This window comes from Oncorhynchus kisutch, linkage group LG6 (genome assembly GCF_002021735.2).
Source record: "Oncorhynchus kisutch isolate 150728-3 linkage group LG6, Okis_V2, whole genome shotgun sequence".
NCBI classification, from domain to species: domain Eukaryota; kingdom Metazoa; phylum Chordata; class Actinopteri; order Salmoniformes; family Salmonidae; genus Oncorhynchus; species Oncorhynchus kisutch.
Window position 1 is genome coordinate 56,869,862 of NC_034179.2, and position 144,179 is coordinate 57,014,040.

The 144,179-nt window shown below is 43.5% G+C and overlaps 2 protein-coding genes and 1 long non-coding RNA gene across 7 annotated transcripts; 2 read left to right on the plus strand and 1 right to left on the minus strand.

The window, feature by feature from the left end:
• The first annotated feature begins 1,934 nt into the window (after positions 1 to 1,934).
• On the plus strand, positions 1,935 to 45,234 carry LOC109893023 (rabankyrin-5). 2 transcript variants are annotated; one of them, XM_020486013.2, is made up of 25 exons: positions 1,935 to 2,065; positions 6,038 to 6,254; positions 6,571 to 6,689; positions 6,990 to 7,125; positions 7,400 to 7,523; positions 11,210 to 11,359; positions 12,544 to 12,709; positions 16,677 to 16,881; positions 17,318 to 17,386; positions 17,573 to 17,778; positions 17,965 to 18,062; positions 18,175 to 18,382; positions 18,514 to 18,612; positions 19,753 to 19,906; positions 20,174 to 20,342; positions 20,594 to 20,712; positions 26,551 to 26,707; positions 26,993 to 27,193; positions 28,079 to 28,255; positions 28,758 to 28,905; positions 29,212 to 29,302; positions 29,489 to 29,613; positions 38,541 to 38,687; positions 42,424 to 42,514; positions 43,097 to 45,234. In XM_020486013.2, the coding sequence occupies exons 1-25, from the start codon at positions 2,056 to 2,058 to the stop codon at positions 43,227 to 43,229; spliced, it is 3,519 nt and encodes a 1,172-aa protein (XP_020341602.1). In that variant the 5' UTR covers positions 1,935 to 2,055; the 3' UTR covers positions 43,230 to 45,234. The 2 variants fall into 2 exon arrangements, with proteins under 2 accessions (XP_020341602.1, XP_020341603.1); XM_020486014.2 differs by lacking the exon at positions 38,541 to 38,687.
• Positions 45,235 to 46,384: 1,150 nt separating this feature from the next.
• On the minus strand, positions 46,385 to 49,904 carry LOC116374417 (uncharacterized). The gene is made up of 3 exons (XR_004210341.1): positions 48,560 to 49,904; positions 47,881 to 48,174; positions 46,385 to 47,557 (listed from the first exon to the last, which is right to left on the minus strand). It is a non-coding gene; the product is annotated as an uncharacterized LOC116374417 (long non-coding RNA).
• A 137-nt stretch (positions 49,905 to 50,041) lies between these two features.
• On the plus strand, positions 50,042 to 104,608 carry zzef1 (zinc finger, ZZ-type with EF hand domain 1). Of its 4 annotated transcripts, none has more exons than XM_020486015.2 (56): positions 50,042 to 50,660; positions 51,512 to 51,656; positions 51,884 to 52,078; positions 52,283 to 52,466; positions 52,756 to 52,955; positions 53,498 to 53,708; positions 54,105 to 54,221; positions 54,915 to 55,093; positions 55,568 to 55,669; positions 55,780 to 55,871; positions 56,046 to 56,191; positions 56,436 to 56,541; positions 56,880 to 57,107; positions 60,571 to 60,662; positions 60,907 to 61,139; positions 61,335 to 61,468; positions 61,589 to 61,659; positions 61,739 to 61,853; positions 62,087 to 62,255; positions 63,031 to 63,152; positions 63,446 to 63,568; positions 63,840 to 64,009; positions 64,259 to 64,340; positions 65,316 to 65,517; positions 65,730 to 65,848; positions 66,034 to 66,283; positions 67,936 to 68,018; positions 68,225 to 68,318; positions 68,444 to 68,990; positions 69,217 to 69,381; positions 69,556 to 69,675; positions 69,908 to 70,069; positions 70,410 to 70,542; positions 71,449 to 71,587; positions 71,742 to 71,907; positions 72,153 to 72,286; positions 72,431 to 72,559; positions 72,665 to 72,834; positions 73,014 to 73,218; positions 73,559 to 73,752; positions 74,011 to 74,297; positions 74,867 to 75,041; positions 82,026 to 82,158; positions 82,351 to 82,598; positions 82,812 to 83,126; positions 83,361 to 83,461; positions 83,703 to 83,838; positions 83,945 to 84,130; positions 84,404 to 84,577; positions 84,728 to 84,871; positions 86,504 to 86,672; positions 86,985 to 87,083; positions 87,357 to 87,522; positions 88,376 to 88,526; positions 93,890 to 93,961; positions 98,971 to 104,608. In XM_020486015.2, the coding sequence occupies exons 1-56, from the start codon at positions 50,247 to 50,249 to the stop codon at positions 99,049 to 99,051; spliced, it is 9,279 nt and encodes a 3,092-aa protein (XP_020341604.1). In that variant the 5' UTR covers positions 50,042 to 50,246; the 3' UTR covers positions 99,052 to 104,608. The 4 variants fall into 4 exon arrangements, with proteins under 4 accessions (XP_020341604.1, XP_031682854.1, XP_031682855.1 ...); XM_031826994.1 differs by having other exon boundaries at positions 67,939 to 68,018; XM_031826995.1 differs by having other exon boundaries at positions 56,880 to 57,098.
• Positions 104,609 to 144,179: the final 39,571 nt, after the last annotated feature.

Below are 144,179 nucleotides of genomic sequence, written 5' to 3' on the forward strand. Positions count from 1 at the left end.
TGGAGGATCCATATGTGGTGTCAGGTACGGTGGAGAAGAGGTTGGGGATTATTGAGTTGGTGAAAGTAACTCGAAGTGAACTCGTGATGATTTTTTGTGGTTATACCATCCAGAGGGAGTGGGCGATTCATACCAAGTGCCTAGGGACAAGTCCTGTTACTTGCTTTGCCCTCCGGAGCAGGGCGCCGTTGAAAGGAGTGATAACTGGAATGGCATTACGTGTTGAGGAGGAGCAATTGAAATTGAAGATTCCCGGTGTCTGTGACGTCCCCAGTTTGCTGCGACGTAAACCTGGTAGAGATCGTGGTGAAAAAGAGAAGACATTGTCTGTTTTGCTGATTTTTTGTATGCAGAGTCTTTACCCGGCAAAGTTGAGTTATAATGTGCCTTGAGAGATTTTGTCCCAAACCCATTACAGTGTTTTAGGTGCCAAGCTTATGGTCATGTTGCAGCAGTTTGTAGGAGGGAGATTCATACATGTGAGAAGTGTGCAGGAGGGCATGAGACAAATGATTGTGTGGTAATTCCAGAAAATAATGTCATGGCTTTAGAAGCTTCTGATAGGCTAATTGACATCATTTGATTCAATTGGAGGTATACCTGTGGATGTATTTTAAGGCATACCTTCAAACACAGTGCCTCTTTGTTTGACATCATGGGAAAATCCAAAGAAATCAGCCAAGACCTCAGAAAATGAATTGTAGACCTCCACAAGTCTGGTTCATCCTTGGGAGCAATTTCCAAACACCTGAAGGTACCATGTTCATCTGTACAAACAATAGTATGCAAGTATAAACACCATAGGACCACACAGCTGTCAGCAAGGAGGGCATTCTGTCTCCTAGAGATTAATGTACTTTGGTGCAAAAAGTGCAAATCAATCCAAGAACAACAGCAAAGGACCTTGTGAAGATGCTGGAGGAAACAGGTACAAAAGTATCTATATCCACAGTAAAACGAGTCCTATATCGACATAACCTGAAAGGCCACTCAGCAAGGAAGAAGCCACTGCTCCAAAACTGCCATAAAAAAGCCAGACTACGGTTTGTTATGTTTGGAGGAAAAAGGGAGAGGTTTGCAAGTCGAAGAACACCATCCCAAACGTACAGGGGCGGCACGGAGGTGGCAGCATCATGTTGTGGGGGTGCTTTGCTGCAGGATGGACTGGTGCACTTCACAAACTAGATGGCATCATGAGGAAAGAAAATTATGTGGATATATTGAAGCAACATCTCAAGACATCAGTCAGGAAGCTAAAGCTGGTTTGCAAATGGGTCTTCCAAATAGACAATGACCCCAAGCATACTTCCAAAGTTGTGGCAAAATGGCTTAAGGACAACAAAGTCAAGGTATTGGAGTGGCCGTCACAAAGCCCTGCCTCAATCCTATAGAACATTTGCGGGCAGAACTGAAAAAGTGTGTGCAAGCAAGGAGGCCTTCAAACCTGACTCAGTTACACCAGCTCTGTCAGGAGGAATGAGACAAAATTCACCCAACTTATTGTGGGAAGCTTGTGGAAGGCTACCTGAAACGTTTGACCCAAGTTAAGCAATTTAAAGGCAATGCTAACAAACACTAATTGAGTGTATGTAAACTTCTGACCCACTGGGAATGTGCTGAAAGAAATAAAATATGAAATAAACAATTATCTCTACTATTATTCTGACATTTCACATTCTTAAAATATAGTGGTGATCCTAACTGACCTAAGACGGGGAATTTTTACTTGGATTAAATGTCAGGAATTGAGTTTAAATGTATTTGGCTAAGGTGTATGTAAACTTCCGACTTCAACCTTAAATGCATGAATAGGGAGGAAGTAACCGGTCTCACAGTCCACTACAGTAGGTGGCGGTGTGGGCAACTTCACTGTTAATTTCCTCCAATATATATTTTATGAAGAAGATATTGAGCTAGAATTTGGTGTCCTCTCCAACTTTCGGATCTTTAATATCCACATGCACAGTAGGTGGCAATATTCACATATTCTTGTTGCGATCGCAATTATACCAAAGAAGAAGAAAAGGCTAGCGAACCAAAAGCAACAGAACCAACATGGCAGAAGGTATATGTATTTTTACGCCCTTTCTTTATTAGCTAGCTAGATGCGGATTAAATGTATTACAGGGATTGCTGAATGTCAATAAGATATTTGATTTAATGGGGATTTGCAGTGTTTAAAAAAAAGAAACGACTGTCTCTTTTTCTTGTGCATTTCGCGGCTAATTTTTATTTGCAGCTAGCTAGGGGTCGTAACTAGTTACTACAGCCACAAAGTTGTACACCCCGCCCATTTCTACAATGTATCTTCTTAACATGCTATTTGAAATTGAACCACACTGCTACCCAAAACCTTAAATTAAGACCCAAATGCTACGTTTATTTTTCATGAATTGTTACGATATAGCAAATTATAACATAGTGCTTGTGCTATCTAGTGGAAACCCTAGCTAGCTGGTAAGGTGGTCTGGTGTTGATGGTGTGATTTGGGCGGAGAAAGCATCTTGCCAGCAATACTTGTGAAGCTAGACACTTTAATTCGCGGGGTGCTTGAAAACAATTCACTGGATTGATATATCTAAAGAAATCCGAATTTGCTAAGGGAAGTGATTATACACTTCTTACGTTAGTTTTTTGTCAATATTGTAGTTAACTGTACAACTCGACCCCACAAAGAGTACATTTATGTCGAGAATAACGTTCAAATGTAGCTAGCTAGTTGGTTACTTGAGTTGCTCAATTTGGTGTTGCATTATTAAACGGTTTTCTTTTTATTGTAGCTAGTGAGCTAAAAGTATAGCTGCCTATATTGTATGAGTTTGTGGGATAGATGGCAATTAACGTTATTCTCGACTGAAGATAAATGTAACTCGAGTCGGCAACACATTTACTCGATTTGACACAGTACAGTGAACATATTTTGAATAATGTGACTTCCGCCAGTTTTATTTTTTTGCTCATTCAACTGTGTGGCAGCCTCCTCGAAGAGTGCATATACAGTAGGTCTACAGTACATGCTAACTAACTACTCCGTGTCAATTATAACGCTACACCAGCAGGTGTTTGTGTTGCTCTAGCACGTCACGGATTGATTTTGTTAAGTATTTCCCTTTTGTCATGCTAAGCCAGACAATATTTTTTTTATGAGCAAACGTTACATTTCATAAGCGTGTCACTCACTTGTAGTCCCAAGTGTTGTGTACAGTTGGATAAGGCTGTAGTTTTATTGCCCCTAAAAAGTTTATTCTAATAATGCCCGTAAGTGCTGAGTTGAAGGTAACAAGCTTAAGACATCCTCTCTTTTCAAAATGCTCAGATGTTTCACATTAGGGTTTAGTACACATCCATAGCCTATATCCAGACAGGAAGCTGCCTTGCAAAATACTAGGTCTTCTTTAAACAATACAACCTCAATTAGGGATACTTTGGCAAGAGAAAATAACCACGTATCCATCCATTTTTTAAGTGAGTAATGTGAGTAACCATATAAAGTGAGTAACCAGAGAAATAAAATAAATCACAACCGCTATGATGGAAACAGGACGTTTTGGTACAAGTTTTATAAATCCTGACAGATCATTTGTTTGTTTGACATGGTGGGATATATTTTTGTGTCTGTAAAATGTATTATGGGAGAAATAATGACGGAAACTCTTTTATGCACAAATATTTATATAATAACCATCATATCGAATTATTAGGCTACAGATGAAATAAGTGATGATGAACTTCACATGGTGGTGAAAGTGCACGGTATTAACTTGACGCTCCTTTCAAATAAATGTTGAGGATCTTATTCTGGTAACTTGATGATCGACGCTTGACTGCCGCTTAACAAATACAAATATTCTCCATAATTTCATTATGTCGGCTAACCTACAGTGCCTTGCGAAAGTATTCGGCCCCCTTGAACTTTGTGACCTTTTGCCACATTTCAGGCTTCAAACATAAAGATATACAACTGTATTTTTTTGTGAAGAATCAACAACAAGTGGGACACAATCATGAAGTGGAACGACATTTATTGGATATTTCAAACTTTTTTAACAAATCAAAAACTGAAAAATTGGGCGTGCAAAATTATTCAGCCCCTTTACTTTCAGTGCAGCAAACTCTCTCCAGAAGTTCAGTGAGGATCTCTGAATGATCCAATGTTGACCTAAATGACTAATGATGATAAATACAATCCACCTGTGTGTAATCAAGTCTCCGTATAAATGCACCTGCACTGTGATAGTCTTAGAGATCCGTTAAAAGCGCAGAGAGCATCATGAAGAACAAGGAACACACCAGGCAGGTCCGAGATACTGTTGTGAAGAAGTTTAAAGCTGGATTTGGATACAAAAAGATTTCCCAAGCTTTAAACATCCCAAGGAGCACTGTGCAAGCGATAATATTGAAATGGAAGGAGTATCAGACCACTGCAAATCTACCAAGACCTGGCCGTCCCTCTAAACTTTCAGCTCATACAAGGAGAAGACTGATCAGAGATGCAGCCAAGAGGCCCATGATCACTCTGGATGAACTGCAGAGATCTACAGCTGAGGTGGGAGACTCTGTCCATAGGACAACAATCCGTCGTATATTGCACAAATCTGGCCTTTATGGAAGAGTGGCAAGAAGAAAGCCATTTCTTAAAGATATCCATAAAAAGTGTCATTTAAAGTTTGTCACAAGCCACCTGGGAGACACACCAAACATGTGGAAGAAGGTGCTCTGGTCAGTTGAAACCAAAATTCAACTTTTTGGCAACAATGCAAAATGTTATGTTTGGTGTAAAAGCAACACAGCTCATCACCCTGAACACACCATCCCCACTGTCAAACATGGTGGTGGCAGCATCATGGTTTGGGCCTGCTTTTCTTCAGCAGGGACAGGGAAGATGGTTAAAATTGATGGGAAGATGGATGGATCCAAATACAGGACCATTCTGGAAGAAAACCTGATGGAGTCTGCAAAAGACCTGAGACTGGGACGGAGATTTGTCTTCCAACAAGACAATGATCCAAAACATAAAGCAAAATCTACAATGGAATGGTTCAAAAATAAACATATCCAGGTGTTAGAATGGCCAAGTCAAAGTCCAGACCTGAATCCAATCGAGAATTTGTGGAAAGAACTGAAAACTGCTGTTCACAAATGCTCTCCATCCAACCTCACTGAGCTCGAGCTGTTTTGCAAGGAGGAATGGGAAAAAATGTCAGTCTCTCGATGTGCAAAACTGATAGAGACATACCCCAAGCGACTTACAGCTGTAATCGCAGCAAAAGGTGGCGCTACAAAGTATTAACTTAAGGGGGCTGAATAATTTTGCACGCCCAATTTTTCAGTTTTTGATTTGTTAAAAAAGTTTGAAATATCCAATAAATGTCGTTCCACTTCATGATTGTGTCCCACTTGTTGTTGATTCTTCACAAAAAAATACAGTTTTATATCTTTATGTTTGAAGCCTGAAATGTGGCAAAAGGTCGCAAAGTTCAAGGGGGCCGAATACTTTCGCAAGGCACTGTACCTGCGGAGCCTACCCACACTGTATCTGCGAGGTGTTAGCTAGAGCGCACATGCCAGTAACAGAGTATGCACACTGCTATTTAACGCAACAGTTTTTGTGACTACTATCAGTAGAGTTTAAAAAAAAATATGACGGAAACCCTTTCAACATTAGATTTTTATTCAGTACATGAACACTTAAGCGAAAAAGTACATTTTGTGTACACTATGTCATCACACACTGATGTTTATCCTCGACAAGTCAGTTTGTTGGAAACATACCACTTGTGGGGAAATTTGCATATTTTCTTTATGCAGATTTGGAATATTCTCATGAAAATCTGTTGCCAATTGGATGGAAACCTAGCTAATGAGACTTTCTTTAATGTGCTGTTTGGTTGTACAACAATTCCTATTTGTCTTAATTTTCTTAACTGGTTAAACAACACAAAGTATTGTGAGACAAAATGTGCTCAATGCAACCTTGCTTTTAAGCAGCTTTCTTCTTCTTTTCCCCTCCTTTATCTCTTTACTCTCTCTGTGACAGAGGAGGTGGCCAAGCTGCAGAAGCACCTAGCCCTGCTGAGGCAGGAGTATGTGAAGATGCAGCAGAAGCTGGCTGACACAGAGAGGCGCTGTGCCATGCTTGCTGCTCAGGCCTCTGTCCAGGGCTCCACCAAGGCCTCCGTAGCCGGGTCAGAAGACACCTTCATCAGCCGCCTGCTGGAGATCGTGGCTGAGCTCTACCAGCAGGACCAGTACAGGTGAGGGGAGGTGTGTGTGGGGGCATGTAGTTTGTGATGTATGCAGCGACATACTGTCATGGTAACACCCGGTAAGAGGACCTGCTTTATCATTGCTCCTTTGTTTTCTTGAGGTGGAAAGCCAAGAACAAGAAAATTATTGCACTTTATGTGATATCATTGTTCAAAATCGCATAGATTATACCAAGCCGGTTTTAGATTTTCTGATTCACAGCCATCTACAGAAATCCTGAGAAATTATGCAATACTTAACTAGTTACTTTAGCGATGAACATATTCTTTCTCACTTATGTTGTGTTTGTTTTCATGTTTGTAGTGATCTGAAGGTGACGGTTGGAGAGACGACGCTCAATGCTCACAAGTTTGTCCTGGCTGCTCGCAGTGATACCTGGAGCCTGGCTAACCTGGCCTCAACCTCCAAACTGGACCTGTCTGGTGAGCTACCCTCCCTGCTGTCACACTCACGTCACTATAACCCAGAATGTAATCTCAGTAAACCCAGAAGTAAAATCTCACATTAATTTGGGTTGCTACGCCATGAATTTACTGCGCAAAAAAGAAGTCACCACCCTCGAGTCCGTTGTGTTCACAGTTTTGGGAAAATGCACCACAAACGGTTCCTTCCAGCAACTGCATTAAAAGCAGTTCATTCATAGTGTAGCTTTAGTTCAGTGGCGTTGTCTTTCATTCCACTCGGGGTAGTTAACTCCGTTTCTCCCATGCTGGGTGTTCCAGATGCCAAGCCGGAGGTTGCCATGGCGATGTTGCGCTGGGCCTACACAGACGATCTGGAGCTCAGTGAGAACGATGCCTTCCTCATCGACCTGATGAAGCTGGCCAACCGCTTCCAGCTGCAGCTGCTCCGAGAGAGGTAGGCAGGGGCTGAAACACATTGGCTGTGTTTGAGAGCAACAAATTCTGCTTAGTCACTGATCTGTTACCGACTGTCATCTCATTCACACATGCACACACTCTGGGGGTTGGAAGTTGTTCTAAAGCCAAATGGTGTTACTGGTGGTTTACTGCCTAAGGGCACATGTGCTCTTTGTGTTTTTCCTGTCTTCTAAGAAAGCTATAAATGCATTGTCCAATATTTCCAATTGACATTAGTGTTCTCAAACATTGCTTTTGTTCTCTTGGAACAGGTGTGAGAAAGGGGTGATGTCATCTGTGAATGTGAGGAACTGTATCCGGTTCTACCAGACTGCTGAGGAGCTTGATGCCACAACACTCATGAACTACTGTGGAGAGATTATCGCCAGCCACTGGGTGAGTCACTGTCCAACTGACTGTTAAATGTTCCCCTGACTATCCAACTGTGGACAAGATGGTCTCCGGGTTCATGGGAAAGTCAGGCCTGGGATTGAAGGGGCTTGAATCAATACACAATCCATTTAATCTCTCAGATGACGTCCCGAAGTGCTCGGCCTGATCATGCATCACTATACTGGGATCTCAATTTACAGTGCTATTGATTATCCTCTAGCTCCCATCTGGATGATCTGTTACATACTTAACTCTCCTTAACCTCATCTAAAACTCTGTTTCAAAACACTGCTGACACAAACATTGCTTCTTGACAAACCGCACTGCTCCTTGACACAATGCCCGCTTAACCCGGAAGCCAGCCGCATCATTGTGTCGGAGGAAAAACCATACAACTGGCGACCATGTCAGCGTGCATGCGCTTGACCCGCCACAGGGGTCGCTAGAACGCAATGGGACAAGGACATCCCGGCTGGCCCAACCCTCCACTAACTAGGACGACGTTGCGCCAATTGTGAGCCGGATCATGGGTCTCACAGTCGCGACTGGCTGCGACACAGCCTGGAATCTAACCAGGATCTGTAGTAACACAGGAGGCCCTGTGAGCCCCAACTATGACTGAAGGGCCAGGGATTCCCATGACCCAGTCTGCCTGAAGTGGAACAACTTTCTTCTAGCATTTCGACCAAATGTGCATGCCGGTGAACAGTGTACTGCCGCCACCACCAGGCCTTTCTTCTCTTGAAGTCAAAGCCGCAATGTACAGTCGTGGCCACAAGTTTTGAGAATGACACAAATATTAATGATCACAGTTTGCCTCAGTTTGTATGATGGCAATTTCCATATACTCCAGAATGCTATGAAGAGTGATCAGATGAATTGCAATTAATTGCAAAGTCCCTCTTTGCCATGCAAAAGAACTGAATCCCCCCAAAAACATTTCCACGGTATTTCAGCCCTGCCACAAAAGGACCAGCTGACATCATGTCAGTGATTCTCTTGTTAACACAGGTGTGAGTGTTGACGAGGACAAGGCTGAAGATCACTCTGTCATGCGGATTGAGTTCGAATAACAGACCTGAAGCTTCAAAAGGAGGCCGGTGCTTGGAATCATTGTTCTTCCTCTGTCAACCATGGTTACCTGCAATTAAACACGTGCTGTCATCATTCCTTTGCACAAAAGGGCTTCACAGGCAAGCATATTACAGCCAGTAAGATTGCACCTAAATCAACCATTTATCGGATCATCAAGAACTTCAAGAAGAGCGGTTCAATTGTTGTGAAGAAGGCTTCAGGGCGCCCAAGAAAGTCCAGCAAGCGCCAGGACCATCTCCTAAAGTTGATTCAGCTGCGGGATCGGGGCACCACCAGTACAGAGCTTGCTCAGGAATGGCAGCAGGCATGTGTGAGTGCATCTGCACGCACAGTGAGGCGAAGACTTTTGGAGGATGGCCTGGTGTCAAAGAAGGGCAGCAAAGAAGCCACTTCTCTCCAGGAAAAACATCAGGAACAGACTGATATTCTGAAAAAAGGTACAGGGATTGGACTGCTGAGGACTGGGGTAAAGTAATTTTCTCTGATGAATCCCCTTTCAGATTGTTTGGGGCATCTGGAAAAAAGCTTGTCCGGAGAAGACTAGGTGAACGCTACCATCAGTCCTGTGTCATGCCAACAGTAAAGCATCCTGAGACCATTCATGTGTGGGTTTGCTTCTCAGCCAAGGGAGTGGGTTAACTCACAATTTTGCCTAAGCCATGAATAAAGAATGGTACCAACACATTCTCCGAGAGCAACTTCTCCCAACCATCCAGGAACAGTTTGGTGACGAACAATGCCTTTTCCAGCATGATGGAGCACCTTGCCATAAGATAGCTAAGTGGCTTGGGGAACAAACATCTATTTTGGGTCCATGGCCAGGAAACTTCCCAGAACTTATCCCATTGAGAACTTGTGGTCAATCCTCGAGGCGGGTGGACAAACAAAAACCCACATATTCTGACAAACTCCAAGCATTGATTATGCAAGAATGGGCTGCCATCAGTCAGAATGTGGCCCAGAAGTTAATTGACAGCATGCCAGGGCAGATTGCAGAGGTCTCAAATGAAGGGTCAACACCGCAAATATTGACTCTTTGCATCAACTTCATGTAATTGTCAATAAAAGCCTTTGACACTTATGAAATGCTTGTAATTATACTTCAGTATTCCACAGTAACATCTGACAAAACTATCTAAAGACACTAAAGCAGCAAACTTTGTGGAAATAAATATTTGTCATTCTCAAAACTTTTGGCCACGACTGTATTGTTGGTATGAGTTTTTGATAAATGTAATTCATATTGTGAAAATAGAAGTGTGTAATATTTGTTCATAAACTTTTGCATAAAGAGCATTTTAAATAGATTATAATCTGTTAGATTTTTGGAAATATATTGTGCAACCTTTTTAAAAATTAAAATCAATCCATTCAATAATCTAGCAGCCAAGTTGTACTCAACAGCTGAATCTGTATGGTATCACTACCTAGTTTCCCATAGCAACTGCAGTGATTACCCTATATTTATTCAGCAGCAGCAGACTGCCACTGCAAATGATATTGTATGATACATTATTTTTTTTCTCACATTTTTTTATATAAAAAAAATATATATATATTTCTACAATTTTCAGGGTGGTAAAATGTCAGTGTAAACTTAAATGACAAACCAGGATAGGCAGTAAGTAGAAAAGATAACGGATCAATATGTTTGTAAATAATATCATATTCGAGCACTAATAATCACCAAAATAAACTAGACAGTCATGGAGAATCTAAAATTCCATGGGCCATGGATTTTGTTGTTTTTAAGTCACTCTGATAGCATTATAACACGGCATAAGCAATTGCAAAATGTAGCTTTGCAGGAAATTAGCTTTGAAACTGCAATTTCTAATCTCAGCCCCATGGCAAATGTGTAGAATTGCAGGAAACCTGCTTTAAAACTACTTTTCTCTGCCCATGGCAAAATGTGTTGCTTTTAAACAGCAACAGTGAAACACTGATGAAAAAAATCGTAGGGGAAACACTGCAACTGGTCATCTGTTCTGTCTCCTTGTGTCCAGTCTGTGGGGTGTATCCCATATATTTTAAGTCCTGAGCCCATAACTGAGTTATATCTCTGTGTGTCAAGAAGCCCATTGTCTTATCACCTCATTAATCCCGTGCTCAGCAGCCAGATCCCTGTGATTCTCAAGTTTCTGTTAATGACTAGGACCAAGGAAATTACTTGTCATCTTTCTTCAGCTGACTGACTCCTGTTAGTGCTGCTGCTGACTCTGTCTGACTGATTGCGGTGGCTCATGAAGCCTCAATTTGCTGTTTCATTATACTTATATTACTCTGGTGTAGGCTTTGATTAGAGGTTTGGACTGAGGAGATAGAACTGATTTCAATATGAATATAATTTGGCACTGTCAGGTGTTTTCATTCAACGCTAAAGAAAATAGTAAAGAAATTAAATATAGGATAAAAATGCATCCACCTGTCTAATTGTAACACCTCCTAGATCATATAATTTCTAGAAGGTAAAAAGCCCCTCAAGACCACTTACAATGGCAATGTCTATTCTAGTAATGATATTTCTAGGACCCAGATGACAGAGCTTTTTTCATATTAAAAAAAAAAATGAACTCCCATCTTTGTCTCAACAGGATGACCTAAGGAAAGAGGACTTCAGCACTATGAGTGCACCGCTGCTCTTCAAGATGATCAAGTCTAAAACAGATTTCCCTCTTCACAAAGCCATCAAAGTTGAGAGGGAAGACGTGGTCTTCCTCTACCTCATTGAGATGGACTCGCAGGTGAGAGAGCTTCACATGTTGTCCATGAAGTAATTTCACTGAAGACCAATATGCTGTTATCTCAGCTGGAGCAGGACCTGTGTTAGGGATGGGCGATATGGCCTAAAAATCATGCCCCGCCAATATATGATGGCCGATTCACTATATATATATATTTTATTTTACTATTTATTTAAATAAGCTTTGTTGCGCTATTTAAAGGTCAATATACTTTATTTCAAACAGTTAGGGATATTCTAATGAATTTAGGCCTTGTAAAAAATACATCTGGGCTAAATATAAGACTTGCACAACCATAAGACCCACTAATAATGACATTTAATCAAAATAGTTTAACCTGCTTTTTTTCCCCCAATTAGTCACTGATCTGACTTTCAAGTCTGTCTGTGAAAATGCCCTTTTTGTTAACATTTTTGCCAGAACCATGCATAATGCACATTCACTAAGAATGACCATAAACAATCTCTCAGCACAAGCCCACATGCTAGTCAGTAGTCAGCTAATCTTTATATTTAAAGTTCAGCCAACTTGGATCTATTTGCTTGCTAACAAGGTAGAATAGTTTAATTGTTTTACACCCTCCTGTCTGTCTGTCTCCAACCTCCAACTGTTAGAACAACAGCCTGTTTACTTTGTTTAGATGTTGAAATCAAGTGCCCTACCTGGATAAGAAGATAAGTATTTCTCGAGATGCTATGTCAATTCCTTATATAAATACATTTTATGCTGCTAGCAATGTGTGACAAACAGAGTCATTTTCCTCAATCATCGATACTCCGTGTTTGGGTTGTCTGCTCTGTGCTAAATTTTGGAAGTTGAGACATAAAAAAGGGTAAGGGAATCAACCGATTTCTGTTGGACCAAAACTCAAATGCAAATAGCAAGTTGAAACTGCTTGTTGTCAGAGTGAAATAAGTGATATTTTGTCGTTGTCGAGTGGCAGGGGGAGGAGCTTAGTGTCTGCAAGTGGGAAGGAGCGAAGAAGAGACAAAAAAGAAAAAATATAAAAACCTTGATTCTTGCGATACAGCAATTTGGAACATGGCGCTAAAAGATGAATTGGATATATCAGGAGTCTGTTGGAGTGCTGATAAAGGATCAGTTTTACAGACCAGTGTTAAGAAGCCAACTATACCTTTTTTTCTTCCTTCTTTATATACATCTTGTATTCTCCACATTTGCAGTTGCCTGGGAAGCTGAATGAACTGGACAACAATGGAGACTTGGCCCTGGACCTGGCTCTGTCTCGTAAACTGGAGAGTATCGCCACCACGCTGGTCAACAACAAAGCAGACGTGGACATGGTGGACCAGAGTGGCTGGAACCTCCTTCACAAAGCCATCCAAAGAGGTAGGGGGTGCCACACATTCTCTCTGCAGTATGTCACATACTCGCGTACCGTATGGCTTCAAGACACATTGCATTATCGACAACAACACAGCCCTCCCTATGTAAGCTCAATGCTGGGCTAGAGATGAACCGTGTTGAATATTAAGGGTAAAAACACACCCCATTGTGCGTCCTAATTAGAGGTCGACCGATTATTACTTTTTTTCAACAACGATACCGATTATTGGAGGACCAAAACAAGCCGATACCGATTAATCAGCTTTTTTTTTTTTTTTTTTTTACATTTATTTGTATTTATGACAATTTCAACAATACTGAATGAACACTTATTTTAACTTAATACATCAATAAAATCTATTTAGCCTCAAATAAATAATGAAACATGTTCAATTTGGTTTAAATAATGCAAAAACAAAGTGTTGGAGAAGAAAGTAAAAGTGCCATGTAAAATATGTGCCATGTAAGAAAGCTAACGTTTCAGTTCCTTGCTCAGAACATGAGAACATATGAAAAGCTGGTGGTTCCTTTTAACATGAGTCTTCAATATTCCCAGGTTTTAGGAGGTTGAGGTTTTAGGTTGTAGTTAATATACACTGCTCAAAAAAATAAAGGGAACACTTAAACAACACAATATAACAAAAAAAAAGTCAATCACACTTCTGTGAAATCAAACTGTCCACTTAGGAAGCAACACTGATTGACAATACATTTCACATGCTGTTGTGCAAATGGAATAGACAACAGGTGGAAATTATAGGCAATTAGCAAGACACCCCCAATAAAGGAGTGGTTCTGCAGGTGGGGACCACAGACCACTTCTCAGTTCCCATGCTTCCTGGCTGATGTGGTCACTTTTGAATGCTGGCGGTGCTTTCACTCTAGTGGTAGCATGAGACGGAGTCTACAACCCACACAAGTGGCTCAGGTAGTGCAGCTCATCCAGGATGGCACATCAATGCGAGCTGTGGCAAGAAGGTTTGTGTCTGTCAGCGTAGTGTCCAGAGCATGGAGGCGCTACCAGGAGATAGGCCAGTACATCAGGAGACTTGGAGGAGGCCGTAGGAGGGCAACAACCCAGCAGCAGGACCGCTACCTCCGCCTTTGTGCAAGGAGGAGCAGGAGGAGCACTGCCAGAGCCCTGCAAAATCAAATCAAATCAAATCAAATTTATTTATATAGCCCTTCGTACATCAGCTGATATCTCAAAGTGCTGTACAGAAACCCAGCCTAAAACCCCAAACAGCAAGCAATGCAGGTGGAGAAGCACGGTGGCTAGGAAAAACTCCCTAGAAAGGCCAATACCTAGGAAGAAACCTAGAGAGGAACCAGGCTATGTGGGGTGGCCAGTCCTCTTCTGGCTGTGCCGGGTGGAGATTATAACAGAACATGGTCAAGATGTTCAATGTTCATAAATGACCAGCATGGTCGAATAATAATAAGGCAGAACAGTTGAAACTAGAGCAGCAGCACAGTCAGGTGGAAGTTGAAACTGGAGCAGCAGCATGGCCAGGTAGACTGGGGACAGCAAGGAGTCATCATGTCAGGTAGTCCTGGGGCATGGTCCTAGGGCTCAGGTCAGTTGAAACTGGAACAGCAGCATGGCCAGGTGGACTGGGGACAGCAAGGAGTCATCATGTCAGGTAGTCCTGGGGCATGGTCCTAGGGCTCAGGTCCTCCGAGAGAGAGAAAGAAAGAGAGAAGGAGAGAATTAGAGAACGCACACTTAGATTCACACAGGACACCGAATAGGACAGGAGAAGTACTCCAGATATAACAAACTGACCCCAGCCCCCCGACACATAAACTACTGCAGCATAAATACTGGAGGCTGAGACAGGAGGGGTCAGGAGACACTGTGGCCCCATCCGAGGACATGACCTCCAGCAGGCCACAAATGTGCATGTGTCTGCTCAAATGGTCAGAAACAGACTCCATGAGGGTGGTATGAGGGCCAGACGTCCACAGGTGGGGGTTGTGCTTACAGCCCAACACCGTGCAGGACGTTTGGCATTTGCCAGAGAACACCAAGATTGGCAAATTCGCCACTGGCTCCCTGTGCTCTTCACAGATGAAAGCAGGTTCACACTGAGCACATGTGACAGAGTCAGGAGACGCCGTGGAGAACGTTCTGTTGCCTGCAACATCCTCCAGCATGACCGGTTTGGCGGTGGGTCAGTCATGGTGTGGGGTGGCATTTCTTTGGTGGGCCGCACAGCCCTCCATGTGCTCGTCAGAAGTAGCCTGACTGCCATTAGATACCGAGATGAGATCGTCAGACCCCTTGTGAGACCATATGCTGGTGCGGTTGGCCCTGGTTTCCTCCTAATGCAAGACAATGCTAGACCTCATGTGGCTGGAGTGTGTCAGCAGTTCCTGCAAGAGGAAGGCATTGATGCTATGGACTGGCCCGCCTGTTCCCCAGACCTGAATCCAATTGAGCACATCTGGGACATCATGTCTCACTCCATCCACCAACGCCACATTGCACCACAGACTGTCCAGGAGTTGGCGGATGCTTTAGTCCAGGTCTGGGAGGAGATCCCTCAGGAGACCATCCGCCACCTCATCAGGAGCATGCCCAGGCGTTGTAGGGAGGGCATACAGGCACGTGGAGGCCACACACACTACTGAGCCTCATTTTGACTTGTTTTAAGGACATTACATCAAAGTTGGATCAGCCTGTAGTGTGGTTCTCCACTTTAATTTTGAGTGTGACTCCAAATCCAGACCTCCATGGGTTGATATTTGATTTCCATTGATACTTTTTGTGTGATTTTGTTGTCAGCACATTCAACTATGTAAAGAAAAAAGTATTTAATAAGAACATTTCATTCATTCAGATCTAGGATGTGTTATGTTAGTGTTCCCTTAATTTTTTTGAGCAGTGTAGTAATTTATAGGGCTATTTCTCCATGTATTCTCCTTGTATTCCATATACCTTTTGACTATTGGATGTTCTTATAGGCACTTTAGTATTGCCAGTGTATCAGTATAGCTTCCGTCCCTCTCCTCGCTCCTACCTGTGCTCGAACCAGGAACACATCGACAACAGCCACCCTTGAAGCAGCGTTACCCATGCAGCGCAAGGGGAACAACTACTCCAAGTCTCAGAGCGAGTGACTTTTGAAACGCTATTAGCTCACACCCCGCTAACTAGCTAGCCATTTCACATTGGTTACACCAGCCTAATCTCGGGAGTTGATAGGCTTGAAGTCATAAACAGCGCAATGCTTGAAGCACAGTGAAGAGCTGCTAGCAAAACACACAAAAGCTAAATAGCTAAATATGCAGGTTTAAAAATATATACTTCTTTGTATTGATTTTAAGAAAGGCATTGATGTTTATGGTTAGGTACACGTTGGAGCAATGACGGTCCTTTTTCCGCGAATGCCACCGCATCGATGCAGGACACGCTAGATAAACTAGTAATATCATCAACCATGTGTAGTTAACTACTGATTATGATTGATTGTTTTTTATAAGATACGTTTAATGCTAGCTAGCAACTTACCTTGGCTTCTTACTGCATTCGCGTAACAGGTAGGCTCCTCGTGGAGTGCAACAAGAGGCAGGTCGTTATTGCGTTGGACTAGTTAACTGTAAGGTTGCAAGATTGAATCCCCGAGCTGACAAGGTAAAAATCTGTCGTTCTGCCCCTGAACAAGGCAGTTAACCCACCGTTCCTAGGCCGTCATTGAAAATAATAACGTGTTCTTTAACTGACTTGCCTAGTTAAATAAAGGTGTTTAATCGCCAAATCGGTGTTTAAAAATACCGATTTCCAATTGTTATGAAAACTTGAAATTGGCCCAGGTCGACCTCTAGTCCTAATTCTCCACACGTCTCCTGATGGGCGCACTACTACAGCATCTGCACACAGCCAGTCCAGTCATGGAATGGAAAAGTGTGGAGAATGGAGAGACAGATCATGATTTCCCTGGCCCCTTCTCTCCCTCCGCCCCCGCAGGTGATGAATTTGCCTCCACCTTCCTGATCCGCCACTTGGCCCAGGTGAACGCAGCCACGGTCGGGGCGGTAGAAACCCCTCTGCACCTGGTGTGTTCCTTTAGCCCCAAGAAGCACTCTGGGGAGGTGATGAGTGGCATGGCCCGCATTGCAGAGGCCCTGCTCAAGACAGGGGCCAACCCCAACATGCAGAACAGCAAGGGAAGGTGGGTTATACTATATGGCAATCCCTCTGATCCATTGAGCCCATCTGGTGTGATATAGCAACGGTCTATTCAAATGGGAGTTGATGTTTCGACTGATTGTTCTGACTTCAAATCAGCATCTGAACTTATTTTAAATGTGATAATTTTTTTCCCCGCTTTTTTTCTCCCCAATTTTGTGGTGTCCAATTGGTAGTAGTTACAGTCTTGTCTCACCGCTGCAACTCCCGTACGGACTTGGGAGAGGCGAAGGTCGAGAGCCATGCGTCCTCCGAAACACAACCCAACCTTGCCGCACTACTTCTTGACACAATGCACATCCAACCCGGAAGCCAGCCGCACCAATGTGTCGGAGAAAACACTTTGATCTGTTTGTGTTACATGATGTATTTTTGTCATGATCCCGATACTGTGACTTTATACGTTTTTTATTTCCCAGAACTCCCCTACATGAAGCGGTGGTGTCGGGGAATGAGCCTGTGTTCAACCAGCTCCTACAGTGTAAACAGTGAGTTAAAACAGAAAACCATTTACTAAACCAACGACCTGGGTCCTACTCCCCATTGACCTTATTGAAAACAGCCTGAGGAGTAGCCTCTATTTCCTGGTGTAATACTGTCAATACCCCCCCCCCCCCCCTTTTTTTTCCCTCTGCTCTTTCTTCCTCGCTTCCCTCCTGTGCCTCTCTGCCGAGGCTGGACCTGGAGCTGAAGGACCATGAGGGGAGCACAGCTCTGTGGCTGGCCCTGCAGTACATCACCGTGTCCTCTGACGCCAACGTTAACCCCTTTGAGGACGATGCTCCGGTGGTGGAGAATGGAACACTGTTTGATGAAAACAGCTTTGCAGCCCAGCTCATCCAGAGAGGCAGTAACCCAGACGCACCAGACACAACCACAGGTAAAATGTCTCATTTGAAGGGAACATGCTAAAATGTTTATGTATGATTTGTAACTTGGATGAATATGATGCAATAATATAAAGCATTGAACAATTACGGAAGTCAGTCTTCACTTATGTTTTTAAATCTTACTTTCTTTTTCCCTTTCTTTCTCTCGCTTATTCTCTCCCTCCATTCCTCCTCAGAGAACTGCCTCATGCAGAGGGCAACGGGTGTAGGCAGTGAGGCTGCTGCCCTCTTCCTGGCCACACATGGGGCAAAGGTCAACCATGCCAACAAATGGGTATGCAATGATGCACTGCATCACAAACTACTGCGTCATACAAGCTAACCCCCCCCCCATCCTGTCTGTTTGTATGTCTGACGCTGTGTGTGTCTCCTCTCCTCCCCCATAGGGTGAGACCCCTCTCCACACGGCGTGTCGCTGTGGTTTGGCTGGCCTGACAGCAGAGCTTCTCCATCAGGGGGCTAACCCTAACCTGCAGACGCAGAAGGCCCTCCCCGACGAGGCCCTGGCCCAGGGGGTGTCCCTGCAGAGCCCGCTCCACATGGCCATCGTACACAACCACCCCGACGTGGTGTCAGTCATCTTGGAGCAGAAAGGTAGGTTAGTGGACAGTGGGAAGCATCTCCATGTCAAGCAGCCCAGGGAGATGAATGAACATGATTGACACCCAGAGTGAAAATTGGAATTGTTACCTGCATACCAAAATTTTATTCCCTGGTGTTTCCAGCCAATGCTCTTCACGCCACCAACAACCTGCAGATCATCCCAGACTTCAGCCTCAAAGACTCCATGGACCAGACGGTGTTGGGCCTAGCCCTTTGGACAGGTAGGCTTCACCAACAACAAAAAACGCTACACTCATCAGATGGGTAGCTACTAGCTATGTCAGTGTGAAAGAGCCTGCCGACACTCTATCAATTTAAAATGCTTTTAAAGGGATACTGTGAGATTATGGCCTTTGTCTACATAACCAGAATCGGATTAATTTGTGGACATGATTTGTATTTCTCTCTGCGTCCAGTATGAAGGAAATTAGAGGTCATTTTGTGAGCCAATGTTAACAAGCGTAAGTGAAATGACACTAACTCTACAGGTACGCTAGCATATGCTAATGTACCTGTAGACTTCCAGTCATTGGAAGACTATGGGTACTCCACCAGTTCAGTTCATGGGTAAGTAGAAAGATGACTTAATTGCCAGAATTGCGGCGTATCACTTTAAGAGCGGAGTAGTTTCATGTCCTTGTAGGGCTCACACCTTCACACTTCCTCCTCCTTTTCCAGTCTCGCATGCCATGGATAGCGAGACAAACAGAGGAGGTATGTGCAGCCAAACGTTTCTAGTCATGATAGTCCAACCTAAAACATCGTCCATAGACCAGTGGTTTTCAACCTGTGGGTCCGCACATTTTAAATGTAAAAAAAAAAAGAATTTTTTTATTTTCTTCCTAATTACTATTAATACTAGCTATAGTCTTTTAAGCAAGTTTTACATTTACTTTTCACAATGCAAATTTTAATAGGCCTTTCACTGCTAAAATTTACTAAATTTGACTGCCAAGAGATTTTGTTAAAATGATTTTTGACTCTGCAAATGGTGGTCCTCAAGCTTTTGAGTAATTTGGTGGTCCCCGGAAAGGAGAAGGTTGGGAACCGCTGCTATAGATGTAGTCCACGCTGGAGTCGAGCAGTAGTTCCCTTTACAGATTATCCCAGATTGAGTTCTGGTTCCTGCCGTGTGCTCCACTGCTTTGCCTGTGCTTTGCACCTGCTTCTTTTGGTCTTTTCCCCCTCTCTTAGATAAAGATACAGAACCAATTAAGAGTGGAGATGTGCAATTGACAGGATTTTAAAAGGGTAGTTTGGTCTCACGGAACAATGATCTGCATCAGATCATGTGTTCAACCTCACTGCCATTCGGGATCCACAGCTTTCAGTATGTCTGTGTCCTCTCATCTGTCCCTCAGGTATGCATACCATAGCAGCCCAACTCCTGGGCTCTGGGGCGTCCATCAACGACACCATGTCCAACGGTCAGACCCTGCTGCACATGGCCATCCGCAGACAGGACAGCAAGAGTGCCCTGTTCCTCCTGGAGCACCAGGCTGACATCAATGTCAAGTAGGAGGACTCGGATCAGGAGCTTCATAAACCAGCAGATGCATTTCTCAGTTCTTTATTTCCCCTCAAGGGGAATTTTAATTTGCCATCTTAAAAGTCAGATAATGTATCATAAAGAAACTGTGGAGCAGTCTCCCATTTTATACAACAATGCAAAGATATATGGAAGCACAAGCCATAGGTGATATGATCTGTAGTGTTACACATTTGCTGAGTATCCCTGTGAGGTGTTTATGTAAGTAGGTAAAAAAAAATCTCTCCCTGCAGAACCCAAGAGGGTGAGACGGCGCTGCAACTGGCCATCAGTAACCAACTCCCCCTGGTGGTGGATGCCATCTGCACACGGGGGGCCGACATGTCCGTGGTGGATGAGAGGGGACACCCCCCTCTGTGGCTGGCCCTGGAGAACGGTCTCGAGGACATTGCATCCACACTGGTGAGATTGGAGAAGAGGGGGGTAAAGGAGAAAGCGATGGGGGGAGGAAGAGGAAGGGGGTGGTTGTGGAAGTGGGAGCCCACAGATGAATGTAAATAAGAGACTATGTTATCCCATGATGGTTGTATGTGAGAGCCTCAAGTGTTCTAGTCAATAACGTGCATGTCATCCAGGTCAGGAGAGAACTTCTGGTTGGTCCTAGTTTTGAGTGGGATTGGTATGGGAATGTCTGCTTGTTTCTGCTACTGTAGGTCCGACATGGTTGTGATGCCACCAGTTGGAGCTCTGGTCCCTCAGGCTGTCAGCAGACCCTCCTCCACAGGGCTGTGGATGAGAACAACGAGGTCACCGCCTGCTTCCTCATCCGCAGGTCTGTCTGATCACACTCATCCCTCACAACGCACTCATTCCTTTTGATCAAATTAACACATTTATATAATGGAGCGAGTGTTGCCGATGCGTCTCACCTTCTAATGCACTCATCCCTCAATGGGTGGCTGCACTCAGCCCTTACTGTGGTCTCACAGCAAATTATACTCATCCTTCTTTATAGCAAATATATGAACTGGCTTTTAATATCTGAGAGTGGCACCTCACCTTTTAATGCCCTTATCCCTCAATGTGCCCATATTCCTTGCATTGCAAGTGCTGTGCTCTACCAACTGAGCTACACAGCAGTGGTTTCCAACATTACATTTTTTGTGGCATCTTGATGGCATATAAAATTCTGCGGCACACCTAAAATGTCCCTATTAATTAATTTAGTGGTAATGACCTTCTGATCAATACTGCAAATCATCTATTGTCTGAATGATGCTGTCACCCCCGTGCTTCGCGGTTGGGATGGTGTTCTTTGGCTTGCAAACCTCCCCCTTTTCCTCCAAACATAGCAATGGTCATTATGGCCAAACAGTTGTATTTTGTTTCATCAGACCAGAGGACATTTCTCCAAAAGTACAATCTTTGTCCCCATGTGCAGTTGCAAACCGTAGTCTGGATTTTTTATGGCGGTTTTGGAGCAGTGGTTTCTTCCTTGCTGAGCGGCCTTTCAGGTTATGTCGATATAGGACTCATTTTACTGTGGATAGAGGTGCTTTTATACCCGTTTTTCCTCCAGCATCTTCACAAGGTCCTTTGCTGTTGTTCTGAGATTGATTTGCACTTTTCGCACCAAAGTACGTTCATCTCTAGGAGACAGAGTGTGTCTCCTTCCTGAGCGGTATGACGGCTGCGTGGTCCCATGGTGTTTATACTTGTTTACTATTGTTTGTACAGATGAAAGTGATATCATTCAGGCATTTGGAAATTGCTCCCAAGGATGAACCGGACTTGTGGAGGTCTACAATTTGGTCTTGGCTGATTTCTTTGGTTTTTCCCATGATGTCAAGCAAAGAGGCACTGAGTTTGAAGTTAGGCCTTGAAATACATCCACAGGTACACCTCCAATTGACTCAAATTAGGTCAATTAGCCTATCAGAAGCTTCTAAAGCCATGACATAATTTTCTGGAATTTTCCAAGCTGTTTAAAGGCACAGTCAACTTAGTGTATGTATAATGCTGACCCACTGGAATTGTCATCCAGTGAAATTAATCTCTGTAAACAATTGTTGGAAAATGTATTGTGTCATGCGCAAAGTAGATGTCCTAACTGACTTGCCAAAACTATAGTTTGTTAACAACAAATTTGTGGAGTGGCTGAAAAACAAGTTTTAATGACTCCAGCCTAAGTGTATGTAAACTTCCGACTTCAACTGTCCATACAAATTATTAGACCAAAGGTGAATACACAACAGTTCACCTGACATAAGACTGAATCCAAACATTACACTGTTGTGCCTTTTCCTAAGCCATTTCAATGCACTTCTATGACTCAAAGAAGATTCTTCAACTATAAGGTACTTTTTGGAGCTCTCTTAGCTGTGCCGTTTAGGAAATAGAGCAAGCACACTTTAAGATCATTTGGAACACATCCCTGCATCCCTGCCATCACACAATTACTCTTTAGGCAATCCAAAGACAGAGTATTATAAATCGCAATCTGCGTAAGGTGGGCATAATTTGAAAGTTTATTCTGTTGCCAACATGACTAGCTAAATTATAAAATACGGTCTTAGTGCTAAGCTTTCACAAGGCAATTCAGAGAAATGGATCACAATTTTGGTGCGCATAGAAAGTCATGAGGGGGTCTGACAAAGTACGCAGAAGCAGAGCGTATCTCCCATTGAGCTATAAAAGAGGGCCGCGAACAGATCTATTCCCTGTGTGATCACTACCGTCTCTCTCGAAATGAATGACTGAGCACAGAATGCACCCATGCCCTACAAATAGAATATCAGATTTCAGAGCGTGATGTCAGATATGTTCTATCAGAATGGGTGCTTCATCCAATATCCTGTATGACAGCTGTGAGCAGCCAGTCGCATCCCCCTAACCAGCCATTAGCCTACTCAGCTGCTTCTTATCGTCCGTTCTTTCTGCGCATCGCCATCAGTTTTGAAATCTTATTTAGACATGATGGCAAGCTGTGGTGTGCAGACAGTGATGGGGTTTGTTATATTTGTTTAATTATTGGCGTGGCAAACCCTGTGGTATCACTATTGTCATGACTGTCCTGTGAGGATCACGTTCCAATTTGGTGGGATTGTGACAGGAACCAGGCTTCTCTTTCTCCCACAGAGGGGAGAGGGAGGGTGCTGGATGGTTGACCGTTCATACCCGGTCGTAAAGTTAAGCACGAGAGATCTCGTCCTCTCTCTCTTTCTCCTTTTTAGTATCAACCAAAGGAATGTGTTTGTCTAGAGAGACTTTTGCCCACCCAAAACTCTAATGTCCAAAAAGTGAATATCGGAAACAATATTTCTAACAGAAGAATGTGGGGAATGGTCAGTCGGTAGATGTAGAAAACGAACTTGTTTAAAAAAAATTGTGATGTCAGTTGAAATACTGTAATTTGGAAAGGATACCCCCTTCATCTGTCACGTTTTCATCCAATATGTGGTGCATACAATATGACAAATTATGAAAGTAATTTTGTTAAGATTGGAATGTGAATTTAGGGGTCATAAGAAAACTTGTAATCATATCCTTTGCAGATTAAGTAGCCACGCCCCGAGGTGAGGTCAGAGAGCTTGTCACCATATAAATATATATATAAATATATGATGGAGCCCCAGACCGAGGGTGATTGACCATCATCTTGAACTTCTTTCATTTTCTAATAATTGCGCCAACAGTTGCCTTCTCACCAAGCTGCTTGCCTATTGTCCTGTAGCCCATCCCAGCCTTGTGCAGGTCTACAATTTTATCCCTGATGTCCTTACACAGCTCTCTGGTCAGGGCCATTGTGGAGAGGTTGGAGTCTGTTTGATTGTGTGTGGACAGGTGTTTCTTATACAGGTAACGAGTTCAAACAGGTGCGGTTAATACAGGTAGTGAGCGGAGAACAGGAGGACTTCTTAAAAAAAAAACGAACAGGTCTGTGAGAGCCGGAATTCTTACTGGTTGGTAGGTGATCAAATACTTATGTCATGTAATAAAATGCAAATTAATTACTTAAAAATCATACAATGTGATTTTCTGGATTTTTGTTTGAGATTCCCTCTCTCACAGTTGAAGTGTACCTATGATAAAAATTATAGACCTCTACATGCTTTGTAAATAGGAAACACTGCTGATTTTGCAGGTTATCAAATACTTGTCCTCCCCACTGTATATACAAAGTTTACATACACTTAGGTTGGAGTCATTAACTTGTTTTTCAACCACTCCACAAATTTCTTGTTAACAAACTATATCTTTGGCAAGTTGGTTAGGACATCTACTTTGTGCATGACACAATTGTTTTCAACAATTGTTTACAGACGGATTATTTCACTTATAATTCACTGTATGACAATTCCAGTGGGTCAGAAGTTTACATACACTAAGTTGACTGTGCCTTTAAACAGCTTGGAAAATTCCAGAAAATTATGTCATGACTTTATAAGCTTCTGATAGGCTTATTGACATAATTTGAGTCAATTGGAGGTGTACCTGTGTATGTATTTCAAGGCCTTCCTTCAAACTCCGTGCCTCTTTGCTTGACATCATGGGAAAATCTAACAATAGCACGCAAGTTTGCAACTTCAAAATTCACCCAAATTATTGTGGGAAGCTTGTGGAAGGCAATCTGAAATGTTTTACCCAAGTTAAACAATTTAAAGGCAATGCTACCAAATACTAATTGAGTGTATGTAAACGTCTGACCCACTGGGAATGTACTGAAATAAATAATTCTCTCTCCTATTATTCTGACGTTTCACATTCTCAAAATAAAGTGGTGATCCTAACTGACCTAAGACAGTTATTTTTTACAAGGATTAAATGCCAGGAATCGTGAAACTGAGTTGAAATGTATTTGGCTAAGGTGTATATAACTTCCAACTTCAACTGTATTTGTTGTAACAAGCAGTCATATCTTGTCTGTCCGCTAAGGACCTTTTTCATGTAAAGGGTGTATGTTTATTGTGTTTATTATTTAGTAAGCGAGTAAATAAATAATTAAACCAGTATGTGTAGTACTGAATAATGATGTAGGCTGGGGTTTTTGCAGATCCAAGAAGTTTACGAATGGTCAGAATGATGATAAGAGGTAATAATTATGAAGATGAATGTTTATCGATGAAATGGGACCTTCAAGTTTAATTTGGGAGATGGTAACTCTCTAAACAACTTCTTCCGTGGTGCCCCAAATCCTAATGAGTTAATTGTAACATAATTAATTTAATTGAGTAACAAGTCAACATATTTTGTGGATTAAATAGGTAATTAGATTAATGAAAGTAAAGTCACGACACTATACTACTCTGTATTGTGATACTTAGCCTGGTATCACATTAGTAAAATGTTGGTATTGTGACAACCCCACTCTGAAAATAGGCTATTTTTTTGTGTTTTTCTGTGCTAAATGTCTTTGTCACCTTTTTGGGCCCTCACAAGTTTGCATCCCTGATTTATAATCCTCAATGCCTCATCTTTCAAAATGCGTCGAGTCATCTTAATTTACAGCATTAACCTCACTTGGACAACAAAACATTGCAAATGTTGCCCAATTACCGTGAGGGATGGGGGCACGGTGCTCGTTCAAACCCATATGGTGATGTGACGTGCAGAGCCAGAGCTCTGATGTCATGTATCGCACGTTAGTGTACAGCCACTACGTTCCAATTTGGCCGCTTATTAGTGTATTGTTGTTTGGCTGCTCACTCAAACACTTTATTTACTTTAACACAGTCACCTATAGAGTTTGGCCAACTTTTACACTAGCTGCCATGTTAGCACCTTTCAGCAGTCCCAATTATCCATTCTTTATTTATGGAGTGATAATTCTCCAGATTCCAGTTTGAGTTGAATCTACACTGAACATAAACACAACAGGTAAAGTGTTGCTCCCGTGTTTCATGAGCTAAAATAAAAAATCCCAGAAATGTTCCTTATTTCTCTAAAAATGTTGTGCACAAATTAGTTTACATCCCTGTTAGTAAGCATTTCTCCTTTGCCAATATAATCCATCCACCTGACAGGTGTGGCATATCAAGAAGCTGATTAACAGCATGATCAGGACAATAAAAGGTCAATCTAATATGTGCAGTTTTGTCACACAATGCTATAGATGTCTCAAGTTTTGAGGGAGTGCGCAATTGGCATGCTGACTGCAGGAATGTCCACCAGAGCTGTTGACAGAGAATTTAATGTTAATTTCTCTACCATACACTGCCTCCAATGTCGTTTTAGAGAACTTGGCAGTATGTCCAACTGGCCTCAACTTCAGACCACGTGTAACCAAGCCAGCCCAGGACCACCACACTGGGGGGTAGTATTTCTGTCTGTAATAAATCTCTTTTGTGGGGAAAAACCTATTCTGGTTGGCTGGCTCCCCAGTGGCTGGGCCTATGCCCTCAAAGGCCCACCCATGGCTGCACCCCTGCCCAGTCTTGTGAAGTCCATAGATTGGGGCCTAATGAATTTATTTAAATTGACAGATTTTCTTATATGAACTGTAACTCGGTAAAATATTTGAAATTGTTGCGTTATTTAAATATTTTTATTCAGCATGGTTGAGGAATCCATCTTGGTTCTGAATGAGTCAGCAAGAGGAAGTAGTTTATTGATTAACCAGTGTGATCTGTGCCTAATGACTGTGTCTAATCTAACCCGGTCTCTCCTCTAGTGGTTGTGACGTAAACAGCCCACGGCGTCCAGGTCTTAACGGTGAGGGGGATGAGGATGCCAGGGACGGACAGTCACCCCTCCATCTGGCAGGCAGCTGGGGGCTGGAGGAGGTGGTGCAGTGCCTTCTGGAGTTTGGGGCAAATGTCAACACACAGGTATGTCTCGCTTACTTCCTTAGACTTTTTTTATTCCTCCTGGAGCCTAGGCCTTCTACTGCAGTTTTTCAGCATATGCAGTCTCACTGACTGTCAATACACAGGTCAGTTTCACCAGGCAGTCATTCCTTTAAGCACAGGCATCTCCCACTCCTCACTTTTATTAGATTCCTCCACTTTGAGAGTCGTGGTCCAAAAGCATGCTTAATGAGTGAGTGAGGAGTATCTCGTGTCTGTCCCATCAAACCCCGTTTATTGTGGCTAATATGAGCTGTGTCTACCCAGGACGCAGAGGGCCGAGCGCCTATCCACATTGCCATTAGCAACCAGCACAATGTCATCATCCAGCAGCTCATATCCCACCCGGACATACGTCTGAACGCGCGTGATCGCCTGGGCATGACCCCCTTTGCCTGCGCCATGACACACAAAAACAACAAGGCTGCAGAGTCCATCCTCAAGAGAGAGCCCGGGGCTGCCGAACAGGTGAGAGACATACACAGGCATGGGCATTTGAAATTATTTCACTATTCAAATTATATATATTTTTTTTGGGGGGGGGGTTATATCTGGGTAATCTAAATAAATATAACATTTTATATATATTTTAAACTTAATTGGAGACTTTTTCTCTGGATAGAGCCATCATTTGAAAGCGTGTTCTATTGCCAACATGTTACAAAATATGATCGTAATTTTAGTGCGCCTAGAATAGTCCGGTGCGTTCAAGTCGTGTTCCCTGCCAAATCTTTTCACAATACGACAAACAGCCTCATTCTGTTCAGAACAACCCAACATATGATGCTATGTCATCTTGTAGCTTTACATCAAGCATAGTGATCATAAACATTGACACTGTGTATGACATTACTTTTATGATATGGATATGTGAAGTGCATGTTTGGACCTACGGGTCCTTGGATTGATTTTTTGACATCAACGCGGTAATTATTATAATCCTCCTCTTTCGAAATACATTGAGTCCTATTTAAAGCAGTTCCCTCACTCCGACGACAAAACATTTGCAATGTCACCCAATTAGTGGGAGTGATGGGAGTAACTTATTTTCTCGTGGTGTTCAAGTTCAGAACCGCTGTCAGTCAAAACAATACTGCACTGTGAAGTGGAGACCTTGAGCTCTCACATAATGTATAAGGTGTTACTGTACAGCCACTGTGTTCCAATTTAGCTGCTTATCAGTTTTCAAATCTGCTATTTTGAGTCCGTATACAGGTACGAGTGTAAAGAGTTAAAAGTAGGCCGAATCCTAACGTCCGTTCGGATATTTAAATAACCGTGCCCATCCCTATTTTGTTACAAACATTGTGTATGATGAAGCCTAACCCCCACCATCCTTCTCTTTCCTCTCAGGTGGACAACAAAGGGCGTAACTTCCTGCATGTGGCGGTGCAGAACTCTGACATCGAGAGTGTTCTGTTCCTGATCAGTGTCCAGGCCAACGTGAACTCCCGGGTGCAGGATGCGGCCAAGCAGACTCCTCTACACCTGGCTGTTCAGGCTGGCTCTGAGATCATCGTCCGCAACCTAGTAATGATGCCTACCCTACCTCCTCACCAGTAGCTAAGCAGCTTTCTCACCAGTGTGAGAAGATGTAATTGTGTGAATAGCTGTGTCTTTTGGCTCTATTTTAGCAAGCCTAAGTCGATCTTGGCGCTCTTGCGTGGCGCTGTAGCACAGTGGGAATTGATGCATTTATAACTTACAGGTGTGACGTGGGCTTGACCACTCACTGGCCAATCAACATGCTCCATGGCTTAATACTGTAACTGTGTGGTGGTATTATCCAAACCCAGCACAATAGAGCCCCAATTGTCTGTCTAGGGTGTTTTGTCATAATTGCAGTCATGGTGTGCAGATGATCAGATTGTGAAGTGTTTAATGTCAGGAACCACATTTAATATGCTGTTCTGAGATACTTAACTCAAATGTAAAAGAGACAACCTGGAATGCAACCAAAGTCTGTGTGCATGTCTGAGATGCTTGTGTGTCTGATTTCGACTCTTATCTGACTCTTGTATGTCCATTGCAGCTGCTGGCAGGGGCCAAAGTGAATGAGCTGACCAAACACAGACAGACAGCTCTACACCTGGCAGCCCAGCAGGACCTGGCTACTGTCTGCTCTGTGCTGCTGGAGAATGGAGTGGACTTCACCGCTTTGGATGAGAATGGCAACAACGGTACTGACTGAGCCGTAATCTAGGCTGTAACACAAATGGCACCTGTTCTGAGATAGCTATGATTCCCTATATATAATGCACTACTTTTGACCAGGGAAGTAGAGATGATGGTGCCATTTGGGACACAACCGTAGATGGGGCTGTTTCAGCTTAGATAAATTTTCCAACTCCTGAAATTGAATTTGTTTGAAATTCTGCTATGCAGTGCCATTACCCTGCACTCTCTTGTTTCACTGTTTCTTTGTCTCTCATCTCAGTTTAGCTTGTGCTAATACTCAGGTTTTCTTCTGTCTTTTCTCTCCTCAGCCCTGCACCTGGCCGTAATGCAGGGTCGCCTTAATAACGTGCGTGCCCTTCTCACAGAGTCCAACATTGATGCGGAGGCCTTCAATCTCAGGTACACTCCCTCAACAGTACTTCAGTTCTGTTTTACAGTTCAAATTGATTTACTTAATGTAAAAACACATTGGTCATCTTTCTTGCCTAAGCTCTTACATTAAAAACAGCAAGTAAGATCAAGATGTTGAAGGACAAAGGGAAAGGCTTAATGTGTTTGTTCACTGAGCTATTTTTTGTTTTGTAGGGGCCAGTCACCGATGCACGTTCTGGGGCAATATGGGAAAGAGAATGCGGCGGCCATCTTTGAACTGTTCTTGGAATGTATGCCTGAGTACCCTCTGGACAAACCGGACAATGAAGGGAACACGGGTAGGACTGAGTAATATATCACTTTTAATTCAAATGTAATGTTTTAGGGTGATATTCCACATACCTGTATTGCAAAAATCATTTTGTTTTTGAGCATTTATGTCCACTTGTCTTTTTGGTCTCATCTCCTTCGCTCCTTCTGCTGTGATGTGACTGTACACCTTCCCATTTACACACCAAGCCCCTTCCCCTGCCACTCACACAAAAAAATATTTGAGATCACTTCTTCCTCTCTGACAAGCGGTTTCAACTCACTATTTCAGTTTTGGTCCCACAGTATCAGTCATATGGACACCGAAAGACTTTGAGACATTTTTTTACTGTAACCTTTCTAATGATACATTTGTTTATGTATCAACTACTCAAATTGCACGCAGAGCAGAAACTACTAAAACTGGAGTATTAAGAACATTGATTCTGGAAAATTAATTCTCAGTTTGTCGCACACGGCATTGTGGTACCACTGGCAGCATTTTAGCCAAAGACTGTTATATTGGCTGTCTAGTTTGTTTTATAAATGTGCAATAAGCATAAAGCACAATTTATGAGGAATTGGCAACTCGTTCTCATTCCGAGAAGTAAGGTAGATTTTAACATCTGAACAAAGTGCACACGGTAGCATGCTTTACATTCAGTTGGAGACGGACAGAAGTGTTTTCATAACAATTCAACTGTTCTACCTTGTTAGCTAGCAAATGGATCCAATTTGGCTAAACTTGAATTATAAAGATTAGCTGGCTACTGACTAGCACGTGGGCTTGTGCTGAGAGATTGTTTGAGACCTATGTTGATTTTCTATAAATTAAGAAGTTAATCATTATTAGTGAATGTGCATTATGCATGTTTCCGGTTGAAATATTTAACAAAAAGGGCATTTACATAGACATATTTGAAAGCCATATCAGTGATTATTACAAAAATTTGATTAAACTATATTGATCAAATATGACCTTATTAGTTGGTCTTTTGGTTTTGCAAGGCTTATATTTATCCGAGGTACAATTTCACAAGCCCTGAATTTATTAAATTATTGCAGACTGTTTGCAATGCATTGTATTTTACCTTGTTCAGTCGTGGCCAAAAGTTTTGAGTGACACAAATATACATTTTCACAGGCTGCTGCCTCAGTTTGTATGATGGCAATTTGCATATACTCCAGAATGTTATGAAGAGTGATCAGATGAATTGCAATTAATTGCAAAGTCTTTCTTTGCCATGCAAATGAACTGAATCCCCCAAAAACATGTCCACTGCATTTCAGTCCTGCCACAAAGGGACCAGTGGACATCATGTCAGTGATTCTCTCGTTAACACAGGTGTGAGTTTTGACGAGGACAAGGCTAGAGATCATTCTGTCATGCTGATTGAGTTCGAATAACAGACTGGAAGCTTCAAAAGGAGGGTGGTGCTTGGAATCATTGTTCTTCCTCTGTCAACCATGGTTACCCGCAAGGAAAAATGTGCAGTCATCATTGCTTTGCACAATAAGGGCTTTGCAGGCAAGGATATTGCCATTTAGTTGATTATCAAGAACTTCAAGGAGAGCGGTTCAATTGTTGTGAAGAAGGCATACGGGCGCCCAAGAAAGTCCAGCAAGCGCCAGCACCGTCTCATAAAGTTGATTCAGCTGCGGGATCGGGGCACCACCTGTACAGAGCTTGCTCAGGAACGGCAGCAGGCAGGTGTGAGTGCATCTGCACGCACAGTGAGGCGAAGACTTTTGGAGGATGGCCTGGTGTCAAGAAGGGCAGCAAAGAAGCCACTTCTCTCCAGGAAAAACATCAGGAACAGACTGATATTCTGAAAAAGGTACAGGGATTGGACTGCTGAGGACTGGGGTAAAGTCATTTTCTCTGAATCCCATTTCTGATTGCTTGGGGCATACAGAGAAGACGAGGTGAGCTGGACCATCAGTCCTGTGTCATGCTTCTCAGCCAAGGGAGTGGGCTCACTCACAATTTTGCCTAAGCCATGAATAAAGAATGGTACCAACACATTCTCTGAGAGCAACTTCTCCCAACCATCCAGGAACAGTTTGGTGACGAACAATGCCTTTTCCAGCATGATGGAGCACCTTGCCATAAGATAGCTAAGTGGCTTGGGGAACAAAACATCTATTTTAGGTCCATGGCCAGGAAACTCCCCAGAACTTATCCCATTGAGAACTTGTGGTCAATCCTCGAGGCGGGTGGACAAACAAAAACCCACATATTCTGACAAACTCCAAGCATTGATTATGCAAGAATGGGCTGCCATCAGTCAGGATGTGGCCCAGAAGTTAATTGACAGCATGCCAGGGCGGATTGCAGAGGTCTCGAAAATGAAGGGTCAACACTGCAAATATTGACTCTTTGCATCAACTTCATGTAATGGTCAATAAAAGCCTTTGACACTAATGAAATGCTTGTAATTATACTTCAGTATTCCATAGTAACATCTGACAAAACTATCTAAAGACACTAAAGCAGCAAACTTTGTGGAAATTAATATTTGTCATTATCAAAACTTTTGGCCACGACTGTACAACAAAGCTTATTTAGAGAGAACATTTCATATCGAGATGTATATCATGAATCACCCATAAGTCTAGATATGATTTTCAGGCCATATCTCGCCCAGCCCTGAACACCGGTAGGAAGGAGAGCAGGGTGCTGAGGTAATCTTGAATCTTACTGGCAGGATCTCAAGGCCCTTTGGGTGGAGTGTTTCTGTCCTTACTAACAGCTGCCTTAGTCTCAAAATGTCTGACTTGTGTAAGTCATTTTTAATGACATTTACATTGCCTTCAGAAAGTGTTCATACCCCTTGTTGTTTTTACAGACTAAATTCAAAAAATAGTGCAGGGGGTGTGCAACTCCAGTCCTCGAGGGCCTGATTTGGTGTCACACTTTTTCTCATCCCTAGCAAACACAGCTGATTAATCAAATTGAATTCTAAACTGAAGATAATGATTTGGTGATTATTGGAGTCAGCTGTGTTTGCTGTCAAAGTTTTGCCCCAGCTATCAGGCCCTTGAGGACTGTAATTGCCCAGGCCTGCATATTGATAACATGTATTTTTAAATAATGTATGGACGCTTTCCCATAAGTCTCTAAGAGCTTTACACGCCTGGATTGTACATTATTTGGCCATTTTTATTATTTAACTTGACAGAGCTTGAAGAATTTGATTGTTGAGCATTGCTAGACAGCCATTTTTCAAGTATTGCCATAGATTTTCAAGCTGATTTAAGTCAAACTAACTAAGCCACTCAGGAACATTCAATGTCATCTTGGAAAGCAACTCGTGTAGATTTGGCCTTGTGTTATAGGTTATTGTCCTGCTGAAAGATGAATTTGTCTCCCAATGTCTGTTGGAGAGCAAACTGAACCAGGTTTTCATCTATGATTTTTCCTGTGCTTATGACTGTATTGTTTCTTTTTTACCCCCCCCCAAAAAAACTCCCTAGTCATTGCCAATGACAAGCATACCCATGACATGATGCAGCCATCTCCATGCTTGAAAATATGAAATGGTACTCCTTGATGTGTTGTGTTGGATTTGTCCCCAAACATAACACTTTATATTCAGGACCCAAAAAATAGTATTCCTCAAGTACGTTGTTGTAAACAGAATGCATGTTTTTTAATATTTGTATTCTATACAGGCTTCCTTAATTTCCCTGTCATTTAGGTTAGTATTAGAGGTCAACCGATTAATCGGTATCGCCGATTTTCACGTTTTCATAACAATTGGTAATCAGCATTTTTGGATGCCAATTATGGCCGATTACATTGCAATTCACGAGGAGACTGTGTGGCAGGTTGACCACCTGTTTGTTACGCGAGTGTAGCAAGGAGCCACGGTAACTTGCTAGCTAGCATTAAACTTATCTTATAAAAAACTATCAATCTTAACATAATCACTAGTTAACTACACATGGTTGATGATATTACTAGTTTAGCTAGCTTGTCCTGCGTTGCATATGTGGTGCCTGTTAATTTACCATCGAATCACAGCCTTCTTCAACTTTGCCAAAAGTGAATACACAACTATATTTTCTTAAACGTGCATATTTAGTTAAATGAAATTCATGTTAGCAGGCAATATCAACTAGGAAAATTGTCACTTCTCTTGCATTCAGTGCAAGCAGCAGTTTGGGCCTCCTAGCTTGTTGTGAACTGTGTGAAGACCATTTCTTCCTAACAAAGACCTTAATTAATTTGCCAGAATTTTACATAATTATAACATAACATTGAAAGTTGTGCAATGTAACAGCAATATTTAGACTTAGGGTTGCCACCCGTTCGATACGGATCGGTTTCGTATTTCACTGAAAGAATTAATGTTTTGTTTTCGAAATGATAGTTTCAGGATTTTACCATATTAATGACCTACGGCTTGTATTTCTGTGTATTTACTATCATATCACTATCATATTATCATTAAGTCTATGATTTGATATTTGATAGAGCAGTCTGAGCGAGCGGTGGTAGGCAGCAGCAGGCTCGTAAGCATTCATTCAAACAGCACTTTCCTGCGTTTGCCAGCAGCTCTTTGCAATGCTTGAAGAACAGCGCTGTTTATGACTTCAAGCCTATCAACTCCCAAGATTAGGCTGGCAATACTGAGATAACTAGTCCGATAATTCCTATAATAAATACAACCTAAAACTTCTTACCTGGGAATATTGAAGACTCATGTTAAAAGGAAGCACCAGCCTTCATATGTTCTCATGTTCTGAGCATGGAACTTAAACGTTAGCTTTCTTAAATTACACATATTGCACTTTTACTTTCTTCTCCAACACTGTTTTTGCATTATTTAAACCAAATTGAACATGTTTCATTATTTATTTGGGACTAAATTGACTTTATTTAGGCATTCTATTAAGTTAAAATAAGTGTTCATTCAATATGGTTGGAATTGTCATTATTACAAATATATATACACACACACACACACACACACACACACACACACACACACACACACACAGTAGGGCAAAAAAGTATTTAGTCAGCCACCAATTGTGCAAGTTCTCCCACTTAAAAGATGAGAGGCCTGTAATTTTCATCATAGGTACACTTCAACTATGACAGACAAAATGAGAAGAAAAAAATCCAGAAAATCACATTGTAGGATTTTTTATGAATTTATTTGCAAATTATGGTGGGAAATAAGTATTTGGTCACCTACAAACAAGCAAGATTTCTGGCTCTCACAGACCTGTAACTTCTTCTTTAAGAGCCTCCTCTGTCCTCCACTCGTTACCTATATTAATGACACCTGTTTGAACTTGTTATCAGTATAAAAGACACCTGTCCACAACCTCAAACAGTCACACTCCAAACTCCACTATGGCCAAGACCAAAGAGCTGTCAAAGGACACCAGAAACAAAATTGTAGACCTGCACCAGGCTGGGAAGACTGAATCTGCAATAGGTAAGCAGCTTGGTTTGAAGAAATCAACTGTGGGAGCAATTATTAGGAAATGGAAGACATACAAGACCACTGATAATCTCCCTCGATTTGGGGCTCCACGCAAGATCTTACCCCGTGGGGTCAAAATGATCACAAGTGAGCAAAAATCCCAGAACCACACGGGGGGGACCTAGTGAATGACCTGCAGAGAGCTGGAACCAAAGTAACAAAGCCTACCATCAGTAACACACTACGCCGCCAGGGACTCGAATCCTGCAGTGCCTGACGTGTCCTCCTGCTTAAGCCAGTACATGTCCAGGCCCGTCTGAAGTTTGCTAGAGAGCATTTGGATGATCCAGAAGAAGATTGGGAGAATGTCATATGGTCAGATGAAACCAAAATATAACTTTTTGGTAAAAACTCAACTTGTCGTGTTTGGAGGACAAAGAATGCTGAGTTGCATCCAAAGAACACCATACCTACAGTGAAGCATGGAGGTGGAAACATCATGCTTTGGGGCTGTTTTTCTGCAAAGGGACCAGGACGACTGATCTGTGTAAAGGAAAGAATGAATGGGGCCATGTATCGTGAGATTTTGAGTGAAAACCTCCTTCCATCAGCAAGGGTATTAAAGATGAAACACACCGCCCTGGCAACGAAGGAGTGGCTTCGTAAGAAGCATTTCAAGGTCATGGAGTGGCCTAGCCAGTCTCCAGATCTCAACCCCATAGAAAATCTTTGGAGGGAGTTGAAAGTCCATGTTGCCCAGCAACAGCCCCAAAACATCACTGCTCTAGAGGAGATCTGGAGGAATGGGCCAAAATACCAGCAACAGTGTGTGAAGACTTACAGAAAACGTTTGACCTCTGTCATTGCCAACAAAGGGTATATAACAAAGTATTGAGAAACTTTTGTTATTTGACCAAATACTTATTTTCCACCATAATTTGCAAATAAATTCATAAAAAATCCTACAATGTGATTTTCTGGATTTTTTTCCCTCATAGTGTCTGTGTACCTTTGATGAAAATTACAGGCCTCTCTCATCTTTTTAAGTGGGAGAACTTGCATAATTACTTTTTTGCCCCACTGTATATATAAAAAAATCGGCAGATTTAATCGGTATTGGATTTTTTTGGTCCTCCAGTAATTGGTATCAGCGTTTTCTTATCGTAACTGTTTTTAAAATCACCAATTGGTCTTATGTTAAATCCCTAAGCAGTTTCGTTCCTCTCCTGCAAGTTAGGAAGGACACCTTTATAATTGTAGTGATTGGGTGTATTGATACACCACCCAAAGCCTAATTAATAACTTCAACATGCTCAGCATCTGCTTATTAAAAATAAAAAATCACATCCACCAATTAGTGTCGTTCTTGCAAGGCATTGAGAAACCTTCCTGGACTTTGTGCTTAAATATGTGCTCTAAATTCACTACTATTCACTATGGTTGTATGTGTGGGGTACAGAGATGAGGTAGTTGCTCAAAAATCTGAGTCCATGCAACTTTTATTATGTGATTTGTTAAGAGTATATTTACTCCTGAAGTAATTTAGGTTGCCATAACAAAGGGGTTGAATATTTATTGTCCAAAGGCATTCAGTGGCGTAATGTACTTAAGTAAAAATACTTTAAAGTACTACTTCATTTGTTTTTTGGTATATCTGTACTTTACTATTTATTTTTGACAACTTTTACTTTTACTTCACTACATTCTTAACGAAAGTAATGTACTTTACACATTTTCCCTGACACCCAAAAGTACTCATTACATTGTGAATGCTTAGAAGGACAGAAAATGGTTCAATTCACATGTTTATCAAGAGAACATCCCTACTGCCTCTGATCTGGCGGAATCACTAAACACATGCTTTGTTTGTAAATGATGTCTGCGTGTTTTAGTGTACCACTGGCTATCCGTAAATGTAAAAAACAAGAACACTTTGCAGTCTGGTTTGCTTACTATAAAGGATTTTTGTAAATTATATGTACTTTGACTCAAGTAGAATTTTACTGGGTGACTCACTTTTACTTTTCATTTTATATTAAGGTTACATTCCAAATATGTCAACCAACAAAATTCCACTTTGACATTGAGGTATTGTGTGTCGATCAGTGACACAATTTAATCGGTTTTAAATTCATGCTGTAACACAACAAAATGTGGAAAGACTCAAGGAGTGTGAATACTTTCTGAAGGCACTGTATATAGTATTGTTAGTGTGCATAGTCACTGCAAGATAGGATCAGTGTAGATTGTCCGGGTAACCATTGATCAAAGCTGCAATATGTAACTTTTTGGGCGACCCGGCCAAATTCACATAGGAATGTGATTTATTGATTTGTCATTTTCTATGAAGGCAAGTCTAAAAAGCAGTAGATCTGTTTAATGTGTGCTATATCTATGCTTCCCGTGCTTGTTTCATTTTTGCATTATTTACTTTTGGTTTTGGACACCAGCTTCAAACAGCAGAAAATATAATATTTTGTGTTATGGAAAATATATTTCACAGCAGTTTAGATGGTACAATGATTCTCTACACGACTGCTTGTTTTGTCGCATAAATTGAAATTAGGTGAACTATTAGAATTTTAGCAACAATGAAATTGCTTAATGATTTCTGCACATTCTACCTTTAACTCTTTTTAGTAGTCTTTTGGCTGTTTAACAGTCTTCTGGGGATGGAAGCTGTCTCGCAGCCTGTTGGTCCGAGAGCTGATGCTCCGGTACTGTTTACCGGACGGTAGCAAAGTGAACAGTCTATGGCTTGGTTGTCTGGAGTCTTTGGCAATTGTTCTGATCTTAAACTTGGACCACCTGATATAGAGGTCCTGGATGGCAGGGAGCTCTGCCCCAGTGATGTAATAGGCTGTCCGCACCACCCTCTGTAGCGCTTTGTCGTTGAGGGTGGTGCATTTGCCATACCAAGCGGTGATGCAGCCAAGCAAGATTCTCTCGACGGTGCAGCTGTAGAACTTCTTGAGGATCTTAGGGCCCATGCCAAATCTTATCAGCCTCCTGTGGGGAAAGAGGCGCTGTCATGCCCTCTTAATGACTGTGCGGGTGTGTGTCTACCCTGTTAACTCCTTAGTGATGTGGATGCCAAGGAACTTGAAGCTCTCGATCCGCTTCACTACAGCCCTGTTGATGTGGATGGGGGTGTACTCTCTCCTCTTTCTTGTTCTTACTGATGTTAATATGTTATTCTTTAGAACAGTGGTTTCGAACATAAAATGTATTATTTCCTCACGGTCAAAATGAGCTAAAAATAGTCCTCTTTCCTTCGCTTTTGGAATTTGATGCTCTGTCTAGCTTTCGTTTCGATGACTCGTAGCAAGTTGGACAGAATGAAGACTGTAAATGTAGGTAGATCCATTATCATTTATACACCGTTTCAATTTGGTTTAAGTCATTTCAATGGCAGAAAATAAATGTTTTGCTCAAACCACCCACGGGATCTGCCCCGCTGGCCATATGTAGAACCCCTGTTCTAAAGAATAACATCAAACATTTTTGTTCCTCAGTTCTGTTGCTGGCCTACATGAAGGGCAATGCTAACCTCTGTCGTGCCATTGTGAGGTCTGGAGCTTGTATGGGCCTCAACAACAACCAGGGAATCAACATCTTCAACTACCAAGTAGCCACCAAGCAGCTGCTCTTCCGCCTTCTAGGTGAGACGATTGGTCCTGGTGTACTCCTTGAATAGATATGCTATTCGCTGCAATTGGTTTGTTGTCCAGTAGTTCAGCATAGAGTACAGTTCATAAGAACACAGTCTGTAGTTTACAGTAGTTATATATCAGTTAAGCATAGAGAAGAGTTTATTTGATCCATGCATTAATCATGATCGTCACGGTGGGTACAATTTTTAAGGTATTTTTAAGAAGGGAAGCAATTCTCATTGTGTTTGCTTTCAAATACGATGTATCGCTAGGACTGCCTTCTCTCTTGGGAATATCTATCAAAAAGAGCCACTCTCCCACCCTGGTTTTTATTGCTTCTCTTCCTCACTACTCTAGCTCTCCTCATATCGGCTGGATACCTGTTTGCCTGCTTAATCTGCTTACAAGTGAACCGTGAAGGATATCGCTGGTTGAGTACTAATCTTAAGGATTTTTTTCATGTCGAAATTCCTTTTCTACTTCTGTCTCACGGCTAGCTATTGAGACTCAGTTAGCCCACGCTGCATGGCTAGCTCGCTGAGAGGTAAGCTAACCTCACTAGAATACCCTACCTGCAACATGGTGGCATTGCTAGCTCTAACCTACGTTTACCCGTTAGCTTTAACTAGAGCGACCGTCTCTGCCTCAAGGCTCCGTTGGTCGCGGGAGCATAATCTGAAGGCGGTTTCCCCAACGCGGTTTCCTTCAGCCAACACTGAGCTCTCCACGGCATACCTTCACCACAATGTAGCTGCTAGTTAGCTAGCTCGCCAGGAAAGCTAACCACACCAGCATTTATTTTTACTTTTATTTAACAAATTCTTATTTTCAATGACGGCCTAGGAACAATGGGTTCTGCCTGTTCAGGGGCAGAACGACAGATTTTTACCTTGTCAGCTCGGGGGTTTGAACTTGCAACCTTCCGGTTACTAGTCCAACGCTCTAACCACCAGGCTACCCTGCCGCCCCATTACTACCTGCAACACAGTAATATTGCTAGCTCCCTTCTCTTGTCTCGTTTATTTGTTTGTATTAACTAGAGCGACTGACTAACCTCACGACACTGCAGTCGTGGGAGAATACCTACCCTAAGCTGAACTGCCCCCATGCGGTTCCATTTGGCTAGCACTATGCTAGACACAGCATTCTTTAGCCACGAGGTAGATGCTAGCATGCACATTACTATGCTCACCCCAGCTAGCATTAGCCCCGAGGCTTCTAACTAGATATCTTACAGTGGCTAGCTCGCTGGAAAGCAGGCTAACCACACTAGCATTCCTACCTACACATACATTGCATTAGCATGGCTAGATAAAGCAGAAACAAGTTCCCTACCTGCCCAGATGGTAGTATTGCTAGCTCCCTTCTCTCGTTTAGTACAACCTATGTTCACTCCTTTGTGTTGACTCGGCTGACTGGTTTAGTGTCACGGCATTATGGTTGTGGAGATTTTCAGCCCGATTTTGAACAATGCACCCATGCTGTTACTTTCGGATAGCACTATACTAGCTGTAGATTACGCTTAGCCTCACGAAGTGGTTGCTAGCTAGCTAACGTCTACACTAGCCTCACGGCTATAGCATTCATACATAGTGCTCACTTCAGCTAGCCATTAGCCGCGAGTCATCTAGTGAAGTAGCGTAGCTCAGGCCTATCAAGGCTAATTTGCAGCAATGCTGAAATGCTTTCTTCTCTCGTTTTAGTACACCTAACGTTCACTCGCTTTCATTGGCTAAACTGACCAGCTACACATTACAGTCCTATGGTAAAAAGAGACTCTCAAACCCGAAGAAACAACGCGATTCACTCGGTTGTCTTTGGCTAACGTGGTGCTGGCAAGCTCCGCCATTCAGCAGCTAGGTGAGTGAACATTAGCTAGCAACACCGAAAGCCTCATGGCTAAGCGTTGACTAGCACGCATAGCCTGGTTATGCAATGCTTTTCCCCCCAGAGTTATGGCCCCTGCAATGGGAAATTCTCGGTCAAGTCCTGCGAGTGAGATTTTACTGAGTACTGGCTTGTGCTTGGCCAGTCTACTAGTCCTCACTGCTAAAACAAGCTAGCTAACCAGTCTGGCTATTGCTAGCTTAGCTCTGGTATTTAGTTTGCCTAGCATTGATTGCGTTGTGCTTAATGAGCCAGCTCTGATAGGTGGTGATCCGGTCCACGAGATGGCTTGAAACTGCTAGCTAACGGGACAAGGGTGGCTTTACCACTTGGCTGTCTGGTATGGTTCACATAATGTTCAGTTGTGCCCTCTGCACCTTTTTCATTTTCAAACCAAGGCTGTGTGAGTTATGTTAGTCGCCAACAAGCACTGTCTCCACTCCGTGCCTAATAGCACAGCCTCCAGAAGTACATATCAGTCATAGCCAACAACAAAAGTTGCCGCCATGTGGCACAAGTGTGAGATGTGCCAGAAGGTGGCGAAGTCTTCAACTTCTGCTGCCCCGCAGACCTGGGCCCCTGTGGCAGCCTGCTGGCAGGGAACAAAGAGCTGGCCTTGGGGTAATGAGGTCCTCTGCAACACAACAGTCTGCCAAAACTCAGGCTAGGCCCCTGAACCAGTTCAAACCTGTTGGGAAGCAGTTTTACATTGCAGCCGCATCAAGGATCCAGCCCTCTAACCCTCCTAAGGAAGGTAAGGTTCGGCCAACCTAGGGCGCAGCCCTTGTGGCTGAGGAAGCTAGTGTGCTGGGTCTACGGCTTTCTGCCCTATCCTCTTTCTCTTTGGGTTTAACGGTTGCTACTCCTTCCACTCTGAGTTTCGCAGCAGTGGGAATGCAGAGCATTAAGAAAGAAAAACACTATCTGTGCAGAAGCTCAGTTTTATGACTGTGCTCATATGAGAGAGTGAAGTAGACACACTGTGTCCTCCCCCGAGTGCCCGCCTCCCTCAAGCTCTCCCCCCAGCACCTTCTCAGGTTTTTAGCCAATGGCAGAAGTCAGCATGTCAGCACTCCCTCCGGTCTCATCGACACATGGAGCAGTAGGGCAATCTCTTTTGCCATCCACTGTGGCTCTTATTCCCCCGTGCCTATGGCCTCTTGCCCCTGACTGCTATGGCGCGGACTGTCAGTCTAGCCAGTTTTGGTATGCACCGCTCCAGTTTTCCCAAAAGAGGGCGCTGGGGAAACCTAATCGTTCTCTTTTCGACTATATCCTGCCTGATCATGGGGACCATTTATATTTATTTATAATGGCAACGGTGATGGCCTTCGGAGGGGCTTTGAAGAGCGCACTCCTGCAGACAAATTTACCTCTTGTGCACTGTTTTTGTGCGGCATGTACTGGGCTTCCTTCACTTTTGAAGTGTCCCTGCACCTTCTCGGTGCATACTCCTATAGTTTAGGGACCTGAGGGGTGCTGATTTTGGGACTACCCTGGCTTTGGAGAGGATGCTTTGCCAAACCGGAGTAGGCCATATACCCACGTGTATTTGAAAGAGAACTTAAGGTTATTTGCGTGACCCCGGTTCTTTGATAATGACTGAGCTGTATCCCGCATTCTCCTGTTTGCAAGAGCGTGAGAAAGAGAAGCATGCTTGAGGATAACCAGAGAATGGGAAAGTGGCTCCTTTTATGGAAGTGAGGGTGTCTCCTCATTCGCCGCTACCAGTCTGTTTACGACAGATAAGCGTTTGATAGGTACTTCCAATAGAGTAGCAAACCCCACATGATACATCTCACTCATATTAACAGATAACCAGGGTTACGCAGGTGACCTTACCTTTTGTGTGTTTTAGATATGTTGTCCAAAGAGCCCCCGTGGTGTGATGGCTCAAACTGTTATGAATGTGCTGCCAAGTTTGGAGTCACCACAAGAAAACATCACTGGTAAGAACTGGAAAAACTGTTTCCTAATAAAGACTGCTTCAGTCCTTTTTAAAGGGGCAATCTGCAGTTGCGACATTTTTTATTAACTTATAAATAAATTAATGGTATCGCCATTGATCCTTGAGTAATATAGCACGATTAATGCCTCCGTGAGCTTGGTTGAACTTCAGAACCCAAAATATCAGCTTATTTTATTCCAATGTTTTACATTGTAAATCTAAACAAATACTTTATAGCAGGGTTCCCCAACTGGTGACTCGCAGGTGATTGTATTTTTTTTTTTAATGGACAGAAGACTGTAAAAACACCAGCAAAACAGTTCCATATGATTTAATCTCTTCCAAAGTATTCCCACACAAGTTTTGAAATAGTTTTTGTCAAATATTATATCTGAATTTGAGTGGTTACATTTTTATTTTATTTTACCAAAACTGGCGGGTGGTGCTTTTATCATTTAGAACATCTGATTGCCCCTTTTTAAGTGAAGTGAAAGTCTGTCCTGTTGACCTTTAATACCTAACTCTCTGTCTCCCCCACTCTGCTCTTCTTACTCATCTCCTTCCGCTCCCTGTCTCCACCCAGCCGTCACTGCGGCCGCTTGCTCTGCCACAGGTGTTCCATAAAGGAAATCCCCATCATTAAGTTTGACCTGAATAAGCCTGTGAGGGTCTGTGACATCTGCTTCGACGTGCTGACTCTGGGTGGGGTGTCCTAACAGCACCGGACAGCATGCCCCTCCATCCATCCAAACCTCCCTCCCCCTTCATCTTCCCGTTATGGGTTGCCAGCTGTGCCTGGCTCACCACCCTGGCACTGTGGGCTGGGCAACACCAGGCAAAGTGGCGGCACGGCAGTAGCAGCCAGGTCTAACTTCCTGGAAGGTTATTGGACAGAGTATCGGACGGACCACAACCTCTGTACTAGTCATTCCAGTCTATACAAATATGTTAAAGTTCTAGCAGGACTTATGAAGTAAAATGTATTAAACATTTTTGATCCAAGTCATCATGATGTGAAATTGGATTAAATGAAACGCTTGCTTGCTGGCTCAGTGACTCCAGGACTGGGCTAGTTGGGGGGAGGGGAGATGTTCTTCAGATTGTCTTACTAAGGACTGATCATGGTTTTGACCCAAGATAGAATTTATCAAGTGTTTGAAGGAATCGTGAGAATCAGTGATGAACATGTAATGGTGTCAGATTGCAGGAGCGGTTAGACCCTTGTCTCTGTTGGGAGCTGAAAAACGAACAGACAGTATTTCTTCAGTAGCAGCCACTCACTGGCCCACTCATCAAATGAATCAATCACTGCACTGTGCTGCTGAGACAGAAAGCAAAACACCTGCTGCTATCCAAGACCTGCCCTGCATCACAATCTGTCATTTCTCCCGACTTCCCTTCATGGATTTTAAAGAAAGGATTGCTATAAAAATTTCACTGGTGCCCACTGGTAGAAATAACAAATTATTGTGATGCAGGGCTGGGTTTACCCCCTCTGTTGTAGTGTTTTCAGGTGTTCATCTCTGTTCTACTTCTGTCAATTTAAGATGATCACTTTGTTTTGCCCTCGACTTTTTACTGTTGGCTGGTTCTAATAAGAACTAGAGGCCGGTGTGTTGGATTTTAAGGGAATAGAGTTGATTTACTATGAAGCAGATCATGTTTTTTGTTGTTGGGACTACAGCTTTTTCACACACAAAATAATAGATATTTTTTAATCAAATGCTTCAACATTACATTTTTGATTCAAATATTAATGAAACACTCAATTTGAACTCTGTCACTGGTTAAAGAAGTGAGCTCTCTGCTTGTAAAAAAAAAAAATGAAGAAAGAGATTGTATTCACATGATTTCAATGTAACTGCATAAAACAACCTCATAAGCATTTATATACCACCACTTAATCGGTAAATGGGACAAGACACTCAGCTATTAAGTGTAATCAATGTATTTTCCATGAGAACTGGGGAGGGTGAGAACCTTTTACCATTTAAGGTTTTGTTAGTCCCAAATGCAAAGTAATCATCGCTATGAAATTATACGTTTGATAAAATGCCTGTCTATGCATGTCATTGAATTTGTAGCGTATACTTTTTTTTATCATATCATAGTCCTCATGAATTATGTTTGCCACCCAGATCACTGACATGTACATTCCATTTAATCTGGGCCTATAGTACGGTCCTCTTGTTGGGGATTTGTTATATGTAACAATTGGTATTGCCTCAATTCAGGTGTTGTCTTGACCTACCAGTCTGGTTTCCCCGGACCAGATTAAGCGAAGTCCTTGACTAAAAAGCAATTTCAATGAAAATGTTGATGCCTTCTTCAAGTCCAGAACTAGGTTTATAAATCAGTGTCAAGAAAACAAGGCATTTATTATTATTTTTTCTGATTCTTGATTTCAAAACCTAACAGGTGCACTTTATCAAGATTACATGACATTTCTGATCATAAGGGGAGAGAATGCGAGAATGAGTTGGTGGTGGCCACTGGCCTGTCAGTGTCTGTTAAATTGTACAGATAAATGTATAATATTTTTGACCACTACAACTGTTTTGTACTTAATGCAGTTAGCTTTTTTTGTAATTGTGACAACTGAAATATTTGCCTCTGTTAATCTTTTATGCACATTGTTTCAGTATGCTCAGATATCTAGCCTGTTTCTACCTTGCGAAAGGGAGGACGACTTTACATAAAGGTCATCAAATAAGAACAGGATCTTGTTTTTGGCTCTGTACTTTAAATACAAACATGTCCAAGACTAGCTGCTTTTAGCAACGTGAGTGTATTTAGCATACACTAGCATTTCTCTCAATTGTATTGGGTTGCACAAAAACAGTAAGTGGGAAACCATAAGTTAAATACAATTCCATTTCAACTTACTATTCCGGTGGGCAGGATGATTGGGTTAATTTGAGAAAATATCTAAAGGATCGTATTATCAAAAGGACTTTCCAATCGTGTGTTTCTTGTTGACCAACTTCCATTCTGCTCACGTCATGTCAAGATAAAAGTCCTATACATGTGCCATGTGGACAATAAAGGAATACATTTTGGGGGACTTTTATTTTTGACAGGTTAGAGAGGAAGTGGGTCTACAACAGACCCACGTTTGGCAAGTCTGTTTCATTTTTAAAATATATATTTTTTATTTCACCTTTATTTAACCAGGTAGGCCAGTTGAGAACAAGTTCTCATTTACAACTGCGACCTGGCCAAGATAAAGCAAAGCAGTGCAACAAAAACAACTTCATGGCACATGTTCGTTCCTGTCCTTTGTCTTAACCACAAATGAATGTCCTCTGACAATTACCAGTTAGATGGAAGTACAAACGTGTTTTATAAAACATGTTTATTTTTGTGTGTAGTCAATTGAAGAAAAATATAAACGCATGACAATTTCAAATATTTTACTGAGTTACAGTTCACATAAGGACATCAGTCAATTGAAATCAATTAATTAGGCTGTAATCTATGGATTTCACATGAATGGGAATATAGATATGCGTCTGTTGTTCAGACCCCCCCCCCCCCCCCCAAAAATACAAGCATATCACTACACAAGCATTAACATGTGCTGTCCATGTATATGTGACCAATGCATTTTTATTATCCGAATTGAAAAGAGGGGCATGGCTCAGAAATCCAGTCAGTATCTGGTGTGACCACCATTTGCCTCATACAGCGTGACACATCTCCTTTGCATAGAGTTGATCAGGCTGTTGATTGTGGCCTGTGGAATGTTGTCCCACTCTTCAATGTATCTGCGAAGTATATTGGCGGGAACTGGAACACGCTGTTTATCCAGAGCATCCCAAACATGCTCAATGGATGACATGTTTGGTGAGTATGCAGGGCATGGAAGAACTTTGACATTTTCAGCTTCCAGGAATTATGTACAGATCCTTGCGACATGGGGCCGTGCTTTATCATGCTGAAATATGAGGTGATGGCGGCGGATGAATGGCGTGACAATGGTCCTCAGGACCTCGTCACGGTATCTATGTGCATTCAAATTGCTATCAACAAAATGCATTTGTGCTCATTGTCTTTTGCTAATGCCTGCCCATAACATAACCCCACGCCAACATGGGGCACTCTGTTCACATCGTTGACATCTGTAAACCGCTCGCCAACAAGATGCCATACACGTGGTCTGCGGTTGTGAGGCTGGTTGGAAGTACTGCCAAATTCTCTAAAATGACTTTGGAGGCTTATGCTAGAGAAATGAACATTCAATTCCTGCAGTCAGCACACCAATTGCATGATCCCTAAAAACGTGAGACGTCTGGCATTGTGTCATGACAAAACTGCACATTAATGGCCTTTTATTATCCCCAGCACAAGTTGCACCTGTGTAATGATCATGCTGTTTAATCAGCTTCTTGATATGCCACACCTGTCAGGTGGATGGATTATCTTGGCAAAGGAGAAATGCTCACTGACAGGGATTAAATACACATTTTTGCACAAAATTAGAGAAATACACTATTTGTGCAAAGAACATTTCTGTGATATTTTATTTCAGCTCATGAAACATGGGCCCAACACTTTACATGTGGCATTTATATTTTGGTTCCATGTAGTATAAAACATTTCCCTTCTATTCCTAATTATTGAGTGTACAGTATTTGGCCATTTGCACTTGCAATTAGTTGACATATTGCATATTAATTAAACTAAAATGTACATGCATAAAGAACAGAAACCATTCAACAGAGGTTACCTTCAAACTGACAATCAGATACCCAGTCATTCTAATTCAGAACTATTGGGAAGTTTTAGATAACAGTATATAGGCCCTTGTAGATAGTCTGTGTGTGAGGTGGCCCAGCCTTCACAGAGCCCCCTTTTGTCTAACCTCACCCTCTACTCTCTGACAGGACATGACTCAGCGTGAGTGGGGGGGCAGCCCTCATAATCCTGGATGTTAGGGTTTTTCACTGTGGAGGAGTTCTGGACACATACACAGTGAGAGCTGCCCGAGCCAGGAGAGAACAGTACCCTTGGTACGCCGGCCTAGTCTCTCTGCACTCCACCACTGAGGAGAGAAAAGAACAGTCCAATCAGAGCTACATGCTTAAAAATACACTTCCCTAGTAATGCTTCCAGAGCATAGACTGATCTCTATGATGGCTGTGAATGCTTCTATCCATACTAGTTGATAGTAGTTAACGATTAATGTTATTTAGGCTTGAGTTAGCGCCCCCTAGTGTATGATATCCTTCAGCATGTTAGGGCCCACACACATTGCTACCATCAACCTTAGGCTAGTAAATACAATGGCTGTGGTCGAGAACATCAAATCCATGGTATATTGTTGATTGTTACTGACTGATCTAAAAATAATAAAAGAGGAGTTACTTATGATTCCGGGTGATTTGTAGATCAATCAGTCGGTAGTCGCCTGAACTTCCGACTGCAATGTCAAACATGCACGAAGTTTCTCTGTGCACCATGATGTCAGTTCCTCTTGGTGGAGCACCAGACCCGTCCTCTCCTGGCAGCACTCCACTCTGAGTTGCTGGCTGGGAGGTGTTACTTCTCAGACTGGGCTTGGTCCTTGAGTGTCTGCCCCTCCTCCAGGGCTGCCTCCACCTGCAGCAAGGCCACTGTGGGCTCTCCACCATCACTGTAAAACTGCCCCCACCAGTCTGCCTGCAGCATATCACAGAGGGAGGACTTGAATCTCACAACTTTCAAAGGATTCTCTGTATATTATTGTCCTTTTGGGTTAACACAGGGTTTTCCAAACTCGGTTCTCGGGTTGTCTGCGAGGGCCTTTGAATCTCATGTTTATGTATGTAATGAACTAGCCTGGGTACCAGTCTGTTCAATAAGTATCATTGCACTTCACTGCTTGCAAATGCATCACAATTCCATAAGGAGTTGGAAAGACTGCATTAACTGACTGGTACCCAGGCTAGTATTGAGTGCAATAATGTCAACTGTGCTAGTATCAATGACAAAAGTTCCTTGGTTAAATGGACCATGCATGGGACCCTCGTATGAGATACGATGGCCTACAGGCATTGATACCCACCCATAGGCTTGTAGTCCTTGTGATAGAAGGTCAGCCAGTCTTACAGGGACACCACCTGAGCAGAGGTCAGACTGGACACATCATCAGTCAGACTGGTATGTGTAAAGTCCCCAGTGACAAAGGCCAGAGATGGAGCATAAAATGAATTCACAAGTCTGCCAAAATCTGTGTATCTTTTGAAGTGTATTTGCTATATAATCTTGTACATGTTTTCATGTACATTTAATTCTTGTTCTCACTGCAGGCCTTAAAGCTCCAATCATTAAAAATAAATCCGTTTTGGTATACTGACTGTCCAAAACAGCAAGAGACAAGTGACAATTTGGATTTGCATGTCCGTTGTCATAGTAACAACGGGGGTGTGCTCAGTGGTGTAGACTGATTGCTGGTGGTGCTCAGGGTTCCTATCACGCAAGAAGTTATGTTGCAAGCTAAGGTGACAACAATGCCTGCCACTGATGCGTCCCAGTTGCCCTGAATGTTCAACAATCAGTGTAAGAACACTTCTAAAGCCTTAAAGGATAAGATGATGCAACTTTCAAATGGAGTCCCTTTTGGCTAGCCAAAGCAGTCAACTAAGTTAGCTAGCTAGGTAGAGAAAATCACCTGTAAATAAATTATAACCACCGCAAGGTCCATAGTGCTTCATCCCTTTTTCTACATCGAACACCTGTCCTAGGAACAAATTGTATTGGTCACATACACGTTTTGCAGATGTTATTGCGGGTTTAGCGAAATGCTTGTGTTTCTAGCTCCAACAGTGCAGTAATATCTAACAAGTAAGATCCAACAATTTCACAACAATACACACATTTAAAGTAAAGGAACGGAGTTAAGAAGAATATATACATATTTGGACGAGCAATGTCGGAGCGGCATTGACTAAAATACAGTAGAATATAATATATACATATGAGATGAGTTGTGCAAAATATGTAAACATTATAGGATGGACAGGTAAAGGCCCTTGCTGTTCTCTCCGCTGTACAGAGATAACTCCTCTTTGGTTATGCGCTGCACAGGTGGTGCATCGTCAGTGATGTGGGCACAGTCCTGATGTAGTAATAGTAAAGATGTTCATCTGTGGTATTAGTATTGCCTGCCACTAATACACAAATAAATGAAATGTTAAACCCTAGCATTATGTCGAAGCCTTCGCAGCTCAGCTATTCCTTGTCATGTGCCGTTACATTTTGTAAATTAATTAAACATGTTTAAAAATAATCGCCGTTTCTGTATTTTTATTTCCGGGTATGCGTTTAATCCACAGCGCATGCTCACATCAGTGCAGAGTTACAAACCACATAGTTTATATAGCTCCCTGGTTTGGCTTGGTGTCCGCACGTTCAGTAATGCACGGTATAATCGTGAATCTGAGAGTTTTGTACTGCAGCTATATCATGAATAGTTTTATATAAGAATAGGCCTACATCAACTATTGTTTTCTATATGCATCTACGCTATTTCATGATCCGGGCCTAGAACGTACACCTCCGCCCATTGGGTCCAAAGTTTCTGATGACGTAGCGAGCGATCTAGTAGGGCACGTACTGAACGTCAATGCGGTAGTGGAACGAAACGGAAGAACACAGGTTGGAAAGGGCTGTGGATTTTTCAATCCCGTTTACAAAACTGTCTCCAACCGGACCTCTACGAATTTTAGGAAAGCCAGAGGCCGCTATACAACATGGGAAACGCAGAGAGCGGCTGCGGAGGTGGTAGTGGGGACGAGGAGGATGTCGAAGCCGAGAGCCCCGGGTTCGCGGAAGGCAGTCCGGCCTCTGCGGCCACGGGCGTCGGCGTTGCTAACAGTGGAGGCTCTGGTTCTGGAAGGAGTGGAAGGGGATCGAATAACCCTCCAGTGCCGGGCTGCGGACCACCTACCCCAGGGGTGCTTTTAGAGCAAGTCAAACTGAGGGAGGCGGCGGCCCGCATTAGCGATTCGGGGGTCGCCATTCCTGAGTCGGTCCTGGCCGGGAATGAGGGCGTCCTGGTGCGGTGGCTCGAGGACCGGTTGAGCCGGGGAGAGGAGTCTGTAAATGTGGAACAATTTTGCGAGATGCTCGAGAGCCGAGACGCACCGCGAGATGAGTGCGAAGAGGTACAGTATTTCCGCGATAACTACCATAATATAAAGCCCACAATATTTCTTATACCTCAATGTTATCATAGGAAGAGCGAGTGTCCACCATTATGTGATTCGCAGCTGAGTGGCTGAAAGTGTTTTGTTTACATTGTAGGCCTGGTTACATGTCCTCTGACTAACCCATGCCAAGCAATAAGTGTGTCACGACACCACGAGCCATAAAGGGACATTATGTGCTGTCAGACCTTTACGTTTGTCAGTGATCATTTATATTTTGATGCCAAACCTTCCTATTTTCTGCTCTATCTACAACAAGCTGCATTGTACTTTTTGTAGACCTTTTAGCTACGTTTTCTGTCACGAGTTGATATATGAATAGGACCTGCTCTGTATTGAATAGCTTTGCCTTTATCTTTGTCAATGTAGGACATTGTGTGCCTATGGCAGGGTAGGCATGCTTCAGAATGCTATGGAATCCTGACTCACAGTAACATCCACAATCCATAGAAACAGTATATGGTTTGACAGAGAGACACACAAAAATTATAGTGTAATCTCATAACAGATTATCAGCATAGGCAGATATCAAATAGCTCCATGTTTTGGTTCTAGGGTCTGTGTCACTTTTATCCAGAGCTGACAGTTGTCGGGCCTTTCCTGGGAAGATTGTTGTAGAGGCCAGGGGGGTCAAGGCATTGGCAATGTGTCCACCTCAGGTCAGTGTGTCAAAAATATTAGCTTCTCTCCTAACCCCGTCACCCAGGTGACGTCCTAGTGTAGACTGAAGCAGAGGTGAACAACCTGCGTAGTTGAATGTCTATGTCCCTATGAGTGTATTTCATCATGTTTCTCTGTCCCTGCCCTAGGCCTTTGGTCAGTTTGACGCAGAGGGAGATGGAGTGGTGGACGTTGAGAACATGCTGATGGCTCTGAAGAACTCCAATGGGGCCAATCTACAGGGAGAGCTGAGTCACGTGATCCGACAACTCCAGGCATGCACCCTAACCCCAGGTAGGAACAGACCCAATGTGATACTGATGTATGTTATAGGTTAATGGGGAGTTATGTTGTGGTGGGTATTCTGTACATTGTGGAGAGTTGCGATAGGAAGACTGGGGAAAGGAGAGGGGCAGAGGGCATAGAGGACAGAGGGATAGGCAAAGATGTAGGTAAAAAGGGATTTCTGTGTTCACTAACAGCATGATAAATATTATGTGTATCTTCCTTCTTTATTTTAGGATTCGTTGACATATTCTCCAAGTCCAAAGACAGGTTGGGAGCGCACGCCTCAAAGATCCTAAAGTTCCTCCACAGGAACCGTATTCCCAGTAGTGCCATCCCTTTCCCTGTTCTAGAGGGATACAACAGTATTTGTACCATGAGGTCTACTGTGGTGCAGGACTTCCTAGAGTTCCTCCTTCAGAAGGAGAAAGGTAAACAAAAGTATTATAATATATCGATAGAATACCCTCTGGGAACATGAATGTTGTTAAATTACCACAAGGAGATTATTACACATCAATTACACACATCTTCAGATCATGAATGTCATGTAATACTAGTTTACCCTTTATTCACCATGAAAAAACACCTCAGTTTGTCTCATTGGGCTGGTTCTCCTCTCTCCCTCCTCCCAGACTTAGACATCCAGTACAGGGCAGAGTTGAACCGGGACCCAGAGGTGGATAAAGTGAAGGTGGTCACACAGTGCTACAACTTCATAGAAGCTTCGTCCAATGCCGCGGACATCCACAAGATGACCAACGGAGAGACTGTGACCTTCTGGCAGTCAGACGGCAGCGCCCGCTCACACTGGATAAGGTGAGAGACAACAGCTAACAAGCATGGCTTTTTAATCAGGGTTAGATCCAAGCCATTCACATCCAGCTTGAAAGGGAGCTGTGGCTAGCTTTCTAATGTACCTCTGTAATTTATTTATATATATTTATCTTTGAGTACACTATTATCTTTGAGTTCAAATGTTGTTTGATTTCCTTGTGTCCAGGCTAAAGTGTCATGTTTAGGGCAATGAGTTTTACCTGATCAAGTCACATTCTCAGGTTAAACTCGGGGCCCTACTTTTCATTTGACCTTATCGTCGTATTTTCAGGTTGAAGATGAAGCCGGACGTGGTGCTGCGTCGCCTGGCCATCGCAGTGGCATCCAACGACCACAGCTACATGCCCCAGCTGGTGTCGGTGGCCGTGGGCAAGAACCGGCGATCGCTGCAGGAGATCAAGGATGTGCGCATCCCCTCCAACGTCACAGGTTACGTGGCCCTGCTGGAGAACGCCAACATCACTCACCCCTGTGAGTCAGTCGCTGCCTGCCTGCATGTCACTAGGGCCTTTCACTCCAGAAAAGAATGATGCAGATCGATGTGGGTGCAATCCACCTGGATCATGAGTCTAATGTGAAAGCTCCTACTTTATTACACACTACTCAATTCATCTAGTTCCTCCAGTTAGTCTTTTGGGGAGGCTAGAAGTCTGCTTCTCTGGTTAAGCTTCTGTTTGAAATCGATTCTCCCTGGAATTTGAATACAGTATACATCAGGGTCAGCAAACTTTTTGGCTCAAGGGCCACATTGGGATTTTGAAATTCATTGGCGAAAAAGAGCCGTTATTTCAAAACATATATCCATGATATTTTCTGCATACTTTCTATCTAGTTCTAGATGTGTTTATTTATTTTATTACTCAATTCATCAGGCCGTAGACCACCCCTGGTGACAGTTTAATATGTTTTTGTTCAGTGTGCCAACTAAAGACATGTACCCTCTGGGATTAGTCAAGAATTCCTGTCCGATCCTATCCCATGCCATTCAAATCATTCCGCTGTGTGGCCTCCAGACATCCAGATCAACATCAAGCGGTGCCTGAGTGATGGTTGTGACACGCGGATCCACGGGCTGAAGACCCTGGGCTACCAGATCACCAAGAGTAAAGAGGTGTCTGTGTCTGATGCCTCGGCTATCTGGTACCTGTCACTGCTCACCTCCCTGGTCACAGCCTCAATGGAGACCAACCCTGTCCTGGCACAGACTGTCCTACATAGCACACAGTGAGTACCAATTAGAGACAGGGTTATGGAAGGGTGCTATGTCATGCTTATTTAGGGGTCTGGGTAGGAGTGCTGATCTAGGATCAGGTCCCCACCTGTCCCTATATATTCTTATTCACTATGATCTAAAAGGTGAAACTCCTACTCTGAGAGGCTTTGTGGATACGGGCTCTGATGTTATGAATGGTTCTATTGCATGCGTATGAAGGGATCATCATTAGGGCCAGGAGTTTTTTTCTGACCACTTAACCTAACCAGGAACAACTCCTAGTTGTCATGATTATGAAGAGGTTCTGCAGCGTTTCACTTTTGTCACCAGTAATTGAATGCTTTGACTTGACTTTTTGTTGTGGCACTGTGTCTGAGAGCTTGGTTTCTTCTGTTCCCTCCTCGTAGAAAAGCCTTAAAGCACATGCCACCACTGTCCTTAACGCCGTCGTCCACCGAGTTCCCCAAGTTCTTCTCCATGAACATCCTCGAGGAGGTGGACGGGTTCCTGCTCAGAATAGCAGAGTAAGTCTATAGTAGTAGTAACTATATAATGAGTATGACTGACAATTAAAAACATTCAAATGAGAATAGCAGAATAATGCTTAGATCCTGTGATTACATCATTACACTGGCCTCTCTATGCTGATAATCTCAGAGCCTACCATGTTTACATGACTATGTTGACATTTTTTATTAATTGTATTTATTATGGATCCCCATTAGCTGCTGCCAAGGCAGCAACTACTCTTCCTGGGGTCCAGCGACATCAAGGCAGTTATATACAATTACAAATATTACATGACATTACATTTCAGAACACTTTTCACAACACGTTAAGTGTGTTCCCTCAGGCCTCTACTCTACCATCACATACTGTATCTACTATACATAATCCATGTGTATGTGTGTGTGAGCATGTGTATGAGTGTGTCTGTACAGATATCAGCACATTGATTGAGTGGTGATATTCTCTGTATTACCTTAACTCTTTGTAAATACTCTCTCACTATCTATTTCTCGCGTGTAGACATGCACCCCCCCCCCTCTCTCTCTCTTCTCTCCCCCTCACACACTATCTCGCACTCTCTTTCTCTCGCACACTCTATCTTATGTATATCTCACACCCACTCACCATCTTTCTGTTTGTCTTTACTCTCAATCGCTCTCAGCCTCACACCATTTTTCCCCCCTCTTTCTCTCTTCATCCCCCTGTAGTTGCTGTGTGACCCCTGATGCAGAACTGACCCTGTTGGCCTTTGCCCTGGCCCGGGGCAGTGTGGCTAAGATCCTCCAATCCCTGTCTGGTATCAGTGAGCACCTGGAGGCAGAGTACAGAGCCTCGTCCCTCATCTCCTCCATGGCCTCAGTCAGACTGCGCCTGCTCTATCGCAACGGTAACCTCAACCAACCCCACTTACAGTATCCTTCTCCCGGTCTTCAGCCAACCCCGCTCACCTTATCCACTATGTCCCTCATGCCGTATGGCCGTAGTAGTTGAGGCAATGGGCTGCTGACCAGACAATTCTGGCGATGGTGCTGTGATTATGCTTTAGATCATTGTTTCCAATATGGTGGGCCAGGATCAAGCCTGATTCTTTTTGAATCGCATGTAGACACTAGTTCCTGGATAGAAACTTATTTGTGGGACACAAGAAAACTTTAGGGTTACAAAGAATGTGAGGATTCTGGATTTTCTGAATATTCCCTCCTGATTCTGGCAATCTTCCAACCAGGGTTTCTAGAAAACCTGTGAATTTGGGGAAATTTACCAGAATTTTGCAACCCTAGTTAGATTACAAATGGTTTGCGACCATCGCCTTTAGATATGGCTGTTCTGAAGTGATTGCGTGTCTTGTGCCCTACTCTAGGGAAGACCCTTCAGTTGCACCTGCAGGCCTGTGATGTGAAGGGCAAAGAGGAGAAGTCGGGACCAGAGAACATGCTGACTGAATCCGCCGCCACTGGAGACGGTATAGTTACTGCAGTCTCTCTTGTCTCTTTCTCTCTCTCGTTCACGCTCTCCAAGTATGTGCATGTTTGAGTTTGCATGCTTAATCAGTTGCTCTAATGTTCTGTACAGGGTTTCTTACAGAAAGTGGTAAGAAGAGAGCTAGCGTGATCCTGTCTACAGAAGACCAGAGCAACTTCCAGGTCACTCAGATGAAAGTTAAAGTGAGTGTGTGTGTAGTGTTCATATCTTGCAATAGTGCATTGGTGTTCACAGCAATGGGGTTCTCATGAAGTATTAAGCATCCTCTATCAGTCTATTTGTGGCATAGTGTGTGTTTGCACTTTTGCTCCCTACCATTTGCTGTTTTCTCCCATAAGATCTGTGTTTTTCAACAGGTCCGTAAAGGTGCCATTGGAGCAAAGTGTGGCCTGGTGTTTGCTTACAGTGAAGGAGACACCTTTGATGCAGAAAAACACTTCAAGAGGTTTAAGAAGTATGACTCCTGGAACTACAAGGACTACAAGGAGTTTGTGCAAGACAAGTAAGGACCTCCCCGGAGTGGTACCTGTTGAACCCCAATGAACTGCCTATTTATTTTCTTCTGGATTTAACTCGGTAGTAGTACAGTCATCTCATGCACCAGACATCCTACCCATGTTCGTAAGGTCTGGTATTAAAACGAGGCCTTGAACTAGAGTCAGTATAGTGACCTGTTCCGAATGAATGAATGTGACAGTTCCATATTAATGTCTGACCCCTGGTTTGTCATGTGACCTACCTTGCAGTCTGAGGATTCCACTGCAGGCGGAGGATGAGCCCATTGGCTGGTTTGAGCTGGAGGATGACTGGAACGATGTGGAGATCAAACTGCAGACTTGTCGCGTTGCAAAGGTACTCAACACTCTTTCGCGCTCTCTATCTCTCTCTTTTTTCTAGTTTTACTATCACTCTCTGCCCTGTCCAAATGATTGTTTCTCCCTCCTCTCATTCAACCACTCTTCAATACTCTCTCTCTGACACTCAACTCCCCTGCTCTTCCCTCTCCTCCCCATCTACCAATCAAATAAGAGTATCTATGTGCAGAAATCATATATTACTATGTTTACCAATATGTAATGTTAATTGTGTGAATCCATCAATTAGCAGTGTAAGAATAGTCCCACCATCCACATTTATGTAACACTCATACTGATAACTGTGAAGTGACTCTCTCCCCCCCCCTCCCCCAGTTCCTGATGGTGAAGTTCCTGTGTGCGCGGCAGGACAGTGCAGAGCGTCTGGGCGTCCAGTCCCTGTCCTTCAGTGGGTACCTGTGTCCCGGGGCCGAGAGGCTGGATGATCTGGACGACCTGAGCCCACAAGGAGATGGCTCAGAGGGGGACATGGTCACTGGACTCACCCTGCTCAAGAAGACCCTCTTCTTCATCCAGCAGCTCACACGAGACATGGTACCCACTGTCAGTAGTACCCTCAGTCATTATACTGTAAGATTAGATTTGATTTGATTATTAAAGTGTTATGCATATTAGCGCCACACCGGCAGTCACAAGTTATGACCGCAGAAAAATGACATTTGACCCTTGATTTACGATAACTAGGCTTCTCCAAAACTGTGATGCCACTGATAGTCATTAGTAGCCTACCAAACTTGCTAACAGCTAGCGCTCTATTGTCCCTCTAATCATTCTGACATCAATGCAAATAAAATGGAATCAAAAACTTCATGAGAGCCCTGGCATTCAGAGTTAGACCGGAATAGGATCACCTGTTGCACAGCGAGAACCAGCTCCTTGTATAGCTGGTTAATTCATGGAATGAAATAAGTGTTCCTATAAGCTCATGTTGCACAACATTTCTATAGGCTATGCAATTGCGTAAGAATACCGAGTTTTGATGGCCTCTATTAAAAAGGATCCCATCAGCTTTCTATAGGCTTGCTATATTTATATATATTTAACTTCAGAGTAGCCTACCTGGCTGGCATGAAAATTAACCGCAGAAAAAGCGTCTGCCATTCAAGTGCATATGGATTACATGTCTTTTTTTATCTGCTCATTCCATGACAGACTGACCAGGTGAATGGGCAATACAAAATATTTAAGTGGCTGTGAACGGGGTATGGTAGTAGGTGCCAGGCGAACCGATTTGAGCTTGTCAAGGACTGCAACGCTGCTGGGTTTTTCACACTCAACAGTTTCCTGTGTGTATCAAGAATGGGCCACCACCAAAAGGACATCCAGCCAACTTGGCACAACTGTGGGAAGAAATTAGTCAACATGGGCCAGCATCCCTGTGCAACACTTTCAACACCTTGTCGAGTCCATGCCCTGATGAATTGAGGCTGTTCTGAGAACAAAAGGGGTTGCAACTCAATATTAGGAAGGTGTTCCTGGTGTTCTGTACACACAGTGGCAATAAAAAGTATGTGAACCCTTTGGAATTACCTGGATTTCTGCATAAATTGGTCATAAAATGTGATCTGATCTTCGTCTAAGTCACATCAATAGACAAACACATTCTGCTTAAACTAATACACACAAACAATGATATGTTTACATGTCTTTATTGAGCACACTGTGTAAACATTCACAGTGTAGGGTAGAAAAACAATGCGAACCCTTAGATTTAATAACTGGTTGACCCTCCTCTGGCAGCAATAACCTCAAACGAATGTTTTCTGTAGTTGCGGCTCAGACTTCACAACAGTCAGGAGGAACTTTGGACCATTCCTCTTTAACAAAACTGTTTCAGTTCAGCAATATTCTTGGGATGTCTGGTGTGAACCGCTCTCCTGAGGTCATGCCACAGCATCTCAAATCGAGTTGAGGTCACTCCAGAAGGTACATTTTCTTCTGTTGAAGCATTTATGTTGTTGATTTACTTCTGTGTTTTGGGTCATTGTCCTGTTGCATAACCAAACTTCTGTTGAGCTTCAATTGGCGGACAAGATAGCCTAACATTTTACTGCAAAATGTCTTGACTTCCAATTGAATTTTTCTGTCGATGATAGCAAGCAGTCCAGGCCCTGAGGCAGCAAAGCAGCCCCAAACCATGATGCTCCCTCCATCATACTTTACAGTTGGGATAGGGTTTTGATGTTGGTGTGCTGTGCCTTTTTTTCTCCACATATATTGTTGTGTGTTCCTTCCAAACATCTCAACTTTAGTTTAATCTGTCCACAGAATATTTTGCCAGTAGCGCTGTTGAACATTCAGGTGCTCTTTTGCGAACTTCAGGTGTGCACCATTCTTGTCTAGTGTTTTACGCATAGTAGACTCATCAGAGATTTTACCATGTTCCAGAGATTTCCAGAACTTTCTCCATTTATAGACAATTTGTCTTACCGTGGACTGATGCACATCAAGGCTTTTAGAGATATTTTTGTAGCCCTTTCCAGCTTTATGCAAGTCAACAATTCTTAATCTTAGGTCTTCTGAGATCTCGTTTGTTCGAGGCATGGTTCACATCAGCTTCTTGTGAATTGCATTTTGAGTGTTTTTTTTATAGGGCATGGCAGCTCTCACCTACATCACCTGTCTCGTTGATTGGACTCCAGGTTAGCTGACTTCTGACTCCAATTAACTTTTGGCAAAGTCATTAGCCTAGGGGTTCACATACTTTTTCCAACCTACACTGTGAATGTTTAAATTATGTATTCAATATAGACAAGAACAATACAATACTTTGTTATTAGTTTAAGCACACTGTTTGTCAATTGTTGTGACTTAGATGAAGATCAGATCAAATTTTATGACCAATTTATGCAGAAATCCAGGTAATTCCAAGGGGTTCACATACTTTTTCTTGCCACTGTATATTATTTAGTATATGTAAAGACCAGACTAAATTGAGAATAGTCTGATGGGTGAGAGTATTATCTAGTGCTTGTCAAATTGTGATTGAGAGACTGATGAAGTGTGTTTTTTCAAATCATTATTAGTTGCAAAATCTAAACATATAGCCTAACCTTTTGTATTCCAACAAAATTTATATAAATAAGTCAATTTGGCATGTAGGAGTACCTGTTTCTTTGTTATCCGCTCAACATAGAATAGCCACTCTCCCTCAAATCGTTTGGAGACAATATCCTTTCTCTTTTATTCAGCTATGTTATTGTATTGTTTTTTTTTTACTATAATATAAAATAATACCACTGGAATTATAAGCTAATCTTGCCTGCTAAATCAACTAGTATAGCCCACAGCCATATGACATAGCCAGATCAGGACCTAACATAAGGATGATTCAGAATAGGCTATTCTATTCTTTTCAAATAGGCAACTTTTTTTTCATGTCATAATGTTTATTTAGATCTGCCTAAAATAAATATTGGATTTATTGTGAAGGTGTAGGCTATATTAAATGGATTTATTATACTTTTTAAAATGTTTCGAAGGTCTGCATCAGTGGCTTGTGGGCTATGCGCGGAAGCCGGAGATGCTTAACGTGTTTGTTAATTTTTGGCGGAGAATGACCGCGAGACCTGCAGTTAATTGCATGAGAATCACCGGCTGAGAAAATGTCATGACCGCAACAGTCATAGTCATGTGTCTTTAATAATGCCCAGCCTGAATGTGCTTATAAGACATTATTTGCTGCAGCAAAATAAAATGAATCATTATATTTGCCCACTTATACACTACGTATCTCAGTGTGGTCTGTACATGTTGACTGTCTTTTAAGTCCAAGCTCAAGATACAGGAGACAAATGAATGATGGCCAATTAAGTGAACTGAACTTAATTTAGGTCCGTCAGTTCTCAATACAGCTGTTGTATTAGTTTTTAGCTCTCAGATTTTAAATGGTGTAGTCGAATAACATTGCTTTGACAATGATGTTATTTGATGATCATGTTGATTGCCTGTGCATCAAATAGCTCGATAAAGACGTGATATATCTCCTCTGTATCTAACTCTGTAGGATGTGTCCCTGTTCAAGCAGAAGTTTCTACTGGATTTCAGTGGCCTCAACCTCATCCTGTTCTGGAGCTTCTATAACAAACTCCGGGAGATGTGAGTACAGAGAGACATTATACTCTAGATATGAGTCATGATTACCTATTCTGTCCATGGCCCTTCCTGTATAGATAAAGTGCACGTTTGTGTTGGTTTAATTATGGTGTGGTCATTGTGGTTCGGGATGAAGACATCTCATCACACGGTCACATATGGGACTGCTGCTTTTGTGGTCTGTGATTGGAGTATGGTCGGCGTATGACATCTGTCTAACCAACCTTCTGTCGCTCTGTCTTCCCAGTGAGGGAGAGGAGGTGATGAAGAGCAGAGTGCTGGTGCTCCAGCTGCTCCAGAACTGTTTCGCCGTGCTGCCCAGCCCCAGCTCGCTGGAATTCAGGGGCCTAGAGGAGAGCAGGGGGACTGAGGATGGAGCAGTAACCTCAGCATCAGCCTCTGCATCCCCGTCCACATCCAGCAGTAGCGAGCCAGACTCTGCCAGGGCAGTGTGCGAGCTCTACACCCACCTCTGTCAAAGTAAAGGCCTTGTACATCTATTAGACACACAATGGTCCTGCTGTTTCAGTGTTACTTTTCGTAAAATGCAACGTGCTCTTGGAAGGCAAGGAAAAATATACAAAATTATTTAAAAAACGCTACTGGAGACTGGTATAAAGAGTATTGGAAGTGGAGAAGGTTTAACGTCGTGATTTGTGTTGTTGTTTTGAGCAGTTGTAGATGGTCCGGAGGCTGAGGGGACAGTGGACAAAGCCCTGAGGAAGGAGGCAGTGAAAGCCGTTCTGAACGGAGCGGCCATCTTCTTCCCAGACAAACAAAGCAGAAGAGACAAACTCTTCCACATGATGGTGAGTGACTGGGAAAGAGCTCCATCTGCTGCTTGACAGACCATTGGCATTGGGGGAACTTTGTGCTGTTTCTGTTGCTTTTAACAGCTATACACGATATTCTGTTTTTAATTGTTTCAGAAAAACATCACAGAGGAGGATCAGCCAGAGTCTGTGAAGTTGACGTTTGAATCGCTTTGTAATTACTTCAGGTAATAATGTACACACACACACACACACACACACAATTGATGAATTAGAGCTCAGTTGTCTTCCCTTCCTATGCTACAGTGACCAAGATCCCAGTGGCCTTCTCCTGCTCCCTCCAAAAGGAGCTCCTTCAGACTTTGACATCAGCCCCATCCTCAGTGTCATGGAGACCTTGCTACTGGTGGCCACTCGGGAAGTGAGTCGTCATTCCCACCCCACTTCCTTACTTCTTTCATCTCATACAGTTATACACAAACTGAGATGACTTTACTTACTTAACCATAATCCCTTTTAGCCCCTAGTGGAGTAAATGGCCTCAACAGTGAATCTGTTTTGGGCAGTTTCCTTGACCTCGTTCCAAACTGTAATGTCGTTCCAAACTGTTAATTAAGGTAATCCCTTCTGTATGTCTCGCTCTCTCTCTATCAGTGTGAGGTGATGATGGTGGATGTGAGTGGCGGGGCCAGCAGGAAGGTGCTACTGTCTCTGTTCTGGGCTCTGCAGGGCAGCCTGCTCTCCTGGTGTTACCTGCAACTCAAAGGAGGGGCTGCTGCAGCCCCCACCGCTGCAGACCTGGCCAGAGATATTCTCCTAAAATGTAAGTGTCTCACCAATATGTCTGACTTTCAATATCCCTGTGTACAGGCTCTCCTAGTTAGTTAGTTGAAGAGGAATAAATGAACAGCATGTCCTTGATTTGTTGTTACATAGGACAATACTGTCAATGGATGCTAGAGTGGGTCATTGAATTAAAGGACTGATTAACTTTTTTTTTTTACCAAATCAACGTAAATAGCTTATTACAGTAGGACCCAAACACTTTTTTTTTGCAATTGAACTTGGTTTGGGTGAAACTTATCCTACCTGCAATAGACTTCCTCATTGCTTGTTCTGCAGTATGGGAGCCACGGATAAACATCAACAAAGGCTCCAAAGGCACCCAAATACATCCTCTTAGAAACGGCAAATGCTCCCTCGTGGAAATGTAAAGCTGAAGTCCACCAAAATGGAATAAGCGGATCATTTAATGTGTGCAGCATCTAAAGACCCGCTAAGAGCTTTGCAGTTTCTAAAAAAATAAATAAAATAAAAAATACGTATTTGGGTATTTTTGGATGTTTATCTGTAGTTCCCATACTGCAGAACAAGCAATGAGGAAGTATATTGCGGAAATGTACGTTTCTCAAAACCAAGCCAATTCCTCCAAAAAGTGTCTCTAACATGCCATTTTCTTAAACAATAGGGATTTTGGGAGGGGAAAAAAGGTGAACCGCTCCTTTAATTACACTTTGAGGTTGAAGGGCATCTGTAAATGAATTAAATTACAGAGATCCACAGCGAGTAAATAGTGTGTCTCTTCTCTCTCCCTGTAGATGTGGATCAGTTCCTGGGCAGCACTAAGACCGTGCTGGGAGACCTGCTGCAGAGATACAGTGGAGCTGAAATCACTGACAAACTCAATGGATCCATCCTGGCCATGGCCACCAGACAGATGGTACACTCTCTTTGTTTCTATCACTGTGGAACCCCCCCCCCCCCCCCCCCCCTGCCTCTTATCACTTACTGTGTGCTATGTCAATCATTCAATAGTCAGTTCTGCGAATCTGGACATGTAGTAGTTACCCAGCAGTTTGTAAAATCCACCTGTCGCATGTCTGGCCTTTATGTTCTACCTAAACTGAACGAGCTAACCGTGCCATCACACTGAACCAGAGAGATGCTCATGCTAACCTTCTTGTCTGTCAGATGTTGATGCTAATACCAACCCTCTGGGTCTGTCTCTGTCAGATGATCTTCTTGTTGGAGCTGTGTTTCCTGGACATCCCTCACTGTATTCTGCTCACCAGTTTCTCCTCTCTGGTTGTGCTGCTGAAAAACCTCTCCAGTGAAACGGCAGACATCTTCTCTAAGGTCAGTCAACCTTCATACTACCGTAGAGGACTGGGACTGTTTGATGTCATGAAGAACTGTATGGTTTATGTAAAAGGAACCGAATGAACCCATATGCTGCTTTTGTCTGATTTGATTACGGTTGCAACATTCCAGCAACTGTCCCAACATGAGAGAATATGATATATCCTCCAACCAGGATTTCTGGAAAACTGCAGAATTTTAGGAAAGTTACCTCAAGTTTGCAACCCTAGATGTGATGTTAATGTGATATGTGTTGTGTCCCTGCCAGGTGGACCTGGAGAGCTGCCAGCAGCCCCAGCAGCCGGTGGTCCTGAGGACCTGGAACATGGAGTCTCCTCATAACTACGAGAACAGCAGACACGAGACCACGATCTTCGCCTGCCCCGGGGCCACTTCCTTCGAGGTGGAGTTTGACGAACGCAGTGAGACAGAGAAGAGGTGAGCATAAGAGCCACACACCATTCCCTCTCTCTTTATCTCTGTCTTCCTGTCTCTTTTCTTTCTCTCTGTTCTTTTCATTGAACATTATGCCTTATCAGATACACTTATTCTTAGCATATCTGACCAACTGTTTGCATGCATGTAATTATTTGAATTCCTCTTCATGTTACATAATATCATCAAGAGATTAAGGAAATCTCTTTACATTTCCATTACCTCATGTAGCGTTCTCTTGAATCCTGGCAGATACGACTACCTAGAGTTCACAGACGCCAGAGGAGGGAAGGTCCGCTACGACATGAAGGTTGGGACTGAGAAATGGCCAAAGGTAGGTAACCACGGCTGAGTTTAGGGCAGTGGGAAGGTAGGCCCCTAAATGGCAGGTAATCCAAGAAAAAAGACCAGCAGGCAGCCAGTACTTTGCAATAAACTTTTAGTGAACAATAAACAGAAAATATTTACTAAAGAATACATATAGGAGCAGCTCAGCATTGTACATGAGGACGCACAACTGCAGGGTGTTTCTAGAAATAGAGGCGGGGACAAGTAAATGTCACATGACAGGAAAATAAACTATATACCTAACATATATGCTACATTTTCACATCACAAGATGAAAAATAACACACAGGAATATATTCGAAGGAAGAGCGTAAAGAACAGTACAGGCACTGGTGCGCAAAACACGTTCTATAAAAAAGAGACTATCGCGATTATCAAAAATCCACAAGGCTATACTAGTCAGTCTAGATATACTAGAAAGAAGTTTAGTTCTAGTTGTTTGTTTAGTCCGTGGGGAGCAAATGTATATTTTTGTTGAAGAAAAGGGTCAAAATCAGCACCTCTCATTCCTCTGCATTTTCTCTATTGCCCAGAACTGTAGTTCATTGACTGTGTGTTAGTGCAGGATAAAGTGGGCTGCTAGAGGGTAGTTGTCATCCTTACGTCTAATAGAGCTTTTGTGTTCTGTGATCCGTGTTCTCAGTGCGCGTGTGGTCTTCCCGATGTATTAGGGCGCTGGATAGCCTTGATGACTCCTTCAGAGGAGCATTTAGTCAGGCTCTTCAGGGTGATTGGCTTGTTGGTTTTTGGATGCGGATATTGTTTCAGTTTTTGTGACTGTGCGTACCAGGAACAGTGTGTGCAGGTAACCACTGCTACCCGAGACATTACCGAAAGTACTAGGTTGTTTACTAAGAAAACACATGGTGAATTGATAATTGGACAGTTATAACCTATGAATTGTCATCTTGTCCCCTGTCTGTGGTAATGACAGTTCTCCATTGTGTTGTTTGCTCCGCAGAAGGTGACGTTTGAGGCTGGACCCCAGCTGCAGTTCCTGTTCCACTCAGACAGCAGCAACAACGAGTGGGGCTATAAGTTCACAGTGACGGCCCACGGCCTGCCTGATATCACCGTGTCCTGGATGTCAGACCTACAGCTCCTGGTGGCCCGACTCATGGGCCGCCTGGCCTCCAGAACCATGGCCCTCAAATCACCCCACGGTGAGAGGGAGGGATGGGGAGAGGGATTTAGAGGGGGTGGAAGAAGGGAAGGAGGTAGGGGGTTAAAGGGCGATGGAGACAGAGATATTGAGAGAGAGAAAAATCTCCCCATTTCTGTTCTTTCTCCTAATTCACACTAAGGCCTGCACCCAAAAATATTACCCTCCTTAGTATATGTGGTTTTGGATCATATGTTGATATGTTGTCATCAGAGATCCGCAGTGTGAAGGAGCTTCCTGCTGGGAAGATGGCCCACGTCCTGTCCTCTCCTCTGTGGAAGCCTGTCTTCAGACACGGACTCATTGAATCTCCCCACGTCCACACAGATGAGGTATGGTGTACGACCACTGAGTCCGTGTTTATATTTGTATATACCTCTCACTCCATAGCTGAATGCCAATGCATAAATGCAGGTCACATCATATTGTTGCAGCCACAGAATGAAATAGAAAAGTATTTGATTGTATATGTGTGGTTACTGCACTTTCTAATATTCTCTCTTGCTCTGTGAATCAGGTGAAGACATGCCAGCCAGGTTGTTCTGATTGTTTCATGAGATTCTGTGACGACTTTGGTCACTGGAACCCGACAGAGGAGCCACTAGACAGCAGGACTCAGTTGATGAAAAGCCTCATGCTGGCCTGCAAGAAGCAGCCAATTAGGAACGAGATAGTTGCGGGGTGGAAGGCTGACATGGCGGTGAATGCCATCTTTGCAGCCATGATTTACCATACGCCAGCCCTCAACCAAGCTCTCAGGATCTATGGTAAATGGAATAATTAGATTGAGTGATTGAATTTATTTGATAATTACAATAATGGCGCCATGTTAACCTCACCCCTATTAACTTTTTCTAAAGCAGGATGCCTTTTCACATTTTCTAAATGTCCATATAATCTTCTCCGCATTGTGCTACACAATAACCTTACGCAAAATGTGCTGTGGCATTTGAACATCTCAAAGCTGCGTTATGTTTCTTTCAATGAGAAAAGCATTTCCTTTTAGTCTGTTCAACAGTATTGAGACTATCACAGAACTTGATTGATAGATCCATGACTCTGCGAACGACGCAGTACCTGCAGTGAGAAACTGTCAAGGGCTTGAGGTGCTCAACATCAGCTTTTAGGCTGGTGTTAAGGCCCCCATTAATCTGAGATTGATCCATTATTTGAAGAATCTCACTCAAATTATACACTAAAGTATTACCCTCCCTAGTCCCTAGTATATTTGGTTTTGGATCATATGTGATATGTTGTCGTCAGAGATCCACAGTGTGAAGGAGCTTCCCATTAGTCTGAGATTGATCCATTATTTGAAGAATCTCACTCAAATTATACACCAAAGTATTGCAGGTCTGACATCCAGGACACGGCGATATCAGGCAGGCCGCAGGCCGTCACTGTGAACTTATAGCCCCACTCGTTGTTGCTGCTGTCTGAGTGGAACAGGAACTGCAGCTGGGGTCCAGCCTCAAACGTCACCTTCTGTGGAGCAAACAACACAATGGAGAACTGTCATTACCACAGACAGGGGACAAGATGACAATTCATAGGTTATAACTGTCCAATTATCAATTCACCATGTGTTTTCTTAGTAAACACCTAGTACTTTTCAACATTTTCTTTGTGACACACAGAAGAGTCCTGTCACATGGCTGAAAATACTTTCTTTGTGACGCTTTCAGATCGCAGAAATCCCCTCAGAGCAGTTCTGTTGCTGGATCTGGAACGGTTGGAATGATATCACTATTGTGGACTTTACATTTAAGTGACTTGATGTTCCTACACCTAATGACTAACAAGGTCTCTCAGATTACAGAGAACAGATTATTTATTTATATCCAATCATAAACATGGGAAGATTCTGCATTCGTCCATCTCACCTCCCTAAAAACAGCCAGGGGACAGAGTCATGTCTTTTGGCTTAACAGGGAGGTGGAGATGACGTGCAAAAATGAAAATGGTGGGCCTTCCGAGTGGCACAGCGGTCTAAGGCACTGCATCGCAGTGCTTGAGGCATCACTACAGACCCGGGTTTGATCCTGGGCTGTGTCGCAGACGGACGCGACATCTAGAGTTTTCTTTCCTCTCGACTAAGTTCCTTCCTCCTACATAACTACCTTTATTACAAGAGGAGTATTCAATATTTACAGACTTGGGGTGAAAAATGTATTTATTATTATTATCATTTATTTTTTTACATTTTGTTCTGTGCGATGCTCTTATATGGATGTTTAGAAAGCGGGATAGGCGTACTGGTGGCCAGTGAGAATAGGACGCTAATCCCTATCATGGTTGTTATGTGCTCAGCGCTGTTGTTGATATCCACTGTTTTAACCAGATTCACATTTGTTTAATTTGGGTAGTGAATTGACTAAAATGTTCCTTCACCCCCCCCCCCCCCCCTTTTATGTACTAGTAGCCAGCCAGGGTGGTCAGGCGAGTCTGAGTGAAGACTTTGTGCAGGTCTTCTCACTGGCTGAGAGCATCAAAACATGGATGGTGAGTGTCTTTTGAGTGAATCATTAAACTCAAATGATCCCTTTGATTGGTTCATTGGCTATACAATTTCATACGGCAATTGAATTATATTTCTATGGGAAATGAACCTAGAAACTGCATATACACACAGCCACACAGAAGACAAATAACACACAATCAAAGGCCCCTATCAGTGGTGTGAGTGTGTTGTGTTCTGTTGTTTTCAGTTGGAGATGAAGCAGCGGTATCTGGTGGGCAAAATGAATGTCTCTGAGGAGGAGAAGGAGGAGGGCCACTGTGAAGTAACCATGGATGGTCTTGGTGAGCACTACAACCCTTCTGATTTGTATTTTAAACGTACTGATTCAAATATCTTAACTAGAATCATGCATATTAATGGACAAATGCTTCAAATCTCTCCCTCCTGCCACTTCCTTCTCCTCTAGCTGAGATGGTCCTTGGGAAGGCCAATCTTTTGTTGAGATTCCCCCCCAGTGGCGCTTCTTCTCGCTTGGACACCGACTTCTCCAGGGTAGCAGAGGGCAGCGCTGTCCTCCTCCGCTCCACCTCCATATCAGAGGGGGACTTCCAGCCGAGCACCTCGTTGGGAACCCAGTCCTCCCAGGCAGCAGGCTCTGAGATGGGGGGCTGTGAGGCGAGGTCTGGAGCTGTGGGCACAGTGCCTGGACCAGGCTGCCCTCATTCTTTCAGGGTCCATCCCCAAGGTTCGACAGCTTCTGACCCAGGGCCGGGCCCATCCAGCCAGGGCCTCCTGGGATCCACAGAGAGCCTGTCTTACCAGCCAGGGGCAGCAGAGCCTGCCTCCCCCTCCACCTTCCCCCGGAAGGCTCCCTCCTTCAGCCGGGGCCGCCTCCGCCTCCTCTCCTTGCGCTCCGTGGAAGAGCCTCGCTCTGCCCCCTCTATCAAGGAACGCTACCCTCTCCTCAAACACATCATCAACTTCATGAAGGACCAGACACTGACTACTGTCAGGTATGTGTCACTGTCATCCACACACTGGGCACTGGAAGGCTTAATTGTTTGGCTTTGTTGATTAGGAAGCAGTGATTTCCTTTTACTCATTTATAGATGTGTTATTCTATTGTCGTTCTTAAACTATTAGATTCAACAGACTTGCTCTCTAGAGCCAATGTTGTGATTGATGTTTTGCTAAGCCTTTTGTTTTTGTGTGCGTATTTATGTTTATCTACCTGTGCAGTGTCCGGCAGACGCTGTCCTTGAACAAGGCCCAGGCTCAGAGTGTGTGTAAGGTACTGGAGACGGTGCAGCAGTGTTTACTGTCCCTGGGGAAACCACACCTCTTCCAGGCCCCCTGCATTCTGTTCCTACAGGAACTGCTGGCCTGCCAGAAAGACTTCACCAGGTCCGTCTGACCCTATCACATTTTTTATCATGTGTAATGTAGCTGTCATAAAGGCTTCATGATTGCATGCATAACGGTCTGATTGAGATCCACTGATTTGTATTGATATAATGATCTATTCCCACCTTATTTTCCTGTTAAGACACTCATTCAGGGTTTGTTTTCCCTGGGCAGTTATTTCTCCCAGTTGTCTGGAAGTGGGCAGGAGCTGAGAGAGAAGGTGAGGAGGTCCTACCATCGACTAGTCCTCATGCTGGTGGAGGCAGTACAAGGCTTCAGCAGTCTCAACGAGAAGTATGTATTCATTAATCCCTGTTCAGTTGAAAATCTGCTGCATAGAGAGACATAACGTGTCATAAGCCTGTGTTATAATAGTTATACTGGTCGGCTGTGTTGCTGTGCCAGTTATTACACAGCGTTTGTGAGTATAGAGAAAGTAAGTGAAACCCATTCTGCTCTCTCCTCCCGTCTCCCATTAAATGTGCTGATTGATAACTCATTTGTGTTCTTCCCTTCCCCTCCCCAGGGTCCTGCTGCCTGCCCTTTCCTGTGTTCAGACATGCCTGCTGCATCTCCTGGACATGAGCTGGGAGGTGCAGGACCTCCCCCTGTTCCTCCAGATCAAACTACCTGACCTCCTCCTCACCATGTCCCAGGAGAACATCAGCGTGCACGACATTGCCATCAGGTACTGTCCGAGAAGAGCGAGAGGAATGGTGCCAACTAGTGGTGTGGAGTGGTGGCGCTATTTACTAGCATTTCACCAAGGGTTCAACTACTCTATCTTCATAATATATGCCACATAACGTACATTGTTTTGCATTAGACACAACCGCCTTCTTCATGCGCTACAAGACTTGAGTGTTGTGGCCTGTAAAAGAGATCTACTATCAGTTTTTATTTGAAGACCATGCTCCGCTAGATATTAGCCAGACAAAAAGGGTAGGATATCACCTGAAGGTAACGTGTTACCTAAATGTGAGAAAATGGCCGCCTCATCTTCCACCCTGTCTGATTTTTGTCCCCAGTCAGTGGACGGAGGAGGATGAGATAGCAGACTACAAGAAGAACCGGGACTGGATGGACGAGTGTGTGGACGGGATGTTTGAGAAGTGGTATGACAAGATTGACGAGGAGGGTTCCATGGAGGACAGGAGAAAGGTAGATTGGACTCGGACCTATTAATCCCTAATACTCAATCCCTAGTCCCTACCCCCTCCGGCACCCGTGTAGATCTGAGCGTATCGGATAACGTTCCATTTTGATTTCCATCACTTTTTGACCGCTCCGCTTTTGATTTGAACAAAAGTTTTTATACGTGGTAGATGTGGTCAGAAAGAGACTATCTGGAGCTCAATGCCAAAACATTTCAAAGATAAATGGTTGAGTTAGATATATAATTTAAAAGCCTCGGAACACGGTTGTCAAACAGGGTGGGTGTCATTGTGGGATAAATAAGATGCATGACTAATGAAAATACAGACTGGTCAATTCAATTCCACTAAATTATGCAAATGTACCTATTGACGGATAAGCATGACTGGTCAAATTTAACTGTTAACATCCCTACTGCGTGGTCATGTGCTTAGTTCCTTATTTGATTCAAATAAAAACAGACAACACCTTCTGCCATAACCTCCCGTCATAGTCGGTATTTTAAGGCGGTAGCTGATCCACAAACATCCGGGATCTCTGCAGTATGAATAATTCTTTGGCAAACATTTACTCATAGTCTTCTTCTGAAAACCATCTCCTAATCTCTGATATATTATGTGGTCACTTGTAAAATAGCAAGGGAAAATTGCCATGTGAAGAATACGTAGCTGGTGTTACACATTTATCCTGAACAGGGTTCTTTCAGGACCCCAGAGATATAGAATGGCCGTGATGGGGAAGTTAGGAATTTAACAAAAATGTCAATTCTAATTACAATTTTGTCATTGAAATGCATTGAGGACAATTGGAATTAGAATTTCAGTTTACCACTTGAATTGTAATGGAATTGACCCCAACCATGTCCATGATATTGTCCAAAAGCTTGAGGTAGTTAACCCTCCCTGTCCTCAGATGCACATGTTCATAGCTCGTTATTGCGACCTGCTCAACGTGGTGATCTCCTGTGATGGCTGTGAGAGGATGGCCCCCTGGCACCGGTACCGCTGTCTGCAGTGTATGGACATGGACCTGTGCAAGACCTGCTTCCTCAGTGAGTACACACACACTCCCATTGCACACACACACACACACACCCTACATGTGTAGAGCTTGACCTGAAGTGTCTTGTACGTTCTCACGTTGAAGCTTAAACAACAGTTGCATCTTTCCTCAAAACTACCTGAACCGTCTCTGTGTGTATCTAGGTGGTGCCAAACCCGAGGGTCACGAGGACGACCATGAGATGGTGAACATGGAGTATGCGTGTGACCACTGCCAGGGCCTCATTGTGGGCAGCAGGATTAACTGTAATGTCTGTGAAGACTTTGACCTCTGCTTCGGCTGCTACAATGCCAAGAAATACCCCGACAGGTAACATACTAACACATTTTTGTTTTCGGAAACACTTAAGGTATAACGCTAAAAGCATGTATGAGGCTTTATAATGTATTTTAATGAGGCTTATTATATGTTACGTCTCTATCTAATCGATCTAAAACCTGCTAAAGCTGATACATCTTCCTCAGTAGAATTGACTGCGGCGATAATGCACAGGTACTGCAGCAGCTTACCGTCTCTCAACCTGTCTCTCGTTTTTCCTTCATGTCGTCCTCCAGTCACCTCCCGACCCATCGGATCACCGTCTGTCCCATGGTGACCATCAGGATCAGTGACCGCCACCGTCTCATCCAGCCCTACATCCACAACTACTCCTGGCTGCTGTTTGCTGCCTTGGCCCTGTACACCTCAGGTAAGCGTGCTCAACTCTTAAAAATGAAAGGGAGCTTCAAGTCAATAGTCTGTCACAAAACAATGACGACATGGGACCAGCACTCAACTTGATGGAGTTGTAATTGTCATTGAAAAGTATTTGTTTCTTTTCTTTACACCTCAGACCTGAGCAGCGAGAGACAGCAGGAGGGGGAGCCTCTGGGGCCAGACACCCTGACCCAGGCCTCCGCCCTGCAGACACGCTGCTCGCAGCTCATTACCGAGTGCCTGCTCAAGGGACAGACTGGCAAAGGTAGGCCTGTATATCTTGTAGTGATGGGGAGGGAAATTATACAGTTACATATCGCAACTTGTTCGGGTTTCTATTGAATCATTCCATCTCTGTGTGTGTGTGCAGGTCTGCGGTCCTCTGCCCTGCTGTCCCTGCTGGCCTCTAATGAGTCAGAGAGTGAGCTGTGTCCTGAGTCACCCTCCCAGGAGCTCAGCATCAACACCACCACAGAAGACACATCCTCTCTGCCTGGCTCCACCACTGCTATCTGCTCACCACTGCCCTCTAGGGACAAGGTGAGTTACTAGACCCTGGCCTGGAGCCAGGGTTCCATATTGTGTCCCTACTCCTTGTAAAATGTCTGTTTTTACCGATGTGATTCTGCTTCAGAATCCATTTCCCCCTGCAGCTGTTCACTTCTACTGCTCCAATACACCACCACACACTGACGATCCTTCTTCTGTTTGTCCATCAGAGTAAAGCCCAGGGGAAGGAGAAAGGGAAGGAGAAGGAGGTGCAGTCTCCCCCTGCTGCCCTGGAGGTGTGCTCCACGTCAGAGGGAGAAGGAGGACAGGAGAAGGGGAAGAAGAAGCTGGTGAAGCAGGACACCCTAGACTCGTCCAGCCTCAGCCAGACCCCGTCTCTGTCCAGCGAGGGAACACTCTCTCCCGTGGTCAGAGGTGAGGAGGGAAGGACCAGCCTTGTGCTTTTCTAATCACCCCCCCCCCCCATGGAATTTAGTAGTCACTTTGAATCCAATTCAATTGAATGTGTGTCAGACCATTGTTAGCATTCATCACCAATTGGTGAAATGGTACAAGAATGTTGCGCATGTCTTATAGCTGAATTGGATGTTGGTTAAGTCATCCTGTCCACCGACCTGTTTGAATGAGTGTGTCAGTCGGTATCACAGCATTCATCCATCCATCTTTGTCCATGACTGCTGCGCCTAATCTAGTCTGGAGATGAAGCTAAGTTAACCTTTGCCTTAACCTTTGCCTGTTTCCCTGTATCCCCCAGCTCCAGAGTCGATCTCAGAGACCATCACCTCTCCAACGCCTGAGGACATAGAAGAGATGAGAGAGATGATGAAGGAGAGGGATGAGAAGATGGAGAAGATGGCCAAGGTGCCCATCCAGGAGCATGTGTTTGCAGAGTGCTCCAGAGAGAGGATCCTTGGGCTGCTAGCTGCCATGCTGCCTCCAGCCAAACCTGTAAGATGGTTGTACTACAAGATAGCAGCAGAAGCTAGGAAGTCCATACTGAGTCTATGAAGTGCCTTCAGTTGTATTGTTCTGAATAGCCAAGGGGGCTCAGAGCCACCGTTCTTTAAGTTCAAGCGGTCACTTAAGTTGCCCTGTACAACGGTTACTATGCAAGGCAATATTGTTCCTACAGTTATTACTGTATAGTTACCGCTGTAACTATTTATCCTTTGACCTCTGACCTCTTGCATCTCCCCCCTCCCCCAGGGCTCCACCCTTGCTCTGTCCAGCCTGAGCCCCATCCTGCCCCAGCTCTTCAGGGTGGTCATCTCCAATGCCGGGTGTCTGAACGAGACCTACCACCTGACCCTTGGTCTCCTGGGGCAGCTGCTGCTGAGGATACCACCCCTGGAGGCGGACGTGGCCGTCAGAGAGGCCCTAGCCGATAAGTACGAGCTGCTCACCCCTGGAGAGGGGGCTGCCTCCGGGGCTGACACACAGGGCTGGAAGACCACCCAGCTACTTTTCAGCCTGGGGGCTGTCTGTCTGGACAGGTAAACAATGACACCATAGACATGCACCACAGTGAACCGGAGAGTGGAACAGGACATCCAGTAGATCTAGATGTGCATTCAACTAGGGAAATAGTTTGCAAACGTTAGCTAATGTTGGCTAACATTTGTTTTGTGTTACCCGCCAACATTCGCTAACGTTAGCAAACAATATAGAAGGTAGTGTGTGGCGAATGTAAATGTTTGTTTCGGTCTAAACTGACGCTGTAAATAATCAGGTGGCCATGTAGGCTGTCTGTTACATGTAGTAGGAATGGCAAGGTCCTAGAATATTGCCACAAAGCAAATCCTTACAAAAAGGAGTTATTTTGCAGCTCACAGTAACATTTTCGATTGTTAATTCAAATCGTTCAACTGAAATTTTCCTAAGTTTGCCGCAGATTTGACTGTGTTGCTTGACAATTATTCTAATGCCATTGTTGTAAAGACATCTCTTCTCCCGCTCTCTTCTTTGTTGTCATATAGGACGCATCTAAGTCTGAAGAGGTTGCTTGACAGTCATTGTTATGATGATGTCACTAGATATATTTTCTCTCTCTTTTGAAATATAGTCGTATAGGTCTGGACTGGGCGTGTTCGGTGGCTGATATCCTGCGGAGCCTGAACGCCTGTCCCCAGTGGAGTGTTGTCATAGCAGCCTTCACTGACCACTGTGTCCGGCAACTACCACAAACGCTCAAACGCACCAACCTCTTCACCCTGCTGGTGCTGGTCGGCTTCCCTGAGGTACTGACTAATTCAGCTACTATTTTTATGGAATCGGTTAGGTAGTTTAGACAGCACACTACAGCTCACTATCGCGTCCACATTCCATTCCCACAGGGGGAAGCAACAACCTTGTCCAGGTGCTGATCCTGGTTGATAAGCACATCAGGTGCTGCCAATTAGGGTGATCATCTGTCAGTGTCCCAGCTTGCAAGCCATGAGGCTGCTGGGTTTGTTTGTTGGCTGTGAGGCCTTTTATTCAATTTTATTAGCCTGTTTTGTAGTTTTCCTGTTTGCGTATATTTGTTTCCGTCACCATCTGACCATAATAATCTGCTTGGGCTCGCAGACTCAAAAGAGTCAAGACAAAGCTGGCCCTGGTCCTAAGGTAAGGTTGCTGTCTCCCTGGGCACATGTGCATCCAGCACGGTCCTCAAACGTTGATTTCTCACATGAATTCAAAAATGTATTCAGTTTACAGACCAGTTAACTAGGCCTAAGACTCCTGGACATAACAAGTGCAACAATATTAGCAGGCTAGTTAATCAGTGTTGTAAGACTTTTTGGATGACATAGGCCAAAACAAACTGCAAATGCATCCAATGAGTTTGTAGTCACAAGCTTGATGTAGTAATTATGTGAAAGGAATATGAATACAATATAGGGTGTAATCATTAGTCCAACAGTTTCTATCTATCTACAGTGAGGGAAAAAAGTATTTGATCCCCTGCTGATTTTGTACGTTTGCCCACTGACAAAGAAATGATCAGTCTATAATTTTAATGGTAGGTTTATTTGAACAGTGAGAGACAGAATAACAACAAAATAATCCAGAAAAAAGCATGTCAAAAATGTTAGAAATGGATTTGCATTTTAATGAGGGAAATAAGTATTTGACCCCTCTGCAAAACATGACTTAGTACTTGGTGGCAAAACCCTTGTTGGCAATCCCAGAGGTCACCAGGTTTGCAGTAGATCTTCTCCAAGTCATTAAGATTTCGAGGCTGACGGTTGGCAACTCGAACCTTCAGCTCCCTCCACAGATTTTCTATGGGATTAAGGTCTGGAGACTTGCTAGGCCACTCCAGGACCTTAATGTGCTTCTTCTTGAGCCACTCCTTTGTTGCCTTGGCTGTGTGTTTTGGGTCATTGTCATGCTGGAATACCCATCCACGACCCATTATCAATGCCCTGCCTGAGGGAAGGAGGTTCTCACCCAAGATTTGATGGTACATGGCCCTGTCCATCGTCCCTTTGATGCAGTGAAGTTGTCCTGTCGCCTTAGTAGAAAAACACCCCCAAAGCATAATATTTCCACCTCCATGTTTGACGGTGGGGATGGTGTTCTTGGGGTCATAGGCAGCATTCCTCCTCCTCCAAACACAGCGAATTGAGTTGATGCCAAAGAGCTCAATTTTGGTCTCATCTGACCACAACACTTTCACCCAGTTGTCCTCTGAATCATTCAGATGTTAATTGGCAAACTTCAGACGGGCATGTATATGTGCTTTCTTGAGCAGGGGGACCTTGCGGGCGCTGCAGGATTTCAAGTCCTTCACGGCATATTGTGTTACCAATTGTTTTCTTTTTGACTGTGGTCCCAGCTGCCTTGAGATCATTGACAAGATCCTCCCGTGTAGTTCTGGGCTGAATCCTCACCGTTCTCATGATCCTTGCAACTCCATGAGGTGAGATCTTGCATGGAGCCCCAGGCCGAGGGAGATTGACAGTTATTTTGTGTTTCTTCCATTTGCGAATAATAGCACCAACTGTTGTCACCTTCTCACCAAGCTGCTTTGTGATGGTCTTGTAGCTCATTCCAGCCTTATGTAGGTCTACAATCTTGTCCCTGACATCCTTGGAGAGCTCTTTGGTCTTGGCCATGTTGGAGAGTTTGGAATCTGATTGATTGATTGCTTCTGTGGACAAGTGCCTTTTGTACAGGTAACAAGCTGAGATTAGGGCCACTCCCTTTAAGTGTTTGCTCCTGATCTTAGCTCGTTACCTTTATAAAAGACACCTGGGAGCCAGAAATCTTTCTGATTGAGAGGGGGTCAAATACTTATTTCTCTCATTAAAATGCAAATCAATTTATAAAATTTTTGACATGCGTTTTTCTATTCTGTCTCTCACTGTTCAAATAAACCTACCATTAAAATTATAGACTGATAATTTCTTTGTCAGTGGGCAAATGTACAAAATCAGCAGGGGAATCAAATACTTTTTTCCCTCACTGTATCTAACATGAATTTCTATTGGACAAATTCAGATATGTTTATCCCCGTTTTGTTCCGTTTGCTTCTATTTAAGAAACGTTTTTCAACAGAATCGCCTGTATGTATACACCCCTGATCACATTCAAACACAGTTCACTTTCATAGCAGCCACATACAAACAGCATGATCCCTTTGACTGTTGTATAATTCCTTCTCGCATCTATGCGCTCTTCTCTCACCTTTTCCCTTCACTTGTGGACAGTGCACAACACATCAGCTGCCTGTGACCAGGCACAAAACCTTTCCAAGCCAAACCTTTATCATAATCGCTACACACAGCCTATATCGTTGTCACCCTATTACAGTCATAGTCAACATAGCTACTTGAACTAATGCATTAGCAAACCCGCTACAATCATGCAGTACAGTCAGCAGCAAGCAGTTTAACAGCTACAGCAGGGGGCCCCGGTGGCAATAAATTAATAAAACCAAAAGTTTACCTTGACTTGGAAGAGTTCCAGTGTTGGATAGCCATATCCCGCTAACTAACACAACATTCCTCTCTGTTTGAGTTGAGTGTTTGAGTAGGCTGAACTAGCTCGCTGCATTCGCTAGCTAAGTAAGTGAAATTGTGAAAAATACAACAAAATACAGCTAACTCTATTGCTTCTCCTTCATTTTTGAAGAATTTCATTTGTTAAAAACTGTTCAACTATCTTTCAACTACTCACTACACTGTAGTGCTAGCTAGCTGTAGATTATGCTTTCAGTACTAGATTCATTCTCTGATCCTTTGATTAGATGGACAACATGTCAGTTCATTTTTATTTATTTTATTTATTTTACCTTTATTTAACCAGGTAGGCAAGTTGAGAACAAGTTCTCATTTACAATTGCGACCTGGCCAAGATAAAGCAAAGCAGTTCGACAGATACAACGACACAGAGTTACACATGGAGTAAAAACAAACATACAGTCAATAATGCAGTATAAACAAGTCTATATACAATGTGAGCAAATGAGGTGAGAAGGGAGGTAAAGGCAAAAAAGGCCATGATGGCAAAGTAAATACAATATAGCAAATAAAATACTGGAATGGTAGTTTTGCAATGGAAGAATGTGCAAAGTAGAAATAAAAATAATGGGGTGCAAAGGAGCAAAATAAATAAATAAATAAAAATTAAATACAGTTGGGAAAGAGGTAGTTGTTTGGGCTAAATTGTAGGTGGGCTATGTACAGGTGCAGTAATCTGTGAGCTGCTCTGACAGTTGGTGCTTAAAGCTAGTGAGGGAGATAAGTGTTTCCAGTTTGAGATTTTTGTAGTTCGTTCCAGTCATTGGCAGCAGAGAACTGGAAGGAGAGGCGGCCAAAGAAAGAATTGGTTTTGGGGGTGACTAGAGAGATATACCTGCTGGAGCGTGTGCTACAGGTGGGAGATGCTATGGTGACCAGCGAGCTGAGATAAGGGGGGACTTTACCTAGCAGGGTCTTGTAGATGACATGGAGCCAGTGGGTTTGGCGACGAGTATGAAGCGAGGGCCAGCCAACGAGAGCGTACAGGTCACAATGGTGGGTAGTATATGGGGCTTTGGTGATAAAACGGATTGCACTGTGATAGACTGCATCCAATTTGTTGAGTAGGGTATTGGAGGCTATTTTGTAAATGACATCGCCAAAGTCGAGGATTGGTAGGATGGTCAGTTTTACAAGGGTATGTTTGGCAGCATGAGTGAAGGATGCTTTGTTGCGAAATAGGTTGCGAAATAGGTTGCCAAAGATTTAACTTTGGATTGGAGATGTTTGATATGGGTCTGGAAGGAGAGTTTACAGTCTAACCAGACACCTAAGTATTTGTAGTTGTCCACGTATTCTAAGTCAGAGCCGTCCAGAGTAGTGATGTTGGACAGGCGGGTAGGTGCAGGTACCGATCGGTTGAAGAGCATGCATTTAGTTTTACTTGTATTTAAGAGCAATTGGAGGCCACGGAAGGAGAGTTGTATGGCATTGAAGCTTGCCTGGAGGGTTGTTAACACAGTTTCCAAAGAAGGGCCGGAAGTATACAGAATGGTGTCGTCTGCGTAGAGGTGGATCAGGGACTCACCAGCAGCAAGAGCGACCTCATTGATGTATACAGAGAAGAGAGTCGGTCCAAGAATTGAACCCTGTGGCACCCCCATAGAGACTGCCAGAGGTCCGGACAGCAGACCCTCCGATTTGACACACTGAACTCTATCAGAGAAGTAGTTGGTGAACCAGGCGAGGCAATCATTTGAGAAACCAAGGCTGTCGAGTCTGCCGATGAGGATATGGTGATTGACAGAGTCGAAAGCCTTGGCCAGATCAATGAATACGGCTGCACAGTAATGTTTCTTATCGATGGCGGTTAAGATATCGTTTAGGACCTTGAGCGTGGCTGAGGTGCACCCATGACCAGCTCTGAAACCAGATTGCATAGCAGAGAAGGTATGGTGAGATTCGAAATGGTCGGTAATCTGTTTGTTGACTTGGCTTTCGAAGACCTTAGAAAGGCACGGTAGGATAGATATAGGTCTGTAGCAGTTTGGGTCAAGAGTGTCCCCCCCTTTGAAGAGGGGGATGACCGCAGCTGCTTTCCAATCTTTGGGAATCTCAGACGACACGAAAGAGAGGTTGAACAGGCTAGTAATAGGGGTGGCAACAATTTCGGCAGATAATTTTAGAAAGAAAGGGTCCAGATTGTCTAGCCCGGCTGATTTGTAGGGGTCCAGATTTTGCAGCTCTTTCAGAACATCAGCTGAATGGATTTGGGAGAAGGAGAAATGGGGAAGGCTTGGGCGAGTTGCTGTTGGGGGTGCAGTGCTGTTGTCCGGGGTAGGAGTAGCCAGGTGGAAAGCATGGCCAGCCGTAGAAAAATGCTTATTGAAATTCTCAATTATGGTGGATTTATCAGTGGTAACAGTGTTTCCTATCTTCAGTGCAGTGGGCAGCTGGGAGGAGGTGTTCTTATTCTCCATGGACTTTACAGTGTCCCAGAACTTTCATGCTGCAAGAACTCTAATAAGTTGGAGGACATCCTCCGGAAATGGTCATAATTACTGTGTAAGTCTATAGAAGGGGGATGAAAATCACGAGCCTCCTAGGTTTTGTATTTAAGTCAATGTACCCAGAGGAGGACGGAAACTAGCTGTCCTCCGGCTACATAATGATGCTACCCTACAGAGTGCTGTTGAAGCTACTGTTGACCTTCATTGTGAACAGTGTGTTTAAATCAATTATTTGGTAGCTTAAATACAACTAATATATATATCGAAAAAGGTTTACTTTTTTTGTGTTTCACTATTTTCATTTTTATGAAATCCACTGGAGATGATTGTCCTCCCCTTCCTCCTGATGAGCATCCAATGCTATATACCTATATACTATTGACAATTTACTGGAACTTAATCTAAAATCTAATTTTATTCCTTGCATGCTTTGTAAACAACAGGTGTAGACTAACAGTGAAATGCTTACTTACGGGCCCATCCCAACAATGCAGAGAGAAAGAGAATTGAGAAATTTTAGAAAAGTAATAACACGTAATAATAAATACACAATGAGTAACGATAACTTTGCTATATACACGGGGTACCAGTACCGAGTCTATGTGCAGGGGTACAATGTAATTGAATTAGATATGTACATATAACTAGAAATAGAGTGACTAGGCAACAGGATCGATAATAAACAGTAGCAGCAGCAAACCGTGTATTCGAGAAGTATTCAGACCTCTTGCCTTTTCCCACATTTTCCCACGTTACAGCGTTATTCTAAAATGGATTTAATAAAAACAAATCCTCCTCAATCTACACACAATACCCCATTGACAAAGTGATAACAGGTTTTAGATTTTTTTTGCAAATTTCTTAAAAATACAAAGGGGGGGACTATTTAATCCTTTTTAGAATAAGGCTGTAACGTAACAAAATGTGGAAAAACTCAAGGGGTCTGAATACTTTCCAAATACACTGTATGTGATGAGTCAAAAGTTAGTCTGGGTAAACTTTAACTATTTAGCAGACGTATTGCTTAGGGGTAGAGGCTGTTCAGGGTCCTGTTGGTTCCAGTGCATTGGTACTGCTTGCTGTGTGGTGTCAGAGAGAACAGTCTATGACTTGGGTGGATGGAGTCTTTGACAGTTTTTAGGGCATTCTTCTCGAGGTCCTGAATGGCAGGGAGCTCGGCCCCGGTGATGTACTGGGCCGTATGCAATACCCTCTGTAGTGCCTTTGCTGTCAGATACCAAGCAGTTTCCACCAATCGGTGAGGCAGCCAGTCAAGATGCTCTCAAATGGTGAAGCTGTGGAACTTTTTATGGATCTGAGGGCCCGTGCCAAATCTTTTCAGCCTCCTGAGGGAGAAGAAGCGTGCCCTCTTCACGACTGGGTTGGTTTGTATGGACCATGATACAGTCGATCTTTAGTGATGTTGACACCGAGGAACTTGAAGCTCCCGGCCTGTGCTCGGACCTCTGTTTCCTGTAGTCCACGATCACCGCGATTGTCTGGCTGACATTGAGGGAGAGATTGTTGTCCTGGCACCATACTGCTAGGTCTCTGACCTCCTCCCTATAGGCTGTCTCGTCGTAGTCAGTGATCAGGCCTACCACCATTGTCTTCAGCAAACTTGATGATGGTGTTGGCGTCTTCGTACTGCATCACTCAACCTGCTGCTGTCTCCTCCACTAGTCCACCATTCAAGGGGCTTGAAGACCTTCTGCCCTGCACTGTTGTGCCCTCGGTCTGACCCTGGCTCTTTCTGCTATCCTAGGTGCTGTGTATGGGCACCCAGTCAGTGTTCATAGACAATGCCAACGAGCAGCATCATATGATACTACTCAAGCACTTCACCGAGAAGAACCACGCTGCTGTGGTGGATGTCAAGACCCGCAAGAGAAAGACAGGTGAGAGGACGGACTGTCACAAAGTTAATTTCATACATTTTGCTCATGGTGCACATAGTAGAGCTGTATTTTAAACCCTCACACATTTGTGTGTCTGTTTTGATGTTTTTATACTGCTGCAACCAAATTGCCCAGCAACGGGACAATAAAGTTTTTCTGAATCTGTATGCCACCCCTCTCCTGTCCTTACAGTGAAGGACTACCAGCTGATCCAGCCGCAGGACTCCAGTGCTACAGGCTCCCACAGCCCAGGGTCCCAGGTCCAGGGCCTAGGTCAGGGTCAGGGACCCCCCCAGGCCCAGCTAACCCGCTACCTCAGTAACTTCACCTCCATCATCAGCCACCTGCTGCAGAGCAGTCAGGACAGCAGCACCCCCGACGCTGTGGAGGCCTCCTGGGTCGTCTCACTCGCCCTCAAGGGCCTCTACAACACACTCAAGGTACCTCAGAAACAAAGCCACCTTTTGGTTATCATCACTCAACTTCTACAGTATGTCCCTTTCTCTCTCTTCAATATGACATTTTATGTTAATCACCTGTGCTGTGTTTTTCTTCTAGATTTTTCGTATTTTTATTGAATGTCCATTTCTGTCTTCTAGTGGTTGACCTTGAAGACTTTGTCTAACATTTCCTGTTGTGTTCCTTCCCTGTAGAAGCACGGCGTTGCTGAGGCCCAGGAGGCCATCCAACAATCCGGTCTGACCCAGCTCCTGGTGAGGAAGTGCAGTAAGGGGACAGGCTTCAGTAAGCTGTGGCTGCTCCGAGACCTGGAGATCCTCTCCATAATGCTCTACTCCTCCAAGAGAGAGATCCACAGCATGGCCCAGGGCCAGGACGGGGAGAGGGAGGAGAAGGAGCAAGACAAGGAACATGACTCGGACCACTCTAGTTGTTGTGCCGACGACCCCGACCCCAACCGGCCTGACCCACTGGAGGGGCTCGACGAAGAGACTAAGATTTGCTTCCAGGTCAGCAGGGATGCCCACATCCTCATTGTACTGTTTTATTTTTTTTAAATCCTACTTCTGACACTAATGTATCGAAGGGCGACAGCCCCTTGGATCTCCGGTCTCGAACCCGGGTTTCCAGTCGGTAGGCAAACTTGTTAACCACTGCTTTAATAGCACTAAACCACTTGGACGAGAAAGTAACTATCTCTCTCTCTGAATTGTAACAATCTCTCTGAATTGTGTCTGTTTCAGATTACCCATGATGCCTTAAACGCGCCCCTGCACATCCTGCGGGCCATGTACGAGCTGCAGATGAAGAGAACGGACTCCTTCTTTCTGGAGGTGCAGAAGAGGTGAGAATTGGATCACGTTCCTGTCATACATTCCTCCATACAAATCAAATCACAATTGAATTTAACAGTCACAACACACTTTACAGAAGTGTAAACAAATATATGCTTCATAAAGAATGTGTTTTGAATACCATTGCACCAATGTCATGTTCATGCCTGACTTGAGTAGCTTTCATCCATCCCAGACAATGTTCTGCTATGACGTTGCATGATGTTGGCTGACTTGGTTGACGACCCGCAGGTTTGATGGAGACGTGATCAAGACGGATGAGACGATTAGGACGCTGGCTCAGAAGTGGCAGCCCACCAAGAGACCTCGCTCTGAGGAGAGGAGCACCAAGGCCGTGGACACTGACATGATCGTCGTGCCCTGTGTGGTGAGAGCACTGCATTACATTTGACGTAGTTTGAAGAATTGGTGTCAGTAAGATAATAGAACCAGTTGATAAATAACCCACTCCCCTTCCCCCCTTCCTATCCCAGTCCAAGCCCAGTCACTGTGAGAAGGCTACGGAGGAGACCACGGTGGTGACTCAGAAGCTGATCACCAACACGGAGACTGACCTCCAGCTGAGCTACGCCAAGCAGCGCCGCACCAAGTCCTCCGCCCTGCTGCACAAGGAGCTGGACGCCCGCAGCAACCGCTCTGTCAGACAGTACCTAGTCAAGGTAGGTGGAGGCGGAGGTCCTGTCTGTCTGGTTCAGTTGGTACTGTAAGAGCATGGCACTAGCTAGCAATGCCAGTGTTATGGGTTCGATTCCTGCAAGGATCACCTATACTAAACGGGCTTGTTTCCCGGACACATATTAAGCCATTGGACATTTTTTTAGGCCAGGACTTGTCTTAATCTGTACCTACTCAAGAAGTATGCAGTCGCTGTACTGCAAGTGGATTTGGATAAAATGGTCTTCTAAATGATATGATGATATCAATATGTTCAGGTGAACCAGGCCATCGCCACCCTGTATGCCCGCCACGTGCTGGCGTCGCTGCTGGCTGACTGGCCCCAGGGGGCGCCACTGAGTGAGGAGGCTCTGGAGCTGAGCGGGGCATCACACATGGCCTACATCCTGGACATGCTGATGCAGCTGGAGGAGAGACCACTCTGGGAGAGGGTAAGTGTGTGGCAGTGGTGTGTGTGTGATGTTTCACACAGGGAGTTATTGAGCTTCCACTCTGGAAACGGGTGAGAGGGGGTGCACCAAATTGTGTGTGAGTGAGTGATATGGAAGTGGGTAGGGTTAACTCATTCCTTTGGTCACCAGATTCTACAGAAAGTGCTGGTTGGCTGCAGCCAGAGCATGCTGGGTAGTTTGTCTCTGACAGCGTGTCAGTTCATGGAGGAGCCTGGCATGGCCGTGCAAGTCCGGGAGTCCAAACACCCCTACGACAACAACACTAACTTTGAGGTGGGTACCACATAGATCTAATTCCCCACTGAGAACTCTTACCACATCTCACTTTCACATGCACACTAAAAAATCTACATGTTTCTCAGTATAGGATATACAGTTGAAGTCGGAAGTTTAGATACACTTAGGTTGGAGTCATTAAAACTCGTTTTTCAACCACTCCACAAATTTCTTGTTAACAAACTATAGATTTGGCAAGTCGCTTAGGACATCTACTTTGCGAATGACAAGTAATTTTTCCAACAATTGTTTACAGATAGATTATTTCACTTATAATTCACTGTATGACAATTCCAGTGGGTCAGAAGTCTACATGCACTAAGTTGACTGTGCCTTTAAACAGCTTGGAAAATTCCAGAAAATGATCATGGCTTTAGAAGCTTCTGATAGGCTAATTGACATAATTTGAGTCAATTGGAAGTTTACCTGTGGATGTATTTCAAGGCCTACCTTCAGGCTCAGTGCCTCTTTGCTTGACATCATGGGAAAATCAAAAGAAGTCATCAAGACCTATCGACATGAAAGGTCCCTCAGCAAGGAAGAAGCCACTGCTCCAAAAACACCATAAAAAAGCCAGACTACGGTTTGCAACTGCACATGGGGACAAAGATTGTACTTTTTAGAGAAATGTCCTCTGTTTGGTCACAATGACCATCGATATGTTTGGAGGAGAAAGGGGAGGGTTGCAAGCCCGAAGAACACCATCCCAACCGTGAAGCACGGGGGTGCCAACATCATGTTGTGGGGGTGCTTTGCTGCAGGAGGGACTGGTGCACTTCACAAAATAGATGGCATCTCAAGACATCAGTTAAAGTTAAAGCTTGGTCGCAAATGGGTTTTCCAAATGGACAATAACCCCATGCATACTTCCAAAGTTGTAGCAAAATGGCTTAAGGAGAACAAAGTCAAGGTATTGGAGTGGCCATCACAAAGCCCTGACCACAATTCTATAGAACAATTGCGGGCAGAACTGAAAAGGCGTGTGCGAACAACGAGGCCTACAAACCTGACTCAGTTACACCAGCTCTGTCCGGGGGAATGAGCCACAATTCACCCAACTTATTGTGGGAAACTTGTAGAAGGCTACCCGAAACGTTTGACCCAAGTTAAGCAATTTAAAGGCAATGCTACCAAATACTAATTGAATGTATGTAAACTTCTGACCAAGTGGGAATGTGATGAAAGAAATAAAAACTGAAATAAATCATTCTCTCGACTACTATTCTGACATTTCACATTCTTAAAATAAATTGGTGATCCTAACTGACCTGAGACAGGGAAGTTTTACTAGGATTAAATGTCAGGAATTGTGAAAAACTGAGTTTAAATGTATTTGGCTAAGGTGTATGTAAACTTCCGACTTCAACTGTATATCAGTATCAATGAGCATTTGCAAGAAAATGATACATAACTTAAAATATAAGCATGTGGAAGTGGTTTTCATTCTTTTGATATTAAGATAATTCCACGCCAGATATGTACTGTGGCTTTCCTGTGTGGCCTACTGGAGGAAGCATGCGTTGGACTAACTGTTCTGCAGCCGGGCAATGATTTTGTAGAGCTTCTTCTCTCTCGTTCTCTCTCTCTCGTTCCCTCTTTCTCTTTCTCTCTCTCTCTCTCTCTCTGTAGGACAAGGTGCACATCCCAGGAGCCATCTACCTATCTGTGAAGTTTGACTCCCGCTGTTACACTGAGGAGGGCTGTGATGAACTTATCATGGGCAGCAGCTCTGACTTTCTCCAGGATCTGCACAACTTCAGCGGCTCCCCACAGAAATGGACTGACTTCGAGATCCCTGGTGAGGGGACAGGGGCATGGAGAGAGGGGGCTGGGAGAGGGACTGTCTGGGAGAGAGGGTCTTGGGACAGGGACTAATGACTGGGAGAGAGAGAGGGGGCTGGAAGAGAGGGGACGGGGAGACTAGGAAAGAGAGAGTGGACTAGGAGTAAGTATGCCACCCAATTAATTGAATTGCTTTGGGGTTGGTATTAAAGATGTTTCCACAATGTGGTTTCTATCTATTCTATCTACATAGTTTCACCACGTGTATGTGTGTGTGTAGTCTCAGGATGTGTTGATTACTGATGTGTGTTGTGTGTTTTCTCCACAGGGGATACTCTGCACTACAGGTTCATCTCAGACATGAGCAACACAGAGTGGGGATACAAATTCACTGTCACTGGGGGACACAGGGGCCGCTTCCAGACAGGTCGGTCTACACACATGCATGTACGCACACTTACATACACACACTGCAGCAGCATTGGGAGAGGGAGACTGATGAACGAAGTGGGCCGGGGCTAGCATCAGCTGAGGACCTGTCACATGTGGTTAAGCTTTTATAATGGGAGTCTAATGCAGCTGACTGAACACACACACACACACACAAGAAGAAGTGCTACTGAGTGCTCTGTCTGATCATAGAGGGAAATAGTTTCTATCCTTTCACGTCTAAATCTCTCTTTGTCTCTTCCTCAAACAGGTTTTGAGATCCTAAAACAAATGTTGGCTGATGACCAAGTGCTCAGCCACCTCCCATTGGCTGACATCTGGGAGTGGCAGGTGGGCGTGGCCTGCCGCCAGACCGGGAACCAAAGACTGAAGGCCATCCACCTGTTGCTCCGCCTCTTGCTGTGTCAATCACAGAGGTGAGACACCGTCCAATGTCCCTGTCCCTCGCATCCATCTTGAACGCATGCACACACACACACAAACTGTATATCCACACAGTACACACACACAAGTAAATACGCACACACACACCTCATTCTGTCACCTGCTCAACGCTTTCAGGACTTCAGGCACTACTTAGCCTAGTTTAGAATCAGGTACCTAAAGTAACAAGCTGGATTCACACTCCCAAATACACGACTCAACCGCACTCTTTGCCTACTAGAACCATAAAGCAAAAAACCTACTGAAGTAAAAAACCTACTGATTAGCAGCTGAAACCATTTAATAGTTTCCTAGGATGATATTCTGGTGACCCCTTTTGTACCCAATTTCAAGGCTCAGTATGAAGATTACAAACACATCTGTATCCTCTGCGTCTGTGTTTCCCCCTAGAGCTAGAGAAAACAGTTTTTGCTTAGAGTATTCCAGAGAAGCCTAATGTCCTGATAGTTGCCATGGAGATGAGGTCACATCTATTGGAGGATTTGCATATTTTCCATGCCGCTGGCCCCGTCTGGCCGTAGTGACATCACCCTGACATAATAGAATACACAATGTGTTATAATAATAATACACGTGATTTAGTAGACGCTTTTATCCAGAGCGACTTACAGACATGCGTGCATACATTTTACGTATGGGTAATCCCAGGAACCGAACCCACTATCCTACAGATGTATGATGTCGCCTAATGGTGAGAACTAACGGAGCTTAACTTGACCCAATTTGCAGGTTCACATCTCACTGAAAAGACACCGTGTGTGTGTGTGTGTGTGTGTGTGTGCTAGTCTCTAACTCTTATATCTGTGTGTGTGTGTGTGTGTGTAGGGGCTGTGAGCTGACCCTGCTGAGGCCTCTATGGCAGCTGTTCATGACCATGGAGAGCGGTCTGAGTCAGGACCCCACCAGTATCACTGTACTGCTGCCCCTACACAGAGCACTCACTGAGCTCTTCTTCATCGCTGAAGCCAGGGCCATGGTGAGAAACACATACACACAGACACACTTGTTGCTGTCCAATTAGAGGACATAACGTTCTATGACGGGAGGGTAGTAAGTAAAAGGTTGTACAGGTTCATACGTAGTTTACTAATTCCCAAAGAGCTCGTCCTTTTTATCAGACATGTCAATGTGAAGAACCAGTTACCAGTCTATGGATAGTGCTGGCACTCTAGATGTGTTAATGCACTTCTCAATATGTGTGTGGTAATCTGTGTTGTCAGCTAGCCTGCCTGTTTCCACCTAGGAAGGTTAATATAGCACTGTCACATAGCCCTGACCCCTCAGTGTGTTATTCAGCCCACCTGTTCACCTGCTGGGCCCAGTCCAGGCCCAGAGCAGCAGGTCTGCCATCTGTCACACAACACAGCCCCTGGCACCTGCTGCCTGGCTGGCACACCACTATTTATTATCTCTCTAGCTTGATGGTGGAGAGAGAGGGATGGATCCTGGGAGGGGGAGAGACAGAATGAAAGAGAGGGTGGAGGAGGAGGAGGGGGAGAGAGCGAGAGGAGAGATGGTGAGGATGAAGCGAGAGAGAGCTGCCCACCTGAAACCTTCAATAGGTGCGTGGGTGACCAGTTGCTCTTTAACCTGCCTTGAATTCTGAATTAAGGAAAGGCGTGCATGTGTTTTGCAGTCCAGCAGGAAATGATCCTTCCAGCTTGGTGTCCCTTAAATTGAGCCAACCACGTCTACATTGTGTTCTGACAGGTGGAGACATTAGTTAATCTTTTCATTTTTTCTTAAAATGAGCTAGTTCAAGACGGAACTGTCACGTCTACTTATTTAAAGATAGATACCCATTCAACCTGACTGGCTATAAAGGCTCTCGACTAGAGTAGTTCCCTCCCATCTCCCCACTGAATGAATGCGGCTTAAGCTGCCAGTCCAACAGTGAAATTACTGAAATGAATGATCTGTTGACTTGTCACAGAGATGGATCTCCACTGCTGGCTGCTGGGGATATGAGAGGAAATTAGTATGTCTGGGTGTCTGTCTGTCTGGTTTGGGCTAATACCTATGGTGGATGTGTTGCTGTTGTTGTTGATCTGTGTGTGTGTGTGGCCTTCAAACTAAGGTTGATGTGTTGTTTTCATGTGGGAGTGTTGTGTGGTTCTACCAGCAGGGAGCAGTAGGAGTTCTCACTAGCACTCACGCAGTCACACTGGGTACCATAGTGATGGCCTGAGATCGACACGGAGTACAGACACTGATTCACCTAAGAGGAACGTGTGTATCTATCCATCGATTTATCCATCCATCCATCTATATACACTACATGACCAAAAGTATGTGCACACCTGCTCATCGAACATCGCAACCGAGAGCAGACGGTTTTTACGCGCTATGCGCTTAAGCACCTGGTGGGCCGTGAGCTTGTGTGGCCTACCATTTCGCGGGTGAGCCATTGTTGCGCCTAAACGGTACCACTTCACAATAACAGTACTTCCAGTTGATTGGGGCAGCTCTAGCAGTGCAGACATTTTACCAACTGACTTGTTGGATATACTGTGTGTATATATACAGTACCAGTCAAAAGTTTTAGAACACTGACTCATTCAAGGGTTTTTATTTTGACTATGTTCTACATTGTAGAATAATAGTGTAGACATGAAAACTATGAAATAACACATATAAAATCATGTAGTAATCAAAAAAGGGTTAAACAAATCTAAATATATTTGAGATTCTTCAAAGTAGCCACCCTTTGCCTTTATGACAGCTTTGCACACTCTTGGCATTCTCTTAACCAGCTTCATGAGGAATGCTTTTCCAACACTCTTGAAAGAGTTCCCACATATGCAGAGCACTTGTTGACTGCTTTTCCTTCACTCTGCTGTCCAACTCATCCCAAACCATCTCAATTGGGTTGAGGTTGGGTGATTGTGGAGGCCAGGTCATCTGATGCAGCACTTCATCACTGTCCTTCTTGGTCAAATAACCCTTACACTGCCTGGTGGTGTGTTTTGGGTCAATATCCTGCTGAAAAACAAATAATATTCCCACAAAGTGCAAACCAGGTGGGATGGCGTATTGCTGCAAAATGCTGTGGTAGCCATGCTGGTTAAGTGTGCCTTGAATTCTAAATAAATCACAGTCAGTGTAACCCGCAAAGCACCATCACACCACCTCATCCATGCTTCACAGTGGAACCACGCATGCAGAGATAATCCGTTGACTTACTCTGCGTCTCACAAAGACACGCCGGTTGGAAACAAAAAATCAAAAATTTGGACTCATCAGACCAAAGGACAGATTTCACCTGATCTAATGTCCATTGCTCGTGTTTCTTGGCCCAATCAAGTCCCTTCTTCTTATTGATGACCTTTAGTAATGGTTTCTTTGCAGCAATTTGACCATGAAGGCCTGATTCACGCAGTCTTCTCTGAACAGTTGATGTTGAGATGTGTGTTACTTGAACTCTGTGAAGCATTTATTTGGGCTGCAATCTGAGGTGCATTTAACTTCAATGAACTTATCCTCGGCAGCAGAGGTAACTGTGGGTTTGCCTTTCCTGTGGCGGTCCTCATGAAAGCCAGTTTCATCATTGCGCTTGATGGTTTTTGCGACTGCACTTGAAGAAACTTTCTTCAAAAAGTTATTGAAATGTTCCATATTGACTGACCTTCATGCATTAAAGTAATGATGGACTGTCGTTTCTCTTTGCCTATTTGAGCTGTTCTTTCCATAATATGGACTTGGTCTTTTGCCAAATAGGGCTATCTTCTGGTTACCACCTCTACCTTCTCACACCACAACTGATTGGCTCAAACGCATAAAATAATACAAAATCCACAAATTAACTTTTAACAAGCCACACCAGTTAATTGAAATGCATTCCAGGTGACTGCCGCATAAAGCTGGTTGAGAGAATGCCAAGAGTGTGCAAAGCTGTCATCAAGGCCGAGTCTCAAATCTAAAATATATTTTGTTAGAATCATGTAGTAAACAAAAAGATGTTATGTGTGGTATTTCATAGTTTTGATGTCTTCACTATTAATCTACAATGTAGAAAATAGTAAAAAATAATAAAAAAGCCTTGAACGAGTAGCTGTGTCCAAACTTTTGACTGGTACTGTATATAATCCATCTCTCTCTGTATAATCAACCCACAGAAAAATACTTGTTTTTTTTACAAACACTCTCACAAACACCTAAATGTGTTTGTTTGCTGCAAAGCCTATTTGCTGCTGACTCACTCTCCATATCTGAACTGGTGGGTAGTGAAGTGTTGTGTTCTGCGAAAGAACAGAGGAGGAGGGGCATCCCAGAGGTGTGCAGGGCCTTGTCATACATATTGCACACTATTGTGTGTCCCAAAAATGAGCCCCACTAACCTTGCCACCACCACTGAAAAAATCAGAGGGGAAACACTGACCATAGCCTCAGCATGCACTAGTCTGTGTGTTTTGTGTGTGTGTGTCTAAACCTTAGACAAACCTTAGACTCTGTTCTACTATGACACACACACACACATACACTTACACAAAGAGAGAGATCGACACATTCACACCCTGACAATATATTATACAGATGTCTATGCTCAGACCAGACTACAGGAGTTGTGAAGGTGTAATAGATACGTCATCACCTTTGTCCTAAAAATAATTATGAGCATTGAATCTGCTTTGTCAGTGTGTTGACGAATGGGGCAGTTCCCAGTAAGGTGATGACATACAGCGTAGTTCACAGTTCCATGTTGACACCTGATGCCGCGAGCGCGGCGTGCTGTTGTACATGTTGACGTGTCAGGTTTCAGAGCCTTTACTTGTATTAGGTTTTCAAAAAAACAAACGAGGAGGACCAAGTACATTATGTAAAGCCTCCACAAATAGCACCCTACTCATATTTGAGGTTAATTTGACAGAAACATTAACAGAAATGTTGATTCAGGTCTAATGTGCCAAATAAAGCCAGCTTGGCTAGTTGTCAACTGTAGCCTGTCTGGTCTATCTGGTGCAGGACTTTATCATCCAGAACCAGTAGACATACTGTATGAACTGCCAAGGCTCAGTGGTTAATATACAGTCACTTCTGCTGCATCCCCAAACAGTGTCTTATGTAGTGTCTTGTGACAGAGCCGGCCAGCGTGCATGGGAGATGTGGGTCTGGGTTCCTAACTTCCGAAACGTTTGTTCTATGTGCATGAGAGCACCTCGGGAAATGTTAATCTCTAAGACATAGGTTGCATCCCAAATAGCACCCTTTTCCCTGTGTGTAGTGCACTACTTTTGCTTTTCAAAAGCAGTACACTATGTAGTGAATAGGGTGCTATTTGGTACGCACACAATGTACTTCAGACAGGAAGTGACTTGTATAAAGGTGTTTCTAACATCATCAAATGGATCCTTTAGTTATATTCGCCTATATCTCCTGAAGTATACATGTCAGGGATTGTCGCGCACTGTCAGCTATATAAATAGTCCAAGATATTACCTTAGTATAAACAGCAGGCTGGGACAGGGAGAGAGAGGATATGTCCCAAAATACACCCTATTCCCTATATAGTGCACTACTTTTGACCAGAGCCTTATGGACCCTTGTGAAAGTAGTGCACTAAATAGGGAATATATAGAGTCCCATTTAGCAGCTTGCGAGACTGACGGATGGAGGTATGAGGGTCTGGATTGTGTCTCCCTCTCCTACTAGCTACACCATAAAAGCTCCATTTGGCCAGTCACAGTCTTATCTATATTGTGGAACTCTTCTCTCTCTCCACGGTTACATAATAACAGTAACACCAGATCTGCCTGGGTTCAACTAGGATTAGTTTTTTCATCTAATTCCAGAGTGTGGTTGAGCCTGTCTGGAGTGCCAGGTGGGCGAGGTTTGGAGTTGCACTTCTGGGGACTATTACATTAGTTCCATTGCGCCAGACAAGCTCAATTAAGCGCAGCTGAAGTATCTGACAGAAAACTAATGCTATTTGAACCCATGGTCTTCATGACAGAGTTATTCTTTCTCACAATTGTCTTCTTCTGCTGGAAGCTCTATTTTATTTGTTAGTAATTTTGAAGGATTTTCCTACGCTAAATTCTACATACCACAGAAAGCTGTTCTCAGTACTCTTGAGGTAAGTGGTCAGAAACTCTCCCAGTGACAAGTGAGATTGTCTCTGGAATGTTTCATGAACTCTTTCCAGTGAATGTACTGTAGGTTGAATGGGCACTTTTGGCAGAAATCGATGATTTGAAAGCCATAGCATATTCACTGTTTGTACCTCAGTTTTATTGCTCAATGTATGTTCACTGCGTGGAAGTCACAGTGTAGCAAGCATGTAAGGACGGATGAGCAAGGTCTTATTGAGAAGGACGACAAACCATTGTCTTTGTTTTCCAGGAGGAAGGCATTCTCCAGGAGTACCTATTAGCCCTGACCACCAATGAACAGCTCCTAGCCCGCACAGCACTGGTAAGAACTTACAGTTAGACTTGCACCACTTTGTACTTGGTAATGTTGAAGACGGGGATTGACCACCAGCATCATGATGCTAGCAATGTAGAAAGTGACATACTTTTTTTTCATCTCATGTAAGATTTAGAGCTGTAACTACATATTCTACTCACCCAGGATGGTAATGCTTAGAAACTATTATTTCAAATATCTTCCAAGTACTTACACTTTGCCTAGGACTACTCTGTGACCTAGATGGTTATCAATATCATGAATGATGCATTTTGGAATGTGGGCTCAAACATATAGGTTAGATAACATTCTCACTGTGCCTCCAGACCCAGATCTCTGTAATATTTCAAAACATACTCCATCCATGCAATACAAATGACGTTGACATACCACTTTTAAGACTGTTGTCAATACGGAAGTGGTCAGACGACGCGGATGCTACGCTACAGGACTGTTTTACGAGCACAAACTGGAGTATGTTCCGGGATTCATCCAATGGCATTGAGGACTATACCACATCCGTCAACGGCTTCATCAATAAGTGCATCGACGACGTCATCCCCACAGTGACTGTACATTTCCCAACCAGAAGCCATGGATTACAGGCAACATCTGCACCGAGCTAAAGGCTAGAGCTGCCGCTTTCAAGGAGCGGGACACTAATCCGGACGCTTAGAAGAAATCCCGCTATGCCCTCAGGCGAACCATCAAACAGGAAACGCGTCAATACAGGACTAAGATTGGACCCTACTACACTGGCTCTGATGCTCGTCGGATCTGGCAGGGCTTGCAAACTATTACAGACTACAACGGGAAACCCAGCCGCGAGCTGCCCAGAGACGCGAGCCTGCCAGACAGGCTAAATGCCTTTTATGCTCACTTCGTGGCAACCAACACTGAAGCATGCATGAGAGCACCAGCTGTTCCGAACAACTGTGTGGTCACGCTCTCCGTAGCCAATGTGAGCAAGACCTTTTAAACAGGTCAACATTCACAAGGCCGCGGGGCCAGATGGATTACCATGACATATACTCAAAGCATTCTCGGACCAACTGGCAAGTGTCTTCACTGATATTTTCAACCTCTCCCTGGCCGAGTCTGTAATACCTACATGTTTCAAGCAGACCACCATAGTCCCTGTGCCCAAGAACACAAAGGTAACCTGCCTAAATGACTTCAGCCCGTACCACTCATGTCGGTAGCCATGTAGTGCTTTGAAAGGCTGGTCATGGCTCACATCAACACCATCATCCCGGAAACCCTTGACGCACTCCAATTCGCATACCGCCCCAAAAGATCCACAGATGACGCAATCTCAATCGCACTCACCACTGCCCTTTCCTACGTGGACAAAAGGAACACATGTGAGAATGCTGTTCATTGACTACAGCTCAGCGTTCAACACCATAGTGATGAGCTTTGTGGGCACTAAGCTAAGGATCCTGGAACTAAACACCTCCCTCTGCAACTGGATCCTGGACTTCCTGGCGGGCTGCCCCCTGGTGGTAAGGGTAGGCAACAAGACATCTGTACGTTGATCCTCAACATGGGGGCCCCTCAGTGCTGCATGCCGAGTCCCCTACTGTACTCCCTGTTGACCCATGACTGTGTGGCCATGCACGACTCCAACACCATAATTTAAGTTTGCTGACGACACAAAAGTGGTAGGCCTGATCTAAGGAGATGATCGTGGACTACAGGAAAAGGATGGCCGAACACGCCCCCATTTACGGGGTTGAAGTGGAGCGGGTCGAGAGTTTCAAGTTCCTTTGTGTCCACATCACTAACAAACTATCATGGTCCAAACATACCAAGAAAGTCGTAAAGAGGGCACGACAACGCCTTTTCCCCCTCAAGAGACTGAAAAGATTTGGCATGCGTCCACATATCCTCAAAAAGTTCTACATCTGCATCATCAAGAGCATCCTGACCGGTTGCATCACCGCCTGGTATGGCAACTGCTCGGCATCCGACCGTAAGGCGCTACAGAGGGTAGCTTGCACAGCCCAGTACATCACTGGGGCCAAGCTTCCTGACATCCACGTCCTATATACTAGGCGGTGTCAGAGGAAGGCCCAAAAAATTTTCAAAAACCAGTCACCCAGGTCATAGACTGTTCTCTCTGCTACCGCACGGCAAGCGGTGCCAGAGCTCCAAGTTTAGGCCCAAAAGGCTCCTTAACATCTTCTAGCCACAAGACGACTGAACAATTAATAAAATGGCCACCCAGACAAATTACATTGACACCCCCCCACCCCCCCTTTGTTTTATGCTGCTGCTACTTGCTGTTTATTATCTATGCATAGTCACTTTACCCCTACCTACATGTACAAATTACCTCGACTAACCTGTATCCCCGCACATTGACTCTGTACCGCCACCCACTGTATATAGCCTCGTTAGTTTTTTATTTTTTACTTTAGTTTATTTAGTAAATATTTTCTTAACTCTATTTCTTGAACTGCATTGTTGGTTAAGGGCTTGTAAGTAAGCATTTCACAGTAATGTCTACACCTGTTGTATTCGGCGCATGTGACCTTAAACTGATTTGATCTGTTTTCCCGTTTGTCAATCAGGGTGTGATGAGTCCCAGAGTGAGAATACCGGTGGTCTTTAGTTATAATATTCAGCTGTTCCTCATTTCCTCCTCTAATGATGAATCATAATGCTAGTGACACATAGCAGACTGCACACACACACAAACCCCCTACACTTTGTATGTGGGCTGCTGCTGCTGCATTCTGTACTAATGTATCTGGTAATTACCTCTCGTTATCATGCGTGGCTTAGCGAACATCATCTCCACCCCGCTATGCTGTGATCCCGAACAGAAGGGCAGAGGTGCAAGGGGGCAGCAGGCAAGCAGTGTGGAGGGAGGGGGGATTCTGGGGTTGGGAGATGCACGATTAAAATGATAATGTCTGATTGTCAGAGCTGAGAAGGGTTTACCTGTCTAAAGATGTCTAAAACCTCATTGATCTTAGTCTATTATCGGCATTGGTTGAAGCTCAGAGTTCAATTCAAATCTCCCTACCATCATATCATGCCAATTTGACACCAATCTTGATTAAAATTCGCAAATCAACTTGATTGGAGGTACACAATACACTCCCGGTCTCTCGTCATGAACCGTCCGGTCCTTACCGAGAACCACATACCAGATTTTTTGACAGGGTTGTTAGCAATTCGATTTTAAGAGTTTTTCTTGTGCCTACCTAGCTCAAATTTTAGACATCGGATAAAAACAAGACTATAGCCTCCTTAAAGTGACAATTGGACTTAAATGCCGGAATGACTACATTTGTAGGTGCAACAGTTTTTATTCCATTTATAATTTATTGCTCTCACGTGCTCATTTATGTACATTAAAAAGCAATTATGTGCAGCTGCTAGCACCATGAATTCAAGCTGAGGTTAATCAATAAATGCAAATATATATTTGGATTAGCTAGGTAGGTACACTGGAAGGTTATACAGTGCATTCGGAAAGTATTCAGACCCCTTGACTTTTTCCACATTTTGTTACAATACAGACATTCTAAAATGTATGATAGTTTTTTTCCCCTCATCAATCTACACACAATACCCCATAATGACAAAGCAAAAACAATTTTAAGTATTCAGACCCTTTACCCTTTAGTGCTTCTACACCTGCATTGCTTGCTGTTTGGGGTTTTAGGCTGGGTTTCTGTACAGCACTTTGAGATATCAGCTGATGTACGAAGGGCTATATAAATACATTTGATTTGATTACTCAGCACTTTCTTTGGCAAGGATTACAGCCTTGAGTCTTCTTGGGTATGACGCTACAAGCTTGGCACACCTGTATTTGGGGAGTTTCTCCCATTCTTCTCTGCAGATCCTCTCAAGCTCTGTCACGTTGAATGGGAAGCGTCGCTGCACAGCTATTTTCAGGTCTCTCCAGAGATGTTCAATCGGGTTCAAGTCTGGGCTCTAGCTGGGACACTAAAGGATATTGAGACTTGTCCCAAAGCCACTCCTGTGTTGTCTTGGCTGTGTGCTTAGGGTCGTTGTCCTGTTGGAAGATTAACCTTTGACCCAGTCTGAGGTCCTGAGAGTCTTTAAGTGCCTTTTGGCAAACTCCAAGCTTGCTGTCATGTGCCTTTTACTGAGGAGTGGCTTCAGTCTTGCCACTCTATCGTAAAGATCTGATTGGTGGAGTGCTGCAGAGATGATTATCCTTCTGGAAGGTTCTCACATCTCCACAGGGGACCTCTGGAGCTCTGTCAGAGTGACATCGGGTTCTTGGTAACCTTCCTGACCAAGGACTTTCTCCCACGATTGCTCAGTTTGGTCGGGCGGCCAGCTCTAGGAAATGCTCCATTTTAGAATGATGGAGGCCACTGTGTTCTTGGGGACCTTCATTGCTGCAGACATATTTTGGTACCCTTCCCCAGCTCTGTGCCTCGACACAATCCTGTCACAGAGCACTATGGACAATTTCTTCGACCTCATGCTTGGCTTTTGCTCTGACATGCACTATCATCTTTGGGACCTTGTATAGACAAGTGTGTGCCATTCCAAATCATGTCCAATCAATTGAATTTACCTCAGGTGGACTCCAAGTTGTAGAAACATCTCAAGGATTATCAATGGAAACAGGATGCACCTGAGCTCAATTTCAAGTCTCATACCAAAGAGTCTGAATACTTATGTAAATAAGTGTTTTTGTTTTTTGTAAAAATGTCTAAAAACCTGTTTTCGCTTTGTCATTATGGGGTGACGTGTGTAAATTGATTAATACATTTTAGAATAAGGCTGTAACGTCACAAAAATGTGGAAAAAGTCAAGGGGTCTGAATCCTTTCCGAATGCGCTGTAACTCTTCTCTCCCTGCTCAACTCCTCCCCTCTCACACACTCCATCATCCCCACCTCTCTCTCTCTCCCCCTCTTTCGCTCTCTCTCTCTCACACTCCCACGTCCCCTCCTCTCTCACTCACTTGCTCATTCACTCACTCTCCTCTCTTTTTTTAATTTATTTTTTATCTCGCAGGCTCTGAAGAACATCGCAGCCATCAGTCTGGCTATCAATTATCCCAATAAATCCACCAAGCTGCTCAATACATCCCCCTGAGATTGGAGAGAGAGAGACGGGACAGTGGAGAGAGAGGAGGAGAAAAAGAAAGCTAGCGACTTGAAGGGGTGGATATCCTCACATCCTGTCTCTGCCAGCTCTGAAAGAGGGATGAAGGGGATGGAGAGAAAGAAAGAAAGACCCTCTGAATGTCTTCCTACAACAGCAGAACTGTAAAAGGGATTCACTCCTTCTTTCCCTGCTTCTATTCTCTCTCAATCCCCATTTCTATCCTCTCTCAATCCCCCTGTTTTCCCTCTCTTTATACTATTTTTACTGACTGGGGAGAAGGGGGGCTAACTCGACAACAACACATCACTCTATCACAATCCTTTTGCCTTAGGTGAATACAATGTATCAGCATCGTGTGGGTTTCAAAGAAAGAAGATGGCCTAGCTGTGTCTCTTTGTTTCAGATTAAGATGCTGCAGAAGCCCCTCTGCTAAAGCAAATTAAGTGTGCCAAATTTGTCACCTTCCTGTGGAGAAATAGAAGTTTATTTTCTGTTTATTATTTTTATTTTTAAACAAAAGCCACTTTGGTTTTAGAAAATCGGTCGCTCATGGAGAAAGCGGGTCACCTTGCCTAGCTCCCCGAATCCCTGTCTCTCTGTGGACAATGTAGAGCAGAACTAAAAATACAGCTACAGCCCAGAACAGGAGAGAACATTTCTGTTTAGGCTCCTGAGTCTCAGATTTGTCACCATGGGGAGAGAGAACTGAGCTCCGACCTAACATCTCCACTGTGTTTTCTCCACAGCTTCCTCCTTTTTGTGAGCATAGAGGACAACTGTTTTTGGCCCCAGTGTCATCTGTCTATATCACAGTACTTCTTTTAGAGGGTCATACGGGGTTACTCTGGAAATAGTCTCATGTTGTTATACTTTCTAGTCTCATTCATTTGGGAAACAGAATGGGAGATTTTGCAATCTAGGTTCCTCTATATATTGGATTTCAGTATATTCACACAGTATATTGGATTTCAGTATATTCACACAGACTATAGGTATATGCACCTGTTGACATGGTAAAATGACACAGTGCATGGACATGGCACCAATGTGGTTAACAGGAGAACTCACTTTTGTCGACAGTCACTGGTGTTGGCTAATTATGACACGAGTGAAATGCTCGACCACCACGCACCACTGTAGAGTTGTCTGCATGACAGTGGTCATCTATTGATGGGGGTTATATTATATATTCACACTCTGGCTGTATACTGTACTGTAGCTTCAAAGGACACACATGAGGGAAAAGTGTGTTCCTGACATTTCTGTTCAAAGCTAAGGGAGAACAGGGTTAGTCAGCTGTGTGATATGAAGCCCATTGTACAGCAAACACACACACACCGTATAATGTGGCTAGTTTATTATAGTAGCCTGGCGGTCCATGCTTAATGTGCCATAACCAACCTCTAGCTTGTGTTCCTTCATTGTCATGCTAAAACTACTTGAGAATTGTCTATAACACATACAGTATGTGGACCTCTCTATTAAATAGTGAGTATTACCTCCACATATAAGAACTATGGATATTTGACCTGAATGACATGCCAGATTGAGATGCGGGCATGTGATTGGTTGTGGTCAGATGGGTGTGTGAGCTTTCTGGAGTGTGATTGGTTCTCATCAGAAACATATGAACTTCTTATGTTTCACGATCACATTTAGAATTAAATTGTTTTTGTTTTAGCTCTTTTGATCTTTTGTATTAGTTTTTTTTTTTTACTCCTTTTTTTCCCCCTTTTGATAAATTCTCCTGATCAAATAGATTAAAAGCCGAATGCCCTTTATTTTAAAACAGCTTCCTTGGGGTGAATTGGATCGACGATTCTATTGCAGTGGGATTTAGTACGGTGATGGAAATTCATTGCAATATTCCGAGTTCTATTTTTGTTTAAGTTTTGTGTGTGTGGCATAATTTAATAGGGAAGACGACGGATGCCAAAGAATACCCTTTTTGTCAAATCATTAAATGTGTCTGATATGATATCTCTTCCAACCAGAGCACTTTATGGATGTGTTAACATAACAGCTCTGTATTGTGTGGAAATAGGGGAAAGGAAGGAAAACTATAAGAGATAAGAGATGTTCTTTTTATTTTGGAGGTCCTGTACCGTTATTGAGAACAGGTTAGAGAGGGTTAGCTGGGTGCTTGCTGACGATGACACATGCTGTTGGGTCTCCAGTGTTTTTGTTTACATGAGCGTCAGCCAGTGTTGAGCATCTAAAAACGGCCGTCACATGGCCAACAAGATGACCCCCAACACGGGCTTCTCTTCCCTCCCAGAGAATCCAGTTCAACAGCGCCTCACGTATACTCCCCTATATCTTCATTTGGACAGGGAAGCTAAAAGTTAAATTTGGCTCTATATTTACGAATTTTGGATTTGAGATCAAATGTTTCATGAGGCGACAGTACAGAATATCCCCTTCTGTTTGAGATTATTTTCATACATATCTGTTTCATTGTTTAGAAAGGAAAGCACTTAATGTATCTCACATCCCCCCCCCCCCCCCATTTGAAGGTACCATACGAATTTGGCCAAATTCACTTAGTGTATTAAAGTAGTCAGAAGTTTAGTACTTTGGTCCCATATTCCTAGCACTCAATGACTACATCAAGCTTGTGACTCTGCAAAAGTGTTGGATGCGTTTACTATTTGTTTGGGTTGTTTCTGTTGTGTCCAATAGAAATGAATGGTAAATAATGAATTATTATATGAGTAATGAATCCACTTTAATTGTAAATAAGAATAGAGTAGGTTTCTGAACACACTTAGGTGGATGCTACCATGATTACGGATAATCATGAATGAATCATGAATAATGATGAGTGAGAAATTAGAGGCATCAATATTATATGCCCCAAAAAAGACTAACTCCCCTTTTATTGGTAATGGTGAGAGGTTAGCATGTTTTGGTGGTATGATCTTTGTTCCTCTGTAACTTTGTCGCTCATCATTATTAACGATTCATTTATGATTATCCGTAATCATGGTCACATTCACATTAATGTAGAGGTGTTCAGAAACATTTATATTCTTATTTACAATAAAAGTGATTCCAAAATCACAGATTACATTATTTACATTCATTTCTCTTGGCCAAAACCAACTGCAAATGCATCCAAGAAGTTTGACGTAGTCATAGCTTGATGTAGTCATTGCATACTAGTAATATGGGACCAAATACTGAGACAGGAAATGACTGATAATACTTTAACATTACTTATTTTATAAATTTCCAATCATTTTATACACTATAAATACAAAAGTATGTGGACACCCCTTAAAATGTGTGGATTCGGCTATTTCAGCCACACCCGTTGCTGACAGGTGTATAAAATTGAGCATAAAGCCATACAATCTCCATAGACAAACATTGACAGTAGAATGGCCTTACTGAATAGCTCCGTGACATTCAACGTGGCACCGTCATAAGATGCCACCTTTCCAACAACTCAGTTCGTCAAATTTCTGCCCTGCTAGAGCTGTCCCGGTCAACTGTAAGTGTTGTTATTGTGAAGTGGAAACATCTAGGAACAACAGTGGCTCATCTGCGACGTGTTAGGCCACACAAACTCACAGAACGGGACCGCTGATTGCTGAAGGGAAAAGTGTGTAAAGATCATCTGTCCTCGGTTTTGACACTCACTACCGAGTTCCAAACTTCCTCTGGAATCAACGTCAGCACAAGTACTGGTCGTCTCGAACTTCATGAAATGGGTTTCCATGGCTGAGCAGCCACCCACAAGCCTAAGATCACCATGCGCAATGCCAAGCGTCAGCTGGAGTGGTGTAAAGTCTGCCGCCATTGGACTCTGGAGCAGTGGAAACGCGTTCTCTGGAGTGATGAATCACACTTCACCATCTGGTAGTCTGTGTTTGGCAGATGCCAGGAGAACGCTACCTGCCCGAATGCAGTGCCAACTGTAACGTTTGGTGGAGGAGTAATAATGGCCTGGGGCTGTTTTTCATGGTTCAGGCTAGGCCCCGTAGTTCCACTGAAGGGAAATCTTAATGCTTCAGTGTACAATGACATTGTAGACAATTCTGAGCTTGCAACTTTATAGGGAAGGCCCTTTACTGTTTCAGCATGACAATGCCCCCGTGCACAAAGCGAGGTCCATACAGAAATGGTTGGTCGAGATCGGTGTGGAAGAACTTGACTGGGCTGCACAAAGCGCTGACCTCAACCCCATCGAACACCTTTGGGATGAATTGGAACGCTGACTGTGACCCAGGCCTAATTGCTCAACATCAGTGCCCGACCTCGCTTGCTCACGACACAGACATGACACAGACGACGCTGGATTCCTATCGAGCAGATGGTTGTAAATAATATTTTTATTACGTTGAAATGACTCTCCGGTTAAGTAGTGATGCGTGACATATGCCTAGTTTCCTGAAATTAGTCATACATAGCTGTACGATAAAGAATGCGACCTACACACTTCCTTAAACCTAAAATGAGTTAAACAGTTTTTTTTATGTCGAAAACCGACACAAAGCACATCAGTAGAACAAATAAAAATGCATTTTTGCAGAGCATCTCCCCTTGTTGATACGGAGGACGCATGCCGATTAAATGGCATCACTAAAGTCACAATATTTTGGGTAAAGTAATAAAGGTGAAATATTTTGGGTAGATGTTCCTAAAACGGATTAACTATGTATAGATGGATTATAAAGTATGACAATTATTGTTTATTGGCGTGTCATGAATTTACTGTGATGTCATCATATTTGTATATGGCTTATTATACTTTTATGTACTACTAGATCATATGGATTGAAAAGTTTAAAAAATAATTTTAAAAGCCAAAGGCCAAAGCTTTCTGGGTCGTCTTGGTAGATTGATGAATACAGCCATAGTACAACAGTGCAAAGCTAAAGAGTACACTGTAAGTGATTTTGTCCAAATACTTATGTCACCTTCAAATGGGGGCACTGGATACATAAAGTGCTTTCATTTATGAACTGTAAAACAGATATGTAGGATAATCCCCTCAAAAAGGTGACGTGGCCTCGTTTAGCATTTAATCTCAAATCCAAAATGCTGGAGTATAGAGCCAAATTAAACGTTTTTAGCTTCAATGTCCAAATATGTAGGGGGGTGTATCTACAATGTGCCTACAGTAAAATAAAAAATGAAGAAATCATAATTGAACTCTCATATATTATTGTAAATGTCTTCAATTATATTTTTAAAGATAAATATAGTTTAATTTGAGCTTTTTTCTATCTTCTTACTTTTAAAGGTTTTTGTTTTTTTGTTGAAGTTTATTTGAAACTGACTTAGGTTTGAATGTACATAGTTGTGAATATTGTTAATTGCACATAGTAATAATAATGCAGGGGAAAAAGAGGAAAGTATTTCATATCAACCCCCATACAAAGAAGAATTATAATATATTCTATTGTTCTCTAAAGACGAGACAATTTGATTCTTTTGATTTTGTATGAGTGGCACATTGGAGAAAAGGGGGTGGGGGGGGTACTGCTTGGATTGAATTGTTATCCGTTTTTAATTAAAACACAATTTTGATGCGGTACATGTTTGTCTCTGTCGTCTTTTTTTCTGTCTTAGATGTTCCTACTCAATAGGGACTTATTTTGAAACTAAACTTTTAAATATTTTCTTGATAAGTCAGACTCGGCAGCATTAAATTGGAGCTGTCATACCACATTATTACAGCCTTCATGTCACTGGATTAAAAAAAAAAATGTATTTTATTGAACCTTTTATTTAACTAGGTAAGTCAGTTAAGAACAAATTCTTATTTACAATGACGGCCTACCAAAAGGCCTCCTGCGGGGACGGGGGATAAAAAAAATATATACACTACCGTTCAATGGTTTGGGGTCACTTACCAGGCCAAAGACCCCTCAGAGACACCAATACTCCTTAGCCGGGCCCACAAGAATGGAATGGTCTACTGTATCAAAAGCTTTTGGCAAGTCAATAAAAATAGCACAACATTGCATAGAATCAAGGGCAATGGTGACATCATTGAGGACCTTTTAAGGTTGCAGTGGCACGTCCATAACCTGAGCTGAAACCAGATTGCATATCAGAGAGAATACCTTAGACATCAAGAAAGCCAGTCAGTTGATTATTGACAATGTTTTCCAACACTTTTGATAAACAGGGCAAAATAGAAATAGCCCTAAAACAGTTAGGATCAGCTTGATCTCCCCTTTAAATAAAGGGTGAACCGTGGCTGCCTTCCAAGCAATGGGAACCTCCCCAGAAAGGAGAGAGAGGATAAGGGCAGCAACCTTAAAGAAGAAAGGACCTAAACCATCTGACCCAGATGTTTTTTTTGGGGTCAAGTTTCAGCAACTTCTTTAGCACCTCGGACTGTGTGAATGCCTGCAGGGCAAAACTTTGTAGCTGGGCAGGGGAGAAAGAGGGAGGAGCATCGGGGATAGTCGCTTTGTAGCGGGGCAGGGGAGAAAGAGGGAGGAGCATCGGGGATAGTCGCTTTGTAGCGGGGCAGGGGAGAAAGAGGGAGGAGCATCGGGGATAGTCGCTTTGTAGCGGGGCAGGGGAGAAAGAGGGAGGAGCATCGGGGATAGTCGTATTAGAAGAGGTGGGAGATGAGGAAATGTTGGATGGGCATGGAGGCATCAAATAGGAATCCTTACTTAAAGATCTCAGCAATGTGCTTCTTGTCAGTAACAACCAGATCATCAACATTAAAAGACATGGGCAGCTGTGAGGAGGAGGGTTTGTTCTCCAGATCATTTTCCAGGACTTCTTGGTGTTCGACCCACAGAGAGAACTGTTCCTTTTTTCTTTAATTAGGTCAATTGGTTAAGAACACATTCTTATTTACAATGACAGCCTAGGAACAGTGGGTTTGTTCAGGGGCAGAACAACGTATTTTTACCTTGTCAGCTCGGGGATTTGATCTAGCAACCTTTCGGTTTCTGACCCAACACTCTATCTAACCACTAGGCTACCTGCCATTCCCTAAAGTAACTAACTTTGGCCTTCCAGATAGCCTGAGTGCACTTATTTCTCATTTTCCTTAACAAGAGCCAGTCAGCCTGAGTATACGTGTGCCGAACCTTTCGCCAAATGCAATTTGAGGTAGAGTAACTGCAAGATCACGGTCGAACCAGGGGCTGAACCTGTTTTTAATTCTAATTTTCTTTATCTGGGTGTGTTTGTTAACAATACCACTTAAAATTTAAAAAAGAAGGTCCAAGCATCAGAGGCCAGTTCATGCTCATTAAAGTTTTTTAGCAAGCCTCTATGACAAATCAGGACAGGTAGTTTCACTGAGCAGCCATTATGAACACAGGCTGTAAAACAGTGATCACTAAGGTCATTACAGAAATCACCAGACTGATACCTATCAGGATTGTTTGTGAGGATAACATTAGGAGAGTAAGTAGCCTTTTCTAGGTGTTTGGAGTCATACCTTGTGGGATTGGTAATAATCCGTGAAAGATTTAGGGAGTCCCATTGCTTTAGGACTTAAATTAGGTGGTTTAAGCATGTCCCAGTTTAAAGGTCACCTAGCAGGACAAATTCGGACTTAGTGTAAGGGGCCAGGAGAGCGCTTAGGGCAGGTAGGGTACATGCTGGTGCTGATGGAGGATGATAGCACCAAGCAACAGTCAACAAAGAGCTATTTGAAAGTTTCATGCTTAAAACCAGCCAATCAAATTGTTTGGGGATTCAAAACACTCTTCCTTAACCACATCTCAGTAATGACCAACACATCTGGATTGGAGCTGTGAACCCACACTTTCGATTGATCCAGTCTAGGTAATAAGCTTCTTGTGTTAACGTGTAGAAAACCCAGGCTTTTACGAGAGCAGAAATCAGTAAAGCAAATATCAGAGCTCAAGTCAGAATTGGGGCTAGCAACAGTAGATGGGCCAGCATGTAAATGCACATTTTCAGATTTCATCAACAGTAATACAATGCACAGCAGTGCTGATTTATGACATCTGAATGCGCATCAGATGGCAACAAGATCATATTGTACAGCAATTTTATCAGGTAACATGACTACAAAGCCGCGAGAGGTGGTTAGAATAGGATGGGAGGCCAAAAATGTTAAATGCATACATTTTTCAATCGCAAGTAATTGTGAAAAAAGGACTAACAGGTAGACTCGATATGACGTAGATGTAAAAAGTAAACAGCATAGTGGGTCAATTTCCACAACAACTAAGAGCGTTGAAGCGCAAGGCTCAACTTCTCCACTATTTTGATGGCCTTGCAACCATGCTTTGAACCACGTGAAGCAAACCCATGCATATGTGCATATACTATGTGAGGCAGTGTTGCCAACTTAGCGACTTTGTCGCTATATTTAGCGAGTATTCAGACCCCTCTAGCGACACATTTTCAAGATATTGACTCGTGACAAATCTAGCGACTTTTTCCGATGTTTTTGCAGACTGACGTGAAAGCACGTATCGTTCTTACTCTTCTCAACGAGCAGCGGGTGCTGCCGTGGGCCCCGTCCCAAAGCACTCACAGGCGGCCCAGTCCTCACGCAGCAGTCCCTCCCAGCTGCAGTCAGAGCAGGAGATGTTCACCCCTCCGCGTCCAGACTGCAAATGAATCGTGCATTGTGGGAAGCCGCCGCTGGCTGATCCCGCCCTGGCTTTACATTCAGGGCGGAATGTAAACGTAAAATTTTCTTTGTCTAAAATAAATCATTGCACAAAAATAAATCACTGCATTTGACTCACACAGTCTCAGTTACTTACTCACCTTGTCCACTGTGTAGTGTGCCCTTCTGACATAAGTTAAACATCTAGTTGGCTAGCTCATCATGTCTCAGTCTAAACTGTACACTCAAAAATACAGAAAGGAGTGGGAATCAAACCCTGAATTCAAAGGCTGGCTGAAGCTGTTTATTGGAGATGATACATGGGCGTACTGCCTGTATTGTAAGGCTGATATCTACGCCGAACTTAGTGATGTAAAAAAACACGTGACACCTCAAAACATACTCAAAAGACAAAGCCTTATAACAGTTCCACCCAAAACAAGCTGCCATTTATGGTTTAAAAAATAGACTCTGCAAAAAATGCTGAGGACACCATGGCATTAGCTATCGCTGAACACTGTTCCATGCTGGCATGTGATCACATTGGAGAAGCATGTAGAGCTGCTTTCTCAGACTACTGCTGCTACCCACTTCAAAATTCACAGGACAAAGTACACAGAAATGATTAATGGTGTTCTAGCAGATGGTCGCAGATGGTTGGTCGCAGATGTGGGTGACCAGCAGCTCAGCCTCCTCCTCGATGAGTCTACGGATGTAAGTGTTTCTAAGTACCTGGGGGGTTGTGATAAGGTACTTTAGTTACACTAAGCAGACAATTGTATCAACGTTTCTGGGGCTTGCTGAGTTGGAGGGAGGAGATGCCAAATCTATAGCCCGTGCTATCGTAGCTTTCCTCGAGAAGTGTTGTCTTAAAAAAGAGAAACTCCTGGGGATAGGGACTGACAATGCCTCTGTTATGACGGGGATTAACAATGGGGTCCATAAAGTGCTGAAGGAGGAGTATGGCCTCAAATATCTGGTTCTTATTCGCTGTGTGTGCCACTCTCTCTGCAGCTTGCTCATTTGTAGTTATAAACATATTTAGGGTGTTTTTTACTCACTTTTTGTCTCTCCCACGACGTTATTCCTCTCCCCTACAGCGTCCATCACAATTACATGGCCAATTATGCAAATTAGGCGATGACGTAATTTAGCGACTTCTAGCGACCTTTAGGATAGCCAATAGCTACTTTCCTTACTGAGGAGTTGGTAACACCAACACTGTTATAGAGGGCCTCTATTTTAAATGATACATTATTCAAAACATATTGCAACAGTCTTCTTGAACTGGAGATGTCCTCTATAACAGCGTTTATAAAACTTTTTTGTGCCAGGGACCGGCTAGCTAGGCAATCGCTTTATTATTTATTCAAAGCACTTTTGTGGGTGTTTTCTCCAACCGTTCAAAAGCTAGAGCCACATTCGTAGGAGGAAAATAGAAACTGCTCTGTTTGTCCCAACCGCTAGCAAATATTTAAGTTTACTCCGTTAACTGCAGTTCTATGAACTAAGCAGTGCATTCAGTGAATTGTGATGAATCCAGTGCAATCTGTTGGACTTTTTCATTAGGGATATGCCGCAGGAAGAAATTTAATTGTGCATGTCAGCAGTTCATTTTCAAGATTTAGCACTTTCAGTAAAGCTAAAATGTTCCTTGATGCAGCTCCCTAGCCCATAGAGTTTAGTAACCCCATTTTGGGGCGGCAGGTAGCCTAGTGGTTAGAGCGTTGGGCCAGTAACCGAAAGGTTGCTCGATCGAATCCCCGAGCTGACAAGTAATGAAACTGTTGTTCTGCCGCTGAACAAGGCAATTAACCCACTTTTCCTAGGTCATCATTGTAAATAAGAATGTGTTCTTAACAAACTTGCCAAGTTAAATAAAGGTTAAAAAAATTAAAAAACATATACAGAAGGATCGCTAGTACTTAGTGTGAGACTATGGACCATGAACTTGAACAGATTTTGTTAGTTTATACTCTTTTATTCATCTTTTTTATTTTTTTCCAATTCATTTTTTGTTGTTAACTTTTACATAACCTATGAAAACACAATGCCTTTATATTCAAATTTGACAAATACATTCCCTTAACATCCTCTACTTGTCACTATCAAAAATCTGACTGAAAACTTTATTTTGATTTATTATTTTATTAAAGAACTACTGGTGTTTCTGTGGATTTGAGGAACTTCTGAACACAGTCAATTTGGATCTAGGTACAATACTACTGCCTCCTAGTAGTTCCAGAGATTATTTTGAGGAGATTCCAACTCCATTGGAATCGTATTAACGCCCATTGTGTACATTATGTACGTTGCCATGTGTCGTCAATTGCACATTGCATTCTGCACAATTCTGTGACAAGGCGAACTCTTCTTCAAAGAGTGAATTGGAGACAATTTGGCGCTAGCTGAAAAACCCATCATTAGCATGAATTTCGTGAATAAGAGGTACAACATTACACATCTTGTGTAATACATGTGTAACGTCTTTGTTTTGCATGTTCTCGAATCCCACTGGTCTTTCTCTGTCCCGTCTAATTCCACTTGTCTGTCTGTCAGTCTATTCAATCAAAATGACAAGAGTGGTAATTTTCAGACAGACCCAGGCCAGGTCCCTTGGTGCATCACACCACGGATCGCTTGGCGTAGCCGACCAGGTCGGTGCCCTTGAGCCGGAGCTTGGTGGTGTCATAGATGCTTTGTGGATACGGGCCCTGATCTCGGTGTGTTTCTCCAGGCGGCTGGGATCAAAGCAGTGCTCACGTGGCTTCAGCTTGGAGTTGGCAGCACTTTTACCATACGTTTCAACCAGAAGCTGTGCCACCTCTCCAAAAGATTGGCTGCTTCATGGGCATAGAGGCGTGAACCTATTTAAGTAAGTAAATACATGTTCACATTTTAAAAAACTGTATTATTGGCTAACTACAGCAGACTACTACTGTGTGTAGGCTAATAAGCTGCTTGTTAGCTACATACTATAACTAGCTGATGATATTTCACTTAGCTAACTTCATGTTAGCTTGTTATCTTGATATAGGCCTATTTATGATATAGGCCTATTTATCATTGTAAATTAAAAACTGATGCTCCAAATGCATTTGTTGATAACAGCAATGGAGGAGGGTGAAAGGATTTCCTGCTCCAGCTGTCAAAAAAGGGAGTAGGTGTCCTGGTTAATATAGGGCAGGTTGTGGGATGACATTTTGAAAATATTCTCCAGTTTTAGTCCCTAAAGAGGAAAACTATGACAGAGAGATAATAGTCAGGGCTGACTAATTGTAATACAATTAAGCCTGTTTCTTTGATGTCTGTCCTCAGCTATGGAGAGCTGTGAAAGCCTGTCTGCAGATGAGGTCCCAGGGAATGTCCCAAGAGACTGCTGGAACATCCTTGTATGCCATGGGTTGTACAGTATGTGTACTTATGTTAGCAAATGTTTTGTACAACAATACAGCTTTAAAGTCACACACAATGTAAGCTACAAATGTATTACAACTGTAGCAGGCAAATCCTTCTCCTGGATGTATATGCTGAGTGTGCAGGATTCTATTCCAGCCCAGCACTAACACACCTGATTCAACTTATCAAACCTAATGAGTTGATGATAATGTGTATTATTGCTGGGCTGGAATAGATCTACTGCTCACCCAGTAGATCAGGGAGTTGGCCACCTCTGGTATATACTTTTTTTGTTCACCTGAAGTTATGCTTACTAAGATGTCTAACATTTACAAACAAGTTAGATTATTTGTACATTTTGAAATTATATTTTGAGTCATTCAAGTGATTATTTGAGTGATTCTTTGAAGTGAAGTGTTTAAACTTGTTTTAATTGTTAACTTAAATAAACGTTGACAGTAGTTGATCTTGAATAATGTTTTCACAGATCACAATTCTGCAATAAAAAGGTGTGAAGGGGATCTGTCTCTAATTGGTCTGTTTCTTTGTTGCTTTCTCGAATGACATTTTCTTTTTGTCCAGTTGTGAGCTCTCCAATTGGTTTTATTTTATTGTCATTCTGTCTCAGGATATCAGCCATGTGAACCACTTTGCAGCTTATCATAATGGCATGCATCACCAAGGATTCTAAGCAATGTTTTAATGACTTGACCAAAACTTTTGATATGGTAGACCATTCCATTCTTGTGGGCCGGCTAAGGAGTATTGGTGTCTCTGAGGGGTCTTTGGCATGGTCTGCTAACTACCTCTCTCAAAGAGTGCAGTGTATAAAGTTAGAAAATCGGCTGTCTCAGCAACTGCCGGTCACCAAGGGAGTACCCCAAGGCTCGATCCTAGGCCCCATGCTCAATTTACATCAACAACATAGCTCAGGCAGTAGGAAGCTCTCTCATCCATTTATATGCAGATGACAGTCTTATACTCAGCTGGCCCCTCCCCGGATTTTGTGTTAAATGCTCTACAATGTTGTGTGTACCATGTTTTGTACTGTTACCATGTGATGCTACTATGCTGTGTTGTCATGTGTTGCTGCCTTGCTATGTTGTTGTCTTAGGTCTCTCGTTATGTAGTGTTTTGTTGTCTCTTTTGTCGTGATGTGTGTTTTGTCCTATATTGTCACGCCCTGGTCTTAGTATTTTGTGTTTTCTTTCTTTATTTGGTCAGGCCAGGGTGTGACATGGGTTTATTTTGTGGTGTGTTTTTGTATGGGGGTTTTTCGTAGGTTTTGGGATTGTGGCTTAGTGGGGTTTTCTAGCATAGTCTATGGCTGTCTGAATTGGTTCTCAATCAGAGGCAGGTGATTATCGTTGTCTCTGATTGGGAACCATATTTAGGCAGCCATATTCTTTGAGTGTTTCGTGGGTGATTGTTCGTGTCTCTGTGTTTGTTGTCACCAGATAAGGCTGTATTGGTTTTCACGTTCCGTTTGTTGTTTTTGTATTGTTCGTTTTTCATCATTATTAAACATGTATGAAAATTACCACGCTGCATTTTGGTCCGAAAACCGTAACATATATTTACATTTTATTTTTAATTTTATTTTTAATCCCGGCCCCCGTCCCCGCAGGAGGCCTTTTGCCTTTAGGTAGGCCGTCGTTGTAAATAAGAATTTGTTCTTAACTGACTTACCTAGTTAAATAAATACATAAAAAATAAATATGCCTACATTGCTTAACTGGCCTAATTAGCCTGTGCAATCAATTTGCCCCTTGCCATTGTACATCTGAAGCAGAGAATAGCTAAACTCACACTTAATTTGCATATTGATGAGTTAGCCATACTGTATGTTCTCCATTTAAAATGATACCAATAGATAATGTATATGAGGCTAACCATAAGTCAGATTTTCAACATTTTTCTGACATGAAATTGTTTAGTGCAAATGCAAGCCTTGTATTCTAGGTACGGTACTGTACACAAAAATACGGAGCTGGCCATTTGTAGGCTAATTAAAAATGTCAAAAAGGAAAATAATGTGGCGTGGGGAGCGTTGTGACACAAGTATAATGAAAAAGCCATTAGATTTAATATATTAAAATCATAATGTTAAGATACCATAATCCAATTGGTAACATATTACATGGAAAAGTAATGCTTAGTGTATCATTTACAATGTTACAATGTGTGTTACTGGTGCTTTCTATCCTTTGGTGGGTACATTTCACAATTTACTTTACTCAACACATTAACAAATGGTGGCTTTAATCACAGTTTTGAGTTTTAGGTTGCTTGATGTTGATTGCTGGCGAGCAGCACAAGCAAACGTGCAAATCTCTCTTCACCCAACATCAACACCAACAATCTCTGTAATCCTCCTCCATGCCATTGACCTTATGATTTTGTCTCTGTATTCTAGCAAAGCTAAATCATATAGAATTGGCTTTCCTCCATCTCTTTTGGTTTTCAAGCAAACATCTGCTCTTCACCTGATTGGTTAGTGGCAGTGGTGGCTGCGTTCAATTTGCATAAAGTAGAGCAGAGCTGAACTTTTTCTATCGCTCCACTAGCAGGGTTTGAACCGCTCACCATCCCACAATCCCCTGCGTATTGCTCTGTGTTCCCGTTGAAATTGAATGGGGGCGGCACTTCGTCTGGCGAATTCGGGAGTGGTGGAAACCCTTCTTTATCCCGAAATGAAGTGTCGTCTCCACGTGAATTAAGGAATTGGCCTAATTCGTTTATTTATTTGGAAAATTTCAAGGATAATTTCAAGGGTAAAAAAAATTCTGCAGAATAATTTCCATTGTGGTCCTCATCAGACGGGCAAACGAATGCACATCTCAGGCAAGACTTGGTTCTGTTAAAGGCACTTTAGAGTTATTTTTTTACCCCAAATAATAATTTCCTCCACCACATTTCTTTATATATTTTTTTTTCTCAAACCTCCCACGGGCCAGATTGAATAAACACCCCTGCAGTATACAGTATGTAATAGAAATAGGCCAACATATGATCACAACACTGAAGTAGATCAGCAATAGACTCATTTTCCGTCCTCCTTTTCTCATCTTCCTCCTTCACACTATTCTTGACTTGGACCCTCTCCTTGCTCACGTATCTCGCGGCTGCTGTCTGCTTTGGCTTGCATCTTCTCATTTGTTTTTCATTGCCTCTTTCCCCCGGAATAGCGCCTTCATGTCACCATTGTTAGGTACAGTGACTCTGGCTCTAATGGTGGTGTCTTGTTGGCGATTTTGGCTGCATTGACTGCCTTCAACAGCTTGGTGCTATGGAGGTTCAGATGAAGTCAGAAAGTTTACATACACCTTAGCCAAATACATTTTGAACTCAGTTTTTCACAATTCCTGACATTTAATCAGAGTAAAAATTCCCTGTCTTAGGTCAGTTAGGATCACCACTTTATTTTAAGAATGTGAAATGTCAGAATAATATGGATGACCCATTTGCGACCAAGCTTTAACTTACTGACTGATCTCTTGAGATGTTGCTTCAATATATCCACATAATTTTCTTTCCTCATGATGCCATCTATTTTGTGAAGTGCACCAGACCCTCCTGCAGCAAAGCACCCCCACGACATGATTCTGCCACCCCCGTGCTTCACGGTTGGGATGGTGTTCTTGGGCTTACAAGCCTCCCTTTTTTCCTCCAAACATAACGATGGTCATTATGGCCAAACAGTTCTATTTCTGTTTCATCAGACCAGAGGGTATTTCTCCAAAAAGTACGATCTTTGTCCCCATGTGCAGTTGCAAACCGTAGTCTGGCTTTCTGGAGCAGTGGCTTCTTCCTTGCTGAGCAGTGAATTATAAGTGAAATAATCTGTCTGTAAACAATTGTTGCAAAAATGACTTGTGTCATGCACAAAGTAGATGTTCTAACCGACTTGCCAAAACTATAGTTTGTTAACAAGAAATTTGTGGAGCGGTTGAAAAACTAGTTTTAATGACTCCAACCTAAGTGTATGGAAACTTCTGACTGCAACTGTATATACGCAAGTTTGATCCCTCTTGGTGTGGATGGGTCCCAGTGGCTTCCGAATGGGAGGAACAGTAACCTTCCCTCTCTGCTGAGATGTTGGAGCTGCATGCAGTCCTTGACTCTTCTCCTTACAGAAGGCACTCCACATCTGCAGCAGTGGAATTCTGGAGGGAAGATGTGGCTTCTTTTCCTCAGTCTCAATCTTTTCCACAGCCTTCAAACTAACAAATCTTTTCAGAGCATTCGCTCTTTCTTCAGTCACATCCTGTACTGGGATTCTGGAGGAAGGATGTGTGAAGAACCTTCTGCTTGAGCTCAGGAAGTATCTCGGTGGCCCTGTGATGAGATGGTGGGGCAGACTTAAGGGAGCAGCACCAAGGTTTGCTATTGAAGGATTATCTTCCTGTAGCAGCTACAAAAATCTCCTCAACATCAAGAAGATTGAGAGTGGTATCATTCGCACCTCGTGCTGCAACCTCAAGTTATCGTCTTGTAGCACTATTTATATTTTATGGTGATCTACTAGAATACACAGAGTGTACAAAACATTAGGAACACCTTCCTAGTATTGAGTTGCACTCCCTTTTGCCCTCAGAACAGCAGTCTGAATTCATCAGGGCATGGACTCTGCAAGGTTTCGAAAGCGTTCTTCAGGGATGCTGGCGGATGTTGACTGCAATGCTTCCCACAGTTGTGTCAAGTTGGCTGGATGTCCTTTGGCTGGTGGACCATTCTTGATGCACGCGGGAAACTTTTGAGCATGAAAAACCAAGCAGTGTTGCAGTTCTTGACTCAAACCGGTGTACCTGGCACCTACTACCATACCCCGTTCAATTGCACTTACATTTTTTTGTCTTGCCCATTCTCCCTCTGAATGGCACACATACACAATCCATGTCTCAATTATCTCAAGGCTTAAAAATCCTTATTTAACCTGTCTCCTCCCCCTCATCTACACTGATTGAAGTAGATTTAACAAGCTTTCACCTGGATTTACCTGGTCAGTCTGTGTCATTGAACGTGTCATGTTTTGTGCTCTCAGTGTATATCAGAAGGAATCTGCCAGATTGTCTTCTTGATACTGGTGTTCTATGTTCAGTAGTCAGTCTCCAGAATGTTTGTTTGGAATGTATTAATTAGTTGTGACATCATGGCTTAGCTCACACAGAATTAGAACATTCTACTTCTATGGGCTCACACGGTATGTAGTTTTGATGTCATAATGAACTAATACTGCAGAATATTGTGAATAATGCCACCTACCTGTATTGAACTGTTTGCCCTCATCTGACATTTCTTTGAGGGAGGGAAAACTGTTAGTGTACTCACTGAAATCTTCTAACACATTGTACATCAAATGCTCTTGTAATATTAAAATGGACGCTTCATACATATGACAAGGGACAAAGCAGTTTCCTAATCACTTTATCTTATTGACTCAATGTGATCATCCAAATCAAATCAAAGTTTATTTGTCACGTGCGCTGAGTACAACATGTGTAGACCTTACAGTGAAATGCTTACTTACAGGCTCTAACCAATAGTGAAAAAAAGGTATTAGGTGAACAATAGGTAGGTAAAGAAATAAAACAACAGTAAAAAGACAGGCTATATACAGTAGCGAGGCTATAAAAGTAGCGAGGCTACATACAGACACCAGTTAGTCAGGCTGATTGAGGTAGTATGTACATGTAGATAGGGTTAAAGTGACTATGCATATATGATGAACAGAGAGTAGCAGCAACGTAAAAAAAGGGATTGGGGGGCCACACAATGCAAATAGTCTGGGTAGCCATTTGATTACCTGTTCAGGAGTCTTATGGCTTGGGGGTAAAAACTGTTGAGAATACTTTTTGTCCTAGACTTGGCACTCCGGTACCGCTGGCCATGCGGTAGTAGAAAGAACAGTCTATGCCTGGACGCCTAGGGTCTTTGACAATTTTTAGGGCCTTCCTCTGACACCGCCTGGTGTAGAGGTCCTGGATGGCAGGCAGCTTAGCCCCAGTGATGTACTGGGCCGTACGAACTACCCTCTGTAGTGCCTTGCGGTCAGAGGCCGAGCAATTGCCATACCAGGCAGTGATGCAACCAGATGCTCTCGATGTTGCAGCTGTAGAACCATTTGAGGATCTCAGGACCCATGCCAAATCTTTGTAGTTTCCTGAGGGGGAATATGCTCTGTCGTGCCCTCTTCACGACTGTCTTTGTGTGTTTGGACCATTCTAGTTTGGTGTTGATGTGGACACCAAGGAACTTGAAGCTCTCAACCTGCTCCACTACAGCCCCATCGATGAGAATGGGGGCGTGCTCGGTCCTCCTTTTCCTGTAGTCCACAATAATCTCCTTAGTCTTGGTTACGTTGAGGGATAGGTTGTTATTCTGGCAACACCTGGCCAGCTCTCTGACCTCCTCCCTATAGGCTGTCTCATCGTTGTCGGTGATCAGGCCTACCACTGTTGTGTCGTCAGCAAATTTAATGATGGTGTTGGAGTCGTGCCTGGCCATGCAGTCGTGGGTGAACATGGAGTACAGGACGGGACTGAGCACGCACCCCTGGGGAACTCCAGTGTTGAGGGTCAGTGTGGCAGATGTGTTGAACGCTGACTCATGACTGTGTTTTCTGTAATCATATTTAACTCTGTAGACGTCTGTAATACTAGCTTGATTTGTAGTAGTACTGTAGGTAATATAATTGTATACATAATATTGTTGATTTGAATTGAAGAAAAAAAATCCATGGAGTCACATGGTCAATGACATTTAATTTGACTCAAACCAACTTCAACTTCAAAGCCGATCATATTGGGCCTAGCTAACATATTATCAAGTTACTCCATATGTTTAATATGTATTGCAATCGCTATGATATAGGCCTAATATAAACATTAAACATTCAAGATTCAAAACTAGATAAGATAAACGCTTTAACATGAGAACATAGTCACCTAAAATGTGCGTCACAATTGTAAATTGACGTATACATTCGGATGAATATTATTTTTGGATAAGATATGACGGAGGCTGTGTGAATAAAGGTCAGTCAGACGGATGCTGCATTAAGCTACTGCATAGTGCTCGTGCTATTCTTGCTCAACTCCCCCCTTATTAACGGCCCAGTTATGTCTGTGCTGTCTTGCCAACTCCTATGGCCATTGTCGTGCCATTTGTCTTATACAGCACAAACAGATCTGGGACCAGGCTACTCAAACACCACTAAGGAAGTGAACGTTATTTCTAATTAGGGTTACATGGAGAAAATCGCCCCCACTCTTAAATTAAAATGGATGTCCTTACCTTCAGCAAAATAGGCCTATGTCAAATAAGTGTGTCTTGTTTGCAACAAACAATTCTGAGCATGATACTTTCCACCCCAGACAGAGTAGGCCTACCGACAAAAATTTCAACTTTAACTGCTGGCTACTCTTCTTTCGTGGCTTAACCCAACAAAATAAGGTCACAAGTGTTTCCCTAAATGTTGCCTGGGTTTAAACATGTTATATTGTACAGAATGTGAATAGAGCAATCAATTGATCGTGGCATAATTAGATTACTTACCAAGCAAATCAAATGTTATTTGTCATATTGTATACATGTTTAGCAGATGTCATTGCAGGTGTAGCAAAATGCTTGTGTTTCTAGGTCCAACAGTGCAACAATATACACAATCTAAAGTAAAGGAATGGAATTATGAATATGTAAATATTTGGACGAGCAATGTCAGAGCGGCATAGACTAAGATACAGTAGAATAGGACAGAATACAATATATACATACAGTATGAGATGAGTAATGTAAAATATGTAAACATTATTAAAGTGACTGGTGTTCCAAATATTAAAGTAGTCTTGAAATCACTGGCCATGTATATAGGGCAGCAGCCTCTAATGTGCTAGTGATGGCTATTTGGCCTTGAGATAGAAGCTGTTTTTCAGTCTCTCGGTCCCAGCTTTGATGCACCTGTACTGACCTCGCCTTCTGGATGATAGCGGGGTGAACAGACAGTGGTTTGGGTAGTTGTTGTCCTTGATAATCTTTTTGGCCTTCCTGTGACATCGGATGCTATAGGTGCCCTGGAGGGCAGGTAGTTTGCCCCCGATGTTGCGTTGGGCAGACCACACCACCCTCTGGAGAGCCCTGCGGTTGCGGGGCGGTGCAGTTGCCATACCAGGCGGTGATACAACCTGACAGGATGCTCTCAATTGTTTATCTGTAAAAGTTTTTGAGGGTTTTAGGTGCCAAGCCACATTTATTCAGCCTCCTGAGATTGAAGAGGCGCTGTTCTGCCTTCTTCACCACACTGTCTGTGTGGGTGGACCATTTCAGTTTGTCAGTGATGTGTACACCGAGTAACTTGAGGCCTTCCACCTTCTCCACTGCGGTCCCGTCGATGTGGATAGGGGGGTGCTCCCTCTGCTGTTTCCTGAAGTCCACGATCAGCTCTTTTGTTTTGTTGACGTTCGGTGAGAGGTTATTTTCCTGGCACCACAGTCCCAGGGCCCTCACCTACTCCCTGTAGGCTGTCTTGTCATTCTTGGTAATCAGGCCTACTACTGTTGTGCCGTCTGCAAACTTGATGATTGAGTTGGAGGTGTGCGTGGCCACACAGTCATGGGGGAACAGAGAGTAAGGTAGGGGGCTGAGCACGCATCCTTGTTGGGCCTCAGTGTTGAGAATCAGCAGTGGAGGTGTTGTTTCCTACCTTCACCACCTGGGGTGGCCTGTCAGGAAGTCCAGGACCCAGTTACACAGGGCGGGGTTCAGACCCAGGGCCTCGAGCTTAATGATGAGCTTGGAGGGTACTATGGTGTTGAATGCAGAGCTATAGTCAATGAACAGCATTCTTACATTCCTATTCCTCTTGTCCAGATGGGATAGGGCAGTGTGCAGTGCGATGGCGATTACATCGTCTGTGGATCGGTTGGGGCGGTAAGCAAATTGAAGTGGGTCTAGGGTGTCAGTTAAGGTAGAGTTGATACGATCCTTGACTAGTCTGTCAAAGCACTTTATGATGACAGAAGTGAGTGCTACAGGGCGATAGACATTTAGTTCAGTTGCCTTTGCTTTCTTGGGTACAGGAACAATGGTGGACATCTTGAAGCATGAGGGGACAACAGACTGGGATAGGGAGAGATTAAATATGTCCTTAAACACTCCAGCCAGCTGGTCTGCATATGCTCTGATAACGCAGCTAGGTATGCTGTCTGGGCAGGCAGCCTTGCGAGGGTTAACACGCTTAAACGTCTTACTCACGTCGGCCACGGAGAAGGAAAGCCCACAGTCCTTTGTAGCAGTCCTTTGTAGGTGGCACTGTGTTGTCCTCAAAGCAGGCGAAGTAGGTGTTTAGCTTGTCCGGGAGGCAAGATGTTGGTGTCCGCAACGTGGCTGGTTTTTCCTTTGTAGCCTGTGATTGTTTGTAGACCCTGCCACAAACAGTTGAAATTGGAAGTTTACATACACTTAGATTGGAGTCATTAAAACTCGTTTTTCAACCACTCCACAAATTTCTTGTTAAACTCTGGAAAATTCCAGAAAATGATGTCATGCCTTTAGAAGCTTCTGATAGGCTAATTGACATCATTTGAGTCAATTGGAGGTGTACCTGTGGATGTATTTCAAGGCCTACCTTCAAACGCAGTGACTCTTTGCTTGATATCATGGGAAAATCAAAATAAATCAAGTCCTATTTATCCTTGGGAGCAATTTCCAAACGCCTGAAGGTACCACATTCATCTGTACAAACAATAGTACGCAAGTATAAACACCATGGGACCACGCAGCCGTCATACCGCTCAGGAAGGAGACTTCTCCTAGAGATGAATGTATTTTTGTGCGAAAAGTGAAAATTAATTCCAGAACAACAGCAAAGGACCTTGTGAAGATGCTGGAGGAAACAGGTACAAAAGTATATATATCCACAGTAAAAACGAGTCCCATATCGACATAACCTGAAAAGCCGCTCAGCAAGGAAGAAGCCACTGCTCCAACACCGCCATAAAAAAGCCAGACTACGGTTTGCAACTGCACATGGGGACAAAGATCGTACTTTTTGGAAAAATGCCCTCTGGTCTGATGAAACAAAAATATAACTGGCCAAACATCGTTATGTTTGGAGGAAAAAGGGGGAGGCTTAAGAACAACAAAGTCAACTTATTGGAGTGGCCATCACAAAGCCCTGACCTCAATCCTATAGAACATTTGTGGGCAGAACTGAAAATGTGTGTGCGAGCAAGGAGGCCTAAACCTGACTCAGTTACACCAGTTCTGTCAGGAGGAATGGGCCAAACTTCACCCAACTTATTGTGGGAAGCTTGTGGAAGGCTACCCAAAATGTTTGACCCAAGTTAAACAATTTAAAGGCAATGCTACCAAATACTAATTGAGTGTATGTAAACTTCGGATCCACTAGGAATGTGATGAAGGAAATAAAAGCTGAAATAAATCATTCTCTCTACTCTTATTCTGACATTTCACATTTTTAAAATAAAGTGGTGATCCTAACTGACCTAAGACAGGGAATTTTTACTCTGATTAAATGTCAGGAATTGTGAAAAACAGAGTTTAAATGTATTTGGCTAAGATGTATGTCAACCTCTGACTTAAACTGTACATCTCGTGTCTGAGCCGTTTAATTGTGACTCCACATTGCCTCTATACTTGCTTGTTTGACTGCCTTATGGAGTGAATAACTACACTGTTTGTATTCGGCCATATTCCTAGTCACCTTGCCATTCTTAAATGTTAAATACACCGTATCAGTATATTCGTCTATGTTGACCTCGGAGGCTACCTGGAACATATCACAGTCCGCGTGATAAAAACAATCTTGAAGCATGGATTCCAATTTGTCAAACCAGCGTTGAATTGTTCTTAGAACGGGTACTTCCTGTTTGAAGTCGTAATCAGATTTCCCAAAGGGAGGGCGGGGGAGGGCCTTGTAGGCATCCCGGAAGTTGGAGTAGCAGCTGGAGCAGTTTTCCTCAAGTTTGCATTGTTAAAATCCCCAGCTACAATAAATGCGGCCTCAGGATATGTGGTTTCCAGTTTGCATAAAGTCCAGTGAAGTTCTTTAAGGGCCGTTGTGGTATTGGCTTGAGGGGGAATATACACGGCTGTGACTATAACCGAAGAGAATTCTCTTGGGAGGTAATACGGTCGTCATTGGATTGTGAGGTATTCTAGGTCGGGTGAACAAAAGGACTTGAGTTCCTCTGTGTTATCACAATTACACTATGAATAGTTAATCATGAAACATACACCCCCGCCCTTCTTCTTCCCGGAGAGATATTTATTCCTGTCTGCGCGATAAACTGAGAACCCAACTTAAAGTCAGCTCCGAGTGCCTCTTTTCCGCCGGCTGAGTTTTGGAACAGCCTCTGGGATTATTTCAATTGCCCTGGGGGATACGAACATAGGTTCGGGAAAGTCGCATTCCTGGTTGTAATGCTGGTAATGCTAGTGCGTTCCCGCCGCTCTGATATCCAAAAGTTCTTCCCGACTGAATGTAATAACACAAAAAAAATCCTGGGCCAATAATGTAAGAAATAACACAGGAAAAAAATGAAATACTGCAAAGTTTCCTAAGCGCTCGAAGCACGGCAGCCCTATCTGTCGGCAGCCCTATCTGTAGCATAAAGCATCGCGGACCAAAGCGCTGTGATTGACCACTTTATATTATCGGATCCATTTTCTGTTCTTTAAAATCTTAAGCTAACAAGGGGTAGGCCTGTGCTTTTTGACATTTTCTTTAATAAAAGGTAGGCCTATGGCATACCCTCTCATACACCCTCAATTCTAGTCTTGGTTTTAACTTAAACAGCCCTTCATTGACACAGAGGTAGGCTATTTAAAGAGTGCATTGTGGGTGGAGGAATTGACTAACAAATCTATGGATATAGCAGCCTATAGCCTAATTTCATCTGTAAAACAGGTAGGCGTACCTCCTATTTCTTAAATAGGAAGAAATAGGCTCCAACACAAAGCCCTCTTGTTGTTAAAGTGTAATTAAAATGTAGACGGTTCAAATGAATTATGCCTACTCGAATTTGCCTACTTTCTGCACCACGAGCTGTCCATTTCCAATTGATTGTGCCGCGGCTGCTGCTTCAAGTTTCAGCGCCACAATGTAAGTTACTCGAATCTGTCTTACTCGGATAAATACATCATGGCTAAGAAACATAGTAGTAGCAAGCTATCAAAGTTGACCTCCGGTCCTTCTTCTCATCGTTGCGCTCTTCTCAAACTTAAAAAACATAGGTTATAGGCTAGACAGTGCAACATTTTTTGGACTAGGCCTAATCAACAACAACAAAAAAATACGGAAGAAGCCTTTGATGCAGCCTAGTTGTATTTACACCATCCCAGCAGCTATCTTAGAATATAACTTTGCTCTGTGCTTCTCTGAGCATGCACTTTGTAGCCTATAGGCTATGGATAATTTGATTGAAACCACACTAAATAGCCTATAGGCACACTTGATATTGCATGACCAGCGGAGATTCAGAGATGAGGGGCGGCATCAGGCACACATCGATATATAACCTAATAAGCAACTAATTCTAAAACACTGAGAAATATAGAAATATTATAATTTACAAATCACATGACTAGATTTAAAAAATACTAAACCCTCCTCTTAACTGGGACAAAAAGCATGACCTTCCCCCATTTTCCTCCAGGTAACCAAACCATTCTTAGATTTTTCTGGAATCTGGAGCCCTACCTTGCCATTCCATTTCTAGAAATCTGCTGTCCTTTTTCTACGTGCCTTGCAGGACATGCAACTTCCTAACATTAATTAAACTAATTTCTCAGCCTTTGAAGTGAAGGAAGAACGTCATTACCTCGTTCAGTATTACCTCAGCTGCTCCCCTCCTCTCTCTCTCTCTCTTTCTCACTCCCTCTTTCTATATCTCTCTTTTCTCTTTCCCCATCTCCCTCTTTTTTCCCATGCCTCTCTTTCGCTTCTGTCCCCTGGCCAGCTGCTCCCCTCTTACTTTATCTCTACCCCTCTCTCTCTCTCCCTTCCTCTACCTCTCGCTCTCGCTCTCTTCCTCTCTCTGCCTCTCTTTCGCTTCTGTCTGCACGATTCACAATTTCAGGGACACCGGTGATGATGGGAATGACGATCGTCCGGGCGATAATGACATAAAATGGAGGAAATATTCAATAATGGTTCCAGAGGGGTGATTCACTGCCCTTTTGCAAAGCACACACACACACACACACAATATAGCCCCACACTAGGGGTGAATCAGTGCTCTGGCACCATCTCCCCCCCTCCTCGTCCCAACCCTCTCACCCACTGTTCGAACCAAGAGAGAGGAGGGGGCGGAGAGAGAGAGAGATTCTGGAAGAAGAATAGGGAGAGAGAGATGGTGGGGATGGTGATGTCATCACATGGGGACACATCCTGCAGTCTGTGGGCTTATAAATAACCTGTGACACTCTGATGGTGCGTAGCCCATTACAGATGCCTACGCATCCCGGATGTCAGCACCGCACCACTGTGAAAACATTAGAACAACAGTCAATTTAGACTGAGAAGAGGGGGCTGCAGAGAAGATTGAGGGCATGATATTATTTTCCAGGAACAATCAAGCCAAGGTCTACCTACCTGGTCTGGCTGGTCAGACCTGGCTGCCATTTCACAGTTGGCATGACATCACTGGGAGAGGTCCAATTCAATCTTGTATGGTGGGACTCCCACTAAATATGATTTGCTTTAATTCAATTTGGGGAAACTTTATAATATATAATATTATACTTTATAAGCCCACATGCACTTTCAAGGACTTTGTTGCTCTTCCAAGATCTTACAGAACTATGTTGCCCCATAACTGATTTTAAACTATATATAGACATAATGTTACTTCTGTAGACTGTGTGTAAGAGCATCACATTATATACACATACATCTGAGGAATGAGCAATCCTGTCCAATGCTGAAGATTAGTGGCTCCTTCAGTGACGTCACTGGAAGTATGCCACTGCCACCCTCCCACCCATGTCCCTCCCTTCTTAAACCGCCATTAAAACATTATTTGTGTCACAAGCCATGTTTTTGTGTGATTTTCTATTAGATCAAACTGACTCAATTTATAAAGTTCACTAAATTGGCATCATCAAAGCTGGATTCATCTCTTTCTTTCTTTACTGTGGTGCTATTCCCAAACTCAAACTATGCAGATGTATGCCATAGTTATGTCAGTGGCCTATATATAAGCTTACAGCTCTCCCTCCCTCTCCCTCTCTTTCAGTATTTCGGGTGCGCGTGTGTTTGTTTTTCGGTTCATTGGATGAAAAATAAGTAACTGGGCTGATGCCATGGAATCCTTCATTATGCTGTCTCAACAGAATCTATGCTCTTGTTTTCAAGTCTTCACAAAAAGCACTTGTACCTTGACCCAGTCAAAGTTTATGGCATCTAGCAATAGCCTGGTCCCAGATCTGTTTGTGCTCTCTTGCTAACTCCTATGATCATTGTTGGCATGACAATGACCATAAGAGTTGGCAAGACACCACAAACAGATCTAAGACCAGGCTAATAACACAGGGCTTTGCAGCATCCATAAGAAACAGATGGTCAAGCCTGTGGTGGGATGATGTGATGTCATTGTCTCCACTGCCCTTGGCTCCACAACTTCTTCCTCCGTTCCCAGGCAGCCTGATTGGTCGTCATAATGAGACCTACTTCATGGTGCCCACTGGAGACAGGAAGGGCAGTGGTGGGTCACCTCCCACGAGGATCGCGTGTAATTGAGTATTTTAAATAACCTGGCAGGAATCAGACACAGGTATTGAACTCAACCCATAGAGATATCCCTCCACCCATATTTAGCTGCTACTTCAGATCACGCCACCAGCTATTGTCTCTGATTGCATGGGGAGAGAAACAGGCCATGTTTTTGATGTAATTTCTCTTATCTCATTTCTCTTCATTCTAGACTAGAGACTTTTCTGCCAGCCCAGCAGGACCCACCTGTGGTATCAGGTCAAGGCTTGCCTCGATTCTAGGCTTCCTACTCACAGCCCAGTGATGAACACGACTTGGGAGTGTGGCAACGTGAGAACAGGGGAGGCATAGTGATGATAGGTAGCTGTGACCTCAGACATGGCAGCCATGCTAAGAATGTTAATTTGATTTGTTTAGCTCCTCAGGGCTCTGAGTGACAGGAGGGACACCAGAGTGCAGTGAGGTAGAGCAGAGTTGGGTCTTGATGGTCTGCCTTGTTCATGTCTGGCTTGCCCTGTCCTTCTGAAGGCAGTGGGGTGGAGCAGAGTTGAGGCTGTCAGGGCTTGCCCTGTCCCTGTGGCTGTTTAAATATGAGCCTGGGTGTGCTGGGTGTTTGTCCCTTAACCAGATCTCTCCTGCATCTCTCTCTCAATTTCCCCCTCTCTCTCTTTATCTTGCTTTCTTTCTTTCTTTCTACCTCCCTCTCTTCCCCCCCCTTCTCCCCCCCCCCCTCTCTTTCTCTCACTCCCTTTCCCTCTCGTCTTTCTCCATCTCTTTTCTCTTTCATCTCTCTATTCTCTCTCTCTTTTCATACTTCAGAATGCACAGACAGCACCTGGCTGGCCCCATAGAGATCAAACAGGGCTGGCTGGCTTTCACTTCACAATAGGACAGAGAGGACAGCCCTGAGTCAGGGCCAAAGAGCCTTTTCATTGACAGATAATGTATGTGGGTTAGGCTTCTCTGTGACAGATATGTGAGGGCTACTGTAGGCTTTTCTGTGACAGATATTAGATACTAGATATGAGGTAGTCTGTAGGGCAGGGGTATTGAAATCTTACCCTACGTGGTCCGTTAAACTGTTTTTTTCCTGTTCTACCTAATAATTAATTGCACTCACCTGGTGTCCCAGGTCTTTTTTTTAAAGTAGTGGAACTGGCTTCAAGGTCCAGATTTGAATTTGAGGGGTGTTTTTGTGGCAGATAAATGCTGCAAACTAAGATCAGCAGTACATTTTTTGAGATTGATTTATTTTTGTTTGCACTAACTGCTAATGATAGGTTTATCCTACTGAGGCAATAGACGGATAATTACCTTGAATTTCAACAAAGTTTACTTTATTTCATACTTTTATTATGCTTCCTCCTTACTCAAGTTGATGCTGGTCGTGGAAAACATCTCTAGGCAGCACTTGGTTCAAACTCAGCCAAGGTTAAAAGAGAGGTAGAGGTTTTTCTATTCTCTTCTCGTCCTCCTATCCTCAGGCAGTGAGCAGCGAGTCTCTCCCACTCCTTCTCTCTTTTCCATCCCTCCCTATCCCTCTCCCCCTTTGATTTATCCTGTCTTCCGGAGCGCAGGGAGTGTTGTGTTGCTTTTTCTTGTAGGAGGCAGACGGGAGCCAGGAGACAGGCGAAGCGAGAGAGAAGTCGTAAAACTCCCATCAGTCCCAGCTGTGTGGCTCAGTCTGTGGCTCTCCTCTCCTCTCACTGCTGCCGCTCCAGCTGCCCACGGGTCACTAATGGACTGGGGCTGCAGGTGAGCCTGGAGGATACCATAGATACCACTCTCTCTTCCCCTCTCGCTCTCTTTTTCTCTCTTCCTCTCTCCCTCCCTCCCTCCCTTTTTTTGCCCTTTTTCTGTTTCTCTAATCTCTGAACAACTCTGAACAGCCACCACCAGATAAACCAGCAGATAAGGTTGCATAAGATAAGTGATGGAATAAAACATTTGATCTAATTCTGTGTTCAGACGAGGCCTGGCTGCTTAGTGGTTTAGTTCGAATAAGGTCACAAGTGCCTTATTAAATCTATTGGTCTATTTGTCTCAGTCTTATTACACTATTAGCTATGTGCTCCTACTGTGTGTCCTAATCATATCTAATCAGGATGCATGAGGATTCTATTGTAGGCCACACACGTACTACGAACACACGCATACACACGCATACAAGCATACACACACACACAATCTAGGTCTGGGACATGATATGATCACCTTATTGATCTTACTGGGGAGATGTTAAAGAGGGACATCCAGTGAACATGTTATGAGTCAAATGGTGTAATAATGTGAGCCTAACTTAAGTGCCTTAATTCATTATGGTCTGAATACGCACACACCCACAAATGACATTATGCTGCCCAGCTGCACCATGTCCTCTATTTTACAATTACTGGACCATCCCTGAGTTGTGGGATGTGGCCTATTTGAACAGAACCTGCTATGTTTTGGAAAGCGAGAGAGAGAAAGAGGTTGGGGGAGAGGGGTGGGATGGGGAGTTAAATGTCAGGATTCTCTCAGGGAGAAATCCCTCAATTAGGGGTGTATTTATCAGAGACACAACCACACACCATGCACCGGCCCTTATCAGGATGGAGATAAGACAGAGAGGGGGAGAGTAGAAACAATGAGGTAGTGAAGAGGGGAGAAGAGAGAGACAGAGAGAGAGAAGGATGGAGAGAGAAAGAAAGAGGGAAAGGGGGATGGTTGAGAGGAATACGCATGGCGTGTGATGCAGTATCCCATCCCGGCCAGGAAAGCATCAGACCTGCAAGGTCACCGCTGTTCTGAATACAGGAACTACTGCAGTCAGGTCCCTACGCCAACTGAGAGACTACACACAGACAGACGCACACATATGCATGCACAGATGCACACACGAACACACACAGCTCCAACAGTGAACTCCATTGACACAGACAGATAAACCAGAGGTAGAGAGAGGAGGGACAGAGGTGGATTGAAAGACTGCAAAGTGAAAAAGACTACAAAGAAACGCACACCTCCAACACTAAGCTCCTATGGCACAGTTAGAGCGGGAGTAGAGGAGAAGAAGGACAAAGACAGGCAGAAATAAAGATGCAGACTTTTATAAAACCTTTTTTCAAAGACAAAATCTCTTTGGAAATTTCATTTTGGCCAACTAGATATGGAGGTTGCATAAGACATTCCTGGTGTTAGGATGTGCAGCTAATAGTAAGTATATTAAGGATACTAAGTTCTAAGATAGTAAGTTCTAATTTGGATACTTGGTTGTTGTCACGTTCGTTATAAGGATCAGACCAAGGCGCAGCGTTGTATGCGTACATTCTTATTTATTTAAAGAATTTAACACTGAGCAAAATCACAAAACGCAATACAAACAATTGCTGACGGGCAACTACACATAGACAAGATCCCACAAACAGCAAAGGGAAATGGCTACCTAAATATGATCCCCAATCAGAGACAACGATGAACAGCTGCCTCTGATTGGGAACCATATCAGGCCACCATAGACATACAAATCACCTAGACCTACAAAAACCCTAGACATACAAAAAAAAACTAGACAATACAAAAACAAGCATACCCACCCTAGTCACGCCTTGACCTAACCAAAATATAAAGAAAACAGAGATATCTAAGGTCAGGGCGTGACAGTTGTGTTTGGTGGCATCCCTGACCTTGGCTGTGTCTCAGTACTGTGCTGTCGTCATACATACCACAGACACACAACAGACTGATATACATACAGTGCATTCGGAATGTATTCAGAACCCTTGACTTTTTCCACATTTTGTTATGTTACAACCTTATTCTAAGAACACAGTGGCATCCATCATTCTTAAATGGAAGAAGTTTGGAACCACCAAGACTCTTCCTAGAGCTGGCCGCCCGGCCAAACTGAGCAATTGGGGGAGAAGGACCTTGGTCAGGAAGGTGACCAAGAACCCGATGGACTCCTAAAGACTCTCAGACCATGAGAAACAAGATTCTCTGGTCAGATGAAACCAAGATTGAACACTTTGGCCTGAATGCCAAGCGTCACATCTGGAGGAAACCTGGCACAATCCCTATGGTGAAGCATGGTGGTGGCAGCATTGTGCTGTGGGAAAGTTTTTCAGAGGCAGGGACTGGGAGACTAGACAGGACCGAGGGAAAGATGAACAGAGCAAAGTACAGAGAGATCCTTGATGAAAACATGCTCCAGAGCACTCAGGACCTCAGGACTGGGGCGAAGGTTCACCTTCCAACAGGACAACAACCACAAGCACACAGCCAAGACAGCGTAGGAGTGGCTTCTGAACAAGTCTCTGAATGTCCTTGAGTGGCCCAGCCAGAGGCCGGACTTGAACTCAATCAAAAATCTCTGGAGAGACCTGAAAATAGCTGACAGAGCTTGAGAGGATCTGCAGAGAAGAATGGGAGAAACTCCCCAAATACAGGTGTACCAAGCTTGTAGCGTCATACCCAAGAAGACTCAAGGCTGTAATCCCTGCAAAAGGTTCTTCAACAAAGTGCTGAGTAACGGGTCTGAATATTTATTTATTCTCTAGGAAGAGAATATTTATGTAAATGTGATATTTCAGTACAAAAAAAATGAAGAAAAAATGAAGAAAATTCTAAAAACCTGTTTTTGCTTTGTCATTATGGGGTATTGTGTGTATATTGATGAGGGAAAAAATTATTATATAATATAATAAGGCTGTAATGTAACAAAATGTGGAAAATGTCAAGGGGTCTGAATACTTTCCGTATGCACTGTAAATAATAATTTGATCTTATTTGACTTGCCTAGTTGAATAAAGGTCAAATCAACATTTTTACAAAAACACAGACAGTGTCTGTCTGTGGTGTGTCTTCAGTCTGTATGATCGCAGCCAAGAGCTGCATTGCGGGGGATGCACCATGTAAAGCTGGCAAACCGCAGATTCTCTGCTTTTACCCCATTTCAGTTTCCCCCATCTGATATTGGCACTGTGACTGTATGAATCTGTAGTGGTAGAATAAGAGCATCTTGTTTCCCACCCCCCCCATCAGATATACACAGAGAAATCAAACATTAGGAACACCGTTCTAATATAGAGTTTTTTTTCACTGTAATAATCTTAAACAAGTGACATCGTTAAGGGATCATAGCGTTCACCTGGATTCACCTGGTCTGTCTCTGTCATGGAAAGAGCAGGTGATCTTACTGTTTTGTACACTCAAGTGTAGATGTCAATATTGCAGTATTGTTATCTTGAATATCATGGATGTAGTTTGTCACAGAAAAAATATAAATACATAAATATACATACAGTACCGTTCAATAGTTTGGGGTGACTTAGAAATGTCCTTGTTTTTGAAAGAAAATCTTTTTTTTTGTCCATTAAAATAACATCAAATTAATCAGAAATACAGTGTAGACATGGTTAACAACATGGTTGCTGATAATGGGCCTCTTTTCGCCTATGTAGATATTCCATAAAAAATCTGCCGTTTCCAGCTACAATAGTCATTTACAACATCAACAATGTCGACACTGTATTTCTGATCAATTTGATGTTATTTTAACACGCATTTTTTTTGTTGCTTTTCTTTCAAAAACAAGTACATTTCTAAGTGACCCCAAACTTTAGAACGGTAGTGTATATATTTAAATATATTTTTTCAATAGTCATTCCATAAAACATGAATACAAGGCTGAACTGCTGAGGGCGATTTTTCTTTTTCTTTCTCATCTCCCTTTCCACTTGTTCTACATTCCCCCCCTGGATTCAGGTCACACTTGGCTGAGCAGAACAGAAATGTGCTGCAGAGCAGCGGTGTTGTACACTACTTTATCATGGAGGTGCGTAGCTGGAGAAATGTACTTTGTCGTCAGGAGACACAGTGTAACTCTATCAGATGGCACCCTATTCCCAATATAGTGCACTGCTTTTGACCAGAGCCCTATAGTGCACTATATCGGGAATAGGGTATATGGGCCAGGGTCAAAAATGGTGTTCTGTATAGGGAATAGGGTGCCATTTGGGACACAGGGAGTGTAACAATATCAGATGTCAGCCAGTGGCTCTGTGTCTGTGCTGTAGTATGGTCATCTAATAGTCTTTCTTGGTACATACCACATACACATAACAGACAGACCACAGACACACAATAGGATGGAGAAAGTCAGAAGATGAAAAGAATTTGGTATTTTTTCCAGCCCCGAGGAGCGATCAGTGTTGTTTTCATTCATCAGAACTTGGGAGACAATGCAGCCGTCACACTGATGAACTGGAGCTGGTTAATACTTAATGACCCTGTCTATAACTGTGTTAACTTGAGCGTGTAGTCTGTACCGGCGCGGGGATATACTACTAATACACAGGGTGTGGAACAGTGCCAAATCCAATACAATTGTATTCGTCATATCCTTCGTAAACAGCAAGTGTAGACTAACAGTGAAATACTTTTGCGTGTCTGGGAAAATGTATGGAGTAAAAAGTACATTATTTTCTTAAGGAATGTTGTGGAGTAAATGAAGGAAAATAGAGAAAAAATAGAAGTCTAAAACACATAATAATAAAAGTAATAGAAAATACACAAGGAGTGATGTACTGGGCCTTACGCACTGCCCTCTGTAGTGCCTTGCGGTCGGATGCCAAGCAGTTGCCATACCAAGCGGTGATGGATCGGAGAGCCCATGCCAAAACTTTTCAACCTCCTGAGGGGAAGAGGCGTTGTCGTGCTCTCTCCACAACTGTATTGGTGTGTGTAGACCATGATAGACTCTTAGTGATGTGAACACAGAGGAATTTGAAGCTCTCGACCCGCTCCACTACAGCCCTGCTGATATGAATGGGGGCTTGCTCGGCCCTCCGTTTACTGTAGTCCACCATCAGCTCCTTTGTCTTACTGGTGTTGAGGGAGAGGTTGTTGTCCTGCACCAACGTTACTAGGCAACAGGACAGATACTAAACAGTAACATCAGCGTATGTGATGACTCAAATGAGTTAGTGCAAAAAGGATCTTGTCCAGGTAGGAATGGGCAGTGTGGAGTGCAATAGAGATTGTCATCTGTGGATCTGTTGGGGCGTTATGCGAATTGGAGTGGGTTCAAGGTGTCTGGGATGATGGTGTAGATATGAGCCTTTCAAAGCATTTCATGGCTACAGATGTGAGTGCCACAGGGCGATAGTAATTTAGACAGGTTACCTTGGCGTTCTCGGGCACAGGGTCTGCTTGAGACATGTAGGTATTACAGACAGGGTCAGGGAGAGGTTGAAAATGTCAGTGAAGACACTTACCAGCTGGTCAGTGCATGCTCTGAGTACCTGTCCTGGTAATCCGTCTGGCCCTGCAGCCTTGTGAATGTTAACCTGTTTAAAGGTCTTACTCACATTGGCTACGGCGAGAGTGGTCACCACCATCCCAGAAACCACTCCAATTTGCATACAGCACCAACAGATCCACAGATGATGGAATCTCTATTGCACTGCCACACTGCCCTTTCCCACCTGGACAAAAGGAACACCTACAGTGGGGCAAAAAAGTATTTAGTCAGCCACCAATTGTGCAAGTTCTCCCACTTAAAAATATGAGAGAGGCCTGTAATTTTCATCATAGGTACACTTCAACTATGACAGGCAAAATGAGAAAAAAAAATCCATAAAATCACATTGTTTGCAAATTATGGTGGAAAATAAGTATTTGGTCACCTACAAACAGGCAAGATTTCTGGCTCTCACAGACCTGTAACTTCTTCTTTAAGAGGCTCATCTGTCCTCCACTCGTTACCTATATTAATGGCACCTGTTTGAACTTGTTATCAGTATAAAAGACACCTGTCCACAACCTCAAACAGTCACACTCCAAACTCCACTATGGCCAAGACCAAAGTGCTGTCAAAGGACACCAGAAACAAAATTGTAGACCTGCACCAGGCTGGGAAGACTGAATCTGCAATAGGTAAGCAGATTGGTTTGAAGAAATCAACTGTGGGAGCAATTCTTAGGAAACGGAAGACATATAAGACCATTGATAATCTCCCTCAATCTGGGGCTCCACACAAGATCTCACCCCGTGGGGTCAAAATGATCACAAGAACGGTGAGCAAAAATAGAGTTGCATCCAAAGAACACCATACCTACTGTGAAGCATGGGGGTGGAAACATCATGCTTTGGGGCTGTTTTTCTGCAAAGGGACCAGGACGACTGATCCGTGTAAAGGAAAGAATGAATGGGGCCATGTATCGTGAGATTTTGAGTGAAAACCTCCTTCCATCAGCAAGGGCATTGAAAATGAAACGTGGCTGAGTCTTTCAGCATGACAATGATCCCAAACATACCGCCCGGGCAACGAATGAGTGGCTTCGTAAGAAGCATTTCAAGGTCCTGGAATGGCCTAGCCAGTCTCCAGATCTCAACCCCATAGAAAATCTTTGGAGGGAGTTGAAAGTCTGTGTTGCCCAGCAACAGCCCCAAAACATCACTGCTCTAGAGGAGATCTGCATGGAGGAATGGGCCAAAATACCAGCAACAGTATGTGAAAACCTTGTGAAGACTGACAGAAAACGTTTGACCTCTGTCATTGCCAACAAAGGGTATATAACAAAGTATTGAGATAAACTTTTGTTATTGACCAAATACTTATTTTCCACCATCATTTGCAAATAATTTCATTAAAAATCATACAATGTGATTTTCTGGATTTTTTTTCTCATTTTGTCTGTAACCAAGACTAAGGAGATGATTGTGGACTACAGGAAAAGGAGCAGCGAGCACGTCCCCATTCTCATCGACGGGGCTGTAGAGGAGCAGGTTGAGAGCTTCAAATTCCTTGGTGTCCACATCAACAACAAACTAGAATGGTACAAACACACCAAGACAGGCGTGAAGAGGGCACGACAAAGCCTATTCCCCCTCAGGAAACTACAAAGATTTGGCATGGGTCCTGAGATCCTCAAATGGTTCTACAGCTGCAACATCGAGAGCATCCTGACCGGTTGCATCACTGCCTGGTATGGCAATTGCTCGGCCTCCGACCACAAGGCACTTCAGAGGGTAGTGTGTACGGCCCAGTACATCACTGGAGCAAAGCTGCCTGCCATCCAGGACCTCTACACCAGGCGATGTCAGAAGAAGGCCCTAAAAATTGTCAAAGACTCTAGCCACCCCAGTCATACCGCATGGTAAGCAGTACCGGAGTGCCAAGTCTAGGACAAAAAGTCTTCTCAACAGTTTTTACCCCCAAGCCATAAGACTCCTGAACAGGTAACCAAATGGTTACCCGGACTATTTGCATTGTGTGCCCTCTCCCAACCCCTCTTTTACGCTGCTCCTACTCTCTGTTCATCATATATGCACAGTCACTTTAACCATACCCACATGTACATACTACCTCAATAAGCCTGGTGTCTGTATTTAGCCTTGCTACTCTTATTCTCCGCACTATTGGTTAGACCTTGTAAGTAAGCATTTCACTGTAAGATCTACACCTGTTGTATTCGGCGCACGTGACAAATCACCTTTGATTTGATTTGACTATTCAATGTTAGTGCAGTACGCCACAGGATGTTTTTGTGCTGGTCGAGGGCAGTCAGTTCTGGAGTGAACCAAGGGCTATATCTGTTCTTAGTTCTACATTTTTTGAAAGGGGCATGCTTATTTGAGATGGTGAGGAAATTACTTTTAAAGAACAACCAGGCATCTTCTACTGATGGGATTAGGTCAATATCCTTCCAGGATACCCTGGCCAGGTCAATTAGAAAGGCCTACTCGCAGAAGTGTTTTAGTGAGCGTTTGACAGTGATGAGGGGTGGTCGTTTGACCACGGACCCATAACGGATGCAGGCAATGAGGCAGTGATCACTGAGATCCTGATTGAAAACAGCAGAGGTGTATTTGGAGGGCAAGTTGATCAGGAAAATATCTATGAGTGTGCCCATGTTTACAGATTTAGGGTTGTACCTGGTGGGTTCCTTGATAATTTGTGTGAGATTGAGGGCATCTAGCTTAGATTGTAGGACGGCCGGGGTGTTATGTATATCAAAGCAAACATCAAATCAAATCAAATTTATTTGTCACATACACATAGTTAGCAGATGTTAATGTGAGTGTAGTGAAATGCTTGTGCTTCTAGTTCCGACAATGCAGTAATAACCAACGAGTAGTCTAACCTAACAATTCCAAAATTACTACCTTATACACACAAGTGTAAAGGGATAAATAATATGTACACAAAGATATATGAATGAGTGATGGTACAGAACGGCATAGGCAAAATGGAGTAGATGGTATAGAGTACAGTATATACATATACATATGAGATGAGTAATGTAGGGTATGTAAACATTATATTAAGTAGCATTGTTTAAAGTGGCTAGTGATATATTTTTCCATCAATTTCCATCTATTTCCATTATTAAAGTGGCTGGAGTTGAGTCAGTGTGTTGGCAGCAGCCACTCAATGGTAGTGGTGGCTGTTTAACAGCCTGATGGCCTTGAGATAGAAACAGTCTCTCGGTCCCTGCTTTGATGCACCTGTACTGACCTCGCCTTCTGGATGATAGCGGGGTGAACAGGCAGTGGCTCGGGTGGTTGTTGTCCTTGATGTTCTTAATGGCCTTCCTGTGACATCGGGTGGTGTAGGTGTCCTGGAGGGCAGGTAGTTTGCACCCGGTGATGCGTTGTGCAGACCTCACTACCCTCTGGAGAGCCTTACGGTTGTGGGTGGAGCAGTTGCCGTACCAGGCGGTGATACAGCCCGACAGGATGCTCTCGTTTGTGCATCTGTAGAAGTTTGTGAGTGCTTTTGGTGACAAGCCGAATTTCTTCAGCCTCCTGAGGTTGAAGAGGCGCTGCTGCGCCTTCTTCACGATGCTGTCTGTGTGGGTGGACCAATTCAGTTTGTCTGTGATGTGTACGCCGAGGAACTTAAAACTTACTACCCTCTCCACTACTGTCCTGTCGATGTGGATAAGGGGGTGCTCCCTCCCAGTTTAGGTCACCTAACAGAACGAACTCTGAAGACAGATGGGGGGAAATCAATCCACATATGGTTTCCAGGGCACAGCTGGGAGCTGAGTGGGGTCTATAACAGGCAGCAACAGTGAGAGACTTATTTCTGGAGAGGTTCATTTTTTAAATTAGAAGCTCGAACTGTTTGGGCATAGACCTGGAAAGTATGACAGAACTTTGCAGGCTAATACTCTGTCACAGACAGCTAGTCTATCCCTCTGCTCAAGGGTCTGCTGTCTCTCTCTCTCTCTCTCTCTCTCTCTCTCTCTCTCTCTCTCTCTCTCTCTCTCTCTTTCTCTCTCTCTTTCTCTCTCTCTCTCTCTCTCTCTCTCTCTCTCTCTCTCTCTCTCTCTCTCACATACACACACACACACACACTTTCTCTCTCTCTCTCTCTCTCTCTCTCTCTCTCTCTCTCTCTCTCTCTCTCTCTCTCTCTCTCTCTCTCTCTCTCTCACACACACACACATACACACATACACACACACACACTTTCTCTCTCTCTCTCTCTCTAGTGGTCTTTTGCCAAGAAGAATTATCGTTCAAACAGACAGTAGCAAGTGGCCAAATGTCAATACCGCTGCCTCACGATTGGGTGCTAATCACATAATCAAAGCAATTAGTTACTGTACTGCATTAACCTGGCATGCTCTTGAATACAAGACAGATAGCCTTTTTTATGTTATTTATTATTTGTATTACTTATTTTTATGTTAGTTAGTCCACTCAGTAACATTTGGTACTGCTTTTCCTCAATGTAGGATCTGAGGGTGTGCTTGTTCTGCTTGTCTGTATTGAGACAACAAAGATGTACAGTTAGCTGTTAAATGAGTTAACCTACTTGACCTTTGGCATGGGAAACATCTCTCTCTCAAATGTATCTCTCATATTCTCTCATGTCTCTCTCATATTTCTGGCAGGGAGAGGTTGGTCCTAGCACACATTAGTGAAATGGAGCAATATTCACTTTGGATTCCAGGCAACCTTTCACAAACCACTCTCATCTCAACCCTCTACTCTTTTGCATGGCTCTCCCAGTCTGCCATCGTTTGCCAGGCAAATATTATGCATCGATCTGACCAGTCAACCTTCCCCTCACCCCCTGTTACACAGGCAGTCAGTCTGCTCTAGAATGATGATTCACCCTAGCCTGGTCTCATAGACTAGACGTAACATAGTAAATGTAAATCCAGGACACTCAAATGAGTATGATATGTTTGATATGGTTACATAAGACAGATGGTTACTTAAGGCAACCTCAAAGGTTGCGAGTTCGAATCTCATCACGTACAAGTTCCGCATTTGAGCTATTTAGCAACTTTTTAACCACTTACTACTTTTTAGCTACTTTACAAAGAGTTAGCATGTTAGCTAACACTTCCTCTAACCTTAACCTTTCCCCTAACCTTAACCGTTTTAGCTAACCCTTCCCCTAACCATTTAACATAACACCTAAACTTAACCCTAACCCCTAGCCTAGCTAACATTAGCCACCTAGCTAGAATCCATAAGATATCATAAGTCATGCAAATTTGTAACATATAGTAAGTTTTGAAAATGTGTAAGATATTGTACGCTTTGAAAATTCGTAACATATAATACAAATTGTCATTCATTACATATCATAAGAAATTGGTGACGGACATCCACAAATGAATACATACCATACGAAACGTAACATATCATACTAAATGGAATGTCTAGAATTTACGTACAGAATAATACAAGATGTTCTGAGACCAGGTTGTTTGCTCTTATTCTCACAGGTTGGCTGTCAATGTTGTTCTTGTTTTTTAACCACCAACCAAGCAAGGTCATAGAAAGGTCAATTGTTGATGTAGAGCTACAAGAGTCTGATCAACGAACAAAGGTGAGGCTTTGGTCCTTCTTACCCTGATTATACAGTACCAGTCAAAAGTTTTGACACACCTACTCATTCAAGGGTTTTTCTTAAAAGAAAATGTTTTTAAACAAATCTAAATATATTTTAGATTTGAGATTCTTTAAAGTAGCCATCCTTTGCCTTAATGACAGCTTGCACAATCTTGGCATTCTCTCAACCAGCTTCATGAGGTAATCACCTAGAATGCATTTCAATTAACAGGTGTGCCTTGTTAAAAGTTATTTTCTGGAATTTCTTTGCTTCTTAATGCATTTGAGCCAATCAGATGTGTTGTGACAAGGTAGGGGTGGTATACAGAAGATAGCCCTACTTGGTAAAAGACCAAGTCCATATTATGGCAAGAACAGCTCAAATAAGCAAAGAGAAATGACAGTCCATCATTACTTTAAGGCCCCGGTAGTCAATGCACAGACGGAGGGTCTTGTCCTTCTTTTCAACAAAAGAGGAAGCTGGTGCCGGCGGGGGAGGCAGATAATCCCTGCAGAGAGAGAGTGCTCAATGTACCCATCCATCGGTTTGGTCTCCGGACCCGACAGGGAATGAAGTCGCCGATGTGGCACGGTGCCCAGGAGAAGGTCGATTTCACAGTCGTAAGGCTGATGTGGAGGACGAGATGTGGCGCAGGCAGATTTGAAAACCTCCTGTAAGTCCTGGTACTCCATGGAAACAGGGGAGAGAGCCAAGCCCTCCGGGAGCCCACCTGGGGAAAGCAGTGCCGACTTCAGACAATGTGCATGACAAAACAGACTCCAACCTATGATGGAACCCATCGCCTAGTCGATAAGGGGGTTGTGCCTATGGAGCCATGAAAACCCCAAAACCATGGGTACATGAGGAGACTCCAGGAGCAGAAACTGCATAACTTCACTGTGGGTGCCTGACACTCGCAGGTTAATAGGAACCATATTGTGGGTGGCTCTGCCAATAGAGCTCCCATCCAGCGTTCTGACATCCATCGGGATGGAAAGGTGTTGAATGGAGATACCCAGCTCTTACACCAGGGTAGTGTCCATAAAGCTCTCATTGGCCCCAGAGTCAACAAGCACCCGGATGGATTTGGACTGGTCTCCCCACAACAGAGAGTTGTGAGAGATTGGAAACTCCCTATACAGCTCACCTGTGTACTCGTAACTACTGATGAGCCTGGTCTTTTATTTATTTAACCTTTATTTATCAAGGCAAGTCAATAAAGAAAAAAATAGTATTTACAATGACGGCCTACCCCGGCCAAACCCAGACGACGCTAGGCCAATTGTGTGTCGCCCTATGGGACTCCCAGTCATGGCCGGATGTGATACAGCCTGGATTCGAACCAGGGACTGTGGTGATGAGATGCAGTGCCTTAGACTGTTGCACCACTCGGGACCAATAGGTAGGTAGATAAGAAATGTCCTGTAGCTCCACAAAACAGACAGCTCTCGGCATTCAGTCTATGTAATCGCTCAGGAGGAGTCATTCTAGACCTGCCCAGTTGCATGGGCTCCAGAGGAGGAGAGTCGACAGCCCTTGTGATTTCCGAGGGAACTCGGGTGACACTGGATTCTCTCATGAATGTAGACTTCAGGGATTTCCCGGGATTCCTCAGAGGTGAGGTGGAATTCGAGGACGAGCGAGGGCGTTCCCTTAGCCGCCCATCGATCCGGATGGTGAAGGCTATGAGGGTGTCGAAGTCAATGGGCAGCTCCTGGGCTGCAAACTCGTCTTTAATCACCTCCAATAATCCGTGAAGGAATGTGTTAAACAGGCCTTCCAGGCATTCTCAGCCGCCATTGTGTAAAAATCCACAGCGTAATCTACCACTCTATGGGAGTCTTGACATGGAGCAGTTTACGAGCAGCCTTTCTCCTGAACAACAGAGAATCTGAAAATTTTCGGAGCACTGCCACAAACTCCTCTAGACTGAGGCAAACGGTTGACTGTTGCTCCCAAACAGACGAGCGCCCTCCTGGACATCAGCGTTATCAAGTACGCCATCTTCGAGCGGTCCGAAGGGAACAAAGAAGGCTGCAGCTCAAAGATGAGGGAGCACTGGGAGTCTCCAGCGAAGCTCTCTGGAGGAGGTAAGCAAGGTTCTTGGGACATCGGGGTTTGCTGGGAGGAAGTGCCTCTGGTGGCGGAGTTGATGAGAGTCTGGGGGATTACTGTTGTGGCTTGCTGCCTAGTCAGGAATCCGCGGAATTACTCCAGCAATGTATTGAACACATGGTCATTGCGTTCTGACAGGGTATGTAGTTCCTCCATAAGGCTTTGCAGTAACTCCTCATGTCTTCCAATGGTGGCTCCTTAGGAGGAGACAGCTTTGCGGAGCTTGTCCGAGTCTGCTGGGTTAGTCATGGCCAGTTTGCACTATCACGGCTCAGGCTAAGACCCAGATGAAGACACAGGAGGTGGATAGTACGAGTCTCAGAGTTTATTAAAATAAGACATGAATGTCAGTCAATCTGGAAAATTTCAAGAACATTTAAAGTTTCTTCAAGTGCAGTCGCAAAAACATCAAGCGCTATGATGAAACTGCCTCTCATGAGGACTGCCACAGGAAAGGAAGACCCAGAGTTACCTCTGCTGCAGAGGATAAGCTCATTAGAAGTAACTGCACCTCAGAATGCAGCCCAAATAAATGCTTCACAGAGTTCAAGTAACACACATCTCAACATCAACTGTTCAAAGGAGACTATGAATCAGGCCTTCATGGTCGAATTGCTGCAAAGAAACCACTACTAGGTCACCAATAATAATAAGAGACTTGGTTACTACATGATTCCATATGTCTTATTTCATAGTTTTGATGTCTTCACTATTATTCTACAATGTAGAAAATAGTAAAAATAAAGAGTAACCCTGGAGTAGGTGTGTCCAAACTTTTGACTGGTACTGTATATAACATGATTATAACAATACCAGCCACCCTCAACCCACCATAAACCCCAGCCTACATGAACGACCATTACCACCCCCAGCCCACATGAACAACAATTACCACCCCCATAACCTCTCTATTACCCTCTCTCTGTCTCCCTCTCCGCGTTGTGCTAGCTAGAGCACCTGTGGTTAGCTGGGCTGTGATGAATTTAGGCCAGCCTGCCTGGTGTGTGCGTGTTTCTGTAAGACTGTAATCAGGACAGTGCTTTACTTCAAGTCTGTTATCGTGGGCGGCAGTCCTTTGGGGCTTCACAGTTTCACTGCACAGCCCTTATAGAGGTGACGACAGAGACCTTAAAACTCACTGAGCACTTTCACCACCTCAGCCCTTTTCTCTCTGCTAACTTTTGGCCTGATGTAATCAGAGCTGTTGTGTTCAGGGCTCTACAGTGTTTCTGCATCTTTATTTCTCTACCACAGAATGATCATAGTTTGCGATCTCTTTTCCTGTTTCATCAAAACATTCAACGCCATTCACTCTAAGCACTTTAGTATAGTTACATGGCCAGATCAGTTATGATCCAGATCTCATACATATATTGGATATTGGTTTCATAACCACTACATACATAAATATCTCAGCAGCACGTAGGTAAACAGCCTGTCCTCTCCCAAGCTGTCATTTGGCCGACTCTTGGATATAAACCTAAAACATGCTGTACGATTACTAACTGTTCTGCAAAACCCACACTGGCCACTGTCAGATGACTGTGTGTGTGTGTGTGTGTGTGTGTGTGTGTGTGTGTGTGTGTGTGTGTGTGTGTGTGTGTGTGTGTGTGTGTGTGTGTGTGTGGGTGTGTGTGTGTGTGTGTGTGTGTCTGAGTGAAAAAGAGAGAAGGAAAGAGAAAGGAAGAGAGGGAAAGAGCAGTGAGCTGCTATCCTGGCCTGAGCAGTAGCTGTGATGGGGCTTGAATAAAGAGAAAGACATCTACTGTACTTTGTCTATGTTTGCATATAAATGCAGTTATGAAAACGTGTTGGAGTAAATATGTGTGGGTGTGTACAGAGTCAGTGACTTTATTTGCTCATGTGCTCATAGCTTGTGGGTATGTGTGAATGTGTGTGAGTGTGAATGTGTGTGAGTATGGATGTGTGCTCATTCAGTTGTGCATACATGCACGTTTGTGTGTGTGTGTGTGTGTGTGCTATCTGTGTGATGCTGGCAGCTCTGTGAATCACTGGCCCCTAATCGATAATGGACCCTCCAGGAGAGAGGGAAGGCCCACCCACCTAGTCACTGTAAAACAACAACAATACAAAACACCCCAGAAATGACCGCCAGACACTATGCACAGGAGGAGGGAGGGAGGGATGTGTTAGAGAGTTTTTGAGGGAGGGATGGCAGAATGGGGGAGGGAGGGATGGAGCAAGGAGGGATGTGTGAGGGAAGACTGGACAAAAAACCAATGAGCCTATGTCTGTAGTGACCCATGCTTAGAAGAGGGGCTCTGGCAGGATGATTTGATAATGGAGATAGATTGGCATTTTAGGCGGGTTTTGCAACTGTATGTGTTTGTGTGTGTTGTAAGTTACAGGCCATGCCTTCACACAACAGAAGGAGCCTGAAGGAGGTAGTGTCTTGATAACTGTGAGACGCATCATGAAGAGATGGAGAACATTAATTTGTCTCATAATCCACTTCTCTGAGATGGGATTGCCTCCAGCCAGCACTCTGTTCCATCACATGTATAATGTCTTTGTCTCAGTGTACTACACATTGTGGTGGAAAAGGATGAGATCCTTAGGTTTCTGCTTTTTAGTCTTTCCATTGATCCAATCAATAGTTCAACTAATGGTCCTACCTAATCATCAGCGATCCCAACCACCCCAGCCACCCAGTGGGTGTTGGACTTTGGACTTGAAAGATGATCTGATGTGAAAGCTTCATGATCAGTAATGATTAGTTGGATGTAAATGCAGTGGTCAAATTGCAGGTAACTGCAATAACTGGCATTGGCCTGTACTATGTTCAGTGGTCTCCATAATACCATGTTCAGTTCAGTGGGGGACCAGCGGACTGTCAGGAACCCTGAGGAGCTCTGATGAGTAGATCTACCCTGAGTATCACTGAGCTCCAGTTAATCAGACACATGACTGCTTCCTGCTGTACTTCCCCTCGAGAGTGTCAACAGCCAACTAACTCTCTATAACTCTCCAGAGCCAGCCTGGTGTCAGTTTATGTCTAACTTTTTTATGCTTTTGCAAAAAGACATGTATCACAGTTAGAACCACAGAACCAGCCTCTGCTCTCCAACACATCAACAGAGAACCAGCCAACATGTCAACAGTCTGTCAGCAGCCTCCCTCCCTCGGACTGGCTTTTTACAGACTTTTTAACCAACCGCCTTTGGAGAAATTCCAGGAACATATTCCTCTTCTTGGTCATTCGTGAACTGCTGCATAAATGTTGGCATTGGATAAGACCTTGCTTGAACATTGCTGCAAATTCCTCCCTCTGCATGGCAGCATATGCTGTGCATATGTGCTTCAGGTTATTAAAAATAAATATTAAAATAATTGTACAACCTGTTTGCAACCTGACTGTGACCTCATGACCAAAACAAAGTCATTGCAGACAATTTTGCCAACTGGGAGTGTGTGTGTGTGTGTGTGTGTGTGTG

Bases quoted from the DNA above. Each gene is read 5' to 3' on its own strand.
- zzef1 (XM_020486015.2), top strand. From the start codon at position 50,247: ATGGGAAACGCAGAGAGCGGCTGCGGAGGTGGTAGTGGGGACGAGGAG. The intron at 53,709-54,104 runs GTGAGTACCAAT...CCCTCCTCGTAG, and splicing joins ACTGTCCTACATAGCACACA to AAAAGCCTTAAAGCACATGC. The intron at 70,070-70,409 runs GTACTGTCCGAG...TTTTGTCCCCAG, and splicing joins GTGCACGACATTGCCATCAG to TCAGTGGACGGAGGAGGATG.
- LOC109893023 (XM_020486013.2), top strand. The intron at 11,360-12,543 runs GTGAGAGAGCTT...CCACATTTGCAG, and splicing joins TCATTGAGATGGACTCGCAG to TTGCCTGGGAAGCTGAATGA. The intron at 29,303-29,488 runs GTACACTCCCTC...TTTGTTTTGTAG, and splicing joins GCGGAGGCCTTCAATCTCAG to GGGCCAGTCACCGATGCACG.